Source organism: Populus nigra, chromosome 1 (genome assembly GCF_951802175.1).
Source record: "Populus nigra chromosome 1, ddPopNigr1.1, whole genome shotgun sequence".
NCBI classification, from domain to species: Eukaryota; Viridiplantae; Streptophyta; class Magnoliopsida; order Malpighiales; family Salicaceae; genus Populus; species Populus nigra.
The window spans coordinates 17472341-17595379 of record NC_084852.1 but is presented as its reverse complement, the minus strand read 5'-3'; the positions used below and the strand labels follow the sequence as shown (position 1 = coordinate 17595379).

Here is a 123039-nt window from a genome sequence, read left to right as displayed (position 1 = left end):
GATGAAAAGTCTGTTCGAGTGAGTAAATTACTGAATTAACACGAATATTAACACATATTACGTTTAATTATTATAGAATACTCTAAAACGCATGGGTTTTTCACTGTAGCAGCAAGTTTTTTTTTAACTTTTGTTTCTTATGTTTTTTACATATAATGCATCACTGTGCACACAGTGTATAGTGAAACACTTGACTTTTTCTTTTTCTTTTTTTTTTTTGTTTTTGTTTTTGTTTTCCTTTTTATTTTTTTTGTTTCGCCTATGGGTTTTTTTATTTTTTGCTTTTTTCTTTGTGTTTTTTCCTTTAATGAATTTTTTTGGTTTAATTTAGTTTGTTAATGTGAATTTTTTTTTTATTTAGTTATCATATTTTTATTACACGGATCTCGGGTTTGACGAGTTAACCTGAATTTTTTTTTGTTTTTTTTTCTTTTTTAATCCATTTTTTTCATTTGACCCTCGATTTTTTTTTCTATTTAGTTATCAAACTTTTATGATGCGAATCCCAGGTTTGACGGGTTAACTTAGTTGATTCAGATTTTTTTTTTCCTCATTGGTAATATGCTTATGTCTTTTGTTTGTTTTTGTTTTTTTTAATTAATTTTTTTCGTTTAATTGAGGTTGTTAATGTTCACTTTTTTTTCTATTTCTTTTAATGAATTTTTTTTATTTAATTTAGTTTGTTAATACGAAAAAAAATTTATTTAGTTATCATACTTTCATGACATGGATCTCGGGTTTGATGGGTTAACCTGGTTTAAAGAGTTAACCTGATTTTTTTTTGTTTTTTTTGTTTTTAATCAAATTTTTTCGTTTAGTTTAGTTTGTTAATTTTTTTTCGTTTGACCCATCAATTTTTTTTTCTATTTAGTTATCAAACTTTCATGACGCGAATCCCAGGTTTGATAGATTAACCTGATTTGACGGGTTAACTCAGTTGATTCAGATTTTTTTCTTTTTCCTCATTAGTAACAGGCTTATATCTTTTGTTTGTTTTTGTTTTTTATTATTTTTAATTAATTTTTTTCGTTTAGTTTAGGTTGTTAATGTTTAATTTTTTTTCTATTTAGTTATCAGACTTTCATGACACGGATCCCGGGTTTGACAGATAACTTGGTTTGACGGGTTAGCCTTTTTAATTCTAGGTTAACCCGTCAATTTTTTTTTCTATTTAATTATCAAACTTTCACGACATAAATCCAAGGTTTGACGGGTTAACCCAGTTAATTCAGATTTTTTTCTTTTTCATCATTAGTTTTTTTTCTTTTTATTGATTTTTTTCTTTTTAATTAATTTATTTAATTATCATACTTTTAGGCTTATAGCCAGATCCACATCCAAGGCTATTGGGTCTGGTATTAGAGCAAGACCTAGACCTATTGGGTCATACAAGTTTAATATTAATAATAATAATATTATTATTATTATTATAAATATTACTTTTGGATCAGGTGTTATAACCAAACCTAAAATTCTTGAATATAGCTTTGCAAAAAGACCTAACACTTTTAAATCTTAGTTTTTTTTTTGTATTTTTTATATAAAAAAAATTAACCAACAATATCGCGCGGGCTATGTTACTAGTAACTAGCTATTTCGTGTGCATTGTAATCATATCTCTCCTTATTCTATCACATGTCTCAGCATTTATATATAAAACATGACACGCAGCATGCATCCTTAACTGTACAAGGCCAATAAGGACAGGAGACCAATTTTTAAATATACTTTGCGCCAAGTAGGAGCAGAGGGAGTTAGTTCCATGTGCAAATTTGTGACTGAAGTCACTTGTGTGACAACTGACAAAGAAAGACACTGAAATGCTTGAGAGTTTTTTCTTTTTTCTTCAACTAAAATAGTTGACCGATTTTGATTGGATGAACTATCACCGACCCAGTACCAGAAAAAACACTCGATGAGGAATAAGTTTTAGATTTGCAAATCAACAAATTAATGGAATAATCTATTTTCAGCGAACCGATTTTTATAACACAACTCCTCCGGGTGTTTCTTCTTGTATTTGACGTGGATTTTAGCTTATATTTTTTAAAAATTGAAAAGTTTTTTTTTTTGATAAAAATTAATTTTTTTGTATTTTTTTTAAACATTTTAATATGTTGTTTTTAAAATTAATTTTTAAAAATAAAAAAATTATTTTAATATATTGTAACATAAAAAATAATTACATATAACTGATATAACTGTGGTAGAGATGTGTTCATGACGGTGAAGGATCACTTTCTTGTACTTGTAGACCAGAAAACTTTACGATGAAGAAATTCCTAGACTCTTATTGCATGTGACCATTAAAAATGATAGCCTGCCGTGATGCTATTCATGACATCATATTCCTGCCTACGTGGAAATCAAAATCTTCTTTTGGAAGTGACAACTTATCAAAATTTAAGAGGTTAATTTTTTTTAGTTTAATGTGGGTGTCCGGGCCAGCTTACGCGCACCTCGACTAATCCAACGGGTCCTGAAGTTAACGACCATGTAAGCCTCCAGTGGCCATCATATGAGCAACCACAGGGCTCGAACCTGAGACCACAGAAAGAGCAAATCTCTTGGTCCCAAACTCTTATCACTAGGCCACCACCTAGATGGTTTAAGAGGTTATTTAATGTTTGTGGCAGTGGTTAATTAATATATTTAAATGTTTGTATTTTTCTAGTTTAAGGAATTTTAGATTTATTATATAAGTTTGGGTGACTGTAAAAACAGTTATAATTAGAGAAATTAAAAACTTTTTGATGATAAATATATTAAATGAATTAAAAAAACATTAAATTTAAGGGATAAAAATATTAATAAGAGACAAATATCTATTACATATCATTAATGAGATAATAAGTATGGTATATCCACTAAGAGACCATGTATACATTTATGAGTATAATAAGCATAATGTTTTATTATATCTTTTTATATTTTTATTGTAGATGATCGTTCATAATCAGATGTATAGTATTAATATTATCAAGTTTGTTGGTTCAGTTTTCGCTAAACTCACATTACATTAAGCTTAAGCTTAGCTAATTACCGAATCTTAAATACTTTGAATTTAACATGCTCATTGGACTTATTTTATTTAAAATATTTTTTATTTATAAAAATCTTAACCATAAAATATCATTTATCTTTGAACGTTCACAAAATCCCACATTAGGAAACACATACACACCTTCCAAACAAGAAAATGACTGGCTGAAATATTTATCTCATGACACAAAGTAGGTTTGTTTTGGAAGAATGGTGGGATATAAACTTAAAAACTATTTCTTGTCTTGTTATTTATGTAATATGTATTACATTCATTTGTTTTTGTGTTTAGAATTGAGTTTAAAAAATATGTTTGGTTTTATAAAATATTAAATTAATATTTTTATTTAGTGTTTTAAGATGGTTTTAATTTGTTAAAATAAAAAAAGTAAAAAATATATTTTTAAATAAAAAGTCCTTTGACCACAATATTAAAGATATTTTGTTTTTCATTTGAACAAGTTTCTTAGTTATGTTCGGTATTACAATCCAATTATGTTTTTAAATTTATTTTATTTTTTTAGCTTTAAATTATTTTTTTTAAATCGGTTTGATATGCTAATATTAAAAAAATATATAAAAAATATTATTTTAATATATTTACAAACAAAAAATAATTTAAAAAATAATATCTACTACACTCTCAAACATATGCTATGCTTTTGAGTAGAAAGATTTTCAGTGTAGTCTTACAAACCTATTAAAATCTTACATAAATTTTAGTAGTAAAATCCCATGCCATTGCAAGGATGAAAGCACAAGAAGAAATAGTTGATCGTTAGGGAGAAATAATCTCTTATTTATTTATTCGAATATTAAGACTATAAATTAATAAGGCATATTCATTTTCACCTCAAATATTGAACAAATTTTCTAAGCCATAAAAAATATACCGTGATAAAATTTATCCAAGAAACAATTTTAGAAGCACAAAACAATGAAAAGACGATCAATCATAAAGCAGAGACCAAAACGAGGCAGGAGACTTGGCAAGAAAAAAAATTGAAAGTGGTGAATAAATGAATGCTACTACTTTTCTTCTATATAATATTTTCTGTAAATTAAGCCTCGTAATCGTATGTTACAAATCAAAATTTTTGTGGAGTCGCCAAGACCACAGCCATTTCCTCTTACATTTTTCAACTGGAAAGAGCTTTGGCTAAAGGCAAATAGAATAAAATTGCACAGGCTTGTGCATCTCTTCCAAGCAACCCTGCTCAATTACTTTTTCTGAATGAATTAGTGATACTGTGCCGGAAGGAAGGAGGAAAAACCTGCCCTTCAACAATACCTTTCTATTCGTGCTCGCTCCGGTATGCAATGAAGTGTCTGAGATCATTAGCTTGCATTCACCACCTTTTCAAAACTCAGGCAGTTAAAGAATGCACACCACTACTGCCTCGATACTCTGGCAGTTGCAGACCAAACTGTCCAAGGAATCAGAAAAATGCAGCTTGAGAATCGAATAACCAACCCAATGCCCAAATGTTGCCATACCTCTCCTCGATGTGGTTCTACGGAGGGTCCAAGACATTAGATTGTTCCGGATTGTCAACCATGTCCAATTGCTGAAATCATCAATAGGGAATCACGTATGGCAGCGCATAAACATCAGCCCACTCAAAGTGTAGAGCTTCTGACCACACCGGTGGTGTCTCGTCGACCCCTGAAAATCCAACCTTGGGCTTCTTTGCTTGGGAATTGGTGCTCTGAAATAGCCATTCTTGGTCCTCGAAATCAGAACAATCTTCCATTTTGGGCACTGTAAGCACATAAGGCAGATACTTGGAATCTGGATGGGTTTGTTTCTTAGACACTTCAGCTATTTGATCCGTTAGTGCAGTTGAATGCAACGGCTTCCTTAAAGAGATAGATAGCGGCTGAGTTGTTGAGGAGATTGACAGAGCTTGAGCTTCTATCAAACCATTTATCTTGTGTCCTTTATTATCCACCTTATCATTATTGACAGCCTCCTGCTTACCTTGTATAGCTGCAGTGGGATTTTGGCAAGTTCCCAACATCCTTCCATTCTCAGCTGATAGAGTCAAGGACGAAGCAGGTCTTGGCAACTTATCCGGCTTAATATCATTAGCTGCAATGGAAAACAAAATGGAAGCAGATGCATCAACTTAAAAAAGTATGTGGAGTCTGGACTTGCTGCACAAGTGGTTAATCTCTGTGAAGGCATTTCTGATCAATCAATATCAGAACTTGAAAATCTACACCTTGAATATGAGAAACGGGATTAAAAGAAACATTTGTAGACAAGGTTTCAACAATAGTCATTTGAATTTGACTCACCATGCAAAAATCCATTTGTGTCTGAGTCCTTTCGTTTCTTGATATTTACTTCATGAACAGCACTATTAGTGATCTCCTTCGGAAGATGAGAGGGTTTTACAGTATTATTAGCTACAGCATCAGACCTACCACTTTCCTTCAATTTATCTTGCTCTTTCTTCTTATGCTCACTTTTCTCCTTTGGTTTCTCCTCCCTTTTCTTCTCCTTATCCCTGACTTTATCCTTCTCTTTGCCTTTTTTCTCTTTATACTTGCGTTTATGATTGCTTTCCTTTTGTTTGGACTTATCCTTCCCTTCCATCTTCTCAATGTCTTTCTCCAGTGGTCTTGGCGTCTCATCACATCTAGCTTGAAATGTTGCAGAAAGGCTCTGAGTACTGCCATTAAATCTTGCTTCATCCCTGATTCCTTGACCATCCATGTTTCCATCATCATCTCTCTTGTTCTTTTCTTTTCCATCAACCCAATTGCTAGGGGCTTTCGCCACCAGTCTGACCATTCCCTCATCCCCTTTTGCATCTTTACCAGGAAACCTCTCAAAGAACTGGTTTTTGTCTTCATCTCTGGCTCTCTTTCCCAGCTCTTGTACAAATTTAGAATCCCTAGTATGGTGAGATAAATTGCTGTTAATTTGAATGAGCTTCTGACCATTGTAACCTGAAAATTGCCCAGCAAATTTCTTCTCACCAGAGATGCTATTCTTCTCCCCATCCCTTTCCTTACCTTTCTGAGCACTAATCTCTCCACCATTACCCTCAGATTTCTCTGGAAATTTCCTGCCATCCAAGGCTTTATCTCCATTGATATGCTTTGATTGCCCAGGAAGTTTCCTTTCACCTGAGGCTTTATCTCCTCCATTGTCAAGCTTAGCTTGCCCCGGAAGTCTCTTTTCATCTGATGCGCTACTTTTTTCTCTATCCTTCTCCTTTTTCTCTCTATGCTTTTCCTTTTTGTCTTTCTTATCCCTATGCTTTCCATCACTCCTATCTTTCTCCCTCTTTTCTTTATCTTCTCTCTTCTCTTTATCTTTCTTCTCCTTCTTGGGCTTCTTCTCTCTCTCCTTCTCCTGAAAATTATGGAAAGTGATATGAAATCATTCATCTCAAGAGAATCAGAGAAAGACAGGAATCCATCACATAGGTAAATCATGTAAAATATAGTCAACCCTTTTACTACCCAAAACTTGAGAACAAAATGCAAACAAGACAAATCAAAACTTTGACATGGAAGCCTGCTCTAAGCATCATCCATGAAACAAGGAGAATGCCAGGTACCGCCTGTGTGCCTAAATTATAACTCATTCATTTATCATTGCCAAATTCATCACAATGAAAATCATACAAGAAAATAGGTCAGAGAGGTGAAAGAGATAAGAAACAGCATCCAGGAGCAAGTAATACCCCTGTAGACAGAAATGCCAGAAATAGCCCACCCACCCAAACAATTCCTTCTTCCAAGACCTCTAAGAAGTTGCGGCCAAGGACAGGGAAACTCTATTGACTGCAAGTTCAAAATTCTAACCATCTTATCTGCCTCAAATAAAAACCTGCTCTCCCAGGCAAAGATATTCCCATCCTTTCCACAAAGCCCACAAAGCAGCTCAAATATAGAGTTATAATGGCATCTTTCCATTTCTTTCCACGTAATAAAAGTTGGCAACCATCAGATGGAATAGTATCATTACAACCCCGAACAAAAAAGCTTATGCAGAACATGAGTTATGCCATACTTGTGCAATGGACATGATCCCTGATATTTGAAGCAAAGTACACTTATCTGCAATCTAGCCCCAATACTTGCAACCTTACATTTCTGAACAGGTATTCTAGAACTATAAAATCTCTTTGCACCCCAAATATGAAACTAAAATAGTAAAATCATAAAACGTGATGTGATATAAATGGCCACCAACACCAAATATGAGCGAGAAAATAAACTGCTCTGTTTCTGGAGTAGCATCATACTGATAGGGAAATATAAAAAGGACTCAGAACATCTACCCTGTAAAATCTACACCAAAAAAAAAGCTAAACATTCAGCCTTTCCATTCATCAAATAATTTTTCTAGCATAAGCAAATCTGAGAAGCAACATTGTTGCAAGCCTGCAAGAGACAGTTCAAAGTAAAAGAGGCCACCAAAATGGACACAAATTCACTTGTAGACCCACAAACTTCATCTCCCCTAATTTCGAGTAGAAATTACAGATAGATATAATTAATTCTACCCTTTCAATTGGAATTCACTAAAACAGGAATTGCAGAAAACCAAAGATTTGTGCGTGATCTCAAACACCAAGCACAAAATTGTTAAAAACCACCACTTAATTCCTTATTTAAGGCCGGTTAATTCATTGCACTTTCCAGGGTAAACAGATGCAAACAAAAAGCAGACACTAAAGGAACATTTTAATTGGAGCCAACACAAGAAAGTGTGTTTTTATCTCATATTAATTATATATTTTCAGCTTGTAAGAATCTCTATTATATAGACATGAAACTTTCCACATAGGAGTCAGAGAAACAGGACTTAACCTAGGATTTACCCAAGAATGTTTACCAAAGCAAAACAGTGAACAACCATTCTCAAAACTCTCTATTCGTTCAAATTAGTGGCACAAAAAAAAGGCTTTCCATTGATTAAGATGACAAATAAAAAGGTGCATTATAAGTTCCAAGTTTTTGAGAACAAAGCTTTCCTTTACTGCACTGCATTAAAGATTTTTTTAAAAAAAATGGAACGCAATTCCATAGTCTTTCCATAATTAATATGCTTGTCTGAGCTAATAATACAAATAAAAAATTCTTGTAGAAAACATCATAACAATCAGGGGTCAGATTCATAGAAGAAAAAATACCAGGACTTCTTCCTGATTTCTGATGCAAGAAATTTCTGCAAATACCACACTAAGGATGCTTAATACTCCAATAACATAGCTGAGAAGGCAATGGCCAGACAAATTAAAAAACTACAAATAGAATTGTGAGCCAATAAATCAACCTGGTGTACATGACCAAAAAAATCTACAGCACAAACAAGGAGACAAAATCCAGACTGAGCTTAAAAATAACAAATAAAACAAGAATCAATCAATTTATCAGAAGCATGTAACCACAACTATCTGTAGCAGGTAAATGCCACTTTGTCATCTCATCCAACAAGACCTTTTAGCTCCAAACAAACAGTAGAATTCTTTGTTCACATACAACTAAGATCTTATCTTAGTTTACACAGTGTACGAAAATGAATGTGCTTCATTCAGAAAGGAATATTGTTTCTGTATCCTCAGTAAAACTATTAAGTGACAAGTCTAAGAGTAATTAAATCCAAGACAAGACAGCAAAGACTCTTAAGTATTTAATACCAATGGAAAAACAAAATGGTTCTCATTGGATTGTTTCGATTGAAAGCAAATCAGAATAGAATTCCTTTTGGTGGATATAATAAATATTGTGCTGATTATGCAATGTCATTCAGTGAAAGGCAAGCGTTAACCTTCTTTAGTAAATCAACATCGTCACTCCTGGCCTTCTTTTCATATCCTGGTGGTGGGAAGGGAAAGCAACGCGACATTGAACAGAAACCCAAAACACAAAACAGCAATGCCTTTCACCAAAGAAAATGATTGAATTACTTTCCAGTAGCACTGTTCCGAAAAGGGAATGGACCAGTAACTATGCTCCTGTCCATGCACCATGTCCCCACATTCATTTCCAGCTTCAACACTTCTCCATGAACTCGTATATCACATCCAACAGCCACGAGTTCCAAACCCACCAAAATTCCCTTCACAGTAATGCACACACCAGTGAGACGGAATTCACAGGAAATTAATTTCAATGCAGTACTTTGCCGTTAAAAACAATTAACTTCAATAGCCAAGCTCAAAACTAATCTGCTCGGTTGAATCTGCTATTATACTACACTATACTGCAATAGTTCAACAAAAACTCAGTTGCAATAACTTTGAGAAGTTTTCCTTCTTGACGAAGAACTATACTCAAATTATGTTAAACCAAAAGGTTTCTTGAGAAATGAAAATTGCCCACTACAATCTGATCTTCTATGATGTCTTCTGTGCCAACAAAGAATCATCACCTCCTTTCCCTTAAAACCAAACCCTGGTACACAAATCATTCCCAAGTTCAAGATCAAGCACGAAATATCCAAAGCCCAGAATCCCTTACCCTCCAAGACAACAGAAACACAAATTATTGATCACTGCCAAACAATCCTAAATGTACAATCTTCTTCCATGCCCCAAAAACAAGCAATGCTCAACAATACCACTCCATGCAATCTCAAATTTGCGACAAGCAAAAATTGTCCAATCCACAACTCCAATCACTTGAAAGACAGCTCATTTCCTGCTGTGCTCTTGAATCAAAAACCCTAATCAGTCCAAGATAAAGAAATTCAATAAGTTCCCAATTACGATCCGGCAAAACCCTAACAAGAATAGACCAATAAGCACATAAAATCCAGTTCTCAAACCCCCAAAAAAACCCTTAAATTCAGCTCCAAAGAAAACAAAGAAACAAAGAAACTTGTAGAATATATAAAGAATAAAGGGAATACAAGAGAGACCCTTTTCTTATTAGTACCTAAGTGTAAATGGGTATCAATCAAAAGCCAAAAAGAAAGCTTGATTCAAAGAGTAAACTTGAAGAAAACAAATAACACGCAATTTAGACCAAGAAAATAAAGGGTTGTCTCAAAATCAATAAATCCATCTAATCAGATTACCTTGTCCGCTACAACAAACAGAATATTATTGTAGAGGAACAAGATCTTTCCCTTTCTTTATTGAGTATCTTGAGCTGAAACAACAACAAGCCTTGATCTTTTTTCGTGTTCTGCTTAGTTTTTTTTCTCTGTTTTTGCTATTGTTCTTCTCGGAAAGGGGTTTCTTTTATTTGTCTTCGGAAGTAACACGCGAGAGAGAAAGAGAACAGACAGCAAAGGAAAAAACGTAACGGGAAGGGGGACTTAGGTCCATATAATTTTGTGACTCTCTCTCTCTCTCTCTCTCTCTCTCTCTCTCACTTGTGTGTGACAAAGAAAGAGAGAGAATTGCTTTGAGAGGATGTATTTTCCTCAACTCTTCTTCCAAATATTTTTGCTCACGCTCTAGTTGTCTATCTTGAATTTACGCACCTATATTGAGAATGTTTCTTGCATTGCATGTGGACTCCATTTTATGGGATTGTTTTTAAAGATGATACAGGATCTTGTTGCGATTGTAGGCTAGAAACCTTTCACGTGAAGAATTCCTAGTTTCTAAACCATGTGATCACTTCCACCTGTCAGCAAGTATGAATGTTGTGGTTTTTTAAAAATATATTAAAATAATATTTTTTATTTTTAATATTAATGTATTAAAAATAATTTTAAATAAAAAAATTAAAATTTTTAAAAATTATTGTTCAGCCACTTTCTCAAATCTATCATCTGATTGGAACCGTTCATTACCTAGTATATCTTGTTGAAGTGATTATTGGAATACTTATTATGCATCCATGTTAAGATTTGATTAAACTACACACACATTCATCAAACATCAAAGGTAACCATCTAAACAGTGTCTTAGTGATAGGAGTTTGAGATCAAGAGATTTATTCCCTCTATAATCTCAGGTTCGAGTCTTGTGGTTGCTCATATGATGACCACTGGAGGCTTACATCGTCGTTAACTTCAGGGCCAGTAGAATTAATCGAGATGCACGCAAGCTAACCCGAACACCCACGTTAAACTAAATATATATATATATATATATATATATATATATATATATATAAGCAATCGTTATTGAACATGAAAAGAAAAAAAAATCATGAATACACTGTAAATTTGTTCAAAACAACATGCACATCAACATACATTTGCGATTTGTTATTCTATAGAACAAATCAATAAATTATTCAAACAATAAATAAATCATAAATGGGACTAGAATTGACCTTTATGAGTCATTGGAGTCGGCTAGAGCATGACAAAAATAGTTCTGGGAAAATGGTAGAAACAATACATGTATCAGTGACGGTTTGAGATGAGAGATCTTTTTAATGTGTATGATATCTTCCAATAATTTTCCAATTGTTTGATCTCACATTAGTCCCTTTGTTCTCCTTTTCTTCTCAGTTCGCTTCCTAAACTAGTTATTCTTCTTCTTTTTTATTATTTACTTTGAAAACATATTTTAAAAATACATGAAAAAATTAGGAGGTAAAAAATAGGTTATGAAAATTGTCGTGCTGGAAAAATTAGGAGTAAAAAATGAGTTAGGACAATCATCATATGATATTTACGAGTTAATGTTTTATATATAGAATTTTTTTTTATTAAGTATAAGATATGTCCACAATACACTTATATATATAAAAAAAATATAGTGTTATTTAAAATTTAAATATTATAGGATAATATGAGCAAGTCCTTATACCATCTTAATCAACACCTCGAAAAATAATGATAATGGTTCTAAAAAAAAACATTGATGAATTTTCAAGTCATTTGTTTGACAGAAATGAAGAAAAATGAAATTAATAAATGTTTCAAGTTAGACAAAAAAACATGTTTTAGATTACGATATAATGTAACGTAACATAGGTTGTATTTGATTATTGTTTCAAAACATAAAAAATTATATAAAAAAATATAAAAATATACTTGATTGAAAAGTCAAGGATAAAAATATAAAATAAATTTATATTTATAATATTTTTTAAATAAATTTTTTTACTACATGAAATGCAAAGAAACATGTTTCATCTGCTCTTGTTATCAATTTTTAAAAAAATCTTAAAATAGTAAACAAACATCACCTTAATAATTGTGCAAGATTAAATCCAATTCATATCAAATATAGTTTTCTACTATCTTGAAACTATATATAAATATATTAGAGTTCAATTTTATTCAATTAACTTTTTTAAGAGATAAAACAGATTATAGCTTCAACCAATTTCTTAAAATGTTTTATTGTTTACATGAACAATAAAACACCTTAATATATTTCTTAAATTGTGTTATATCAATTTTGCATCGTAGCTGAGTTGGTTAGCATTAGTGGACACAAATGTTATCTTTATAGTTTAGAAACCCGGCCTGGTGGGTTAACTCGAGGATATAACCGGGCCGGGTTGAAGAAAAAATAAGAAAAGAAAAAACACGGTGTGACCCGGTGATCTAATCAAAAACTCGGTTACAACCCGTTGACTTTTTTTTGCTAAAAAAGATGTTGTTTGATTTTAAAAAAAATAATTAACCCAAGTAACCCGGTGACTCGGTCAAAACCTGGAACCCGGGTCTTTGACTGGGCCGAGTCTAAAAACTATAATTATCTCAATTGTGATAGATAACATGTCATTTGTTACTTTTTTATATATATAAAAATAAGGGATGGACAACATAAATGAAGCCGCGCCTAGTCTTTTTCTATTTTTGTTTTAATTTTTTCCTTTGTTTTCTTTGGATTTTTTTTCACTCCAACAAAAATTTACCAGATTCATTTTGTTTACTCTTTATTTTTAACATAATTTTTAAATACGATTATAATTTTTATTTGAATTCTAATAATATTTTTCTCAATTATTATCTATATGGAAGCGCAAATATCATTTTAATTGTGACAATGAAAGATCATTTATTACTTTTTTTTAATTAGGGGCGGATGATATAAATGAAGCGGGACAGGCGAGCGGGCACGACCCTTTTTCTACTTTTTCATTTTTCTTTTGTTTTCTTTGGGTTTTCTTTATCACCCTAATAAAAAAAAATTCAGATTTACATACTCTTTATTTTTAACACGATTCTTAAACACTATTATAAATTTTTATTTGAATTCTTTTTTTTTCAATTGTTATGTATATGATATAATAATAATAATAATAAATTATTTATGAAAACTTGATTCTATTTTTTAAAAAAAAATTAAATAGATTTTAAATATGATTTTATCATATTTATAATTTAAAAAAACATTATATTAAAACTAATATATTTAAATTCCATGAGTTGTCTTATTCGTAGGTTTTTCAATAATTTGCAAGGATGAGATCATGAATCATCTTGATACGGGAAAAAAAATCATTAAATTATCAAGACAATCCACATCTAACTTGTAGATTCAAATCGATGATGATATTTCAAAGATTATATCAAGCTCTAGTTTAAAACTTTCTCAAAATAAGCCGAGTGGGATATGCTTACAAGGTTACCACTTAATAATTTCATACAAGGTTGGTAGCTCAATCATAAGCTAGTTTTCACTCATTTTATTACATCCTTAATAATGTGAATTACTTTATTTTTAATAACTTAGAAAAAATTGTCACAATCTCTTTATTAAAGTGTGTTTAGAAATATGATTGCGGTTGCTTTTCAAAATGCTTTTCGTGTCGAAATACATCAAAATAATTTTTTTTATTTTTTTAAAATTATTTTTGATGTCAATACATGAAAACGATCCAAAACATATAAAAAAATTAATTTTTAACAAAAAAATTTAAATTTTTTAAAAACACGGGTACTACTGTGTTTTCAAATACTTATTTAGTTGAAAATTTCTTATCCAACTTATCAAAATGGACATATTCAATTTTGTTGTCTCTATTATTTGAACTCTTTAAAATAAAAAATAAAAATAAAATAATGATATATTTTTTCAAATAATGATATATCTTTGAGATAATTAAAAAAGTAAATTTATTGCCACCATGCATAATTAGGTTGAAAATACCGTACTTCAATTTCTTTTTAATAAAAACTTTTTGAACATATTTATGCATAATCATTGTCTTGCACACTAGAGCAATGAGTGATCAAGCAGCAGGAAATTTGATTTTGATGCTCTTTGTTTGGGTTGAGAGCAATTGCACGCGCTATTTACAACGCGTGGTTGACACAAGCTCAATAATAGAAGAGTTTTACACTAAGAAGCCATTAAGCTAGGAGCACGTGGGTAGGTCCCATTTGTCACACCGTACCAATCATCATCAGCACGTGGCACCTCCCTAGCCTATCAAAGCATCTATCTGTCCATACACGTGTCATCATATCACAACCTGCAAAAGAAGATAATCCATCCATTCCATGACACGAGTCTTCTGCCAATGGTATCTTTTATACTGGAGCACGCACAAGGAGCACGGTTGCCTGGCATGTTTTGCCCTAATGGGAAAGTAAAAGGAAAATCTTTCTTCGAGTCCAAAATTCCTTTCCCTAAGAAAAGTTTTACATCATTAAGATTAAGATTTTTTTTTAATGATATGATCTAATTTGTTTTTTAAATTATTTTTTATCTTAATAAAAATTAAATTAATATTTTTTTAAGTAATCTGTTTTTATAATTCTGACATACTAATATAAAAAAATAAAAAATCATTAATTTTATGTGTTTTTAATTATAAAATATTTTTATAAAAATATATTACACCCTGTTTTTTTTTTGTATGGCTATAAATGATATTGTTAATGATAATTTATAAAAAATTAAAAGATATGGCCAAAACATTGTACATATGTGCACTATTCACCGTCTCATATTTCACTGTAAATCTATTATTTAAAATTTTATATTTTTTGAATTTAATCCTTAATTATTATTTTTTGCATGATTGTATTCTTTTATGGCCAAATACGAGGACAATTAAATTAGATTTATAAAATTAAAAGACAAGGGATCAAAATATAAAAAACTAAAAAAATAAGTAACGGTTTCAAAGTTCACACAAAAAGTTTAATTTAGTTCTCAAAATTTATAAATTATACATACATGATGCTTCAATATTTTCTCAATTTAATTTTGGAACAAAGTTCATTTTTGTTATTTTCTAGTCGAGAGATGAGAGATAAATCGCTGAATTTCGATGGTAGAAAGAGAGAAAATATTGTTGGCACTAATTAAGGCTATCAAAATAGTCAATTTTTGTGTCAAATAATTTCATATGATGAGAGGAGTTCAATATATGTGTTTTTCTTTACCTTGAGAGTGCCTAAAAAAAAAGATCTGACACTCAGAAGATTTTTATTTTCATGTTTTAGGATGGTTTCATGGGTTTTTTGAGGTTATGGATGGATTTATCAAGATTTCTAAGATATTTTCTAGACGTTCTAGATCAAAAATAAGTTTTTAGATATAAAATATTCAACCTCAATTTTACGGCCACTATAATGGCTGGAATTTGGGCTAAGTCAGGTGACGCATCGTCTAACTTATTTTTCTCTAGAAGACATTGAGGTGGACAACATGTCATCTGTTGCATTTATATTTTTTAAAAAACGGACCAGACGCTGGCTTGACTTGCCAAACCTAGTGGCGTCTGGCCTCTTTTTTTTTTTTTTTTTAATTTTGGCTTTAAAAAAAATCATGTTTTTTTAAATATGTTTTTTAATTTATATTTAAAGTAATATCCCTTCTCCCTAACTTTTTATTTTTGTGTTTAGTATTTTTTAAAATAATGATTGTTTTTTTAAGTATTTTGTATGTATTTAGTTTTTGAATATGTTTTTCAAATTCATCTATATTTTTTGTTATGTTTTACATAATTGAACTTTGTTTTTATAAATGAAAAATATTTATTTTTAGATAGTATTCCTAATAAGCGCAATGTTATGATATATATTTTTCCCTTTGAATTTATTCAATCAATTTTATGTGCGTGTCTACTTCTACTATCATTTGATTAAATAATAAAATAATTTTAATAAGTAGTGTCATTAAATACAATCGAGTAAACATATCGTGTTGCGATATTAAATATTTTGATCTACATCTGTCTTTCGACTTTTTCATACATGTATTTAGTTATTGTTAATGACTTTTTTTTATTGACACAAATAATTCTTGATTTATGTAATTAGATGCGTGCATAAGCTTTTCAATTTATACTTGATATTTTTATGTAAAAAAAATGTTGAAAAACTTATATGTAAATTTTTTTTGTTAGAAAACAAAATATTTGACCCATAACAAATCACGAGTTAAATTGCTAATAAAGCTATATATATATATAGACACACACATACACTAGACTGGAGGAAAAGCTAAGTACAATCATGAGTGTGATTGCGGTTGTTTTTTAAAATGTCTTTTGCTCGGAAATACATCACAATAATATTTTTTTATTTTTTTAAAATTATTTTTGATATCACTGTATCAAAACAATTCAAAAACAATAAAATATTAATTTTAAACAAAAAAAATTTTCATAATTTTTAAAAACACGAGTTAGACCGCATTCCTAAACTATTTCTAAAATTGATTCATAGGAGGTAAATTGAGCAATTGATACAAAAAAAAATATTAGGGAATCGACATTTGATTTAAATTGATCATACAATTTAATTATGTCGTGCTTAGTAAAAATATTGGCGAATTTACATTTAATAAATATCATGATTTTAAAAAGCAAAATGGTAAAACTGTGTTATTTAACTAAATTCACTCCCATTTTATGGCATGTAACTTAATCCAATCTAATCTCTTTTTTGAGTGAATTTGGTGAGAACCATCATAAGTCACGAGCTCTATAATTGCAAAATAATTAAAATTGAATCGATTGTCTTCGGTTCCCAAAGGGATATTCCTCCAATTAAGATCGAGTTTTTTTTATTAAAATATCTTCACGGGTGAAGATTTAGGGATACGAGAGAGCTATCTTAATTATAATTAGCATTATGTTTTAATTAGCATTTTCTTATATCTTAAATTAAAAATTAAAAATATATTATTTTGAAGTATAACTGAGTAAAATATATTTTAAAAAATAACTCTTAATACTCCTCAACAAAAAAAATAATTCTAACAGAAAGAAATATAAATTTAAGTTTAATTTTTTATTTGGATTTGACAATTTCTTCTTAAAAGAGTTTTGCTATTAACAGTGTATGACATTGTGATGGAAAATTGCTTTTAAAAAAATTTAAAATTTTTTTATTTTTAATTTTATTTTAAATTAATATATTTTTAATGTTTTTAAATTATTTTAATATACTGATAAAAAATAATTTGAAAAGTAATAATTTAAAAAGTAATCATTATTATATTTCTCAGCCCCGTGATATCGTCTCACCAAGAAAATGGAGAGAAGATCTCAAACTGTCAACATTGATTTGGAGCTGACAATCATTGCTGGAATGCAATAAAAACTGGCATATGAATATGTAGAGCTGAAAAGGGAACATTCAGCCCTTCCCCAGATGTATATGCCATGCTGCTAATATTTGTCACGTACAGATTTGATTGAGGACATGAGTTTTCTATTCTATTGCTCTCCCAGCCACAATTCATGGAAATCTATCTCATTGTCTTCAAAAAAGAAAGGAGGGCACGCCCAATGATTTCACTTCAGGTGCCCTGTCAATTATAGTACCAGCTATGGACTGAAGAGCTGAATCTTGCACAAAGATAGCTTTGAATATTTGCCATCATATATGATATTGTGCTTAAGATATATGCATGGATCATTTAACTTCAAATGAATGGTAAAAGCAATGGAAATTGCATCAAATGATTACCATCTCAAAAGTTTCACGTATTTTATATATATTTACATCTCAGAGCCATTAAAAAATTATATAAATCTGTAAAATTAATTGAAACACGCGCTAGCTGACTCGAACACCTATATTAATAATAATAAAAAACTATATTATGCAAATAGTGAGGGCAACACATCATCAATGTTAGGAGAAACAAAACTTTTTATGTATATTATTTATTAATGTAGATATTTAAACTAGTTTATGCATATCTTAACTAAACTCATAAAATTAATGATTATATCCTGATTATCATTATTATTTAACCTGGTACTTCAAGCGTTAAATTCAAGATCAGAAATTGAAGAGTATCATGTCTTGGAAACGCATTTAAATCGTACCTGAGACTTTACAGGCAGTTTCAAGAGAACATCATTCTTGATTTCAGATGGGAGTTCAGGCAACCTACGCATGGTTACTTCTGTCTTGTTTGTTGTTTTCATTCTACGCTGTCCAATGTAGGCAACCTCAAATAAATATCCATCAGCAGGAACCTGCATCTCTTCCACTTTCTATGCGAATTGCATTTTTTATGCTTGGAGATTCCTACCTAGCGAATGACACTGGTGATTGGTTGGAATTGGTTATAAATTATAAGCTAGTCAAATCTGAAGCACGTAACTAGTCATTCACTTGAATAAGATATCTACCAAATTGGCTTTACTAATTTATGTTTCTTCAAACAACTTGACACCATAGGTTCTCAAAGTCAACCCATGAAGTCAGGCTAGGTTTAACAGTTATGGTTTCATATTTCATGGGCCCAGGCTATGTTTTGATCTGGTTTGACTATTAGTGCTTAGTTGAGAGTATCTTGAACTCAAATTATTTGGAATTCTTGAAATATTACATACAAATTAACTCAGATGAATCTAGTAAGAAAAAAAACATGATAGACTTATGGCCACATGGAAAGGAGGATACGACTCACCTTCTGTCCTTGGAGCCTTGCCAGTGAAATTCTAAATTTATTTATGTAGTTCTGTGACATATAATCAACATATATATGCTTTCAAAAGAAATTAAATAAACAGCAAAGAAGAAAAACAAAGAAAGAAAGGAGGAGGTTACTAAAATATAACCTACGTACAGAAGCTGCTTCATTTCATTGTTTCCTCAGCTGACCCCATCATCAAACATTAGGAGAAACAAGACTTTCTATGAAGGTAGAAAGTTGAATTGTGAATCTCTTAGATGCATCTTCTCTTGGGTTATAAAGGACCATGTCCCCTCCATCAAAACATTGCCTTTCTCTGTAACATATACTAGATCAACCCAGTATTTACATCTGGGCAACTCATCAATGCGAAACCTGCTCAAAAGAGTCCAAGAAGCCTCAGGACCATGTTCCTTCATTATCCATGCTTGAAAATAAGATGAATAGATAGATCCATAAAAAGTGGTGTACAAGCATAGGCAGTCTCTTGAGACTTTCAAATCGGTGCTCAAGTAATAAGCATGGTTAATTATATCCGGCACCGGCACTGTCTCCAGGAATTTAGATCAAATGAATCTGTCACAAGTTTTTTGTTTGGTACACTTTCCTTTTGAGCTAGCCAACTCAGAACCCCATTCGCATAAGTGCCTGCACCCTGAATGACAACACTAGATTCCAGGTCCTGAATTGTCCTCCACATATTATTTTTCAAGGTCAAGACCTCTACTTTAGCTCTATAATTAGAACTGTTGTTAGTATAAGTAGAGATGGAACCTCTTACTATTTGTAATCATCAAGCCGTAAATCATAACCACATCTAGAAGTTTTCCATTAGGCACGGGCAATTCCTTGGAGTCTCTTGTAGCTAGATTCCATACAATGATGTGGTTGTCAGAGTCAAAGACTGCACAAACCAAGCCAGTACAAGATCCCACGATTTCAAACTCAGATTCAAGATTCCTCCCAGGAATATTGCCGAGCTGGGTTGTCACGAGATTGTCATCACCATCAGTATATGCTTCAGGGTCTATAAATAGGAAGGGAGAGTTGAAGAGATGGATTCTATGGTGGTTAACATTGTTATCTTGCTTTGAACGTTTGAGGTGGATCTTGGCAAATTCACTGGAGATTCGAGAATGTCATGGCTTGGATACACACTTGAAACGAACCAAACACTTGACAGGTGATATCTCTCCAAAATTCGACTAGTTTGGGAATATTATTTTGGACCAGATAATTAATTAATCTTAACAATTTTTTTTAATTAAAATAATTAATAGTTTATACTTGGTGCTTAGCTAACTAAAACTCCAAATAATTAGTATCTATATAAAAAAAATTTAATGGAGATTTGAATTCTCTAATATTTAAATAAATATTTTTAAAAAAATAAAAAACATAAAAATATTCTATAAAAAATACTCTAAAAATATAAATACAATAAAAAATTAAAGATTATAAGTGATATATTTATATATGGACATAATTTATGCAAAGCTATCTTATTTTCTTAAAAAAAGAAGAAAGGAGGACACGTCCAATGATTCACTTCCGGTGCCCTGTCAATTATAGTACCAGCTATGGACTGAAGAGTTGAATCTTGCACAAAGATAACTTTGAATATATATATCTCAAGCACATCATATAGAAATTGCATCAAATGATTACCATTTCAAAAGTTTCACGTCTTTTTAGCTCTTATTTTATATATATAAAAAATTGATCACAACAATAGTTATGTGTTGTTGAAAGTTAAAATTAAAGACGAACAAAAAAAACTGACTAAATAAAAAAATTGAAAAAAGTAATAGAATAAACAAATTAAAAAGCATAAAAAAAATCAATCAGTTCAATTCGATTTTAATTTTTAAAATTTTAAAATGATTGAACTGAATTAAACCAAACTGGTTAAACCAACATTTAAACCTACTATAAAAAAAAACCCTAAAATTAAACTTTACAAACCCTAAAATTTTAAAATATTCACCCTTAGTTGAAATAAAGAAGCAATTAGGGATAAAAAATAAACAGTTAAAAACTATTTTGGGCAGCTGCCTCGTTGTATTATCCCTTCACTCGTTTTCTCAATGCAAAATAATGGGGTATAACCCATCATCAATATATTTTTTTAATTTTAATTTTAATATTAATACATCAAAACAATATAAAATTAAAAAAAAAATTAAATTTTAGCAAAATTTCATTTGGGTCGCACTTCCAAACATGAGCTAAATTGAATTGAATATCACCATTCTTTATAACCTACATTTGTTGAATCCCATAGTTAGCTTCAGGTAATGGGTCACTGCTGAACCTGAGTAGTCTAGAGAAGCCTTGTTGTTGTATTCCTTCGTAATCCAGGCCTCTGTGAGGTCTACAATCAGTATATACACATATGCAATCTCCTACTAATTTCAAGTCTGCACTCAATTAAGTCATCTTTAGGAGTTTTTCCTTTACCAAAATCAAATGAAACCAGTACACACATTTTACTTTCACCATTTTCCTTTTTTACGAGCCAATGCAAAACCTCATCTGCTAACGTTCCGGCACCCTCTGAGAGAAAACTATAATGGAGATCTTCTAATGGAGTCCACGTTACTTTTAAAGGTATAGACCTCCGCTTTAGCCATCACTAACGACATGAAAAATATTTATGTCTTTTTGGTTTTAAACATTCAAAAACATATAATAAGAAAATTAGGGGTGAGTAAAAAAACTAAAAACCCCATTAAACCGAGAAAACCGGAAAAAAAATAACCGAACCGTGAAAAAAACTGATTAAACCAATTAAAATGTTGAAAAAACCGACTAGTTCGGTTTGGGTTTTATAGGCCTGAAACCAAAAAAAATAAAACCGAACTGAATCAAACCCAAACCGGAAAAAACCGATCCAAACCGGAAAAAACTGAGCCAAATCGGTTTGAACCGATTTTTATCCTAAAAAACCGAACCGCAACCGGTCGGTTTGAACCGATTTCGGTTTTTTTAAAAAAAATAATTCGGTTTGGTTACTTTTTTTTTTATAAAAACCGAACCGAAAATGATCACCCCTAAAGAAAATACAAACACACAGACCCATCTTTTTTACTAATTTAACTCGTACACCCGTACAATTACAAATATTTACACATCATTGTCATTACCATAAATCATAATAAAAAGACATAAAAAATTGTCTAAAACCTAAAATGGATCTTCCAAAGGCTAAGGATAGCTTGGAGAGGTGGCTGGAATAGTGGTGGCGTGTGGATTTACGCGCTGTCATTGATTGAAGGGCAAAAACTAGTGGATCTGATGCTCCTTAGTCTCATCTTCACTCCAACGCCAGCGATGCTCCTTCACACTCTCTGAAGAAAGAGATCTACCTTTTCAAAGCTCTGGTCCCCTCTCTCCCTCCCTCCCTCTCTCTCTCTCCACCGGTTCGTCGGTGTCTTTCTCTGCGTCGGTTTGAACCGATTTCGGTTTTTTTAAAAAAAATAATTCGGTTTGGTTACTTTTTTTTATATAAAAACCGAACCGAAAATGATCACCCCTAAAGAAAATACAAACACACAGACCCATCTTTTTTACTAATTTAACTCGTACACCCGTACAATTACAAATATTTACACAGCATTGTCATTACCATAAATCATAATAAAAAGACATAAAAAATTGTCTAAAACCTAAAATGGATCTTCCAAAGGCTAAGGATAGCTTGGAGAGGTGGCTGGAATAGTGGTGGCGTGTGGATTTACGCGCTATCATTGATTGAAGGGCAAAAACTAGTGGATCTGATGCTCCTTAGTCTCATCTTCACTCCAACGCCAGCGATGCTCCTTCACACTCTCTGAAGAAAGAGATCTACCTTTTCAAAGCTCTGGTCCCCTCTCTCCCTCCCTCCCTCTCTCTCTCCACCGGTTCGTCGGTGTCTTTCTCTGCGTTGTAGTTGATGACTAGGCTCGAGGTTGTCGGTGGCCGCGATGGACGTTGTAGGAAGAGGTGCTAGGGTGTGTTGTAGGTCGTTGATTTGAAATGGAGAATAGTCGTCGGTGGATGAATTTGCTGCCAAATTAAGGGGAATTATTGGCATCAGTAGAGAAAATGTTTGTTGGTGGTTTTTTTTTTTTGCTGGTCTCTCTAACTAATTCTCCCCTTTTCTTTTGTGTGTAGTATAACCATATATTTATAGGCAAACAAATTTCTTTGGCATGAAAGCAAAGCAAACCAAACCAAGATTAACCATTTGATTTTAAGAATAAATCTCAACTATTCATTTAATAACTTGGAGGCAAAGCAAAGAAAAATAAACCCTTGGATTAAGAGAATGATTGCTTGGTAAGAGGATTTTTAATTTTTAAATTGATCTTTTTTAAAAAAAAAAATTCTTTGAAAAAGACGCTGCAAACAATGCAAATACGTCAAAAATATATTTTTAGGTTTTTTGTTGTTATTTGCTATTTTTGGTTTTTTTTCAAAAATTTATCAAAAATTAGGTAGCAGCATTATTTTTTTCTCTATCGTAATTTCAACCTTCAATATTAAATATATTGGAAGAGGGATTTAATATTTTTTTTCTTTCTATGAATATATGTCGATCTTAATTCTTATGATCCAGATAACAATTTTAACAAGTTAACCCGAGTTGATTCAGATCAATTGTTTTTTGGGATGCTTTTTTCTAATTGATTTTATTTTCAATTTCATCCTTAAAATTGAGTTGGTTGGAAATTAGATTTCATAATTTTTTATTTTCTCTTTTTATAGGGTTATCTCAATGTCATTGCCCGGATTCATTTTGTTGTGTCCTTTTTTTAATTTAGCTTTATAGTTTTTTTTTTTTTACTTTCTACAGGGTTATCATGATCTCATGACTTGAGTTGCGGATTTGACAGGTTAACTCGGGTTGCTCGATTCAGTTTTTAAGTGATTTTTTTTTCAATTTCACCTTCCAACAAGTAGATCTATTTTTTTTATTTAGTTTTTTTTTCAATTTCATTATTTAATATTAGGTTGTTTGAGAATTTAACTTCGTGATTTTTTTAATTTTCTTTATGTCGAGTTATCTAGTCTTATAGATTGAGTTTTTTTTTTCTTGATTTCAACCTTCAACATTGGATATGTTGAAAATGGAGTTTTGATATTATTTTTATTTGTGTTTTATGAAGTTATCCTGGTCTCATGATCTACGTCACGAGTTTCATAGGCTAGTCCAGGTTGCTTGGGGAGTTTTATCATTTTTTTTATTTTTTTATTTCATCCTTTAACACTGGGTTGGTTGTAATTTGATCTTCATAAATTTTTTTATTTATTTTCCATGGAGTTATCTTGATCTCATAACCCAGGTTGTTGGTTTAGTTTGACAAGTTAACCCGGGTTGACCCAGGTAGATTTTTTTTGTTCTTTTTCAAATTTAATATTTTTTTTTCAATTTTTTCCCTCAATATTAGATTGATTAGGAATTGATATTTATAATTTATTTTGATTTTCTTTTTATAGGGTTACCATGGTCTCATAACCGAAATTAAAGATTTAACAGGTTAACCCAAATTAATCCAATCTATTTTCATCTTAATATTTAATAACAAATATCATCCAATATATTACGGTATCAATATTTTCTTAAAAAAATAATTCAATATACATGATATTTTAAATTCATGATTAATTATTTTATATAAAATATATTAGTAACACTATATAATAATAATAATAATAATAATAATAATAATAATAATAATAATAATAATAATAATAATAATAATAATAATAATAATAATCTCATTCGCAACATAAATACATGCACAAAAAATCAAGTTGAGAAGCTAAGGACTGTCTAATTGGCCACTAAACTGAATTAATTAACTATAATTAAAAGGGATCAGTGTTTCACTATAGCATTGGCTATTGTTCACTGTGAGTGAATTCGCTGTGAATTGCACTGTTCTGCACTGTGGATGCATTGTGAGGGCTTTCACTGTGGATCGCACTGTTGGTAAGGGCTAAGCCTATGGGTGAGCACTCCCAGTGCACACGTGGCGCTTGGGCTCTACTTATAGGTTGGGCACGCCCCTAACATATGTGGCACTTGGGCTCTGCCTATGGGTTAGGCACTCCCCAACGCACACGTGGCACACCCCCAGCGCAGGCGTGGTGCTTGGGCTCTGCCTATGGGTTGGGCACTCCCCAACGCACACATGACGCTTATGCCTCGTTGGGTTGGGGACATGTAATACTTGGGTCATGGCTAAACACTCAAGGGAAATGGGTCTAGCGTCAGGACTCAAGATCAATGAGTCTAGCATAAGGACCCAATTCTATTATTTTTGTTAGAATATAAAGTATTCATCTCAAAGATATTATTGTTATTGTTATATTATTATTTTTATAATAATTCAAAGTTTTAATATAAAAAATATTATTATTTGTGTTCTAAATATTATTGGAATTAAAAATAATATTATTTGTGTTATGAATATTATTATTTTTACTAATCAAAAGTATAAATATTAAAAATATTGTTTTTTGTGTTATAAATATTATTATTTTTATAATAATCAATATTATTAATAAACAATTACTAAATTAGAAAAAATTTATTCTTAATATTGAAAAACAACCAAAGATGTGATTTGAAAGGTAAGATTAAAAATTACTTTCAGTATTACTATTATCATCATTAATAGATTTTAAAAAATTGTTATTACTATCAAAGAAAAACCACGTGAGGACACATGGCGGTTGGGCACACCTCCTGCGCACACGTGGCGCTTGAGCTATGCCTATAGGTGGGTACTCCCAGCGCACATGCGACACTTGAGCTCTGCGTATGGGTTGGACATACCCCTACGCACACATGACGCTTGGGCTTTTCCTATGGGTTTGGGACAAGTGGCGCTTGGGTCATGGCTAAGCACTCAAGGGAAATAGGTTTGGCGTCATGACCCAAGATTAATGGGCCAAGTATAAAAACCCAATTCTATTGGGTCCTTCATCAAGACTCAATGTTCATGGGTCTTAAGATTCTAAATATTATTATTTCTTTTTGAAATAGTATTATTTATATTATAATTAATATTATTAATTAAATAATTAATAAATTTGAAAGAAAATATTATTATTTATATTATAATTTTTTATGACATTTTTAAAAAATAAAGAGTGAGCCCGTGGCGTAATACTCAACAATTTTAAGTAATGATATAAAAAATATTATAATTTGGGTTGCCAATATTATTATTTTTCGTAGTATTCATCTCAAATATATTATTATTTTTATAAGAATTCAAAGTTTTAATATAAAAAAATATTATTATTTGTGTTCTAAATATTCTTGGAATTAAAAATAGTATTATTTGTGTTATAAATATTATTATTTTTACTATAATCAAAATAATATGCTGATATCAAAAATAATTTTTTTTAAATATTATTTTAATATATTTTTTAGTGAAAAATATTTTAAAAAACAACAACAATCACACTCCCAAATACACCGTAGTACCCAAAAACAAAAACCCTTCAACCCTTCAAGATGCCACATCAAATTTCAAATTTATTTATTGCAGTATCACACGAGCTGCGCGCATCAATAATTAATAAGCATCCCTCATGCTAAGAAACTAGATATAGAGCAAGCAGAACAATCTTTACTGGAAAGTAGAAACCAGAAAGGAAAGAAATTCTTAAACTCCAGAGATAATATCTATTTAGATATATTTTAAAATTCAATAATTCTTAAAAACCATTATAAAATAAGAATTATTTAAATAGGTGCTAGATAGACCTAACTTGAAATGGAAACAAATCATACAATAACAAGGAAAATAAAAATAAAAAATCTAAAAATAGATCAAATTCCGAAACAATATTTTTTAGGCCTAATTTGGGTATAATTATGAACTCCGCTAGTTACAAAATCTCAAAAAGCTCCTTTTTTTCATAGGTTTCAAGCTTGTAGAACACATTCACACAATTTTAAAGAGATTAAAACTTGCTGTAATGTATGAGTTGTGTATATGTTTACACTTACGTATCTGTTGTGTCTATACAAAAGGGAAGAAACAGCACAAACTCTATCAAACTAACACTAAGAGATTAAAACTTTATCTGCTATCTCTTGGAAGAGAGTCCTTGGTGCTGCTGCAGCTGCTGGACAGTGTTGTTGTGTCAACATGACAACGGGTTTGGTAGATATCTCCAGTAGTCATCATCAATCAGACCTCGAAGTGGCACCATCGCTGGGATTAATTCTCCTCTGACAATCCATGACAACACTACAACGATGGCCTTGAATTGTTTTCCATATATTGCTTTTTAACGCAAACACATCCGCTTTAGTTTCAGGCTTAGAGGCATCAGTAATGTTGGAGAAAGTAGAGATGGAACCTCTTAGTACTGTTCTGTAATCATCAAGCTGGAAATCATAACCAAATCCATTCAAGAACGTATCAGCTTCCAAATAATCCTACATGGCCAATTCCCTGGACTCTCTGGTTGATGGATTCCAAGTGTAGATGAGCAGATTACGAGCAAAATTTCACAAATCAAGTCATTACAAAATCCCAAGATTTCAATAAAAGATTATCCGGGTGATAACTTAACGGCCTCAAAAAACCTCAAATGCCCAAATATTAAAAAACATGGGTCCTATAGAGTTTTACAGAAAAGACAATTCTTTATTAACAATGCATCCTATGTTTATAGGATTGGAGAAGTGCAGTATATGTAGGACTATACAACGTAGGATAAGATGAGAGTGATACAGGGATAAGATATAGCTAATCTAAGGATAGAAATCAATAACTGTTACAGCTGATCTAGTGATAGAGATCAATGCAGTTACAATTACGTGATTTCCTTTACACGCCCCCGCAAGATAGGCGTTCCATCAGATAAGCCTATCTTGGAGCATAATGTTTGAAATTTCTTACGAGACAAAGCTTTGGTGAGGAGATCGGCCAACTGATCGTGAGTGCTGACATGAGATACCTGGAGCATTCCTTTAGAAACCAGATCACGGACAAAGTGAAAATCAATTGCAATGTGTTTCATTCGTGAGTGTAGTACATGATTAAGACTTAATTGAGTAGCACCAATATTATCATAAAATATGTTTGGAGGTTTGGTTATTGGAATACCAAGTTCACGAAGTAAAGAACGGATCCAAATAATTTCTGAAGTGGCAGAAGCAAGAGCCCGATACTCTGCCTCAGTGGAAGAGCGTGCAACTGCACGTTGTTTCCGTGTACTCCAGGAAATGGGACAGTCTCCTAGAAAGATAAGATAGGCAGATGTGGAAACTCTGGTATCCTTATCACCTGCCCAATATGCATCAAAGAACCCTTGAAGATTGAGATTATTAGTGCGCTTGAGTAGAATTCCATGATGAAGAGTACCTTTTAGGTAACGCAGAACACGTTTGGCAGCAATCCAATGAAGCTGAGATGGTTTTTGCAGAAATTGAGCCAGCTTGTTGACAGGAAATGAGATATCAGGCCGAGTCAGAGAAAGATATTGGAGAGCTCCTATAACGCGACGATATGCAGTAGGATCAACAGAAGAAGAGCCATCATTAAGTTGTAGACAATCCTTAGTGGCAAGAGGGGTCTTTACAGTCTTAGCACCATCCATCTTGGTGCGTGTCAGGAGATCACAAATATATTTGTGTTGCGACAGAAATAACCCTTGTTTGACAGAGAACACTTCAACCCCGAGAAAATAATGCAATGAGCCAAGGTCCTTCAATGAAAATCGAGTGCTGAGGTGTTTGATAATTTTAGACATAGATGCATAATCACTTCCAGTGATTAAAAGATCATCCACATAAACCAGAAGGAATATTGTAACCCCATCACATGTGTAAATAAATAAGGAAGAGTCAGACTTGGACTGCTGAAATCCTAGCTGAAGAAGAGAAGTGCGCAATTCTTGGTACCAAGCACGTGGGGCTTGTTTTAAGCCATAGAGAGACTTCTTTAACTTGCAAATATGAGAGGGCAGAGTAGAATCAATGAAACCTGGAGGCTGAACCATAAATACATTCTCTTGTAGTTGGCCATGCAAAAATGCATTATTCACGTCAAGCTGTCGAAGTGGCCACTTGTTGGTAACAGCAATAGAGAGAACAGTTCGAATGGTCACTGATTTCACAACAGGACTGAAGGTCTCAGTATAGTCAAAACCATGTTGTTGATGAAACCCCTTGGCAACCAGTCGTGCTTTGTAGCGAGAGATACTGCCATCAGAATTATGTTTAATTCGAAAGACCCATTTGCATCTGATAGGTTTAATGGTGAAGCTAGGTGGAACAAGCTCCCATGTGCCGTGTTTAACCAAGGCAGTAAACTCCTCAGACATGGCATTGCGCCACTTTGGATCCTGTAATGCTTGAGACACACAGGTTGGCTCTATAGGTGAAGGAAGAGGATATTTGGTGGTAAGGTAAAGTTGTTTTGGTTTATGAATATTATTCATAGATTTGGTGGTCATGGGATGTGTACGAATGGGTTGTTGTGAGGCTGCAGGACTGGTATGTGGATGGATGTCTGTAGATAAGGATGAAGCAGTAGGAGAACTAGTCAGCATGGTGGTAGTCGAGGATGGTGGCAATCCAATGGAAGGCACTGCTGGTATATGAAGATCTTGTGCTTTAACACCTGAAATTGACAGAGAAGGCATAGTGACAGGGGCAAAGGTCGAAAAGGGAAAGTGACTTTCATCAAAAACCACATGGCGAGATAAGTAAATGCGTGAGGAATTAAGATCCATACATTTATAAGCACTTTGTGTGGTTGAGTAACCGAGAAACAGACAAGGCATGGATTTTGAGTGTAGTTTACTGGTTGTGTAAGGTTTTAACCATGGATAACATTGACAACCAAAAATGCGCATTTTTGTATAATCAGGTAAGCGACCAAATAGACACTCAAATGGACTTCGATTTTGTAAAACAGAAGATGGCATGCGATTTATCAAGTAAACCGCTGTCTGAAAAGCATAGGACCAATAGGATGGAGAGAGATGGGCTTGACTTAATGGAGTTAATCCTGTTTCAACAATGTGACGATGACGTCGTTCACTGGTGCCATTCTGTTGAGGGGTATGGGGAGCTGTAGTTAGCCAACTAATGGAATTAGAAGAGAGATAGTTGCGAGGAGCATAATATTCTCCCCCATTATCAGAGTATAAATGCTTGATTTGAAAACCAAACTGTTTTTCAAGCAAACCTTTTAATTGGCAAAAAATGGACCGAACATCACTTTTTCGACGAATTGGAAATAACCAACAATATTTGGTAAAATGATCAATAAATAGGACATAAAAACAAAATCCATCAATTGAGTTTGAAGATGCAGGCCCTCAAAGATCTGTATAGATGTATTCAAGAGGATGAGTACTGGTAAGAGATGTAGAAGAAAATGGTAATTTATGACTTTTATTGCATTGGCAAGCAGAACAAAGTGATGGTAAGGAAGGACGAGACCCGACAACAGGAAGAGAAAAACGACGAATAATAAAATCAACAATTTTATTTGACGGATGCCCAAGTCGTTTATGCCATCTGTCAGATGTTGTTCGTTCACCAACAAATGCTAAAGCAGAAGATTGGATTGCAGCAGAGGGCATTGGCATTGGATAAACACCATCCTGACATTTACCGCGAAGAATAGTCGCCCCCGTGCTCCGATCCTTCACAAGAAAATAAAATGGATGAAACTCAATAGAAACATTATTGGAACGAGTGAAATTATGAACAAAAATCAGATTCTGATGAATATTAGGAACACAAAGAATATTTGTGAGTTTAAAGGATTTTGAGGCAGAGGGAAGAGTCATAGAGCCAACATGGGTGACTTGCAAACCTGAGCCATCGCCAATGACAACTTGATCAGTGCCATCATACTCTGAGTGAATAGACAAATTAGCAAGATCAGAGGTAATGTTGTGAGAAGCAGCTGAATCCATAAGCCATTTTTTTTTTATCTTTGGTCCCACTAGAGGATGCACAATTCACAGAATTATTACTCTAAACCACACAACAGGTCTTTGCTGAGTGGCCAACTTTGTCACATAACTGACAAATAATTTGAGGCTTACCAAACCATTCTCGACGACTATGCTGATTATGGTTGGTGCGATTTTTTCCGGAGAAACCATTGTTAGAATGTTGGTTACGATGAAATTTGGAGTGCACTGGACGACGTTGAGTGTTGTTTGTAGTAGCAAGAGTGATAGAATTTGAAGCTTCAATACGTTTTAGATAGCTTTCATGGGAAACCAACATATCATGAAGTTCTTCAAAGGTGAGAGAAGACTCACGATTTCGAATGAGTGCTGCAATGTCACGAAATTCAGAGCCAAGACCATTTAGAGCATAGAGGGTTATGTCATCTGCTGAGATTGGGGAGTCAATCACTGCAAGTTCATCAATAATAACTTTGATGGTATGAAGGTAATCTGAGACTGAGTGAGACTCTCTCTGAATGAGAGTTAAATTTTCCTTAAGTTGCATAACACGAGAACGTGAGCGATTGGCATACAATCGTTGCAATTTAGACCATGCATCATGAGCAGTAGATGAAGCAGCTATGAGGGGCATAACTGATTCAGAAACAGATGCAAGAATGGCATGAAGTATCAGCTTGTCTTGCCTCAGCCAACGCAAAAAGGCTGGATTTGGAGCATTTGCAGAGGCTGAGCCATCAGGGGAGATGTTTGGAGGAAGCGTTGATGATGGGCAGATAGTAGTGCCGTCAATATAACCCTGGAGATCATAGCCTATAAGCAAGGATGTCAGCTAGGCACGCCATAACAGAAAATTGGTGGAGGTCAATTTCAAAGGTAATTGAGAGCCAGCATTGAAGGCAACAAGAGTAGTCTCATTATTGATAAAAACTGACTCAGGTGATGTAGCCATTTTGAAAGAAAATCTCGTTAGAGGAAGAAGCTCTGATACCATATAGAGTTTTACAGAAAAGACAATTCTTTATTAACAATGCATCCTATGTTTATAGGATTGGAGAAGTGCAGTATATATAGGACTATACAACGTAGGATAAGATGAGAGTGATACAGGGGATAAGATATAGCTAATCTAAGGATAGAAATCAATAACTGTTACAGCTGATCTAGTGATAGAGATCAATACAGTTACAACTACGTGATTTCCTTTACAGGTCCAGGTAATATATCTGAGCTCAACTGCCCACGAGCTCATCATCCAAACTGAGCCAACAACACTGAGCTCAACTCTTGTCGGCAAGAATGGCAAAATATTATGACAATTTCATATGCATTAAACATCGGGCAACCATTCAACATTCATACTGCTATCTTTCCACGTATATCATTACCAACCCTAGAGGTAAGCAATGCTAGCAACTGTCCTAAATCCAAGAGGGCTATAATAACATATTAAAGCTCATAAGTTACTTAACATGGAAATTCTTTGAACTTTTAATGGTTTAAAGCAACAACAGCTATAATTTAGCAACTTTAATGGTTTAACCCACCCGCACCAATAAAAAGGTGATTGTCACGTCTACTAGGGGCCGACAACTATTGCTGTGAAAACTAGCGGGGCCATGGAGGGGGACAAAGGGGTTGTTCGTGTGATGGAAAATGGAGGAGGAGAGGAGCAAAGCACACTGGAGCACATAAATATATATCGGAACTTCTTCACCAATCTGAGGTGAAACAATGACTCCAAATCCTCAAAGATTTTGTTACCACAACACAAGAACTCTCTTATCGAGATCCTTTGTCAAAATATAATGAATGGTATTACGTCAACAATATTGATAATGGAACAGTATAATTGCATTCCAGAGACATGTAACGAAACTTTATTTTAAAAATACATTTTTATATCGATTTGATATATTTTTAAAAAATAAGTTTAACAAAATAGAATAAATAATTTTTCTCAATCAATAAACCTACTGCTAGGAACTGAATATATACTTTAAATTACCAACTAAAATTATATAAGTACCACGCATATCACACTAGAAAAAACAAATTACTTGCTAAAACCATGCTTAATCAAAATTTAGTTACTGCGTACTTGAGTATTTGAAGTCGTGACCTAGCAGGGATGAGACTTATTTTCTTTCTCTGCATCTTGGTTCGATTATTTCTGTGCATGTTTGTTACTTCCACGGTATTTTAAATGCTCGCTGGACTTATAAGATGTTCAGTAGATCTGGAAATTAATTATGATATACATAAGTTGATCCGGACATTCCAGATTATATATATATAAAAAAATTAGTTAATGCTGAGGTTATCATAATGTTTCTACAAGTTGACTTAATTACTTATGATTAAGTTTTTTTTATAAAAAAAATTAATTTTAATAATAATATACTAAAACAATTAAAATATATAAATAAATAATTACTTAAAACTAAAAAAATTCAAAACTTTTTAAAAATCCCAAAAACCCCATCCATCTTAAACCCTAGCGACTATAAATTCAGCAAGATATCGTTATAGTGCCGCTCATAATTCTGAATCTCTTAAACCCTAGCCGCTTCCCTTATTTCACTCTCTCCCAATACTAAAACCCTTTGCCTCTTTTCTTCTTCCAAGGTATAATCTTTACCTTCTTTGCTTCAGCCCTAGTTTATATCTCAACTCTTTTTGTTTCCCTTTCTCCTTTGACAATATGTTTTCTTGTATTTGACTGTTTGATGCTGGTGTTTTATGTAAAAAGTTATGTTTTTAATGATTTTTTTGGATCATGCATAGTTTGTTTTTTAGTAAAGTTTCGTTCTTTCTGTCTTATCTCTGATATTGTTTTGTTGTGTACTAAACTGGGTTTGTTGGGTTCTACTCTTAAAGGGTTTTGTTTTGAGATTTGGTTTGTGTATTTTTTGGTTTTGGGTTATGTTTTGTTTTCTACACTTAATTCTTTGTCTTTGCTTAAGCCTCAGTTTATAGATGAACTCTTTTTGTTTCCCTTTCTCTCGAGACTTTATTTTTCCTTGTACTTGAATGTTTGATGCTTGTGTTTTATTTGAAAAGTAATGTTTTTTTTATGATGTTTTATGGCTCATACATAGTTTGATTTTGTTTTAGTAAAGTTTTGTTCTTTCTGTCTTCAAGGATTTTGTTTTGAGATTTAGTTTGTGTGTTTTGGTTTTGGGTTATGTTTTGTTTGCCGCGTGATTGATTCTGTCTTGTTTATAAGATTTTATTCTCTGTTTGAAGGTAATTTATTTTTCAGATTATTAATGATAGCCTTTTAGAGTGTTTTTTTTTTAATTTCTTAACTTGGGCTGCGTATGGAGTGTGAATTGTGTGAGTGCAGGCTCAACTAATCTTTTAGAGTTTTTTGGTTTTCTGAGTGATTTTTGTGTTCTGAATAGTCCATTTTGTTCTTGTCAATGCTTTCAGTTTGTGTTTTTTTATTCGAAGTTAGCTTCTTGATCTCTTAATAAACAATGAATTTGAAAATCGACCCCATTATTTACTGTGGCTTTGAGATATTGCATGGTTATGAATTGGTTTACTATGTTTTGAGTTTGTTTGGGTTGGATATTGTTAATGCTTGATACTGATGCTGTGATATCCCTGTGGTGTAGTCCATAATTGAAATGGCATTCTTTAACAAGCTCGGAAGCCTAGCGAGGCAGTCAATTTCCCAGAAGGGGCAAGTTCCAATGGTGTCCATGTTGAACTCTATTCGCTGCATGTCTTCATCCAAGCTTTTCATTGGAGGTACTGATGAATAATTGCTGTTTGAATGCTCCAAGTGGTATTGATGAATACATGATGTTTGGATGATACAAGTTCATGTGTGTTTTGCATTAATGCTCTGCTGTTGTCTATCTTGTCTGTGTTTTAGGGCTTCCATGGTCAACTGATGACCATACGCTTAAGGAAGCATTTTCTGGCTATGGGGAAGTGATAGAGGGTAAGTTTGAGCATGTGTAGTTGAACCAGTTATTTAGTAAGGTTTTCTTTTATTGAACCTCGTTCACAAACATGAGCACGCTATTTTTCTCTTGCTGTAAAATGATGACTGAGACTGGTGGATTAGCCATGTCAAAGTTTTCCTGATCTGATTCTACTATGACAATTTCAGAAAGATATAAGTGTCCTTTTAGTTGGATATTTAAAGTTTTAATGACAGTAATTGAGTTTAGTGTGGCTGCTGTTGCAAAACGTTCTTTACTCTGCTGGGTTCTGTTTTACAGCAAGGGTTATCATGGATAGAGAGACTGGAAGATCTCGTGGATTTGGGTTTGTTAGTTATGATAGCAGTGAATCTGCCAGTGAAGCACAATCAGCAATGGATGGCCAGGTCAGAAATAGAATGTTTTTGAGGGAGTTGATTGCCCTGATTACTGAACTATGTATTGACTGATCATGCTGATTTTGCAGGAGCTGGGTGGGAGAAATGTTCGCGTGTCCCTTGCTGAGGAAAGGAGCCGGCCACCACGATCTTACAATGACGATTACCAAGGGAATCGAGGTTATGATAATTGAAGTTGATGAACTACAGCTTTGTGCGCTGCCAAGGCCCTAAATAGCCTTGCTGCTTTATCTAGTTGCTTCTAGCGGAGTAGAGATTGCATTTTTATTTTCTTGATCATTTTGAAGTAAATCCTAACTTTATCCATGTTTTGGGTCGATGATTACATTTACAGAAATAAAGTTTCGATGTACACTTAATATTCTTTATTAATCTCTAAAAAATCTGCTAAATTATAATTATTGTCAATATAGCTGCCATAACTACGACTTTTACATTGTGTGGAGAGGTTTGTTAAAGTGAGGCTGAAAGATCATACCAGCTAGAATTATCAACCTTGTTTTGCTTTGACAGGGTTTATAGGCAACAGTTTAAAATGAAGCAAATAGAAGTTACATGTAGGATTTTAAACTTGTTTTATATATATATATGTGTGTGTGTGTGTGTGTGTGTGTGTGTGGTTTTTTGTATCATGATTTTTCTAAATTAATAAATGAAAAAAATATTGTTTTTGCTAAATTAAAAAAAAAATTAAAAATATATATGAATCTAGGAGATGTTAATGCCAATTGGTTTCGTGTTCTTATTACTTGAAAATCCTACAAAGAAAAAGAAAAAGTGATGTATTTAAAAAGGTTTAAATTGTAAATAAATTATTCTTTTTCTTTAATCCCTAAAAATACCTCAAATTAAGTTCATATGATCATATTTTATATTAATGGACCCAACCCACATGATCGAGGACATGATGAAAGTCAAATATTTGGTTATTGGTGAAATTAAAAAAAAAAAATATCAAATTTAATATGATTAAAAGATTAAGAATCATTTTGTAATTTTATATGACTAACATACTATATCAAATTTAATATGATTAAAAAATTAAGAATCATTTTGTAATTTTATATGACTAACATACTGTGGAGAATAGGAAAGATAGAGGAAAGGAAAAAATTTATTGCTGGAGCTTCACTGTGTCTTGAAGGATAACGCGTTCTAACTCATCATGTAAAGGGTGGTGCGAGACTTTGAAAACCACCTTGAAAAGCAACTAACGATCACCGGAGGCACCGCATGCATCATGAGAAGAGCATGGGTGTCAATCATTTTTTTTATTTATCAAAAGACCATAACATTTTTGACACATGCCATAACTCAAAGAAAAAAATGGGGTAAAAAACAAATAATATCCCTTGACTTTAGGGAAAAAAAAACCCTAAGGACTGTGCAATAATAACACTTTATAAAAATTCCAAAACACTACTAATTGTGTGTTAAAATTATGTGTTAAATCGTTTGGTTTTTAAGAGGCAAAATAGTCATCTTAATATGGATTGCAATGTTTACAATCCAAACACTAAGTATAATTAGTGTTATATATAATATTAATTAAACTAAAATTTTAACACATTTTTATATTGATTTGATATATATAAAAAAATATTTTTTTGCATGAATGAATTTTAAATTTTAACAATTGATGATTTTTTTTTCCGAGCAATAAACCTGCTGCTTGGAATGGAACATATAATTTTACATTATCAACACTAATTGTACAAGTACCATGCAAATCACACTGGAAAAAAAATTCATGCCAACACTGTGTAATTAAAGATAAGTTAACGTAACAATCTAGGTGGTGGTCCAATGATAAAAATTTAGAATAAAAAAGTTTGTTTTTCCTGTGGTCTCAGGTTTGAGCCCCGTGGTTGCTCTTCAGGACCAGTGGAATTAGTCGAGGTACGCGAAAGTTGACCCGGACACCCACGTTAAACTAAAAAAAAGATTAGTTAATGTACTGGTCATGTCTTGAGTTTGCTTTTCAATAGTCATGAGTTCGAGTCCTCTTAAGATCACTAGAGACTTGCATAGTCGTTAATTTCAAGATTCGTGAAATTAGTCGAAGTACACGCAAATTAGCCCGGACATCCACATTAATAAAAAAAAAATAGTTAATACACATGTTATTGTTTTCATAAATTGCGCTTAAATAATTAGTTGTAGAAAGTGGTTATGTTTTTTTTAGATATAAATATGTTAGTATTATAATACGTAATTCTAAGTTAATTTAATCTATTATATAACAAGAGAAGAAATCAAACATTATAAATACATTTTTGATTTGCATAATTTTTTTAATTAAGTAGTGAAAGAATGTTATCTACATTTAATAAAATAAATTAAAAATAATATATGAACCTATAAATTAAAAAAAAAACAAATACTCAATAGAGACTTAAAATAAAAAAAAAATGATGATTGAAATCGGTAAAGGGGGTTGAAATGAAATGCTGAAATTTTTATTAGGATATGAAAATTTGGTAAAAAGTTTTTTTTTTTTTTTTTTTTTGTTGAATTGAGTTAGGCCAAGAGGGTTGGATAGACCTAGCATTTATTTGGTAGGGAAAGGCACCGCACCGCCAATGGTCATTGATATGCTGCCTTGCCTTGTCCGTCAACTCATCCCCGTGACACGTTGCCGCTGTATCCACCGCCGATGTTAATCTAGCAGAAGCAATCAGAAATGGATTGAAAAACAAATTATTCCTCTACAGTTTCCATCCAACAATCCATCAAATTCACTATTATACCCTCTCCGCTATGTTAATGACAATACCACCCTTGACAAACATCTTAAACCCTGTGACTTGGATTGTGTTCGATGTCGCGCTATAATTGTATTTTTAAACTTTTTTAAAATTATTTGTTTTAAATTAATTATTTTGTTTTAAATTATTTCAATATACTGTTTTTAAAAATAATTTTGTTTTTTTAAATATTATTTTAATATATTTATTAAAAAAACATTTCTAAACAGTCACTTCAGCAACATATCTTTCAAGAGCCCTCGCTCTGAATCTCTCTTAAACCCTAGCTGCTTCCCTCCTTTCACTCTCCCAAAACTAAAACCCTTTCCCTCTTTTCTTCTTTGAAGGTATAATCCTTACCCTCTTTGCTTAAGCCCCAGTTTACAGGTCAACTCTTTTTGTTTCCCTTTGTCTTGAGACTTTATGTTTTCTTGTATTTGACTGTTTGATGCTCTGGTGTTTTTTGTAAAAAGTTATGTTTTTAATGATGTTTTATGGATCATACATGGTTTGTTTTTGTTTAAGTTTCGTTCTTTCTGTCTTATCTCTGATATTGTTTTGCTGTTTACTAAACTGGGTTTGGTGGGTTGTATTCTTAAAAAGGTTTTGTGATTTGGTTTGCGTATTTTTGTTTTGGGTTATGTTTTGTTTGCCACGCGATTGACTCTTTGTATTTCCTTAAGCCCCAGTTTATAGATAAACTCTTTTTGTTTCCCTTTCTCTTGAGACTATGTTTCCTTGTATTTGATGTTTGATGCCGGTGTTTTATGGATCATACATAGATTGTTTTTGTTTCAGTAAAGTTTCGTTCTTTCTTTCTTAATCTCTGATATTGTTTGGCTGTGTACTAAACTGGGCTTGTTGGTTTGTCTTCTTAAAGGGTCTTGTTTTGATATTTGGTTTGTGTTTTTTTGGTTTTGGGTTATGTTTTGTTTGCCACGTGATTGATTCTGTCTTGTTTATAAGATTTTCTTCTCTGTTTGAATGTTAATTTATTTTTCAGATTATTAACGATACCCTTTTAGAGTGTTTAATTTTATTTCTTAACTTGGGCTGCATATGGAGTGTGAATGGTGTGAGTGCAGGCTCAACTAATCTTTTAGAGTTTTTTGGTTTTCTGAGTGATTTTTGTGTTCTGAATAGTCCATTTTGTTCTTGTCAATGTTTTCAGTTTGTGTTTTTTTTATTCGAAGTTAGCTACTTGATCTCTTAATAAACAATGAATTTGAAAATCGACCCCATTATTTACTGTGGCTTTGAGATGTTGCATGATTATGAATTGGTTTACTGTGTTTTGAGTTTGTTTGGGTTTGATATTGTTAATGCTTGATACTGATGCTGTGATATCCCTGTGGTGTAGTCCATAATTGAAATGGCATTCTTTAACAAGCTCGGGAGCCTAGCGAGGCAGTCAATTTCCCAGAAGGGGCAAGTTCCAATGGTGTCCATGTTGAACTCTATTCGCTGCATGTCTTCATCCAAGCTTTTCATTGGAGGTACTGATATATAATTGCTGTTTGAATGCTGCAAGTGGTATTGATGAATACATGACGTTTGGATGATACAAGTTCATGTGTGTTTTGCATTAATGCTCTGCTGTTGTCTATCTTGTCTGTGTTTTAGGGCTTCCATGGTCAACTGATGACCAAACCCTTAAAGATGCATTTTCTGGCTTTGGGGAAGTGACGGAGGGTAAGTTTGATCATGTGTAGTTGAACCAGTTATATGGGGTTCTTTTATTAAATCTCGTTGTTTAATCAAACATGAACACAATATTTTTCTCTGGGCTTGTTAAATGATGACTGAGACTGGTGGATTATATTTTCAGTTGATGTCTTTGAAACTAAACTTTGGCATTTGGATTTGTTGGTATTTGATTTGGTGGTTTGGATACTACAATTTGTGCGGTTTATCTTTAATGCCGCAATTGCTTATTACTGCTTGTCCATGTATGGAGTGACAAGTGCTAATAGATTCTTGTAATTTCAGAAAGAGAAGTGTTATTTTTAATGACAGTAATTGTGAGTTTAGTGTGGTAGCTGTTGCAAAACGTTCTTTACTTGGCTGGGTTCTTGGTGCTGTCAATGTTGGGATTCACAATCTGCTTCTGTTTTACAGCAAGGGTTATCATGGATAGAGAGACCGGGAGGTCTCGTGGATTTGGGTTTGTTCATTACGACAGCGTTGAAAATGCCAGCGAAGCACTTTCAGCAATGGATGGCCAGGTCAGAAATATATTCTGTTTTTGAAGGAGTTGAATGCTCTGATTCCTGAATTATATACTGACTGACACATGCTGATGTTGCAGAATTTGGGAGGAAGAACTGTTCGAGTGAGCTTTGCCGAGGAAAGGAGACCACCACAATCCTACAATGACAATCACCAAGGGAGTCGAGGTTTTGATAATTGAAGTGGATGGATTACAGCTTTATGCGCTACTAACGCCCTAAATGGCCTTTCTTCTGTAGCTAGTTGGTTCCAGTCGGAATAGAGATTGCATTTTTATTTTTCTTGAATGTTTCTATAATGTTGTGAAATTATGTTGTGATTTTGGCACTTGTGTGCTGGTTAGTTTTTCTGACTGGGTAAATTCCATCATGATGGATGGAGGCACAGTTAACGTTTTCATTGTTATGGAAGCATATTGATCGTAAGCGTTATAATGCACGGGGAATTTGCATGATATGGTCTCCAAATCAGTGGGACTATTAAGCAATGAAAAAACTCCCCACTATTCCATTTATCATGGGTATAATATTGAAAAAACCTCATGGAAAGGAATTGAAAAAATAAAAGCATAAAAATCAATTTATATTTTATTAAATTTTTAAAAGATAAAATTAAAAAAAAAATCCTTATGGATTCGGCTTTGCAAGCCCATGGCCCTGTTGTGGCAGATTAGGAGACCGATGAGCTATTATGTAGCCTGGCGTGTTCATTAAGCTTTTGCCTTCTAATCTTTGTGTTGATGAATCACCAAGCCTGGTAAAATATAGTGTGAATAACTATGAGAGGTATAATATAAATTATAATATAAATGATTAGGGTTTATTTTTTAAAGATTTACATGGTTGTTAATTTTAAAATTTATAAAATTAATTAAGATACACACAAATTAATTTAAATATTCACATTAATAAAAAAAAATATATATAGTGTGAACCACTATAACATGTTATACGTAAAAAAACCTTAAAGTGAAGATGGTTAACTATTAATTAGGATATAGTGGTTAATTAATTAGTTTTCATAAACTAAATGATTATGAAGCTATAATTAACTTTTTTTATTTAAAAAAAGCAAATAAAATTCATTAAACGATGCCACCAGCAAAATCCAGTCACTATTGTGAATCGTCGACTCCATTCGTGGGCCTTTCTTGGTTACTAAGGAGCCCATTGGCTCATTTGAAAACCAGACTATCTACAACCTCTCAAGTGATCCACCAATAATTAAGATAGTTATTGCCCACCTCCCCAGAAAACAACAAAATAAAATACAAATGTAAAAAGTTGAATCATATGAAGAAAATTGAAATAATCTATAAAAAAATATAAAAGAAACATCGGTAACTAATAAAAAAATTGAAAAGCCATGTCTTGCAGACTTATTTCAATGTTATAGACTTAGTTTTTCTTTTAGTTATTGCAGGGTATTTTGTACACATAGAAGAGAACATGAAAATATAAGATCACACGAGAATAAAAGAAAATAAATTAAATGAAATACATTAAGGGTTGGACGTCTTGAGCTTATATCTAGGATCATATTCACAATAATTGTAAGACCCTACATATTTATGTCATCTTGATCAACCCAGATCGATATTTTTATCCAAAATGATATAGTTTTTAGTTTTTAAAAAAACTCCTTTGATCAGTGATTATAATATGGTACTGCCATTAAAGTTTGATCAGATGAATTAAATTGATTCTAAAACTCTAGATCCTTGAAATGTGAGGTCAATCTATCATATCATACTAAACTGACTTACTGTTTTTTTAGAAGCACGATTAGGGCTGATATTTAGGGAATAAGTATAGCAAAGCATATGGTACCAGCTCAATTATCCATGCAATTACGGGAATTAGAATCTTGAAAAATCAAATATATATCCCATGACTCATGGAAGTGTCGGTGAGCACCAATGACTGATCATGAAACCAGACAGCACAAAAGGTGGGGTCTAGCCATGCAAGAACAACATGCAAAAAGAGAAAACAATAATATGGGTGGAATGCGTGGTTGTGCGCGTCGGGTAGTTGGCAGGTCTTTTTCTTGCATTACTGTAGTCATGTTCTTAATTATTTATTGCTTAGATTATACAACAAATAATCAAAAGGAATGCCACTTTCTCATGCTTATCTCCTTTGTGTTTTTTTCTCTTCTAGGTCAGTCCACTCTCTGCTTTACTTTGTGTCACTTCTTCAAAGTACTACCTACCTACGTTAATCAATCATCTTTACGTGATTATAGTGTAAGAAAATGACGTCTCCCAGTTAACTTCCATGCTCCTTAATTTCTTCCCAGATGTCCAACCACCTGGGGAACGTTTGCATGAGGTGAAAACACAGGCTACCCGAGAAACGAGCTCTGGCTGGTTTGTTTGGAGGTCAAATCAGTGCCATTTTTACTCAGTTTCCCCCCTCCAAGAGCTTGAGATTGGATTCCAACATCCATTGATTTAACACCCTGAGATGTCTTTCTTAAGCAGAAAGCATTAGCTTCTTTAATATTGCCAGAGCTGACGCTTGCTGATAGCACAATTTACTTCGATCTCAGCTAATTATCTCTCAGTCTTGAATCGCCCTCAAGTGCTTATCGATTGGTCATATATATACATGTTCTTCATCAGATAACATTTTCCAGCTAATTAGTCTGTACGTATATACCAAGATTAAATCCAATTTTCAAATTTAAACAAAGACATATATACCGTCCATATATATATATATATATATATATGATCTTGAAGTGGGGAATCAAGGTCGGAAGTAAACGAATCTGCCTACTTAACCAATCCACAAGATTTAACCAATTGCTCATAAAATGGAAAAATAACTACATGGCCGACATAACAGTATTTTTACCCAAATTCCCATCGAATTTGCTTGACATCTAAAGCTTGACTTATACGGCAGTATGGCAGGCATTTGACAAGTAGCGAGTCATTTTTTATTTACATTCCTCAGGATCTTAAAGATGCATTCAATCCTAGCAAGCTGTGTGTTTGGATTTATTCCTCCTTTTTCTCTGCATGCGGTTCTGTTTCTTCAACGCGTTTTTGTAATAATCCTCATACATGCTGTCTTCATTAGGCTGCTTCTAATTGAAACTGAATGTTGACTTCTGCCTGCCTTTCTTGATGCTGTTTTTTTCCCTCGGTTGGTGAAGCTCGTCTCCGATGGGACAATCGGTTGGTGTTTAAGATTTTTAGATCCACTTTTTTAATTTAAATCTTTTAGGAATAAATAGAAATTTACGGAAAGAAAATAGCTTGCTATTATTCATCAGAATCCAAACCTTGAGCTGTGTTTGTTTGCTTGTATTTTTAAATCACAATAGCTGGATCACATATCTCAGTGGAAATTTCCTAGCTAGAGGAGGGCACCACAATTTTGTCTCCAGACGAGAGATACCGTCGTTGACCACCACACAGCTAGGTCAAAATAACATTTACTAATCCAAGGTCACTTTCTAGAGCATGTGAAAGGATTTAATTAGATCACCTTTGATATGATTTTTATATTTTTTTTTATTCTTGATTAAAAAAATGTTATACTTAAAAATGACTTTTAACTTATATATAAAAAAACTTAATTCAGAATCGAGTTAATATTTTTATTTAATTAAAAAATAAAATTCCAAACTTTAAATTTATAAATTCTAGCTTGTACAATAAATCTTAAAAAAAAGTTGTTATGGGTTATTTTTATAAAACATAATTCTAACTTCAATCATTTTAGCTTATAATAAGTTATATATGAAAAATAGTTTTTGGATTATAACTTAAAATTAAAATTAAAATTTAAAATTATATAAAATAACTTTTTTTATTAATATAAATATTCAGATGAACTTTCGTGTATATTAATTAATTTTAAAAACTTTAAAATTAATGATTATTTAACACCCTCAAACTCGTGAAAAATATCTGCTGTAATGTCATTCCAACGTCAAGAAATTTCAAATCCCCTTTGGGAGTCCTAAAACTGTGTTCTTAATTGGTATTAATTAAACCTTGGATCCCGCAGAAGCTCAGCAGAAATTTCGAATGCCGAAAAATCTCAAATCCCTCGTGGAAATCCTAACACTGTGTTCTTAAATCTGTAAACCTTGGATCCCACAGAGGTGAAACCCAGCTGAAGTTTCCCATTGACCTGATCTTCTGACTTCTTCTGACAGGGCTAGCTACAGTTTCCCAGGCATTAATTTGGGGAGTAGACACTTCATGCTGTTGCATTTCTTTCTCGACAGATAGATAGATAGATACTAGGTTTATCAATTTAAATGCTACTACATTAGATCATGTCATAAAAATTTTCTAATGACACCACCGTACTTTCTCAGTTTTTTTATTTTGCAATTAAATACTATTATATGCCTCTAATTTAATGCGTAGTTATATGATTTAAATCGGCTTAGGGGGTTGACTGGTACCCAACCGACTTGATATCTAAAACGATTTAGTCTAAATAAAAAATAAAAAAAATAAACTAATCTATGATCTAATCAACCAAATGAAAACCCATTGATTTGTTTTTATTAAAAACAATATTATTTTAATGTTTTTTTATATATATAAAAATTTGATTAACGCCTTCCGACATGGGAGCAGGCCTTGTCCTGTCTTGAGATTAATAAGAATGATATATTGTTGCTATGGTTTTTTTAAACGGTAAAATTCAATTCAACTTAACATTATGTTTATTTTTATGTTTTAAAAGTTTTTTTAAAAAAACTTAAAAATTAAAACTTTTCTTTTTACTTTAAATTAATATTTTTTTGATATTTTTAGATTATTTTAATGCATTAATATCAAAAATAATTTTTAAAAAATAAAAAAAAACATAATTTTAATACATTTCTGAGTTAAAAACATTTTAAAAAGCAATCGCAACAACACTTCTAGAAATAAAAAAAAACATTATTTTAATTAAGTTTTGAACTGATTTTGAATCTTAAATTTTTTTTTGTCAAAAGTTGTATAATAGCCCGGCCCAACATGTTGTATATTGTCTGCTTTAGACCTTACCGTCCTCATGATTTTTTTCCTGGTGACGCGAGCCCACTTATGAGCCTGACGCCTCAAAACACGTACAACATATTAGCAACCAGCACTACTAATAAGGTTAGCTACCAAATCTTCACCCGTTGATGTGGGATATTACAAGTTGTGATAATTTTTTTTTTTGTACCCACAAGAAAATGTTTCAGGAAATTCCGTAAAATCATTTCGTGTGTAGTTGTATTTCACTTAATTAATTATTTTTCTTCAAATCTTCGGATTGTTTGTGGGGCTAACTTAGCTTTGTGATTATTGTTTGAAACACCATCTTATTAACCGCAACAATTTATACATGTTAATTTGTGGGTGTCCAAGTGTGTTCAGCATGTCCCAATAATTAATTATAATTTTCCTTCATCATTAAGTAATTTTGATGAGTACTATATTCTTAAAGCTTCAATATCACCACTTGGCAAAAATGTCAACAAAAAAACACCTAGCTATCATAATACTTTACTGGCCCTTCTAATGGCTTCTTCTTGCTTGAGTTTTTTGCAAAACAGACCAAGGATGACAGTGACTGTGAATTGTATTGACTACTCTGTTGGCCTTAAAAAAAAAATGTAAACAAAAAACACTAAGATTATGAGAGTTTTTTATACAATGTCAGTTGTCAATGTCATTAAACTTAGAAAAATTGTAAATCTTCAAATTTCTTGACTTGGTTTTTTAAGTAAGCTGGCAAAAGTTTTTAATTAAACCATGTATAAGTTAATTTAATGTAAATTAGTTGATTTTATGAATTTAAAAGTAAGCTGAATGACTATGAAAAACATAGATTAATTTATAAAAAAACTAAAAATAAAGTTTTTTTTTTGAAGTATTGAGTCGATGTCGTATTGGATGACCTCGATCACAAGCGATTTGATTCATGTACTTAGTTGGGATTAATAAAAAAAGTTAAAATAATTTTTATTTAATTAAATGATAAAAATTAGATACTCGTAATTTTAAGGATTAATCCTAAAATAGATGTTTGTTCAAGGCCATGATAACCCTAAACAAAGTAGAAAAAAAAATCATTTATGAAGTCTATTTCTCAACTAATCTAACATAGAAGAATAAAATCAGGAAAAAAATAAAATATTTTTTAATTATTATTATCAACATTAAGTAAAAGATCAAATTGCTCATAAGATGATGATTAAGCTCTTGAAATCAAATTTTAAAAGTGAAATTAAAAAAAAACTTTATAACCAAGTTAAGTGTTGTTTTGCATTTGGCATTTTAGTAACTCAACTTTGCAAAAAAAAAAAAAAAGAAGCAAAAATATAACAGTAGCCTCAATCAATTAAAAAATAATTAATCCATAATAATTGAAGGAGGGCGAGTATTAAAGTCATAGTAGGAAAAACTAGTAAATTTATTATTTCAACCCATAGTAATTAATCCGAACGAATCTTCTAAATCTAAGTTAATATTTCAAATTCACAACATTAAATTGAGAACTCAGGTTCAATTTAGAATCTCAATTGTGAATCAATTTAATGCTAAATAATAAAATTTTAAAAAAATCCCAAATTAAAAAACTAACCAAAGGAAAAAAAGAAAAAAGAAAAAGAATGAGCATCATATATGAAAGGAGAGAAAAATGAAGGGGTGTAATTAAAAAAAAAACAATCTAAAAAACTATCTTAAATAAAAATAAATAAATAAAAATAATAAAAATCAAATCTGATAGACTAAAAAATTAAAGGAGGATGCAATTGAAAGCAAAACAACATTTGAAAAATGAATTAAAATAAAACAAATACAAATAAAAAAGGGACAAATCAAAATAAAAATAACTTGAAGGACTAATATGATAATGTGGAGGGTTAGACATGGATTTCTAGAAAGAAAGAGAAAAAAAAAAACAAAACAAAAGAACATTGACAATGCATCAAAGATCCGACGACTACTCATGGTGCATAGGGAGGAAGGTGAGGCCAAAACGAATCAAATGATATGATGAAATAACATTATACTACTCGTAGATGACGAAGCGGCTAACACATGTAACACACACGTTAATAATTTTTTGTTTTTTTTATTAATTTTTGAAAATACTACACCACCCCTGGATGAAAAAGTTATTACAAAAAACATTTTGAACTGCCGAATTAGCCCTTTAAGTCAAGCTTTTGAAAATCTAAATCCAGGGGTAATAGAGTCATTATATTTTATACAAAAATAAAATACTCAAAAAGATCTTAGACCATAGTTAAATGATTGTTCGTTTTAAAGGATAACAAAGTTATTTTATTGTAAAAAATTAATAAAAAGACCTAGACGACTCTTAACAATTTTAAAATAACAAATGAAACAAATAAAAAGGCTATTTTACTTTTTAAAAGGAGTTTCTTATGAGTTTTTTCAAGAACAAAATCATGAATTTATTTTTACGATCTACAACAAACAAAAGTATATATACAGTATTTTTCCCGAATGTTTTAGCTTTCTTTATTTTGTTTTCTGCATTACTTCTAATCCGAAAGTGCCTCTTATGATATAACAAGCTAATTGCCTCTTGTTTCCACAAAAACCGTTAAAAAAAGGGGTAAATTGTAAAATATTCCCCAAACTTAGACGAAAAAACAAATACTCGTAAACTGATCCCTTGAATTGACATAAATTTAGATTAATTTACTGGGTCAAAATCAAAAATAGAATTTCGAGTTCAAAGATTTTAGATTAATTTTGCAATTTGATTGTTGGATTGACATGAATTTAATCTAAATGGTATCTGTTGATTATAATGTTTGGGTTAAGAAAAAAGGAGTTTTTTTATTCTGATTTTATTTCTACATGCCACTAACTATTTTTGAATTTATATATCTAGTTTGTTTTTTTTTGAAAATATATCAAAATAATATATTTTTTATTTTTTAAAAATTATTTTTAATATCTGGAAACATAAAAAAATAATTTTAAATAATTTTTTTAATTTTTAAAAAATATAATCTCAACACATTCTCATACACTATTATCCTCTTCTCTCTTGAATAATTATTGCACCTACTAAATTTCTTCCACTTTCAAAATTTGATTACATGATTAATGATTGTGTTAGTTGCCCTTCACTCATCTTCAATCTTTGTAATCATGTAGACATGCAAACCCACCCTTGACTAGCGTGGTGCATAGAATGAGTTTTTTTGTCACGTCGAAGAAGAATATATTTTTCAACTAACTCTTACGCTTTGAGGTTAAATCCTTCTTTGAGTGGATTTTAAGCTAACCATCTATATCCTCCTGATCAGCACATTAAAAAAAAAAGAAAAAAAAAAGAATTTCTTACTAAATCTCCCTGGAATTTGTAAAATATGGATAAATCAATGTCTATATTTGTAGTTCTAGATCATGATATTTGATGTCATATTCCGAACAGCAAAATAGTCCTGTAATTTATTGTTCGAAAACATATTGTTTAATTATTAAGATTAAAATATGAAATTATTTTACATTATATATACACTAAATTCTAATTGGATATTACATGATTTTATGTCCCATCTTGGCTATACCACCTGAATTTACTGCAAGGATTATGATATTACATGATTAAAGATTTAACCACCATATATGTACTTATCTTTATTACCTAATTTGACAATTAAGGAATTGATTTAGGGATAAACATGGAAGGGACAGCCTTGCCCCCTCTTTACTCATGATGCTTGCAAACAACATGAAAAGCTAATTATAACCAAACAAAGAAAATTCAAGGCAAAAAAGCATCAAAATAATTAAAAAGAAAAAAGAATCTTAATGTGATCATTGTTGTTCAATCACAAATTTCTTTAATATGAATTCTATTGGTTGAGATCTGCATCCCCTTTTGAGCAGAAGTCTCATACCAAATTATTACATCCTCCAACTTCACAGATCTTACACCTTGCCCCCCTGCCCTTTTTTTCTTCTCTTCATTCACATTTTATCTTCTTCTTCTGTATCAAATCTATTTCTATATGCTACAACATCAGCGACAGCTGCCACAATTTTAACCAATACATCGAAGGACCACGACAATAACTTGAACCCAATATAAGAGAGCGTAGAACTCATTTAATTCACAAAAAAGGGGGGAAGAAAAAGAAAAGACCAACCATGTGGTGATGATCATGGATGGACCCTTAAGCTGATTCCTCGGGATGCTCACTGTTGATAGCACCGCCCTTCTTTACCCTTGTCTGAATCCCATAATAATTAACATACCACTTGACAAATTTCCTCAACCCAGTAGCCAAATCTGTGGTGGGTTTGTACCCAAAATCCTTGAATGCCAAAGTAACATTAGCATGTGTGTAAGGCACATCCCCATTTCTTGGCATCTTGATCACATGCTTCTTTGCTTTTGTACTCAATAGTCCTTCCAAAATTGACACCAAATTCGCAACAGGAACTGGTGAGGTGTTGCCAAGGTTGTAAACTCTCAACTGTGCAGGCCCTTTCTTTTTTCCACCACTTCCTGTGCTCTTCTCAGCTGTGTCCAATGCCCCGAGACACCCTTTGACAACATCATCAATGTAAGTGAAGTCACGAGCCACTTGCTTGTCGTCTTGAGTTTGGTAGACATCAATTGGTTTACCTTGCAAGATATCTTTTGTGAAGAAGAAATAAGCCATATCAGGTCTACCCCATGGACCATAAACTGTGAAGAATCTTAATCCAGTGAGTGAAAGACCATAAATATGATTATAAGTATGTGCAATCTCTTCTCCTGCTTTCTTGGTAGCTGCATAAAGACTTGCTGGCTGATCTGTTCTATCCAATTCTGAGAAGGGTACTTGAGTGTTCAGTCCATAAACTGAACTTGATGATGCCCAGACAATAGCTGGCTGTGGATTTGCAGCTTTTGCAACTTCAAGAAGATTGACAAAACCTGCAATGTTTGAGCTCACGTAGGATTGTGGGTTTTGCATGGCATAACGAACCCCAGCTTGTGCAGCAAGATGGAGGATGTGTGTGAAAGGAACAACATCAAAAAGCTTTCTTAACAATGAGGCATCATTCAAGTCACCTTCAACAATGAAAACTTCATGTCTCAACAGAAGTTTCTGTCTTGCTCTTTTAAGTGTTGGGTCATAGTAGCTGTTGAAGTTATCTAAACCAAGAACCCCATCACCTCTTTTCTTCAAGGCAAGAGAGCAATGAGAACCAACAAAACCAGCTGCACCAGTCACTAAAACAGAGAGCCCATTTCGCCTTTTTGGAGTGGAGGAGTGGCGGACTTGCTTTTCCCAGGCAGCGCCACCGCCGGCTGAGGAGGTGAAGAAGGCAGTGGAAAGGAAGTTGTGGTGGTGGAGATGGGCATGATTGGGAATATTATCAGAAAGTGGAGGGTAATTAAGGGTAAAAAAGAGAATCAACACAAGAGCAATAAGGAGCGTAGCACGGAAGAGAAGTTTAGAGGAGGCATTCAGTACTTTTGTACTATGTAGCCTGCGAAGGTAACTATTGTAACGCTCAAGCTTTATGGTCTTGCTTGTGTCTGGTGGTGAAGCCATTTCTTTGTGTCAAAGAAAGAAATCAAGAAGTGGTATTGCTATCAAGGAAGACGGTGAGGGATGGTCTTGCTGTTGTTAAGGTTTCAAGGGGAAGAAATCAAAGGGCTAAATGTGATAGAGCTGAATTTCGAGTTAGAGCCCTGATTTTGTGAAGAGTGGAGATAGAAGATTATATAAAGGAAAGAGAGGGAGTGGGGATGGGTTGGTGTTGGTTGGAGACCACTTTGCGCGTCTTTAACACATACTCTCTTTCTACTAGCTAGGCTAGGCTACTAGCTGCTTACAGATGGAAAAGTGGGGAAAAGTAATATATTAAAAAAAAGATTTAAGAAAATGCCCTTATTTTCAAGTCTTAATTACAGAGGAATATCCATCCCATCCTTCGCAATTATTAAGTAATGGAAACTAGAAAGTGCCAGCTACTCTGGTCTGTAGAAAACCTCACTCACATGTGAGTTCTTGCTCATATTCAGGTTCAGGTTCAGGATTGATGCGAACACTACTCCCGTTTTATTTAACTAATTTGGGTATTTTTTTATTTTTTGTTTTTCAAATCCTATTCAGACATGATTAGTGTACTAGACTTGACAAAATGGGTTTACCTTAATCGGCTGTTTCTGGGGTCAACTGGGTTTCATGCAGATAATAAGGGCATGGATTTATGCAATTTTTTAATACTAATCGGCACTGTGCTATTTTCAAGAAGTCTATTCACCTCGTGGACGGGGTGATTAATATTCCTGTTGTTAGCCAAGTAGGCAGAGATATGTTTGGTAGTGTGCGGGGTGTGATTATAATTATATTTTATTTTGTTTTGAAGTCTTTCTTCAATCAATATATATATATATATAATGTTCGAGAAAATTTACCCATATCATGATCCAGACCTAGATATCGTGTTTAATTACTATGTTCCTAACACAACTTCCACATTCACCTCATGGATAAATAATTTCTTGCATATTTGGTGGGGATATCTTTTTTCTTTAATTCTCATTGTAATCCCTTTTCCTCTTTAACATACGATAAAGAGAAAGGAATGCTGACATTAATTGGGTTTTTGTTTTGGATGAAATCGAGTGCCTTTTACTGGTGTTTTTGGATCTTATTGAAAAAAGAGAGAGCATTGATCTTTAGCTACAGTATAATGAAAATGGATATTTTTCATTTTGTAATTAATCTCTCTCTCTCTCCATCTCTGTGGATTAGATAATCTCTTGTTTTATGCTTGAACAAGAATGGTTAGTCATCTAGAAAGACACAGAAACTCGTTAATAAAGAAGATCAAGCTCGAACTAGTCTAAATTAAAGAAAAAGGATCAAAAGATTGATATGTTTGGCCGAAGAGAAGAAGAAAGGTTAGAGAAGCAAATCCACGCGGTAAAGTTGTTGTTGATTACAAATGAATGCTGTTTCTCGTCTACTGGTAGTTACCGACAAGAGTGTTAAAGCCTCTAACTATCTTTTACTTTAGATTTTGTCCTTTGTTAAGGATCAAATGGTGCAATCTATCCTTTCTTTAAGCACTTGTACGTATTTGATGTAGAGTTAGGCTAGTCAAAGCGAGTTTGAATAAATCTGTTTACTAGTCGGTGGCCTTAATTACGGATCTAAACTGGTGGGCTGGAATTAGGTTAATTATGTCCCATTTTTATCAATGGTTGTCATTATTACCTATTCATTCTTTATTTAGAAATGTTTTTGTCGGTATTTTAGTAGTGAAGGAACCTTTGAGATGTAACGTTTGTGGTAATAACTTATGTTTTATATATATCATAAAAAATTTATAATTTAATTATGTACATTAATTAATTCATTCAAGTGCTAAGAACTCGTTTACAAACAAACTAAACATGTTTTATCAAAGCGGTCCAATAGTTCACAATTTTTTAAAATATTTTCTTCTTATTATTTTTTTATATTAGTTATATTGTAATTTTTTAGATGTGCATGTAGGGGTGGAACTAGGGGAGGCAAGCAGGCCCAAATTCCTACAAAATATTCTTTTATTTAATATTTAAATATTAAATAGTATGATATTTTTATTTTAAATAAATAAGTTTTTTAATAATATATCTTGTTATATTAATTTTAACTTTTCCTATCAAATACTAATAGCTCTGCCCTGTGTGCATAGTTATTTGTTAGACATTTCTTCCTTAATGTATATTAAATATTTCTATGTTAGTAAACTTGGTAGCACAACTAATTATGAATGGAGCAGAACAAAAAAAACAAGGGAATTCGTTTGGAAAATTACATGGAAAAGTACTCCATAAAACTAAACATGTTTTATCGAAGCGGTTCAATAGTTCATAATTTTTTAAAATATTTTCTTCTTATTATTTTTTCATATTAGTTATATTGTAATCTTTTAGATGTGCATCCGGAGGCGGAATTAGGGGAGGCAAGCAGGATCCCGGACCCCTACAAAATATTTTTTTATTTAGTATTTAAATATAGAATAGTATGATATTTTTATTTTAAATAAATAAGCTTTTTAATAATATATCTTATTATATTAATTTTAATTTTTCTTATTTAATACTACCAGCTCCGCCCCGTGTGCATGGTTATTTGTTATATATTTTTTTAATAATGTATATTAAATTTTTCTATGTTAGTAAACTTGGTAACACAACTAATTATGAATGGAGCAGAATAAAAAAAACAAGGGAATTCGTTCGGAAAATTACATGGAAAATTACTCCATTAAATTCAACCTCAACATCAACTGGGAAATTGTAGAAAAAATCACGACATGTCTAAATTTCCTTTTTACCATAACAAAAGTTCTTATAACATGAAGGTGATCTTTAATTTAATTGATAAGTCTTGTCTATATATATATATATATATATAGACAAGACTTATCAATTAAATTAGAGAGAGAGATTTCATCATAGCCAAAAAAAAATTGGTCTAAGAGTCTAGAACAATATTGTTGGGATTGGATCTTGTAAATCCTAACAAAATGGTGGGCAATTTGTAGTGATTGTCAAGGAAGTTGTGAGAAAATGGACCTCAATATTCTTGCTTTCCGACACTACAGACCCAAGAAAATGGAGATCTATCTGTCTCTAGCTTAGGTTAATAATAATAATGATGATGATTATGATGAGTAGATCTATCTGGTATGAATTAAAATTTAAAGTTTTAGGCAAGCAGATTTCATCACATGAATTCATACATCCTAGAATCAATGTCCAAAAAATCACAAGGGTGTAATGGGACCCTACATATCGTGTCCTTTTCGAGCCGGTGGGAGAAGCCGGGAGGAAAGAGCCTACAATGGGATGGGAAGGGAAGGGGAAGGTTGGTAGGGTACCTTGTTATATGGGGCTTCTCTACAAAATACCCCTTACTTGTAGGCCGGTCTCCCTAATCACATGGGAAGATAAAGACAAGTAAAGAAAGAGAAATAAATCAAGGGAGACAAAAACTATAAAATCACAATTTAATATATGATAGATATTCTCTACCAAAGTAAACAAAGACTAATTGGTATTTTGATATGGACATAGAGTTGATATGTCAAAAGATCTAATAGAGATGGTGGACTTGCTACTGGCATTTGTAAGTATGCTATGGTACGTTAGTACTTGATAATAAGTTCATTTTCATGAATTTAGGGCATTCACAATCTGTTCTATTTGTACTTGGAAACATTGGACAAGATGTGTCCCAATGAGATGCATTGCATCTATCCTTGTATATCTACACACTGTGGTCATCGTTCTCCTTGTCTGTGGGCTGCAGTTGGATGGCTTTTGACCAATCTGGGTTGGCTGTGTTCTTGGATAGATTTTGCAAGTGAAACAGCTATGAAATGAGTCAAAACCAATTTACTAACCGAGGTCCTATTAGATTGAATTTTAGCATCTGCAAATTGTGTCCCAAGTTTAATTACTTTTCTTCTTCTTTTTTGGAAGTTTTCCAGTGTTTTAAGACGCAGTAAAGACATGACCCGTCTGGGGGATAGTTGGTTTGGAAATTATTATTTTTTAGACAGAATAAGAGATCAAATTCATCTTACATGGCAATCTTCTAGACCTAGACCTCACTCCAGAGGTTCCGGTCCTTTGTTTTGTGCTAACATGGCGGGGGAGGCTCTACTCCGAATGCATCATCTTCGTTTATGATTTTTTAAGCTTTATAATATTGGCTTAATTGATGCTGACAAGCTTCTTTAATTAATCTCTAATGTCTTACAACCCTAAATTATAAAGAAAGAAATTAGAACTCTAAATCTTATAACCCTTAACTATAGAAAAAAAAATATTAATTAGTAAAATCCTAATTAAATTAAAAATTATAATTTAAATAAGAAAAAAATCCAATTACAAGTAGAAAAACAAATAATATTCTAAATCTAGCTTGTTAAGCTAGGATTTTCATTACACGCTACGTGTCAATAACACAGTACAATATAGCAATATAAAAAAAATGCTTGATAAATGTAGATAGCAGTTTGTGGCATAGCCGGAGCTGCTTATCAGTAACCTGTTCACTGGGGGGAAGAGAACAGCGATGTGAGTGTATACGACGAATGCAAGTAGTGCCATGAAAGACGTAAATCCTTGGTGCTGCATTATTACATGAGTTGAATGATTTGTGGCTACATTTTGCCCACAGGACATGTGCATTATTATTATGCAAACGGTAGGGTTAGAGAATAGACTTGGAATTATGCTCTTGAAAAGCTGGGAATGGAAGCAAAAGATGCCAGTTGGAAGCCTCATCTTGACCCCTTATTTCTCCAATTAAATTGAGGTATGATGATATTTATTTGGTGGGGACGACTCCGATTAGCAATGAACTCTCCTCTTAATTAGTCCTCTTAATCCATGCCATCAAAGGAAAATGCCTGTTGTATTAACTATATAGCTAAAAGAATAGGGAGTTTTATTCTAGCATTACTCGTAAAATACTTTTCATTGAATTAATGTTTTGTTTTATTCTTTTTTAATTGATGTTTATTTTTAGTTTTGTTTTTTAATATTAGACTTTTCTATTGAGTTATCACACTTTTATGATACGGTTCGTGAGTTTAGTATGTTAAGTCGATTTGACGGATTAACTCGGTTAACTCAAGTTTCTTTTTCTTTAAATAATTTTTTTTTCAATTTCATTTTTTAATATTGAGTTGGTTGAGAATTTGACTTTATAATATTTTTTTTGTTTACTTTCTATTATGTTATTCTGGTCTTATGACTCGAAAATTATGCTTAAAGAGTTAATTACCCCGAGTAGACTCCAGTTGTTTTTTGTCTTATTTTTTATTGGTTTTTTTTAATTTTATTATTCAATATTAAGTCAGATGAGAATTGAGTTTCTTAACAGAGGAGAGGTAGATAAATAAACCCTCCTTCATTTTTTTGGTTAATTGATTAATAAATATCACGTTGTGGAGCTTGTAAATTTGAGCGTGGTGATGTTGAGGGAGAACTTCAACAGATTTCTTGCATGAAAATAATTTATTGATTTCTAACTTTAAGGCTTATTTGCAAGAAAAATAAAAGTTGAGAATTCAACAATCTAAATGTGGATAGCCTGTTTAATAAGAGAAATTTAATTTTAATGCATACAAAGTAATAAAAACATGTTTATAAAACTTAGCCCGACCCATATCTTACTTCAACCTGAATCCATTTAAAATAACATATTTCAAATATTTTTGAAAAATTAAAATGTTTCCATTAAATTTTTTTTAAAATCAAAGTAGATCTTACTCATATTTTGACCAGGTTAACAAGATTTTATGAAGTTAATTACCATAGTTCAACATGAAATTTAGTTCAAGCCTGATCTCGAGTGGATGAATTATCCAATTAATTTATTAGATTTAACCGATTTTAATAAAATTAATCAAGGTTGGAAAATCTAACTTTTTTATATATAAAAAAATCATCTAATCAATTTGGCTATAGTTTTACCCTTAGTTGTCCGAAAACAACTTGGAACTCATTGAAGAAAAAGAAAGAATCTATAACATTCTAAATTCTTTTTTTGAAGCATCCTTAATTCTTTGTCAATTACTAATATTAGATAGTATTTAGTATTGTGGTAATGATTTTTTAAAATTATTTTTCATTTAAAAATATATTAAAAAAATAATTTTTTTTAAAAAAATTATTTTTAACATCATCACACCAAAACAATCCAAAAATATATAAAAAATCATTTGAAGAAAAAATTGTATTTACTTTTAAAGGCACAAAACAAACACTTATACATGGTATTTCTGCTAAACATCTAATGAAATGGTTGAAAATTGTAAACAAGAAAAACAATTAATTAGAAGAAAATGAATTAATATAATCCTACCGTGTGTGTTTAATATTATGATATAAAATGTTTATCTTGTAAAAATACATTAAAATAATTAAAAAAAACAACTTAACATCACCATATTAAAATTATAAAAAACATTAAAAATTAATTTAATATACCTAAAAACAACAAATTCCATATTTCCAAACACTATGAGTTTCCACTGAAACTTGAAAGGCACTAGTCGTTTTCCAGTAGTAATTAAAGAGTACCGAGAGAAGAAAAACTCTCTCTTTCTCTATCTACCTATTCCCTCTCTACCACAACAAATGTCGGCAGCATTCCTTTCACAACCTTATTAAGTCTTGTCGTGTTCGACTCCATTGACATACGCTCCAATTTTAAATTATTGGATTGATTAATCCAATACTTATCGCATTACGAAGACTTGACATTTGCAGAGGAGACCCAGAAGGTTGAAGAAATGCTACACAGCAGGCAATTATGGACAGCAATATTTCAGATCCATCAAGAAGAAATATTGTCCTCAAACTGTATTGTCCAATCATTTTTCTGAAATTTTACAGTTTTGAAATGGGATATAATTAAGATATCATAATTATAAATCATAATATTTTTAAATTGTATTATTTAATCACACAATTCTAATTACACAATTTATCCAGAAATATTCCATAAAAATGTTTGACATTTTATATTGGAAAAAATAAATGAAGTAGTTTATTTGATTTTTAGGGTTTTACGATTCAATAACTTCTTTTTATTTTTTCAATCAATCAATCTAATAACTTCTGGAAGCCAGCGACCTAGTCATTGAACTTCGGCCAAACTTACGTGTTTCTTTGACTTGGAAAATGTAAATATTAGAATTCTAAATAATTGGAAGAAAAAACAAGGAAAGGAAATTAAAATACTCAGTCGATGGTTTTGTCAAGCAATTTAAAAGATTAAAAGGGATTAAGAAGGCTTGCAACGTGCAAGACAAAACAATGGTCGTCCCCTTCGTTGCTTAATTGCCTGCAAAAGAAGAAGAAAAGATTCAAAGTGAATGAAGTGCCATGCCAATACATATATATAGGTATAGACTATACCGAGCAGGCTCATAAATAAAAGATACATATATCTACGCGTAGGGTTTACTCATCTTTTTTCTCCCAACATTAGTTCTATAGGGAATAGAGAGCGTCAGTTATACCATTTATTTAGTCGGTTCATTGAACAAGACAGAAACATTCGTATACGATGGAGAGACTTCAATTTGCTTATCCTTTTCGAGAAGAGAAAAAAATTATAACCATCCTCAATTGTTTATTATCATCCAATTAGATGGCATTACTGAATCTTGTTTGTCTTACTAGCCTTATCTTGTTTTGATCTCTTGGTCAAGAACCTTCAAACTTACTCGTTTGCTTGTAGAAAGACTAGAGAAATTTTTACATAGACCGAGCTAGTTTTAATTAAGAAGTGCATCAAACTTACAATTTCATGCCCACAATCTGTAGGATTTGACTAAAACATGGAATTGAAAATCCTCATTGCCAAAAATTTATCCAATACAAAAGGAAATACCGATGAAATTTTTTCGTTAATAGATTGCGGTGAATTTTATCGACGGGCCTCTCCATCACTATATCCCTCGGTAAATACCGACAAAAACATTCTGTTGGTATATACCGAGGGAATTGCAATGAAAAATGAATGAATAAAAAAACCAAAAAAGTACGATGACTTATAACTTTTACCAACGGCTTTACCGATGAAACTAACCCGGCGGTAAAGTTCGTTCGTAGACATACCGACAGAATTACAGAAGGTATTACAATGAGATTCAAAAAGACAAATCGTACAGTGACATGGAACATTTTACCAGTAAAATGACCAATGAAATGATCGATGAAATAATTTTATCGAAAAATCCATCTGTAATATTTAATTTATGACCTAACGATCGACTTTCCTCTCTCATCTACCATTTTTATCTTGCTCCTTATGCAATTTTTTTGCAACAAACAACAGAAACAACCACCCCCCTTAACCTTAACACAACTCAACCTCCCACAACAAATCCAGTTACCACAACACTTGATTTGTAAACATTCATGTTCTTATTCAAATTTTATTGAGGATTCTCCACCTTAAGTAAACAAATCTATCTTTTTATTTATTTAAACACAATTTTAAAATATTAATTTTTTTTGTATATTTTTGTAGTATATGTATTTTATTTGGGTGTTTACTTATTTTATAGTTTTTTCTCATACAATTTTATTCATCCTCAGTTTTTAGTGGAATCAAGAAACGTGTTTCTTGGGTTATGTACAGACGAATTTAATTCATTTAGGTCATTTTCTGCTTCTTATTTTTGTTGATCGGTGATACTCATAGTTTACAATATGCCATCGGGAACGTGTATGATGCCAGAGTTCATGTTTATCTATGGTCATACCCGGTCCTAATAGTTTGGGTTGAAATATATATGTTTATCTTTGACTGTTGATTGATGAGTTCAAGTAGTTCTTGGAATCCAGGGCTTTGACTTATAATGTATCGAAGAAACAAATTTTTTTGATGAAGGCAGTTTTTATGTGGATTATCAATGATTTTCCCTGCTTATGGAGTGATTTCTGGTTGGAGCACACATGAAAAATGTGCATGTCTATACTGTATGGAAAATACCAAGGCATTCACGCTAACAAACTATGATAAAATGTCTTTTTTTACTACCACATATACTTTTTGCTAGCGAATCACAAGTACATAAAGAACAAGAAGCATAGTTATCAGACCCGACCTGGCTCAGTTGGTCAACCCGGGACCTGGGTGCTCCGGGACCATGGCCGAGTATGTTTCATTAAAAACTCGAGCCTGTAATTGGCCCGGGGAAAATCATTCGAGCCGCCAGGTCAACCCGAAACCTGATAGACTTGGTAAAACCTGGTAGAGACCCTATCATTTTCAAATATATTTTTTCTCCTAGCTAGAAATCCCTCTTTTTTTATATTTTTCAATTAGTTACTAATCCATTTCAAATTTCATTATATAAATACTAGAAAAATATTTTATTTTTTCAATGTGGGATTTGAAACCCTTTAGTATATATACTTTATGTTCAAAAGAAAAATGTTATGTTTTTTCAATGTGGGATTTGAAGCCCTTTAGTATATATACTCTATGTTAACAAGAAAAAATTTATGTTTTTTCAATATGGGATAAAAAAAATATTTTTGGTTTAAATGCTTCAACTTAAAAGAATTAGATATTACCTTTTTAATGTGGGATAAAAAACCTTTTGAAATAATCTTTTAAACTTCATTATTTACAACATGTATAGTCTATATTCATATGGATTATTTCTTAATTTTTTCATATGAAATATTAAAACCTCAAACATTTTTTTTTATTTTTCCGGGTTGACTTGGGTCAACCGTGTAACCCAGGACCTCGCTTTTTGGCCTGGTCAACCCCCGGGTCAAGTTTGCTAACTATGATAAGAAGGATTTCTTTATTGGCAAAGTTGAAAGGGATGTTACATCACCACTTTTTTTAGATGAGGAATTGCATGATGTGGTGTCGAAGTAAGGTGACATTGTGTTTGGTTTTCAATTGGGTAAGCAGAAGTTTCCTGATTTTGGTTTGGCCCACAATTAGGTCAAGCAAAGTATTTTTTTTTTAGAGCTTTCTTATTGAAATAACAATCTCCTCTACCATAACCTTGATGTCATACACATAGAAAAGAACGTGTTTGAGAATATTTTCAACACTATTATGGATGTAAAAGGGAATACAAAAAGACAACATTAAGGCTAGAATGAATATAACTTTGTTTTGAAAATGTAAAAATATGGAGTTAGTTTATGTTAGGTCACAAAGTTTAGAGTCAACTTCGCCTTAGATAAAAATGTATAATTAATTGTCTACCCATGGCTTAAAAGTCTGTGTTTTCCTTATGGATATGCCTCGAACATATCAAGCTTGTTGAATTTAGAGGTTGACAGATTGTATATAATGAATAGCCATGATTGCCACATGTTTATACAGACACTCATTCCATTAGCTTACCAGGATTTATTGTCAAAGGGGATATGGGATACACTCATAAAGATCAGTCATTTTTTAAAAGATATATGCTCCAACAAGTTATAGACACAACACATGGAGATGTTTGAAATAAATATCGTCCAAACAATATGCAAACTTGAAATGATATTCTTCCCATCATCTTTCAACTCATTTAAGCATTTACCTATACATTTACCATTTGAGGCAAAAGTTCGAGGCCTGATCCAATATAGATGAATATATCCATTTGAGAGGTTAAAGATTATACATGTATTGTAATTAATTTTTTTGTTTTATCTTTCTTTGTATAATTTAAAACATTCATTTAATTCAATGCAGGTATTTGTTCAACCTTAAGAGAAAAATAAAAAACAAAGCGCATAATGAAGCCTTGAAATGTGAGGCCTTAATATTTATCTCGTACTATTTCAAGCATCAATTAAGAACAAAAATCAACTGTGTTCCAAGGCATGACGATGGTGGTGAAGTGTCTTCAAGTAGAAACTTGTCAATATTCTTTCATCCTAGATAATCAGTACCAAAAAATGTTGTAAGGGGAAGATATTTTCTAAAATAGAATTCACACAAGCACATAATTATGTGCTATTTAGCTGCGATGAATTAAGACATTTTATTCATTAAGTATACTACTTAACATGTCATTATTTTTGAACAATTTATCTCTAATAATATCATAAATTGATACATTGTTAAATAGCTTGTAGGACACATCATTTATATTTACTATCCTAAGATTCATAGTTGAATAAATCTCAAATATTTCGATTACAAGAAGAAAATATTTTCACATGATTTAGAACACATGTAAGTACTGTTTAATTATTCTTATCTCTTAGGATACTTAATTTCATTATATATTTCTCGTTAACTGTTTGTTGTTATACTTAATTTATCAGGTTTATCAATTGGAAGGGAATGTTAGTGTTACTTTATCCTTACTAAGTTTGAGTCCTGAAAGAAAGGTGAAGCGCTACAACGAGTATTTTGTTAATATACATGTGTTTCATAATAAAGAATATGAGAATGGTATAAAAACATAACAGTGAAGTTTGTGTTAAGGAGTCGACTTTTAATGAGTTTGAAGTTGACTACTATGAGAAGTTAGAAGAGGTCATTGAATTGCAATATCATAGCGAGCATAATAGAGTATTTTTATTCAAATATTATTAGTATGACACCACTAACGGAGGAATCATAGTAAATTAATTTAAAGGCTAGACACTGCAACATCTACGATATCTTTGTTTTCGCCAAGCAATTCCAACAAGTTTATTACATATATACCCTTTCATTTAGAAAAAATCATTCAAGAGTTGATTGGTTATCTGTAGTGAAAACCAAACTTAAGGGTCGTGTCGCAGTTGTTCAGGATATGAATGATGAATTAGTTGTGGAAGATAATGTCTTTCAACTTGGTGACTTAGTTGATCTATATTGCGTTGCATTGTCTAATGTCTTAAGAAGAAAATTAAAATTTTCATGTCGCCGATAATATCTTTGTTGATGTTTTGAGGTCCAATATAATGACGTTGAGGAGTTGCAAAAGATAATTCTGATTAATTTGCACAATATAATGAACTTTGCACAACATGACTTTGTAATGTCACGTCCGTTGGTATATTCCAGAGTGTTGGAAAGGAATTGTTGCAAATATCACTAATACTGTTAAATCTCTGATGGAATTACAGATGATAATGTTATATTTACCAACGGATATACCGACGAACATATAAAAACACCGATGAAATTGCATGTGGTATTTTTGTCGTTTATATGGCAAATTTCCTTAGGGAAATACAAATGGAATGAAATGTATCAAATTTTTTTGGAGCACTTTGTCCGTCTTTAAATCCATCGGTTAATTTATTACCGACGAACTCAACGACAGACCAGAAATTATCGACAAGAGTTTTCCAACTAACTGGTTCTGTCTGTGAGCCTATCGATAAAATACTTATCAACAGATTGTGAGTTTAAATACCGATAGAAAATTCCGTCGATAAAACTGTTAAATCTGGTGGTGCCTCGTGGTTTTACATGTATACATGTTGATGCTCAATATTGTTATATGTATAGTTTCATGTCACCATGTACATTTTATATACTTGGATTGTTGCAAAAGCAAGAAATTGTGAAAAAAAGAAGAGAAAGGTTTACCAGGAGCCAAAATGGTATTTGATGAATGGGTTTGCCCACTGCTTATGATGGATTGGACTATTCTTGATGTGTCCTTGGCTGTAAAACAAAGTTCTTTGTGTGTTCCGATGATTAAATTAGTTTAGTGATGGAGCTTAATGGTGTAGAAACTTTTATATATCGGATTCCTTTTACCTGTATCGTCGAGTATAAAAATACCTCCCCTCACTCACCTGCGAAGACAAAGGGTATAGCTTGTAGTCATAGGGTGGCACCGTGAGTGTAGCTCTCCTTCGTAATTGTGACTGTCGGTTTTAGCTTTCTATACAAGCAATTCATCAAGGCAATAAATCTCACGCCTTTTGGCAGTGAAAAACAAGGTTCCGATTGTTCGCGGTATCGATCAATAAACAGAGGCATTATCAAAAAAACTCGAAGGAGAGCCACAGGAAATCCAAGTGGGCATAGCCATCTATTTTTTAGCCTTGTGATGTTTACTTGCACGTAGCGGCCTTTGCATCTTTTTCACAGAACTGTTTGTTTTTGGCTGTGTGCATGCGCCTTGGCGTTGCCAAATTGTAAATAAATCCTCGCTCTTGTATTAACTATCTATTATGATTGAGGGAAATTGAGTGTGATTGATGCATCGTTTGATGTGACAGAAAATTTCATTTTCTTTCTTGTTTCATGATAGTTTCCTGCCTTCTACAGGAATGGCATCGCCTGTTGTCTCTCACATGGTGGGCCAAAGCCTGAAAGAAGGTGAGAGTTGCATGAAATTGCAATGAGCTCATTGCATGCATATCTTTCCATCTTCATTTCGAATGGCAAAGACAGTCATGAACTTGAGAGATGAGAGGCGTGGGGTTTCCTGAATGATGACATTGTCCCATAGGACCTCTAATTTTTTTCCCTTCCTTTCGCTAGAACAGAAAATTTAGGTGCAGTTTACATGACCCAAATCACATCTCTTGTTTCACAAAAATTTTAATATTTTTTTAGAAATTAATTACTTTTTATATTTTTAAATCATTTACTTTTTATATTTTTAAATCATTTTAATATACTGATATCAAAAATATTATATATATATATATATATGAGAAAAAAAAACTTAAAAAAACAAAATTACATGGAAGTGCTAGCTATCATCATTCTACCCCACAAACATTACTTGTACTCAAAGCTAGGATTTCCTGGCGTACCTGACCCCTCCCCCTTGGTTTCACAAGAGTGGCAACAACAACCACATTCTGAATTTAATATCGACCATGTGAACATCCAAAATGCAAGATTAATATGCTGATGAAGAGAATTTATTGTGTAACTGCCAAGAATCAAAATCTCAGAACCCAGTTTGTGGATTTAATTTTTTTAAAAAAAATTAGATAACTCTGTTCACAATTGGGTCCTCAGAGTATCCAGAAATTCGCAATTGTGTGCACAAATCCCAATTGGGAACTCGATCAAAAATCTTTATATAAAGAGAAAGAACTTGATTTTAGTTGACGTGCAAGTAGGCCTGAGTGGCCAGGTAAAAAAGATTATGGTAGAGGAAAGAGGACAAATTCATCTCAATTACTGCTGAAATGGTTACACATGAAAAACAATGATAATTTAAAAGAAGAAAATTGACAGCTACACTTGAGAGAAGGGACAAATCATCTCAAGTGCAGGAATGGAAAGTTTACACATGATTAAAAAAAACTATGAAAAGAGATAAATGACAACAGTACCTTACCACGAGTGACAAACAAATCCTCTTTTTACTACATGCTGGAACCTCGTTTTTTAGACTTTTTGCTTGTCCATAAATTTGTGTACAGAACAGCAGCAAATCTTTACGGCTGCAAAGGTCACTGAATCAACCGATGAACTTGATGGTTTCATGACTTTCATTTTTTCCATAGAGAACAAGAGAGTGATGGGCATAAAGGGTTTCCAACACCGTGTCTCTTTTAGCACCATGTGCCAGCATGTGAGATGTTGGATTTTCCCATTGATTTCAACCGGGAAATTAAGGGGTCCATGGTCCATGATTAAGACACATGATAGTATTGAAGATTTTGGAGGTACTTAATAATAATACAGCAGTTGCTTTTTAAATAATTTTTTGTACTGAAATACATGTCAATAATATTTTTTTATTTTTTAAAAATTATTTTTAACATCAACACATCAAAACAATTCAAAATATATAGACCATATTAAATTTTAACAAAACAAAAAATTTAAATTTTTTTAAAACATGATTTATACCGCGTTCGAAAGCATGTTCTTTGCTTTTAAAAATACATTTTGAACGTACTGTGTGATTTGGTGATCTCAGTGGAGAATATAACCCCTTGTGTCCCATGCATGTCACTTCTTTCTCTTCGAAGCTTTCCAAGATGTAGCCAAGTTTTTCCGCTCTAAGGCCCAACTAGGTACGGATGGTGGTCCTATCCAGTTGAAGAAAAGAACGAGAGATTCAAGAAGAGAAGAATGCAGCCATTTCAAGAATTCAGCTTATGAACTGAGACTGATAAGAAAAAGTGGAAAGATTGGGAGTAAACTCCTTTTGAGGTAATAATTCTTCATGATAAACAAATGATGGTGCAAAAAAAATTAGCATCATGTGATCATTTGTACAGTTGTGTACATACAGTTATGTTGATTCAACTTTCTCACTTGTATGGTCAGTGGGGCATCCTTTGCGTCTGGGAGGCTCTTTAACACCTGTTTAACAAGAAGAAAATTGATGTCAGTAACCTCACCAACAGCAGTGGTAAACGTGATAGTAGGGAAATAAAATGATGTATGTGAAAGAAGATTCATGGATATTTACTTGGTATAGTTTCCAAGAAACCATGGCATCAGTGGCAGCATATTGTAGGTTGTTCTTTTGAAAAAACATCTGCTTCCCAGTTTCCAAGCCTGATTCTGTTGGGCTTTCAAAGCTGTGAAGTTTCGGTAACTTAACTAGAATTTCTGAACGAAAAGCATAGCCAAAATAACTTGGAGAAAATTAAGTTCCATTTCAATCCACTAGAAAAACTACATACCATGTGAGGGAAAATAGAAGGCCAGAAGAGGTTGAAACAAAAATGAGAAAACAAGAGGAATGGTAGAGCAAGGATAACTCCATTGCTTTTGTATATCAAAGTAGAAATATATTGATCAAAGAAGAAGGTGCACGTAACATTCAGAGATCTAGAGATTCTTTGAAACAACAACGAAGAAGAGAACTCCAAACTAAGGAATACTCCATTCTCTCTGAATACCAGTCACTGAAACACTTCTGAAAGCCTGAAAGCATCATACTACAAGGATGCAAGAAACACCATGCCATCCACTAACAACTTCTCAATGAGAGAATTGAAACTTGAAAGTTGTAGCATTCTCCTCCATCCAAACACACAAATGGCCACACAATCAGCACAGAACAATAAAATTCTGGTAATTTTTCCTCCAAATCCACTATAGCATTGGCAGCAAATCCCGAAACCTACCAGGAACCACCTATGACTCACATCTGCTAGCTTGAGTCCTCTTTGTGCAATGCTTCATCCAAGATTTCCATTTTCACAACCCTACTCCACAAATACCATCCAACTTGTCAAAGGAGAAACAATTGGCTCACGGCCTCCACAGTTTTGGTAACTCATAGATCTGATGTTAGGAGACAGAGCCTGATGATGACAACTCCATTGTTCATTACTAACCTTCATAACGATGCAGATATGACATGTGCTCGATGTCCAAACTAATATAAGCACATAATTCTAAAACTATTTGCATCGAAATGCACTATAGAAGAACTTAAGAGCAGGACCAAAATCTCACAGAAGTGAATCCCTTTTCTGGCTTTTTAAGAATTTGAGGAACAATCACTGTTGAATTCAAAAATTTAACCAGACTGTGAATAGGATCCAGCCAATGCAAATTGCCTTAACCTATTAGCATAAATATGTATTCTAGACAGGGCACAAGATCCTGTAGTTGTTAAACCTTCAGTGATGCCTTGCATGGAGTCTGCATAAGAAATACAATCAAAGCTTTTCCTTTCTATTTCATTTTTTCTTCATTATGGCAAAGGCAACAAAAAGTTCTCCTAGAAATGCATAGGATATGTATATTCTCACCGGTCAAGGCAAGTTTGGATTTATTTCAAAAACAGGCTGGTCCAACATTACCATAGAACAATGCGGGCACCAATTTATATTCCCAATATTTTTTTGATACTGTTGACGGTCCAGTGACTTGATAAAATTGCAAAACAACATAAACAATCAGGAATAAGCTTTCGAAAATGCAACTCAGAGAACCAAATAGATGTCCTTTACTCAGAAGGCATCTCAGCAAGATGTGATAGATACCTCTTTGCAAACAAGAATCTTTGCTAGAGCGAAGACCCCAAGTTTTAGGTTCTCCACCAAGTTTTTGATTTGCATGATAGGAAAGGTCGTCCACTGATTTAACTGACTCATTATAATCTCTAAGAACCTCAGCACAGTCACTGCTTATGCCAACACCAACCTGCACACATGCCACACATTCAGAATAGAAAATTAAATCTGTAATTAAAAAAAAAGAAAGAAAAATATCAAATGTACATAAATGAAATACAGAAACTAGTGCAAGAGATCTCACTAACTTTTACAAGTGTAGAATCCTCTAGAAGAAACTGCCGACTTGTGATTCCAGAATGAAAAATATGCATCGCATGACAAAGGCTGGTGTTCCCATATATCTGCATAACTGCAGCTTTTCCAGGCAACACACCTGCAGAGATCGAGGTTGCTGTTCAAAGTGATGATCCATCAAGAAAAATCTCTTTCCTAAAGGGAAAGGCAGCACAGGAAGGAAAATGCTTGCAGAGAACAAGATTTGATTCATTTTTCAATGTAAACACAGTAGGAATGCATTTTTGGTCACCTCACCCCCTACTCAATTTTTCAACATTAGTTTGACATGCCACTCGGCAGAATTGAGAAGTTCCACAATTGAAATAACTCAGTGTTAGTGATAAGTCAGGGTCATTTGTATTAGAAACATAATTGAAATTTCTGCTAGAACATTTGAAAGTCCGCAAAGCACTGCAACAAAATGCCATGGAACCCTGCCTTCTCCTCCAGGAGCACTGGGAAGGCAAGGAAGACAAAACTAACATTTTAAGTAATGTACTCTGGTTTTAAGGAAATGGGTACATAATCTAAGGTTGAAGTGAATGAGCAACTGTCAACTGCATTTATTTGATGACATGCTGCAGGATAACAGTTGCCTGGTTGGTTATAAATTTCATGGTTCTAATGCACAGTGAAGGTGTCTATACCAAGCTACAATCCATAAATGAAACTTGAGCATCATCAAAGAACAAGATTGTAGTTTATGAGTAGGAGATAAATTTCCTCCATGCCAGAGAGGAAGTGGCAAATGGAATAGTAAACCTAAGCACTCTACAACTAGAGAATGCATAGGAGAACAAAACATGGCATATAATAATCAATAAGCCTAATCAGTTTGTAAATCAAGTTCACATTCCAAAAGTTTTCCTCTGACTCCAAGAAAGCGTTAGGATAAAACATTAAACAACAAGCATAAGCTCCATATATTTGATGAATCATAATTGCATAAGCATCATTATTATTGAGAGAGAATAAGATCAATGACAAGGATTTTTGAACGAAAAGGAACAAAAAACATGCATAGGAAGGTCCTATTTATCTTATAATTCTAATAATAAAAGTGAAATAGCTTCCATAGAATAATAGAAGGTCCAATTTATCTTATAATTCCCTCCATCCAAAACATTGATGAAAACAACTAACAAACAAACCTTTGTAAATGTGGTTTTCCACTCAATATCAAAGCCAGCAATAACTTGACCCATTTAACCCTTTTTAACTTTAAGACTCTGAAAAAGCTCCCTTGCAGCCTTTTCTACCTCCATAGAAGTTCTGCTATACAAAATTTGACCCCTGAACTTCAACGCAGGATATCTCATCTTCACACTACCTGCTACAAAAAGTACAATAAATACATTGAAATCCCACAAATAATCAACTTGAATAACAAAATGTATGTGTTAAAGCTATGTAACTTAATTAAAAGTTCAAAGCTTTGTACAAAATTAAGGACCTCGGTGACAATTCATAAGCAATGCACATAGAAAAATGAATAGGGAACCTGCAAGCGTGACTTTTTGGGGGGCTATGAACAGTGATGATATGTAAGCAGAAATTTCGTAAAAATTATATGAACATAACCGACATCGAAATTGTTCCAATCACACAATTATCGACTGCTAAAAATAAAGTAACGCAGCATTTCTAAATTCTAAATTTCATTTCTTTCTTCTTAGATCTTAACTACCAAACGAACCTTACAACAAGGAGCTGCAAAAGTACTAACAGTACTAACAAAACGAACCCAAATTTATAACTTATTCCAAAAAAAGCATATTGCTGTTAACATTTGAAAGGATAAATCAAAACCCAGAATTTTCTAAAGGGATATACAAATGGTTTAGAAAGATATAAAATTCAAGTACAAGTAAAATGAAAAAAAAAAAAAATTCTTTTACCATGACAGGGGGGGGGGGGGGAGAGAACTGGGAAATTGGTGTCGAGTTCTTGGAAGTTATTGATCCTTTTGGACTTGAATGTCGTTCCTTGATATAGTTGCTGTCTAGGTTGTTAAAAATTTTATTTTTTTGACACAACACAACACGAACATACAATATAAATTTGATTTGTAAACTTAAATTATAAAATCGTAAAATTATAAATAAAAATTTTTAACTAAAAATCATAAAATCATAAATAAAATATTTTAACTAAAAATCATAAAATCGCAAGTAAAATATTTTAAACAATACAAATATCCAAACATCTTAAAATACATAATTCAAATAAAAGTAAAATAAACAATACATTAAAATACATAATTCAAATAAAAATAAAATAAACAATACAAATATCCAAATATCTTAAAATACATAATTCAAATAAAAATTCATACATGTCCATAGAATTTAGCACAAATTGTCACTGGTAGTTTTTTTAGATGCCATATATCCTGCAGTTCAAGAATCAATATATGCATAAAAAAAGGCAACTATTCAGCACAAATTGCACATGTACAGTTCTATCTATATGTACATCCTTGATTAATATGTCATGCTTTTCAAAAGTAGAATGAGAAAGCAAAAACCGACCAATAGCAGCATGTACAATTCTATCTACCAATATTTCCTGATACATTGAACTGCTTCATATCAGAAATTACAATTCATGCATGTGCAACAAAAGCAGCTTCAAACACAGTTTTTCACTCCCAGGAATTTTGCTAACATAAGCAATTTTAGAAGTATCACAAAAGACTTAAGACAACAAATTTGAAGTTTAAATGCAATAATAACTATGTGCCCTATGCAAGATTGATAAAATTATGTGTCCCATTTCATCAGGCAAGTTTCATTACAAGAATGATGAAAGGATATATAATAAAATTAAATGTTAAGTAAAGTGCTTAAAAACATGAAGCTCCATAACTAAGATTTTTGAAATTTAGCTATTGCACAGGAGACAATTTGTATTAAGCACAATTTGAATCACAAAGCACTGTTTTTTATTCTATATATATTAAGCATAGATGCATTGAACAAAAAAAAAACGTTATCTTATCAACACAAAAAACTGGTATTTAATTCTATATTACGCATATTGCTAAACTAATGGGGGAAACGAAAGCAACAACAGTGATGGTTACCCGAACACAACCGACCTTTGAGAATGAATATATCATATATGCCATAACTCCTCCCACCTGTACAAGTCCTCCCTCTTTTCCACACTCATTCTTAATTCAAGCTCCATTCCCGTATTCAAATATTCTTCCATTCACACCTTTTTTTAGTTTTAATTCACAGTTCAAGAACTATCAAGTGAAATATGGTTATATACTTATATTCATTCAACAGAAGCACTTCTAAAAACAGAGGCTGTTAATTCAAAACAATGATAATTTAGTTCTAACTTCTCTTCCATTTCTAACTCTGATGTTTTTTAATTTGATCGAAGCATAGTATAAAAAATTAATTAAAAAAATTGAAATAAAATAAAATAAAATTATAACTTAATATAATTTTTCTAAATACAGATTGAAAAATAGAAGCAGGAGAAAAATATAAAGGTAGAAAAACAGAAACAAAACAAGAAAAAATGATGAAAAACTTAAGGATAACGCATAATAATCAATAGAAATTAAACACATAAAAAAACTAAAATAAACATGATATTTTGAAAATATACCTGATGAAATCGATCGGATCAGAAATCACGAAAATCAAAGTCGATGAAATGAGGAGGAACTAGGAAGGACTGAACCACTGAGGAGATGAATTTGGAGAGAGCGGAATCGATAGGACTGTAGGAGGTCTTTTGATTGGGAGAGAGAGCGTTTCAAGAGGATGGAAGAATCAAGAATGGAAGAAAGAGAGTAAGAGACTGCTGTGTGCTGAGTCAGAGGAGAGAGGACAGAGGGCATTTCAAAATTTTGCTTTTGTTGAAAATTTTGCTAAACTCGGGAAAACGTTACGTTTTTAACGTTTTTTCCGAGTTGAACCGTTTTTAAACGAGTTTGACCGGGTTTGACCAATTTTACTAATTTCCGAGTTTTAACCCTGATTTTATAGTTTTATGTGTTTTAACTCGTAAAATCAGATAATTTTACGAGTTAAAACGTATTTTTAACAATCATGGTTGCTGTTGATGATGATGGCAACGACGACGGTGTTCAAAGTCTCTCATGGAAATGAAGAATTCTAGGGAGAAGAGGAATTAGGGTTCAATTGATTCAAAAGAAATCACTCTCCCACCTGATGTTGAAAAAACGCACTGTGTTATTAATTTGTATCAAACGCGGCGTTTAGTCTTGTTGTTTTGTTCTTGTTAGTTATGTTATCACGTGTTTGGCTTAGGCCTATTTGTTTGCTGGAAAATTATTTTAAAAAAAAAGTGAATTTCAGAAAAGTAAAATATTTTCTGATTTTTGATAGTGTAATGAAAAATAAGTTGGAAAATATTTTTCAGTTTTTAGTTATGTTATGGAAAATGAGCTGGAAAATAACTTATTAATGTTTTATTTTTTTCAAGTTTATTAAAATAATGAGGAACAAATCTTACAAATTAAAAAATTGAATGAGAATGAAATTAAAAAAAATATAATTTCATAAATTATCTCAAATAAAATAAATAATAATCAAAATAATAAAGATCAAATCTAAAAAATAAAAAAAATTGAACGATGAAGAAATTAAAATAATAATAATAAACATTTAATAAATTATTTCAAATAAAATAAGTAACAATCAAAAGAATGAGGACCAAATTTGATAGATAAAAAATTTCAATTAAAAAATGATAAGGAAAAAGTAAGTAACAATTATAAAAATAAGGACCAAAATTAATATAAAAATTAAATTATAAGGGATGAAATTGAAAAATAAATATTCAAAACAATATATATATATATATATATATATATATATATATAATCAAAAGTTTGATGACCAAATTTGATATAATCAGCAAATAATATGATATTTTTAAATTTTTCACAACTTCCAAAAAGTGTTTTCCGCCCAAAATAAAAGGAAAATACTTTCCTGAAAACCAAGCTAAATTTTCCTTTAACTGGAAAGAGTTTTCCGTTGACCAACTTTCCTAATTGCAAACAAACACAAGAAAGTTTGGAAGTGGTTTCCTGGAAATCAGTTTTCGGGAAACAAACACAGCCTTAGAATAGAAGAATAATTGGTAGTGTTCCATAAGGACTGTGGACAATCCTACTTTTTAGTACAGCGGTTTAATTATGTTTTTTAAATTTTTGAGTTTTTTTAGTTTTAAGTTATTTTTATGGTTTTTTGATAGTTTTAGTGTGTTAATATTAAAAATAAATTTAAAAAAATAAAAAAATAATAATATTGTGATGCATTTACAAGTAAAAAACACTTTTAAAAACAACTTCTATCACACTTTCAAACAAGCCCATAATAGAATTAAGAGAGAAGAGGAACATCACGAAAATAATGAATTAACTACCCCCCATCTCTCCCTCTCTCCCTTTTTGTTCTTTATGGGTATATTGCATATTATCTTCTAGATTTGGAAAATTGCCAAAACTTTTTCCTTTGAATCCTCTGGATAATCTCCAAATAGGCACTCATAAAATCCAACTTACACCAAGTAGTATCAGAGCCCCGAATCTTTGGATTCGAGAAATGGCTCTTAATATTTGATCCTGAGACCCTAAAAGATTAGAGGATTTTCTTGAATTTATCACTAAAAAACAAACATTTAAGCATGAGCGATGATGAAGATGTTGGAATCATACAATAAAAAACTAGAAGTTATAAAGTATATCCACGATGCCATGTTTAGAGAGTTGAAAAAACCCATCAATGGTTTATCATATCAACAAACATCAATCCTATAGGCTTTACAACAAACAATGAGAGAATCTAGTGCTACTAGTGAAAGGTGAACCCACATCATGGTGACTTTGCCACTAAAACTTTTAGAACCAATGATGAAGGTTGTCAACACTACAAAACACATAAACTAAATGAGATCCCTTGTTTTAATGGTGATAATATGCATAAAACTTTGACATGGAAGAGATTGATGATTTTGAGAAACTTAAACTAGCTTCATACTATTTAGATGGGATGGCCCTATGTTGGCATCAAAAGTATATGAGAAGCTTGGAAGGTTAGGAGGTGACATGTGGAGAATATATGGAAGCTTTATGTAGTCAAAAGGACCTATTAGAAGAACTTATAGATCTAGGATAAGTTAAGAGTGTATAAGCATATATACAAGATTTTTTATGTCCTATGAAATAGGGCATAAATTAATGAAAAGCAAGCCATGGTAATCTTCATAAGAGGATTGTAGATGGAGATCAGAAACCTGGTCAACATGTTTGAACTTAAAGCTCTTAAACAAGCCTATAACCTAACTCGTTTACAAGACAATACCTTATCCTATAAACATTTCCACAACCATTTTAAATATTCATCTCAACCATCATACAAACTACCCAAACCAAATTTAATCATTCCCGGTCTCATCCCATATGATTAATATCGTTAAATGATCTTATTATATAGGTTTTGTTTGTGAATGTATTTATGATTATGGGTGCTGGTACTGGTGTCGTTAATTGCACAAATGCTGGATTATATTGGGGATTCTGAACTTGTTCTCCTATTACTTCTTCAGGTTGAGTTGCTGTTTGATTTTGAACTAAAGTGGCGAGTTTATTAGAAGGACCCTCACCAAAGGCATTACGTAGTGCTTACTCGAGTAAACTGGTGAGGAGAGCCACATTAAATTTTAAAAATCCAACTCTTTTTGATAGTGTGAGCATCACAGTGAGTACGCTCTTCATTTTTCATGTTTCTTAGTTGGAGTTGGGTGTTGCAGATTTTGCTAATTGGAGCTTTTTGGGAACCTATATTTCAACTTTATGTATGTATGTATGTCATTCAAACTAAATGTAAATGTTTACAAATGCATGTACATGCACATTAGGTATGGGTTAACCTATTCGAATGGCTAATTTATGACTTCTTTTGTTGAATATGGGCAAAAATCCATAGTCTGATTAATTTAAAAGATCTTTCCCAAGTCTTTATCTTAGTTAAATCCCATACACAAAGAATTTATTCACGGTAATCTCCTAACCTTGGTCTTTGGGCAATTACATCATCTTAAATTATTACCCATATTTAGAAAGAAAAAAAAATCATGGTTTTAGCTTAGAAAATCCTGTAGAGTTCAGGATTATTGATTTAGGTCTGTCTTGATGCAAAATAAATTATTAGGGAGTCTATACCCTAAAGTAAGGTTCTAGGTCATTATATGGAGGGTAAGCTTTCTACCTGGTCTCAAAAGGTCCATGAACTGCCCAGTGACCACCTTACGTGAAGGCAGTATAAGGGTTTACAAGGAATGGTTGAGGCACGGTGTGATCGCTATTACCAAGTAAACACTCAATTCATAGTTGGATGTTTCACGAATCTGAACATCAACTGAAAGTTATAAGGCAGACCATTACTCCTTATCTAACCTAAAAAAGTTTATTTACAAAAATTAAAATGCATGAAGGCATTAATCCATACTCGATGTACTTATACATAAAGTAGTATAAAAATGCATATTAAATGTGCTAAAATTAAACAGGCTAAAACAAATAGACAAACAATCAAACAAGCAAACCTTAGTCTAACCAAACAAAGCATTCCCCAATGGAGTTGCCATCCTGTCATGGGGCAGGTATGTCTCTTGAGATGTGTGTGTTGAGAAGGGGGTTTGAGTATAATAAAAAAGTTATGATTATAAGGTTCATAAGTCACCAACTGGTATTATGGTTATTAGAAAACCTATGATTTGCGAGAGTCCAGGTAAGAGATTGGTTGTGCAAGGAAAAAATACATCACCCTCAGTGCACCCTACCTAAGGTAAGCTGCATTGTTATTTGATTGTTTTTCTAAGTCATGTTTTTATCCATTGGTCTTTTCTAAGGTTCAAGATAGATCTCTCTTCGTGAGGAAATCTTTACCTTATCAGATTAAATCCTAACCATTCTACGGTCTAAATTTTAGCACCATATTTATTTCACACTTTGTATCTTTAATACTTAAGTGCATACTTTACAATGTAATTTTATACCCTCAAATATTAAAGTCTACAACTAAATCCTAACACTTTAAATATAAAGTGAACAAAATAATTAGTGAAGGATTTTTGATATTTTGACCAAACCCAAACAAATAATTATAAAATGGTTATGATATCCATTTTATATTTTAAAACATAAGAAATATGCTTATAAAATTTTTAGGATTTGATCATATGCACGAAAACAAAATATTTTTTTGTTTTTTTAGAGGAAATTAATTTTTTTTTTGGATTTTCAATTTTTTTAAGAAAAGTTTCAAAGAAAATTGAGTATTTTAATACTAGATCTATATTTTACAGTGTAAATATATATCCCAGTATTATGCAAAATTATTGAAAAAACATGCGAGAAAATGACAAATATTATGAAAGGACTCTTGGATTTTTTTTATATTATATTATTATTATTATTATATAGGTTGGGCTCGACCCGACCATCTAGGCCGAACCCAGTTAGGTCGGGTTAGGTCGACTAGTGGCCCAACAAACTTGGCTTCTCTCTCTTTTTGGTCTGGGTCGTGCTAGCCCAGCCATTTGGGCATGGGTTTTGATCCCAGACCTAGTTTAGTTGGGCCGGTTGAGGCCCGATAACACTCTTTTTTTTTATTAGGTTGGGTTGAAACAAGTCCAACCCATCATTATATATTAATCAACCCATCATTACATGCAAATTTTGCATGCAATGGCAGAAGAAGAAGAAAAAGACAGGGGGAAGGTTTACCTAAGTAAAAAAAGTTGTTGGTGACGTTCCTAGTGGAGTTGGGTTGTCCGACATGTGATCGATAGAGGCAATAATGGCGAAGGCACGACGAGGGAAAAAAGGTGACCGAGAGGGGAGGAAAAAAAACTAGGTAAAAAGCTGATTTTTCCCAACTTTGGCCTCAAATTTTTTCATGTTTAGGATATGGAATCCACTCCTATTTATAGAAGGTAAAAGAGGGACACTTTATCTTTTTTGGGGATAAATCCTAGCCCTTAATTTAAACCGGAAAGATCTCAATCGTTGGTTCAAATTTGTCATCATGAATCGTCAGATTTTGACAACTCAAGGCTGCCAGAGTTGGTTTCATTAGGGCAGCGCCGAGGCCGTTGTGGTGTCAATCGGTTAGAAAGAACCATACCATGGTATGGTCAAGTGTTAGACCATCATGTTGATGTATGCTTTAATTAGTTTGGTTGAGAGATGAAGCATTAAATGCCACTAAAAAGTAGCCACACAAACAATTTTTTTTGGGTGAAAATGAAGAAAAAGATGAATAGTAGACTAGACAACAAATCGTCTGGTTTGTCTTTTATTGGTTAAAACATTGTCATTTTGTCCTTTAGGGTTTTAAATTTAGGGATTTAACAAAAGGTCAATTTAGTCCCTCGACTTTTGATTTCTTTTAGTTGCATTCCTAATTGGCCTTGAACTTTTAATTTTGCCCCTGAAAAACTTCAACATCGGACTTAATATGTGGTTAAGGTAGCGTGGGTCTGGCAAATACACTTGGACTTAGTAGTGTGCCAAGCCCAAGATAGCATGAGTTTGACACATATTATAGACCCAAGGCATTTGAACTAAGCAGTCAGCCAAGCCCAAGATAACGTGGGTTTCACACACATGCCAGACCGAAAGAGTTTGGACTTGGTAGTCAGCCAAGTCCAATATAATTACCATACTCTCATGGCATGTCCAAGGGAGTGACTAACCTCAATTCGCTCTAACCTCAGGGAAGAACTCAGTCTTATAAGCTTAACTACACTTGACGTCTTAAACTCGAATCTACCTACACCTTTTTAGGTGTATAAAAGTCATTCAAAGACCTGTTATATTCCCATCATGTAAGAGATATTTATCCCTCATTAAATGCTATTAGGATAATTACACTGCAGACCTTTTTTTTTACAAAAAGACAAAATTTATAAGCTATAAATACATCATGAAAGCTTCATAACAAGGTTCACAATCTCCAATTCTATACTGCATTTATATTTTTATAACATCTCTTTCTAGAATATTCTTGTATTTTCTCTCTCTAAAAAGATACTTATTTATGCATCAGAAAGTCCTCACTTCCACCAAAAGGGACCTTTTGCAGGTATTAGCTACAAGCAGCTTTGGTCAATCAAGGACCAAATATAAACTTTCAATTACCTTGACAAGGAAGAACGGAGAAGATTGTCAGGACTAATTGATTAACCAATCGTCCAACCTGGGAGCCTTATTCCCAAATTAGTTGTATTTTTAGAACATCATCAATAATCATATGCTTATATACAATCACGGTTATGAATGTCTAGCAATAATGAATTTATAAAATAACAAGCATAAAATCTCAAGACTACAAGTATAAATCATTAAAATATTGTTTATAGTGTTCGTGACATAGCAATTGTCAACTATTCAGCAACTTGGACTTAAAGTGAACAAGTCTTAGTTATTTTTTATTTGATTCTAGTTATTTAACATAAGTCATATCCATTGATTATCCATTTTATATAGTTGGATCATCATCAAAACACAAATGTTTCATCATTTATTTGAAGGTACAAGATCAACTCCTCTAATTTAGAACTTGAAGTTTAATAGGTTCAATATTTAAATTCACATTTATACTCAATCACACTATTATAACATGTAGCCTTTTTAACAAGAATACATGAGGAAGCTTACTCATCTTGCTCTGATCTTTTATTATGTATTGGTTTTTCTCTCGGATTGTATTTTTTATATAATATTATTGATAATATATTGGATTAAAAAAAAAGGATATGATAGCGAGAAAAAAAATCCCTAGTTATCTTTTAAAAATCACCTATATCCTAATCTACATTAAGAAAAAAGATATAAAATTTAAAATTTTTATTTTTATTTATAATTAAATTTTGTTATATTTTCAGATTATTTTGATATAAAGATATTAAAAATATATTTTTTTAACAAATATTATTTTAATATATTTTAAAAAAATTAAATTTCTTTCAATTATAATCATTACTAATACCGTTTGAAATGCTTCTAAAATAGATTTTGAATCAATAACATTCTTTTCAAAAACTCTCCTAATGAAAAAAGAGGAAAGAAAAAACCCAGCCTTCTTTAACGCAACATGAATTACTGTGGAGCAAACTTGTTTTATTCTAGGTCTATGCTCATCATGTTGAAGAAGTATCTTCGCGCCCTCCTATTTCGAACAAAGACAACTTGCTCAGGATGAAATCCATGGTCAGGAACTCCATTGCTCGTCGTATTGTTCCTAATCAACGAAACTTCAATTTCTAAATTCAAAACAAACAACAAACCTTAAACACTGACTCCAATATTCTCGTTAATGGCTGCAACCGATTCTCCTGTTTCTCCTCCCTTTTCCAAGCCTATCAACAAAGCCCCGAACCTCAAATTCAACCCCAGCTCCCAAACTTGAACACAGACCCTCGACCATGGAACCCTAGCTCCCAAACTCAAGCACAAATCACAAACCCTCAACCATGGAACCCTTCTAGTCAATGTCTGCCATTACTTATTGTGTTGTTGCCAAATTAATTCACCCTTATACTCCTCTCTAAAAAAACTTCTTCTTTTTTCAATTTCCAAATTGAAGCACAAATCACGAACCCTAAACCATGGAACCCTTCTAACCAATGATTGGTGTTGTGTTGTTGCCAAATTAAACCACTCCCTCTCTCCTTTATATATATAAAAAAACCCTTGCTTTTTCAGGCTCCTCCATTTGCTTATGCTCCTTCTTTTCCCAGCGCATGGAGAGAGGACGGGAAAGGAAGAGAGGAGATAAGTTAAGGAACGATGGAGTTATGTGTTTCAAGAAAAGCTTTTTCTCCCTTAACTGAGAAGCAATGATCATTGATTGGGAAGATTGATGGGATATATATAAAAATAAAAATTTACTTTAAAATTAATTTTTATTTTTTTAATTAAATATATTTATATTAACTTTATCTATATCTTTTCTTTAATAAAATATTAACCGAAAAACAATGATTTAGTCTGGCTTTAATTTTTTATTTTGTAATGTAATAATTTGTAATTATAATGGTAATCTAAAATAATCTTAAGGTATTATTATTAAGGTTTTTAAACATATTTAAAATTTTTATGATGATCAAAATAAAATACTGATAAAATAAATTGTAATTTATTATTATTATACACACACTCACTTACAGTTGTCATGCACGAGAATTTTATGAATCCTTCTACCCTTTATGATTTAAGAAGTTTATTATATTTTATTTAAGATTTTAAATAAAGTCATTAAACCTATAGTTGACTTGGTGTAAAATCTCAATTATAAATAGAGTGAGTTAACCTAAATTTAGTCCGACCTTTCACTTTTTTTTGTAATATTGTAATAATTTGTAATTGTAATGTTAATTTAAAATAATATTAAGATATTGTATTATTATGTTTTTTAAAACATATTTAAAGTTTTGATGATAATAAAAATAAAACACTAATAAAATAAATTGCAGTTTATTATACACATATGTATAGTCTTCCATGAAAAGCGGATGAATCCTTTAACATTTTACACTCTTGGAAGTTTATTATATTTTATGCAGGAGTTAAAGTAAAGTTATCAAATCCAATCAAATGATTGGTTTATTAATATAAGACCGGCCGGATAGTAGATTATTAATGGGTTAATCTAAATTTTTTAAGGCGAAAAAAATATTATTTTAATTTTAAAATATTAATAAGTTTAGATTGGTAATATTTTTAATGTCAAATTTTTTATTTTTTTATAAGTGCCGCAAGAAAGATAACTTTTATTTTTAGATATAATTCAAAATACATTTTATTTAAAAAAATATTATATTTTAGTGTTTTTGATAATTTTAATATAATAATATAAAAACATTTAAAAAAATTATTTTGATATAATTCTTTTATTTTTTTATAACCCAACCTAAATTAAATTTTATTACCGGTTTTTGCACGTGGAGTGACTTGTTTTTTATATATTTTAAAAATAAATTTTATTTAAAAAAAATCAAATTAATATTTTTTATAATTTTAATATATTATATCAAAAATAAAATTTTTATTTTATATATTTTTAAGCTAAAAACAATTCTCATCACAATTCTTAACATATAATATAATAAATAGGTACACTATAAAATATATAATTCATGACAGGAAACATGAACATCACAAGTCTCAAAAGTGCCAAAACCTCCCTCCCCCTCCCTCCTTTCCAAATTTCAACACGCACCACCAACACAAACACAAACACTAACACTGAAACACTCCTTAAGAAACGACGATGCATTTCTCTCTTCCATCTTCCATCTCTCGCTAAAACTGAAACCGTTCCTCTTCTTCAATCAATCAATCAAAGATGAGTACAGTAGACAAGATGCTGATAAAAGGAATCCGGAGCTTCGACCCGGAAAACAAACACGTCATCACCTTCTTAAGGCCTCTTACTCTCATCGTCGGCCCCAACGGCGCTGGAAAAACCGTAATAATCATCACTATCATTTCCTTTCCTTATTAATTTCCTTTTTTTTACAAATATTATTTATTTTTACAGACGATAATAGAGTGCTTGAAAGTTGCATGCACCGGAGAGTTGCCTCCGAATGCTAGGTCTGGTCACAGTTTCATCCATGACCCTAAGGTAACTCTAACTTTTCTCTCTCTGTTTTTTTGATTTTGAGAGGACCGGTTGGTTAATTAGTTGATTATCTGTTGTTGTTAGGTTGCCGGTGAAACGGAGACGAAGGGGCAAATTAAGCTGCGGTTTAAGACCGCGGCCGCGAAGGATGTGGTGTGTATAAGGTCATTTCAGTTAACACAAAAGGCGTCAAAAATGGAGTATAAAGCCATCGAGAGTGTGCTTCAAACGATCAATCCACATACTGGAGAGGTAACATTTCTATGAATTCTTGTTGTTTTGTTAGAATTGAAGGTTTCACAGAGAAAAAATTGATAGCAGCCTGTTAGGGTTCAGATTATTAGTGTAAGGCTAATGGATATTCTTTCGTGGCAAAATTAGGGTAGTTGTGATGCAAATGTATGCGTGGTTTTTTAACACTATCTTGTGTGAATCTTGATACGGTCGTCACTTTTTTTTCTTGGTTGTTGTTGGAATGCAGAAAGTCTGCCTTAGCTATAGATGTGCTGATATGGATCGAGAAATTCCTGCTTTGATGGGTGTCTCGAAGGCCATTCTAGAAAATGTTATATTCGTGCACCAGGATGAAGCTAATTGGCCTCTACAAGATCCTTCTACGTTAAAGAAGAAATTCGATGATATCTTCTCTGCTACTCGGTATTCTTTGAGCTTTTCCCCTGAAATATTGAGAAAAGATTTTATAGTTATCATCTGTCACTGAGTGTGCCGTTAGTTGCTACAGCCACTTGCTTTTTTCGTTGTGGTTAATTGTGTTTAATTGCTTCACTTGTATTCTCTTGCTTTAACTTGCTTTCTTTACTACACTGTATGATGGTCTCCAGTATGTGAAATATGCATTCTAGAACCACGTAAACAAGAAGTCTCTTAGTACCTTATGTAATTTTATCTCTGACGTTGCAAGTTTACTCATTTTTTTCTTGGAACAGAGAATGAACTTGATATTGTTTTAAAGTTTCACTCTGCAGTAAATTGGAAGAGTGAAAGCTACAGTTGAAACACGCATTATTAAATAAATGCTTGTAAGAAATGAAGTTTAAAGATCAAAGATTGATATAGAGCTCAGGTATTCAAGTGATGTCTTTCTTGGTGATCAAGATCATGAAAAGCATCCTATCTATATTTTAAATACCACTTATCAAAACAAAGCAGATTCAAAATGCTAATCTTTGCAAAATAATAACAGTTAGGGAAATTGTTTCCTGCTATTTGTTGATGTTTTAAGATTGAATGTGTTCATGACATGGATTGTATATAAAAGAATGCAAAAAAGTTTATGCAATACAACATTGAAGCCATGCTCAATTAAACAGATATTTTATCACTTGGTGCCCACTTCATTTCATTTTGGTAAACATTTTGTTGATCCTTAGCAAGAAGCTAATAATACTTTTGCCATGCTCAATTAAACAGATATACAAAAGCCTTGGAGGTCATCAAAAAGCTTCACAAGGATCAAGCTCAAGAGATAAAGACATACAAACTAAAATTAGAGAATCTTCAAACCTTGAAGGATGCTGCATATAAGGTTGTATTTCTTTTTTCCATCCTTTTCTTATAGCAAGCTGGTCATATTTATTAGTTTTTCAGGTCTTATTTTTTCTACTTTTTTATTTACTATGGCAATTCTTTTTGTTATTTCATGACGAATTGATACTCTGTCTTGCAAATGATCTCCTGACTGCTAAGAAATTCGTAATATCATTGTTTATTTGGAATATATAGAATCTCTATTTCAATACTTCAATCTCTCTCGTTCTCATGAAAGGCAGTGGCAACAGTGTATGCTTGCATTCTCTGTCAAACTAGTAGTGAAGAACCGGAGTGTGATCTCGTCCTTACATCAATGAACGAGACTATGGGCGGATTATAATTTCTCTTCTGCATTAGAACATGACATCACTGTTGACATTAAACTATTAGGAATATGACCTATAATGTTTCCTTTTGAAATGCCTATGGAAAATTCATTTACTTGGTCCGAATAACTGACATGGGCAGTGATTTTCTTTTGCTTTGTAGTGTGCTTTCAGCACTTGTTTTTCTTATTATCAATAACTATGTAGGATCCAAAACTCAGAACTTCATTTGCTGTTCCAGTGAATTAAATATCATGGGCTGTGGATATCACTCAATAGTTTGTTAAATTTGAAGCTGTCAGGGTTTTCACTCTATTTTAGGCTTCATGCCATTCAAGCGCTTAATTTTGATCAGGCTTCACCTGTAGAATCACAGCCTGTTGTGATAAGTATATCTTAAAAGTAACGTTGCCCTGAAGTGTGGATCCTGTGGCTTGGATTGTCTTACTTTCAGAGATGAAGCATGGCTTGTAGTAAGATTTTCAGATTGGAGGAAATGTAGGATTCTGTGCCTTTGTGTTGGTTTTGCTGTCATTTAGGTATATTTGGATAACTAGGAGTCGTAGGTTTTTAGTAATCTTTTCTTCTCCAGACAAGTGGTGAGGGTTAGGACAATATTTCTTGCATCCTTGTGGTCTCGTGGCTCAGGAGCTTTTAGGGAGTTTCCCTAGCTGACTTTCAGGAGGATTGGACCATGCTTCATTTTTTTCTTAAGGACTTTCCTTTTCCCTTTGTTTGGAGGATGATTTATTCTCCAATAAGTTTTTGTACGTTCTTTTCTTTAATCAAGCATTCTTCTTTTATAAAGAAAAGGCAAAAGTATTGGATGCAAGCTCTTAACTCATTATTTTGATTGAGCTGTCTATTTAAACATTGACTTAGTGCATGTTTCCTTTTCATTTTGCTAGATTGGGCCAAGTGATAGTGTAACACTTAATAAGCATAAAGTTGGAATGAAGCTGCTTCTATGTAGCACTTATTGATGTCAAGTTTTGTTTGTACAGCTTCGGGAAAGCATTGGTCAAGATCAAGAGAAAACAGAAATTTTAAAAGTCCAAAGTCAGGAGTTAGAAAGTAACCTTCAGAATTTGGATGCAAAAATTCATCATACTGAAGTAACTCTGAAAGATATGAGAAAATTACAGGACCAAATAACAATCAAGACTGCTGAAAGAAGCACTTTGTTCAGGGAGCAGCAGAGGCAGTATGCAGCTCTTGCTGAAGAAAATGAAGGTTTGCCATGCATGGGAACAGCAATATAGTTTTTCTGCATATCTCATATTCATATACACATATATGTCAAGTCTTAGATGTGTGTGCTTATTACCATGTCTTTAGAACCGATTCCTTGAGCAGTAAAGGAAGATGCTGATTTTCTGAAATCATTCTATGCTTATTTTTCATGTACAATCCTCTCTGTTTCAGACACTGATGAAGAACTACAGGAGTGGAAAACCAAGTTTGACGAAAAGATTGCAAGTTTGGAATCGAATATTAGCAAATTGGAGAGGGAAATGAATGACATGGAGACAAAGGGTTCTTTTCTTAAGCAAAACATTAATGAGTATATCCGAGAGATCAGCAGGCTTCAGACTGAAGCTGAGGTAATGCTAATGAAACTATTCACATTTGATATTTAAAAACTGTTTAATTTATGGCAGAGCTTGCAAATGACTCCCTTTCTTTTGAAAATTAGGCTCATGCATCCTTGAAGAATGAAAGAGATTCTAATATCCAAAAAATGTATTCAAGACATAATCTAGGTCCTCTTCCTAATGCCCCATTCAGTGATGATGTTGCTTTGAACCTCACAAATAGATTAAAGTCAAGGTTGGTGGATCTTGATAAGGATCTACAAGATAAAAAGGTAAACCCCCCCCCCCTCTCCATATACCATTCCTTTACCTGTGTGCCTATGTAAAACACAAATTGTATATGCTCAATTTCTGTTCTTCAATTGGCAAGTTAAAGATTTCAAAGCGTTTCTTGTTCACTTGAAGACTGAAATTACGCTCCATGAAATCTTTGAAGCTTTAAGACATGAGCTTGATTTGTCTGTTATTTCAGACATCAAATGATACTGAAGTTAAGAGAGCAGAGAATTTCTACTGGGATGCCAATGAACGCTGGAAAAATACGGAGGCTCAAAAACAGGCTAAAGTAGAGATAAAGGTGCGCACTATTGGGGGTTTCTGGAAGGGTACATGTTTTCTTTCCTAGAGTTGTAAGTTTTATGTGTGACTCTTGATATTGTAACTTTATGCAGAATAGCATTTTAAATCGCATTACAGAAAAGGAAAGGGAGCACTCTTCCTTTGAAGAACAAATTTCACATGTTAATCTTTCTCACATTGATGAAAAAGAAAAGAACATGGTGAGGATGTCTTTGCATAAGATGCACCCAAGTTGCTTATTTTAACTGAAAACAATTGAAAGAGAAGCTCCTTGTGATTTTTTCAGCGAATTGAGGTTGAGAGAAAGACAAATCAGCTAGCTGAAAGAGAATTTGAATCACACATTCGACAAAAGCAGAGTGAGCTGTATGGCATAGAGCAACAGATTAAGGTTCTTAATCGAGAGAAAGACATTTTGGCTGGAGATTCTGAGGACAGAGTGAAACTGTCTCTAAAGAAAGTAGAGCTGGAAAACCATAAAAAGAAACATCGAAAAATGTTAGTTAGATCTTTCTTGCCTTGCTTATAGGACCGGGCAATCCATACTCATCTGTTTCTTCATGTTGTCTCCATCCCTCTCTCTCTCTTATTCCTCATAGCTATTTTTTTTTCTTTTTTTTTTTCCAGAATTGATGAATGCAAGGATAAAATCAGAGGAGTGCTAAAAGGGAGGCTTCCTCCAGATAAGGATTTGAAGAAGGAAATTACTCAGACCCTAAGGTTATTCTATTCTCTTTAATTTGTTCTGTGCTCACAGATAACATCTGTACAAGAATCCATTTGTGGATTTTATTGATGCTTTTTGGATTCATTTTTGGTTAGCAGAAAATTAAACAGGTGATTGCTTGATTTTCTATAACTCTTTTTTTTTCTTTCAATTCTTGTCATTTGCCATACTGTAGCATAATCTTTCCCTTATTCATTATTATTGATGGTGCTTTTACGACCTCCTTCAAGTTGTGGCTTTGTATTGAACCCTAGTGAATTATATAAATTTTGAGATTTCAGATCTCTCCTCATAAGATGGTAGTATGTGAGAGTTGCCTGGCAAGCTTTCTGGATGTTTTAACTTTTGTCAACACCTTCTTCAATGAGATATTGACAAGTTGATAGTGCTCCTGCTGCAGGGCTCTTGGGTTGGAGTTTGATGACTTGAATATGAAATCCCGTGAAGCTGAGAAGGAGGTAAATGTGTTGCAGATGAAAATACAAGAAGTTAATAATAACCTTTCCAAACAACGCAAGGACATGGACTGTGAGTATTGCTTCACATCTAAAAATGAAGTACTGCTTATGTTTATCCCGTGGATCAGTGAGAAATATTGTTACTAGTTGTTGGTCATGCATTTCCTTGCTCTGTTAAAGAGTCTGATCTGAAATTGTTAATGAGAATTTATCCTCACTGTAGTGGCAATAGCTTTTTGCAGGACTCCGTAGGCTACTTTAGTTTTTTAAGGGGGTCGAAGGGTATGTGTGTTTGGTGAGCAAATGGGACTGGACTGTACTGTATGAGAAATGACCGGGCTTTCACACGAGGGTAGGTTGACCAAAATTGGGTGCCAGACAAGACAAAAACAAATTGCCTTGTGTGCTCCAAACAACATTACTAGTGGAGTCATCCTGTTCAGTCCCAGTACATATTGCTACCTCAGTTCCCTTTGTTTTATTTATGAATACTTTTGGGGCTAGGATTTTATGGCTGGTATTCTAATCTTTGTTTTAATAACAAATTTTTGGCCGTTCTTTTGAGAACTTTAGGGTTTGGATAGTTCAGAACATTTTCTTTCGTAAAGCATAGGTTTCAGTGAAGTGTGCCTCCACTGAATTGTGCTCATGACTGTGATTTAAGAATCCCAGAACTTGGCATTTCCATTTTGCTTTTTCTTTCTTATAATCTCTTTGCTCATAGTGCTTAAAAATTGTTTTCTGACCTATTTATTGACACATGGACTGGATATAATGTAGCTAGGAAGAGATTTATTGAATCCAAACTCCAGTCCTTGGATCAACTGTCATTTAGTGTTGATTTATATCTCAAAGCATTGGAGTCGTCCAAGGAGAAAAGAGATGTTCAGAAAAGGTTCCTCTTTTTGCTTCCTACATGATATAAACATTATGTGTATGGGCTATTGGGCATGTTGACATATAATTTCTGTGGCTATGAAGATTCTAATATAGGGTATGGTGTATCACCTGCAGCAAGTACAATATTGCAGATGGTATGCGGCAGATGTTTGATCCTTTTGAACGAGTTGCCCGTGCTCATCATGTGTGCCCTTGCTGTGAACGCCCTTTCTCTGCTGAAGAGGAAGATGAATTTGTTAAAAAGGTTTGTTATATGTAATCCAATCACGCATTGTGCTGTGGTATGCATATCTAAGAGTATTATCCTATAGCGATACTCAGATAGCCTGAAACTTCAGAGGGAATGCTGTTTAAGCTTCATGTATTACTTTCTGAATATGCTGATATCTTCTGTGGCATGCAGCAAAGAGTGAAGGCTGCAAGTTCTGCAGAGCATATGAAAGTGTTGTCTATGGAATCTTCAAATGCAGACACTCTTTTTCAGCAGTTGGACAAGCTTCGTATGGTTTATGAAGAATATACCAAAATTGGCAAGGAAACAATTCCTCTTGCTGAGAAAAACTTGAGTGAGCTAACTGAAGAGCTGGAGCAGAAGTCTCAAGCCCTTGATGATGTAAGTACTGTATTGCTTCTGGCACTTTTAACTTTCAAATAACTTTTGTCTGCTGAACTGGAATGCTGGACTTGTTATAATGGAGCTGTCTTTGGTTTTTATATGCTATAGCTCAGAACAAGTTTACACGTCACCCACGGGCATCAATGATATACTGTCTGCTCCTGGGAAAACATGTGAACCATAGTCTCAATTAATTAATTAATCCTTAAGTGGTAAAAAAATGTTCTGTTCATAACTCTTTTTTCCTACCTCTCTATTTGTTATCTAATATTTAGCTTTTAGATGTTGGACTTTATTATGTTGTCAAGAATTTTTAGCGATGATAAGGATAATGTAGTCATGACACTGGAGATCAGTGGTTATAACATGAGGGATTGATTTTTTTAAAGTGGGAGCATTTCAAGAACAAGAGAAAGTCCCCATGTCACAACTTTCATAATTTCCCTAGAGGACATTTGTTGAAAGGGCATGACACAAATATAAGCTCAACAAAATCCAGGGCTGACATTGCAGAAATTATTGGAGAACAGTTTCTTGGAAGATGAGGACTGTCTTATATATCTTTTGTTGAAGAAGCAATAGATGTCTCCCTGGATTGAACCTAATTGGATGGAAATCAACAATTGGATTTTGAATTTTTAGCAAAGACACAGGCGTCAGTATGCCTGGACTGCATCATATGGAAGAGCCGAATAGACATAGTTCAAGACTGTAGAAATGCAGCTGCCTACTATCACACAAAAGTTGCACCTTGCAGAGAAAAATAGCGAAATTAAGTAAGTAACCATGCAGCTGACCCAAAATAGGGAGTGCAGCCCCATGCGGTTGACTTTATTGTAGTTGGGTTGATAGGGTTATGCTCTATATAGTGGGTTGAACTTTATTATGAAATAGCCCTTCCATAAAAGTCAAAAGTTTTTTTTCTTTTTTGCAATTTTTCATGATCCTTTTAATATAATTCTTGTATCATTTCCAATTGCATATGGTATCATGGCAGCTACTGGATAAGGAGGGCCTCAGAACTCAGACGTGCTCTGTTATCGTGGATTTATTATTCTTTAATGTGATAATTGGTGGCTAATCATTGATTTTGCTTGATGATTGTTTAGTTATGAGTATGACAGTGCAGAATGGTTTTGCTCATAGGTGTTGGGTGTTTTAGCTCAAACAAAGGCCGAAAAAGACTCAGTTGAGGCCTTGGTGCAACCTGTTGAAACAGCTGATAGGCTTTTCCAAGAAATTCAGACTTGGCAAAAGCAAGTCGATGATTTAGAATACAAGCTTGATTTTAGAGGGCAGGGTGTCAGAACCATGGAAGAAGTGCAGTCAGAGCTAAGTAGTTTGCAAGGCACAAAGTATAGCAGCTTATCCCTTAATTATGTATTTGATTTTTTTTCCAGTATAATTATCAAGCGTTTTCCAGTTAGTGACCGCCCACATTCTCAAAATACATGTTTTTTTATCATTTTATTTTATTTTGATTTTCAGTTCTGAAGTTGCCTTATCATTTCAGGATATATCAGTATTTTTTATCTTCCTCTTTTTCCTTGAGCTTTATCTCTCTCTTGACAGGGATAATTTGCATAATGAAGTGGAGAAGTTAAGGGATGAGCAAAGGTACATGGAAAATGATTTATCACATATTCAAATTCGGTGGCATGCTCTGCGAGAGGAAAAAGTTACGGCAGCTAATATGTTGCGTGATGTTAAAAAGTCAGAAGAAGAGTTAGAACGTTTGGTGGAGGAAAAACATCAAGTTGAGCTGGAAGAGAAGGTTGTCTTTATTTTCTTAATTGTTTATAGTCCATGACTGTATATTTTCTATTTTCATTTAATTTTAAAATCTTGTGACCGTTTTGTTGAGCATCTGTTTTTGTCTGTTTCTAAAGATTTTATAACTTCTGAAATGACAAAATGTGGATTTCAAAATTTTCATGATTGGTTTTATGTATTAACTTTCCATTTCGATTAAGTTTTTCCGAATTTGACTGAATGCTTGATGCTGCGAGTTGTGACTTTCTTGGTGTAGTGCAGTAACCTGGAGTCCATGGCTATATCTTGCTCTGATAATTAGTTTACTAAATGCAGTCTTAATAAAAAACAATTCCTTTTGCTGTAATATAATTGATTTTCTGTGGTCCCTTTCCAGCATTTGGCAGAGGCTGTTGGTCCTTTATCTAGGGAGAAAGAAAAATTACAGGGCGAACACAATGAGTTGAAAGTCCAACTTGAGCGGGAATACGAGGAACAAAAAAAACAGTTAGACGACTTTAAACAGGAGGTTGACACACTTGTTAGAATTGCATCAAAGATTAGAGAGTAAGTTCTATGAAACCGAGCTTTTCTCGGGTGTTGTATGTAAAGTCTCTATTTCTTGGTAATCAAAGCCCAAAGATCTATGAACTATCCCATGTTTGACCAGCCAAGCAGACAGAGGACCCTGTATAATTTTTCTCTCTTCCCCATTCTTGTTTGTACAAGCATTTCCTATTTCCAATGAAATTGAGGGGGATGATTTTCCTCATTTGCATTGATCATCAATTCTGTTTGCCAGGTATTATAATTTAAAGAAAGGTGAAAGATTGAAAGAAATGCAAGAAAAACTATCTTTATCCGAGTCCCAACTTCAAGGTTGTGATGCTAGGAAGCAGGAAATTTTAGCAGAACTCAATGACAGTAAAAATGCAGTGCGAAGTCAAGATAACCTTAGAAGAAGTATCGAGGACAACTTAAATTACAGGAAAATAAAGGCTGAAGTGGAAGAGCTTACCAGGGAGATTGAATCATTGGAAGAGAGAATACTGAAGATTGGTGGGTTTTCCTCATTTGAAGCTGAACTTGCAAAGCTATTACAAGAAAGAGAGAGACTTCTTTCAGAGGTATGTATGAAAAATAATACATCTTTCTTTGAGACTGATATTTTATGTCCCTGCTGATGTACCTTCCTTTTCTTATTTGCCATTTTTTTTTTAAGCTTGGTTAACCCACAAATCTGTCATAACAAAACTTTATACTGTTGATTTAAATAAGTGATAGGTTATAGAGTAGATCTAATTGAGACTATTATTGAATAATGCAATTTTGGTGTTTCGGGTTTGATTTGTTTAATGTATGGTGACCGGGCCTTTTCATGTTGTAACTTTATCTTAATACACTGGATTAATTGTTAGGATACACAATTTGATCTTATTGACGTCTGTTAAGGAATAACACAGTGGTTACCCTTTGGGTTTAGTGTATGGTGGCTATGGACCTTTACATTCGATAACTTAATTATTCTGGTCATATGTTTAGGGTTGTGTCAGAACCTGCTGCTTTGTTCCATGGATTAATCATTTGGTTTGTTTGTTACTTCATCTGCCTCTCTATGTTCTTGAGACTGAATTTGCCTTGCACGTATGAGGAACTTCAAGGAAAAGTAGATTCTCTTTTGATGCAGTCCAAACTTTGCCTTACACGTATGAGGAACTTCAAGGAAAAGTAGATTCTCTTTTGATGCAGTCCAAACCTTGGTGGCTTAAACACTGGTATTGCATACTCGAGTCTTGGCTACTAGAGAATTAGGAAATAATGTCTTGAAGTGTTTTATTAGAGGAGGTGTTGCTGGGTTTGAACCTGGGACACCCACTGGTACCATGGACGCTGCCCTCCCTGATAGTGAAAATGTGCAATGATATCTCTATCTTTTAACTCTAAAGTGTTCCATGTATGATTGTATCTTGTAGGAAAATGGGCTCCTATTTTTTTGTATTTTATTGCAATTGAATGAATTAGGGAGTTATGGAAACCGATATTCTTTGAGAAAGAGTAATGGTGTTTGTTTAGTTGATTAATGTGCCAAGGATATTTTTGTTCTTTTTTGTCTAAACAGTTGAACAGGTTCCGTGGAACAATGTCTGTTTACCAGAACAATATTTCGAAGAATAAAATTGATCTTAAACAGGTGCAATACAAAGATATTGATAAGCGATACTTTGATCAGTTAATCCAGCTAAAGGTGGGACATTTTGCTGACTGCTTGGATGTGTTTTTTGTTACTGATCCCAATCTGTTGTTAACTTGGACATCTTGTTACAGACTACTGAAATGGCAAACAAGGACCTGGACAGATATTATAATGCACTTGACAAGTGAGCTTTTCCAACTAAGTTTTATATTGCTTTTTGGTTCATTTTGACTCCTGTTTTTATATCAGGGATGAGTACATACTAAAATAAAAGCTATATAATACAATGCATCTGAAAGTCACTTGTGTCGTTTGCTGGATATTATATAAGATATCTGTGTACTGCATTCAAAACTCTTCAATTTGATATTATATAAGATATCTGCGTTTCATGTTGGGCTGTTGGCTGCACCTCGCAAATTCATACAGCAGCTTTGATCGTATGTCATCATGACTTTTCTCAGTGCCTTGGTTCATTCTTGTATGGCTATGTCTTGTGTTTATAACAATCACTACTTAATGGTTTATTAACTCTCACCGAGAATTTTGCAGCACCACAATAGCTTGCAAATGCATATTTTACTTACCAAGGGAACAAAAAAAAAGTAGCAGATGGCCAAAAAAATTGGGGCTTCTAGGCTAGTGCTTTATTTTATTGTTCCTCCTTGATCTGTGGCTCATAAAATTGTGCATTGGTTCTTTATTGGACATGGTCTCTCTCTTGTCTGTTTTATTATACTTGGAACTGGATGGCAATTGAACATGGGAATGCCTGTTACCCCTTAACTCCCGGACTCAACTCAACTGGTATGTTTGTTAAAAAAAAAACTCATCTGGTATGTGAGTGAGAGGCATGCTTCGGAACATTGCTCACTCTTTTCTGATGTTAAATCCTGTTTACGTTGAATAGAAGAATGCATTCTACATGGGAAAGGGACTTTTTTCAGCTAGTGTCTTCCTCATTCTACCAACTAGAATTAACTGTCACTGTGTTGTTAGGGCACTCATGCGCTTCCACACAATGAAAATGGAGGAAATTAATAAAATCATTCGGGAATTGTGGCAACAAACATACAGAGGACAGGATATAGATTATATTAGCATACATTCAGATTCTGAAGGTGCTGGGACTCGTTCTTACAGCTACAAGGTAAAAATGTAAAAACAACTCTAAAAACTGTGCTTGCTTCTCACAGTTCATTTTTTTCTGCCCTATGACTGCATATCATTCTTCCATTGCATTCAATGCAGGTTGTCATGCAGACAGGTGACGCTGAGCTTGAAATGAGAGGAAGGTGTAGTGCTGGTCAGAAGGTGAGTAATATTTGACTGCTATTTCCCTTCAGTTTTTACAACGAGGGAATTGAGAACTTATGGTTCATTCATAGGTCCTTGCTTCACTTATTATTCGGTTGGCTTTAGCCGAGACATTTTGCCTCCACTGTGGAATACTAGCTCTAGATGAACCTACAACAAACTTGGATGGCCCAAATGCTGAGAGTCTTGCTGCGGCTCTCCTTAGGTAAGATCAGAATATGAAGTCCATCATAGGATAACTAATCACATTTTCCCATCAAACTGGGGTGGAGCTATATAGAATTATAATATTGTATTAACTCGTCTTCCTGTTTTTCATTTTCTCCAGAATCATGGAGGATAGAAAAGGCCAGGAGAATTTTCAACTGATTGTAATTACTCATGATGAGCGATTTGCTCAACTTATCGGTCAACGACAGCATGCAGAAAGATACTATCGAGTTGCAAAAGATGATCAGTATGGCTTTTCAATTTTACTCTGCTATCTTATGTTACTGGGTCTGACCTGTTTTAGCTTGCCATTTGTTATTAGATTTTATCTCTTAGTAATTTCTATGATTGAGACTTAACTTCTCTTGCTCTCTTTTCAGTCAGCATAGCATAATTGAAGCCCAAGAGATTTTCGACTGACATTTCAAAATGAGGCAGAAACTCCCTTCATCCCATTGAGTGTTCTGTTTGAAACGGAAGCAAAACCCAGAAACCAGTTGAATGTAAAACTATTGTAATTTTTAATTTAAATACCATTGATCTTCCTCACAAATACGTTTTTCTTTTTTCTTTTTTCCTCCTGTTACTGAAAGCTACAACAGCAATCCGTGTTTATCCTCCTGCATTTGTCCAATCAATGGCTGGGCTGCGGCTTCTCTGATATCCAAGACGACGTAAGACTTGAGCTGAATGCGTGATCCTTACTCACCTTATCCAGTGATGTAGTGGATTTTGATACCATCTTCTCTTATAATGCTGTTTTATAAAGTCATCTGCACCATCTTCTCTTATAATGCTGTTTTATAACGTCATCCCCCCCAAAAAAAAAAACCTTCTGATGAAACTAGCAGTCCCTACGGATCCCTGCATGAACAAGCAATGGAAGCATGAAGGAAAAGTAGGTGAAAGGACCGTATTTTGCACAATTGCTTTGTAATCAGAATCAAAATGCAGCTAGAAACGATGACAGAAAGCGATGAACTCGTCTCCGACTCCGTCTCTACAAAAGGAATGCTCTCGTTGTTGGATCCCTGCACAGAAACATGGCCCTTTGATTTCCCATAGGAGCACATCTTCCAAATATAATTGGGAGTAGTCATGGTTGTTGATTCAAAGACACAAGAAGCCATTTCCATTTGTTGCTAGCATGAAAGCTTTATTAAAAGCTATAACTCATTACTTTATTGGTTTGACAATCAAATACATGATAATAGTAGAACAGGCCATTGAGAGGATGGAACATTATCAGAACCCAAATGACATGACATCCATCCCAGCATGACAAAAAGAACTCATCCCACCTTGACCAAAAAGAAAAGAGAGAGAGAGAGAGAGAGAGAACCAGCATAACAGTGAAATTAAAATCAAAAGAAAAATTGAAAGCTAACTACAAGACCAAGAACGGACGATGAAGAAGCTTCTCTTTTCCGGGGAGGAGGGGGGGTTTGAAGTTTTCGAAGACCGGAAGCTAATGATAATTGCATAGAAGCAAGACTTAAATCCTTGTGTACTTCATCTCAGACATCAGAAACCCACCCAAGCATGACTGTCGAAGGAGCCTAATCCTTGTACTTCATCTCAGACATCAGAAACCCAGGCATGTCGAAGGAGCCAGAAAACTTTTCAACATCAGCCTTGAGTGCCTCAATGTCCTTGTTGTTCACCAGACCCTTGTTGAAGTCCTTCAAGAGCTTTCCATATTCCTTTTGGATGCTCAGCGTGATGGTCACAGCACGGTGGAGGAACTCTCCAATCTGTTCGAAATCCTTCTCTACCAAACCTCTTGAAGTCATGGCGGGGGTACCTGCCAACAAAACGCCCACATGTTCAAAGAAAAAGAAAGACGTCTGTGTTTTAAAAAAATCAGAGAGAGCAGCCTCTGATTTGCCGAGAAACGGTTGCACGACTTCATAACTTTACCGAAACAATCAGCACTAGACAACGCATTCTAAGGGGGGTGGTTCTTACCAATTCTTACTCCTCCCGGAGCCAAAGCACTGCTGTCACCAAACACGGCATTTTTGTTGACGGTGATGTTTGCAAGGTCACAGAGCTTTTCGACCTTGTTGCCTGCAAGAACATTACTAAAATATCAGATTTCACATCAGATGAAATCAACATGCATGACCAGCAAAGCCCTCAAACCGAGCAGTTCAATTCTTTTACCTGTCAATCCAAGGGGTCTAAGATCCCACAGGACGAGGTGGTTCTCAGTTCCTTCAGTAACAAGCTTGTATCCCTGGCCCATCAAGTAGTTTCCAAGGGCAACGGCATTTGCCTTGACTTGTTTGGCATAGGCCTTGAACCCAGGGGTTTGGACCTGTTTCAGGGCAACAGCCAGAGCACCGATCTGGTGATTGTGGGGACCACCCTGAAGAGATGGGAAAACAGCAAAGTTGACCTTGTCTTCGAAGTCATAAACCGCATTCTCTGGCTGGCCCTTCTTTGGTGGTTTAGGTCCCTTACGATAGAAGATCATGCCAGCCCTAGGACCCCTCAAACTTTTGTGGGTGGTGGTGGTGACTATGTCACAGTACTCAAAGGGGTTGGCAGCTTCCTGCAACCAAAAACAGTATAGATTTAGACCAGATATAGACGTTTTACATTGGAATTTGATAAAAGAAAAGATGTAACAACGCCATTCTTTCAACTGCAACAGAATTGCTAGGTATAATAGTAGAAACTGAAATTCAATTTAATCTCGAACCATAATCACATGGAGTGCCTTTATCGTAAAACAAATTGAATAAAAAAAGATCAGGTTCCGTTAGCTTTGATATTTAATGATAAGCTACTAAACATTTATACATGCATACACATCACCAGATCAGAGAAGTTCACTAATTCAACACTATGCTCAGATCTAATTTGCAGCATTAAATTCGATAGAAATTGACTACATAATCCCATTAGGGACATGTTTACTCTAGCATCTCCTGCATGCAGGATTAATGCCATGCAAATCAACTAGATTTTAAACTCTGATATTTTGAAAGCTTTCAATTTGCATTTAAAAAAACAACTGCAAAGGAAATGACAGACAAGTAAAACAAGAAACTCGGAATCCAAATGCCGACCAATCTGGCAAATTCATAAAACACATGCATCATCACATTACACAAATCCCAGATCTAGATATCAAATCACAAGCTTAATTCAGTGACCAAACGAGATCCAGAAGTTAAGAAACACCAGACTCGGGTCAAGTATTTCAGAACTTATCATCCTCTAAATAACCAAAAAACAAAACACCATCAAATCCAATACTAACAAATCACTGAATAAGAAGCAGAGACCCAACAACCAAGAGCGAAAAAGCAATATACATATATACCTGAGCAGCGACAAGGCCACTGATGTGAGCCATATCACAAAGCAAAAGAGCACCACACTTATCAGCGACAGATCTAAACCTTTTATAATCCCAATCTCTCGGATAAGCACTTCCACCACAAATAATAAGCTTAGGCCTAAAATCCAGAGCCTTCTCCTCCAATCTATCATAATCAATATACCCAGTTTGCGAATTCACCTTGTAAGGCAAACTCTCAAAATAAATACTGGTGGCTGAAATCTTCTTGCCCCCAGATGTGTAATACCCGTGAGTCAAATGCCCTCCAGAAGGCAAATCCAGCCCCATGATTCTGTCATGGGGCTGAAGAACTGCTGTATAAGCAGCAAAATTTGCAGGAGAACCTGAATAAGGCTGAACATTTACACCCCATTTTGTGGGGTCTAAATGAAAAGCTTCAAGAGCCCGAGATCTGCAGAGATTTTCAATCTGATCAATATATTCATTCCCGCCGTAGTAGCGGTTTCCTGGCATACCCTCTGAGTACTTATTAGTCAGAGCGCTGCCAAGGGCCTCTATAACGGCGAAAGATGTGAAATTTTCTGAAGCGATGAGCTCGATACCTCTGCATTGCCGGCGTTTTTCCTTCTCGATCAAGTCGTGGATTTCTGGGTCCACTGATTCCAGGGAGGTGTTTCCCCATGCAGTGACTGGATCCATTGGAGGGATACAGAGAGAGAGAGAGAGAGAGGAGCTGGGGTTCGTGGGGGCAGAAGAAGGTGGGCTGGGGAGTGGCAAGGGGAGAGGAGGATCTTGTTGGGTTTAAAAAGGGAAGAGGAGTGGTTGAGGTTATGGAAAATTACAGTTTTGGGGTTATGGATTTATTTAGGTGGTGTGAGGTGTGTAGATAGAGAGGAGAGGTGGTGTAACTGGTGTTCATGCTGCCACATAGAGGAAGGCTTTTTTAGCAAAGAGTGGTGTTGTTTATGTCTTTTGCGAAGGTCAAGTGATTTATGAGTTTTGGAGGTTTGACTATAACTAGATTTGTCGGCCGCGCATTGCCCGCGGGCTGAGCGATTTTTTTTAATATATATAACAAAAAAAGTTAGGGTAAAAAAATTTAAAGTTTCAATTTATTGATCCATTGATAATTTAAATAATATAAAAATAAAAATTTAGTAAAAATAAATAAATTAACAAAAGAAATAAAAGAAATCAGACGTGAGCTTACACATGTTATCAAACAACACAATACTAATCTAATAGAAAATCAACCATAAAAAAAATCAGCTTAAAAACGAAAAAAAATCAAACAAATTCAGGTGAATCTCTTAAATCTAATTTAATTTATAAAACTTGAAACTCATTAAATCATGAACTCGGGTTCAATGAAGAAGCTTAACTTTCCATCGATTTAATTTTGAATGATGAAATTGTTGAAAAAATATTAATAAAAAAACTTGCAAAGGCAAAAGAAAAAACAATAACAAAAAGAATGAGGATAAAATTTGATAAAGAAAAAAATCTAAGGAGGATGAAATTTTAAAAACAAATTAAAAACGATCCCAAATAAAATAATAGCAATAAAAAAGAATGAGTAGCAAATTTAAAAGATTAAAAAATCATATGGGGTGATATTGAAAAACATTTGTTATTTGATAGATTATTTATAGATTAAAAAAGGTAGGGGGTGAAATTGAAAAAAAAATTATAGAGGGCTAACCCAATATAATAAAATAAAATAAAATAAGTAAACAAAACCCAAAAAAAGATAAAACAATAAGAAAAAATCAGCTTAGAAATTATAAACAAAAGGACAAAAAAATCAAAAGAACAAGAACCAAATTGAAAAAAAATAATATATCATAATTTTGGATTGAAAGATGAGATTAAAAACAAATAAAAAAATGTACAAAAGGGTTAAGAAAAGAAATTAGAAATCAAAAGAACAAGTATCAAATTATATATATATCACAAATTGGGATTGAAGAATGAAATTGAAAATAATTAAAATTTTTACAAAAAAGTTAAAAATTAAAATTAAAAATTAAAAGAATGAAGAACAAAGTTCAAATATCAATAATTCATAAAACAACTATTAAATTTTGAATGGCCAATATAATTTATGAGGGAAGGAGAGAGAAAAAATAAAGGTAAGTTATGCCCTACCTCAATAGGAAGAATATGTCGTAATGATTCCACGACTCGGTGTAATGGCTTTTTGACAATCGTGAGGTACCTTAGGCGCCTCCCATGTGTGTCTGTCATTTTTCTATTTTAATAATACTTTATGTTTATTAAAAGATCAAATTATTCTCGATTAATTTGATAATAACAAAAAAATCAAGTTGAAAAGATGAAAAAGCTCTTAAACACAGGTTTTTAAAATTTTGCTTTCAAGGTTAACTGAGTAATTTTATTGTACTTAAAAAAACACAATGACTAAAAAGTCCTTAAATGCTAGCTTTAAGAATTTTGCTTTTAATGATAATTAATTCATTTCACCATACTTAAAAAAATAAAAAGTCAATTTCATCTTCAATCAATCTAGTAATGATCAATGAGCGTTATGAAAATATCAAAATACCCCAACACACCATGACCATTGGTTTTTTTTAAAAGGGTAAAATGCTAATAACACTATTCTAGTGAATATCCTTTCAGTTTTAGCTTTCTTTTATGATTTGTGGAGGGCTATATTAAAAGTGAATTTAGGCTCCTTTTGTTTTTATGATGTGAAGTGGTGTGATCTGCATTTTATCATAATTATAAATTTAAAAGTGTTTGGTTGATCAACACATGCTATAATTTTACATAGATCCTGCTAAAAATTCTCTCTCGAAACATTGGTTAAGAAAAATCTACATTTCATATATTTTTTTTAAACTTACCTTTTCAAACCATAACCGCAGAAGCTACTACACACGTTGTAATAGCTTTTGCGTTAGGGTTTGAAAAATATAGGTTTTAAAATATATGCATTCGGTTAAATTTTATGTAAGATGGATTTTAGTATATAAAATACATGAAAAGCGAGTCTTCATAAATAAAAAAAAATATTATTTTAGCTTATACAAAACCAAGATTTGAAATGCAATTATATGTTGAGCCCATTGCACAAAGTAGAAGCTATTTGGCTTATTAAATGCATGCATAGCCCCTTTTTTTTACCATTAAAAAATTTTAGTCAAAACATGCATTGAAAAAGCATGTATATTTTTGTTTTCCAAAAAAACTTACTCGATCCATGGCTAAACGCCGGTTAAATAGCTAAAACATATACTAAAAGGAAACGGTGTTTTCTTGTAGAAATGGTAGGTTTGAAAAAAAAAATTAAATGTTTTTACTATAGTGGTAGTGTAGCAGTGATAAATCTATAATTTTTAAATTTTACAAAATAAAATTTGTTTAGATTTTTTTTTCTTTACACTTGCCATATTTATCACTTTAAACTTTACGTATTTATAACCAATCTTTTTGTTCTTATCTCCATATTTACACCATTTTTTTATATATTTATTTTTTTGTAATTTTTTTTCCACTATTTTTTTGGAAGATTATTTTACAAAGACTAAAATGAAATAGTGTTTAAGTAATTGCAACTTTGTCTTATTTCTCTACCATGTTAAAAATTAACTTTAGATCTTACATCTTTTTATTAACACATATAATCTTCATTTTATTTTAATATATGTAAGTATCAGCTTTTTGATTAACAACTATATTTTTTTTCCCGATGTCAGAAAACACATTAATAACAACTACACATTCATTTTTTTGTGTTAAGAAAAATTATTCGACCTGCAACGAGACGAGTCATATAGACGTGTCAACACTTTTTTTATGTATTTACTGGCACCATTGGTTCTCATTTTATTTAATTAAATGCATGAATAGCTTTTCAATTCATGATTATGACTATGATTATAATTACGATTATTTTGTCAAAGAAGCCATTGGAAAAATCTCCATCTTGTTTTATTTTTGCCAAAAAAAAACTATCAGATCAACAACGAAATGTAGATCAAATAACTAATATATTATTATTAGTATATTTTTCCAAGTATTTCTCACCTAATAAATTTGAATTTGCAATCGGATTTCCTTGGGGGGGGGGGGAAGAATGAATGGTATCTAGATCAAATAACTAAATCTGTGTTGAGGGTTGGATTTACATATGGAAATCAAATAACAAATTATGTTACAATGGACATAAGATTGGGATGACCTCGTAGAAAGAACCATAGGAAAAAGTCGATCACTTGAAAGGAAAGGAAAGGAAAGAAAAACACAAATATTAATTTTCAATGCATCAAATATTGAACGATAAAATTAAAATAAATAAATTAAAAAATTAAAAAAAAACTAAATTCAACTCGCGCTAACCTTTGATACCGATGACTCTAGTCATGAATCTGAGACTAACTCTATAGAATTCAAACAAAAAAAATAACAAATCAAAACTCTAAAAAACTGGTAGAAAAAAACATCAACTTAAAAAAAAAAAAAGTAAACCAGAGCAAACCTTCTAAACTTGGTTTAATATCTAAAACTTGCAATCCGTGACATCCTAGACCCGGGTTAAATCAAGAAGTTTAATTCCCAACCAATTTAATTTTAAGAGATGAAATCGTAAAAAAAAATATCAATAAACAAAAATAGAGATCAAATTTGATAGAAAAAAAAAATCATAGACGATGAAAATGTAAAACAAAATCTAAAAAATAATTCCAAACAAAATAAATAGCTATAAAAAATAGAGATCAAATTAGAAAGATAAAAAAACAGAAGAGGGTGGAATTGAAAAAAAATTATGATGAAAGTATGTTTAATCTTTTAAAAAATGTGATTAGGGGCATATACATGATTGAGGAAAAAAAGGCTGATAAATGCACAAATAAAAAAAATATGAAAAACAAAAAGGCTAATAAATGCACAAAAAAAAATGAAAAACAAAAAAAATACATAGTTAAAAATATAGAAGGTAGATAAAAAAAAAAAGTAATCACTAACGATATAAATTATTAATAATAAAATTATAAAAAAAATCAGCTTTAAAGAAAAAAAAACAAAAAAAAATCCCAAGCAAACCTTCTAAACTTGAGCAAAGGTCTCAAACACGCAACAAAGAGCAATAATTAAAAAAATCTAAGAAAATTGAGGTCACTTAAAAAAAAAATTAAAATTTTATCTCAAATAAAATAAATAGTAATAAAAAAATAAGAATTAAATTCAAAACAAAAAAATAAAAGGGGATGAAATAGAAAAACAATTATAACCTTATAAATTATTTTAAAAAATCATTTCAAATATTGAAGGAAAGTTTCATGAAAAAAAATATAAATTTAAAGAATTAGTAAAAAAAATACCCAACAAATAACAATACACAAAAAAACCCAAGATAATCAAATCATCTTCCATACCAACAAACAATTCCACAAAAAGCAAGCTAAAAAAAAGAAAACCGGTATTAAATTGAATAAATAGTGAAGGATGAAATGAGAAATTTTTTTTATCTTAGATGAAGGAGAGAAAAAAAAACCAAGCAAACCTAATGAAACATCATAGACTTGGACAGATCTCAAAAACTCACAACCTGTTAAACCCTAGTTCTAAATCCAATCAAGAAGTTTATTGTGAACCATTTTAAAATTATCAATTGCAAAACTTGCCAAAGCAAAAAAATTAGCAAAAAATCAAATGAGAGTGAAGAATAAAGATTCATTTTGTTAGGAAAAAAAATCAAACGAGAGTGAAATTGTAAGAAAAAATCAATTTAAAAAATGATTTCAAATAAAAAAAATAGCAATCAAAAGAATAGGAAACAAATTTGAAAGATGAAAAAAAATTAAGATGAAATTAAAAATAAATAACAATTTTATAAATTATTCAAGATAAAAAAAAATCATAATAAAAAAAGATACCAAATATGAAGAATTAACAAATAAAAGGGTTTTTCTTGAATTTTTAAGGGATTGACATGAAAACCTAAGGGTGAAGAGAGAGAAGAAGGGGTAAGACATGGTCGTTGTCGGTAAACCGCCGTGAATATTGGAACACACACCACCTCATCAAGCCAAGGAAGTCGAGATCTTCCAAACACCGCCTTGAAAAGTAGCATTTGATGGCTAGACAACCCGAGAGCTATCCACATACTGGCGTGTACATTGGATGCGCCATCAAGTTTTTGTTTAAATAATATTTAATATATGTGAATTACTATAATACCTTTGAGCAACCTCTAAATTTATAATAAAACTAATGTAAAATTACCCAAAAAACCTTATAAGAGATTATTTTTGTCTCCAATATCATCAAAGTAATTAACTATTTTGAAATAAATGAAATGACTAAAACACCCCTGATTGAAAGGCATATAAGGCTGAAGTAATAGTTTTACTTTGAAAAAAAAGGACAAATATAACCTCATACAATATGTTAAAGACAATTATGTTATGTCATGGTGAAAAGATAATCTTTTCCCCAAAACCTGGTTCAATGATTTTTTTTCAATGACAAATTCGTAATTACACTATTACAATGAATGGTGATTTGTGTCTTGTTGCACAATAATTTTTGTAAGAGATTTAGTTTTTTTTTGTTAATATATCCTTAGAAATCTAATTGTTTTTAATTTATCATTATATTTTATATAATTCTTTAATCTATCATTCTAGTAAATACTGGATTATTAACCTACATTATGTTGTGGGTCGAATCAAGTATTTTAGAATATTAAAAAAAATATTTAGGAGTTTCTAATAGATAAAAATTTAAATCATGTAGGGGGTTAAGGGATGACTTGATGTGACCTGGCTAACTTTGCGGGTACAAAAATAATCCGAACAATAGATAAAAATGTAATTTGACTCAAAAAATTCAAGATGGTATCTTTTTGTTTAATATTGAGACAATGACATATTGGATTAACCTAGATCAACATGGGTTCACCTTCCACATACATAACCCTGGTCAAAAGACCATGATAACCCTATAAAAACAAATCAAAATAAATTATGAAACTTAATTCTCAATAAACTCAATGTTAAAATAAAGAATTGAAAAACAAATCAATTAAAAAAACCTTAGTCAATATTGGTTAACTTGTCAAACCTTATATCTGAGTCATGAGACTAAAATAACCCTATAAAAAGCAAATCAAAACAAATTATAAAACTCAATTCTCAATCAACTTGATGTTGAAGTATTAAATTGAAAAGAAATTTAAAAAAGAACACAATAAAATGACTTAAGTCAACCCGAATCAACTCACCAATTCATGACCTACGTAACCTCATAGAAATAAACCAAAAAATAATTTGAGTGAACTCGAAGTAACTTACCAAACTCGTAACTCGAATTATGAGGTTGAGATGACCAATAAAAAGCAAATCAAATAGATTATGAAGCACAATTTTCAATCAAACCATTATCGAATGATAAAATTGAAAAAAAAAATATATAAGAAAATAAATAAATAATATTTGAGTCAACTCGGGTTAACCCGCCAAACTCGTGACTTGGGTCGTGAGACTAGGATAATCTCATAAAAAGCAAACTAAAATAAATCATAAAACCTAATTCCTAATTAATAAAATACTAAAGGATTGAATTGAAAAAAAATATAAAAAAACTCGAGTCGTTTAGGTTAACCAGTCGAGACTGATATAACCCCGAAGAAAGCAAATTAAAACAAACCATAAAACCTAATCCAAAACAAAGTAAAAATTAAAGAATAAAATTGATAAAAAAAAAAAAACAAAGCACTATTGAAATGGATAGTGTTATGTGAGATGAAGCACGGTAAAAGCACCACATTTTTTAGTGTTTTGTTAATATTCATGAGAACCAATGAAAATGAAAAAACTACAATTCGATTACCAGAATTTTAATTTTTATTATGGTTAAGTGCTTAATATTTTATTATATACAAAGTTAAATTACCGATTTGCCCTAACTATTTAAGTCTTATAGCAATCATTCAAGGGTAATTTAGTATTTTCCACGGGACTCACTAGTCTTTACAGGAATGAACAGGGTTAAAGAGTCTTTTTGAATTTTTATTGCACAATTAATTATTTTATTACCCTTGACGAAAAAAAATTAAACTTTGGTCAAGGGGCTTTCTAGTTTTTAACTTAATTTTATAATAGTTAAATTATATTGTTGCCTTTAGAATTTAAAAAGCTCTATCTTTGATTTAGGTGTTCTTTTGTCTTTTTGCATTTGGTTATTTGATAGTTATTGAGTGGTGTTAGGGGCATTTAGATAATTTTATAAATAAGCCAAAAAAAATTGGATGTGCATGAACAATGTCTGCCAGGTTTGGATAGTGCATGCGATGTTGTCCGATAGCCAAAACCTTGCTTTAAAGGCGATGGTCGAAGCGTCTTGGCGTCCCTTTCACATACAAGCGACTCGTGTGTCTTAATTGTTACTGGTTTCGCACGTGGTCTTTTTTCGTTTTCTCCCTCTCCTACTCAATTTTCTTTTTGCCTTCAAAAAATTAAACCAGCCCTTGAGGTTTGTTGTCCTTATATTTCATCCATATTCTCTTTATTACAATTTTTTTCATTTAAAATAATTTATGAAATTAAGGGTTTTTTCAATTTCATCCTCAATAGATTTTCTCATTTGTCAGATTTGGTTCTCATTCTTTTAATTATTTTTTGTTTTATTTTAGATGATTTTTCAAATTGTTTTTTAATATATAATTTCATCATTCTTGAGTTTTTTTTCCTATCAAATCTAATTCTTTTTTTTTATTGCTATTTTTTTACCTTGCAAGATGTTTTTAGATTTTTTATTATTATTTCATCCTGTAAGATTTAATTGGCCGGGTGTTTAGCTTCAATTGAGTTCGAGTCTAGAATTGAACGAGTTACAGGTTTAAGAGTTAACTTTGATTTACAAAGTTGACACGAGCTTCCTCGTTTTTTTCTTTCCTTTTTTAAAGCTTTTTTTTTTCATCTTCTAGCATTTTGTTATTTTTATTCATTTTTTATGAGATTTTTTAGTGTTTCTGAATATAAGACAAGTTGCCTCGGTTTTTAAATTTAGCCTTCTAAAGGATTTTTGTTTTTAAATTAAATTAATTGATCTCATCCTCTAACATTTAATTCTTTAGTTGTTGATCTTTTGGGTTGAGTCCGGTTTGAGAATTTAACGGATTACAGGTTTGAGAGTTTAACTCAGGTTTACAAGGTTCACTTAGGCTTGCTTGATTTGTTTTTTTTTTTGCTCTTTACTTTGCGATCTCATCCTTGAACATTCTTTTTATTTATTTTCTATGAGATTTATCTTTCTTTTTAAAATAACAAGGGTTGCCTCAAGTTTTTTTTTCAATCTTTTTTAAATTTAGAATTTTTAAATTGAATTTTTTTAATTAAATTAAATTTATTAATTTCATCCTCTGACATTTAATTTGATGGGTGTTGAGCTTTTTAGTTTAGCCCAAGTCAATAATTTAACATATTATGAGTTTAAGAGAATAACTTGGGTTTACAAGATTCACCTAGACTTGCTTGGTTTTTTTTTTTTTTTAATTTTGTTTTGTTTCATCCACCAACTTTGTTTCATTTGCTTTATTTGGGATTTTCCTATTGTTTTGAAAGTAATAAGGGTTAACTCAGATTTTGTTTTTACCTTTATTGAATCTAGCTTTTTAAAAAAGTATTTTAGTTTTAAATTAATTACGTGGGAATAAGCATTAGATGCTTGATTTATGCTGTTTTTTTTTGCTTTCCAGGTTATTATTCTGACAACACTAGCAACTTCTTTCAGTTATCAAATCCTTAGATTTTTCTTACTCCTAAAACATTGATATCACATGAATATTTTTTTAAAATTGATAAAAACATTATTCTGACTCATATCATAACACAAGCCATTTATCTATTTTTATATATTTGGAGTACCTAGTCTTTGATTTTAATTGATTTTAAAATGTTGACGTAGTTTGGATCAATGAACACATAACATTATGTAACTAATATATATGGTAAAAAGTGTGTACCATGCATATTTATTGAAAAATAAAGTAGGTTCTCGAAATTAGAAAAAAAAATTAAAAAGTTAAAATAGTAAAAAAATAAAAGTAATAAAAAATAAAAGATTAGAAATGGAAACTTCATTTTCATTTTTGATTTTTTTACAGTTTTTCCTTTTCCATTTTAATTTCTGACACCTGTTTTCTTTTATATACTTTTTATAATTTTTTCTATCAATAAATATGAGCGAGATTTTTTTTTATCACATGCTAGTTGATCATGAACATGTCAACATTTTTAAAGCTCAAGTGATGAAGGGAACTTAAATATAAAAAAAAAACCAAATATTGCGTATTCAGTTAAATAGAATAAATGGTTAAGTATTCAAACAAAATAAAAATCAAAGGTTGGGCGCTTAAATTATGGTTTTTTCTAACAAAAATATGAAATTGTTAAAAAAAAAAAAGAACAAGTAAGAACATGCATATTCAGAATAAAACTTAAAAGACAAATTCATACATTTTCTTATATATATATTTTTCAATCCTTAGAATACAAGACAAGTAGTCTATTTATAAGAGAAGAATTAAGAACATTAAAGGACACTAGGAAATCCAAGTGTCATGGAAAACCAAGAGACTAAACCCACGAGTCATGAAATTTAAAAGATTCTAATGGGCATTCAATATATAACTATAGATTTTATAACACTTTCCCTTAAATAACTATTTATTAAAAATATGTCTCATTAAAACCTTGCAAAGAAAAACCTAATGGGAAAAAACCTAAGCGAAAGAAATAAAGTACAATATTTTTATGTGATTTCTGAATACTTCAGAATTTAATAAAAAGTTTAATATAGATACTTCAAGATCTATATTTGAATGCTTTAGAATTCATAAAAATATCAAATTGCCTCATTAGAACCTTACAAAGTAAAATCCAATAAGAAAAACCTAAGAAAAGGAAAAAGAGTACAATTTGCATTAACTTCACCTCAAAAGTACATGTCTTATGATAAATCTTTAAGATGCACATTACAATATTATGGACAAGCTTCTTGAAAGTTGAGGCGGGTAAAGACTTTATAAATAAGTTTTTTAAATTATCATTTGACCTGATTTGTTTGATATCAATTTTTCCTTTTCGTTGAGGCCCATGAGTATAAAAGAACTTTGGTGAGATATGTTTTGTCTTGTCTTCTTTAATGTAGTCTCCTTTAAGTTGAGTGATGGAGGCAACATTATCTTGAAATAATATTGTGGGACTATCTTAAATGGTTGACAATCCAGAATTTTCTTTTATGTGTTGGATAATTGACCTTAGCCATATACAGTCTCGACTTGCTTCATAGATTGCAATAATTTTTGAATGATTTGATGAAGTAGCCACTAATGTTTGTTTGACAAATCTTCAGGAAATTACAGTACTTCCATAGGTAAATAGATAATTTGTTTGTGATCTTTCTTTGTAGGGATCAGAGAGATAACATGCATCTGCATATTTAATCAATTATGAATTCGATTTACTATAAAATAACCTCATTTTAGTTGTTCCATGGAGATAATAAAGTATATATTTGACCTCATTCCAATGTTTTTTTTTATAGGAGTGGAACTGTATCTTGCCAATAAATTGATTGCAAACGTTATATCTAGTCTTGTACAATTTGCAAGATACATGAGTGCTTCAATAGCATTGAGATATGGTACTTTTGGACTAAGAATTTCTTCATCCTCTTTTAACGGTAAAAAGGGGTATATCTTCTCATCAAGTGATCAAACAACCATAGGTGTATTCAAAGGATTAGTATTATCCATGTAAAGGTGCTTTATGACCTTTTTTGTATACGCTAATTGATGGACAAATATTCTATTTGAAAGATGTTCAATTTGTAAACCAAGATAAAATTGTCTTTATGAGATCTTTCATCTCAAATTTATCTTTCAAATAGGTTGCAGTTTTTATGAGCTATTCAGGAGTACTAACAAGATTTAAACCATCAACATATACTATGACAATATCAAATCCAAATGTGGTTTTCTTAATAAAAATGCATGGAAAAATCTCATTATTTTCAAACCATTTTTCTATGAGGTATTCATTAAGATGATTATACCATATTTGACCAGATTGCTTCATCTCATATAAAGATTTTTATAGTTTAATAGAATAAACACTTTTGGGTTTATCCTAAAAGGCTTCAAGCATTTTGAATCCTTCAGGGATTTTTATATGGATATATTTATCTAATAATCCATATAGATATGTTGTAACTACATTTATTAAACACATAACTAGAGTTTCTGAGACTACTAAACCAATCAAAAATCTAAAAGTGATTGCATCCATGATTGGAGAATAAATTTTCTCATAATTAATGCCAGGTCTTTGTGAGAAACCTTGTGCAATAAGTCGCGCCTTATATCAAACAATTTCATTATTCTCATTTTGTTTTCTAACGAAAACCCACTTATATCCAACGGGTATAACACCTTTAAGTTTATGAACTACAGGTCCAAATACTTCACATTTTGCAAGTGAGTTTAACTCTTATTGGATTGCTTCTTTCCATATTAGCCAATCATTTTTATATCGACATTCTTCAACAGTTTATAGTTCAATTTCATCATCATTTCTAGTGATGTCAAAAGCAACCTTAAATGCATATATGTCATTTATAACAATTTTATTTTGATCTAAAATCTCTCTTGTGTGAACATGGTTTATGGAGATCTTATTTTTTTTAGGTACCTTTATCTCTTTAAAAGATGCATTTTCAGGAGGAGCACTATTAAAATATGATTTTAAAATGATATTTATCATTTGTTTTATGGATGAGGAATCTTCAGGAGTACCATCATCTATTTGTTGTAATTTTTGTTATCTAGGATTTTTGTTCTTAGCACCAACAAGTCTTTCAAGTCTTTCCCTAATGATAGGAAAATGTTATCATCAAAATGACAGTTTTCAAAACACGCTTTAAAAACATCACCGATTAAAGGTTCAAGGAATCTAATAATAGATGGAGAATCAAAACCAACATAAATTTCTATTCTACATTGTGAATCATTTAGTATTTATATAGGTGCTATATGCATATAAACCGCACAACCCAAAATCCTTCATAGTTAATTTTATGATATTACTAATTACTCTATAATCACTATAATTTTTTTTTTATTAATTCCTATTCTATCTTGATATTATTTTTGATATAATACCAAGTCATGCATATATCATCCCTTTAGTTTAGATATTTGATTTAACAACATCATTAAAATAATAAATTAAAAATTCACTTATTTTACGAGAGTAATTGATTCAATTAAGGATAAACAATTATTATATTATATAAGGACAAACTAAGGACATTTTTTCCCTTCAAATTTTATACATTTTTCATTGAGTCCTAGCCTAAACTACCAAAACGAAGGCCACCACGCAGGATGTTAATGCTTCTCCTAATTGGATGGCTGGATGGTGTCCTCACCATGTCGTTGTTAGAGTTGGTGAACGTTAGGAGGCATTGGTATTGAAAAGTTTTTCCCCGTAGAAAAATTACATGGAAGTTGGTGGACTTGGGGTTGTTGAGGATCCTCTGGTCATTTTGATGAAACCAACTCTCCTGATAGTGACAACATATATCCTTTCCCTCCACCTCACTACTAAAATGTGAGTAAATTATAAAAAATAGTCCCTCTAGTCTTAAAAAACAACTTAATTAGTCCTCCTTGTTTTGAAAACTAATTATTTAGTTATCTTGTTTTTTCATGTTTTTTTTCTATTTTATTTTTTAAAAAGAAAAACATATTGTGAGGATATTGATGAAAAAAGATGAGATTTCTTTTAAGGTGTTTAGAAGTGCGGTCGTATAGCGTTTCTGAAAATTTTTGAATTATTTTTGCTTCAATTTAATTATTTTTTCTAGTGTTTTTGGATCGTTTTGATACATTGATATCAAAAATAAATTTTAAAAAATATTTTTAAATGTGTTTCCGAGCGAAAAATACTTTAAAATGTAAACTCTATCACACTCTCAAACATGCCCTTATAATAAAGTAATATTAATTAAGTATAATTAACATTGTTAAGGGACCAAATAATTAGTTTTTTGAAACAAGGACAGATTAATTTGTTTCGTAAGACTAAAAGGACTGATATATAATTTACTCTAAGATGCCGGTAGCCTTTCCGCAAGGGAGTGTGGTAACAGTTGTTTTTCAAAGTTTTTTTTCACTCAGAAATACATCAAAATAATATATTTTTTTATTTTTTAAAAATTATTTTTGTTATCACCATGTCAAAACAATCTAAAAACATAAAAAAAATTAATTTAAAACATAATTTTTTTTCAAATTTTAGCCAAATCCCATTTCAAACACAGTGCCAAATGGTGGCTGAGACTAGCTGAGAGCGACCAAATTTTAAACACACAAAGATATGTAAAAGTTGACAAATCAACTATGTCTATAAAGGCAAAACACTAAATTAGTGGGTGTATTTCTTAATTCTCATATACAAAATAGTGTGCGAATTTGGATGATTAAATTATTGTTAATTTTTAGGACTTTTTGGCAATTTCTCACCAACCACACCAACCCCCACTTGGGCCTTGGCTTTCATGAATGTCAATTTATCAACACAGGCTATACCTTATTCAAAAGATAAAAGAAACTCATAAATTTGGCTGCAGCTTTTTTTGACTGTTGTTCATAATTACAAAAAGAAAACATTATTATTATTATTATTATTATTGAATTAGGTTAAATGGGTTTATTATTCAGAATTGGCTAAAAAATACCCTAATTCTTAAAAAAAAAAAAAAATATAGCATCCAGTCCTACTACCAAGTGCACAAGCCACCATGCACACGAAAAATCTAAAAACCCAGAGGTTGGTGAGCCCAATTATTCCAAACTCCAAATGGTGCAGGGCTGCCCACGTTTAACAAATTAAAATGAATATAATATCCAAAAGAAAATGGTTCTTTATTCATTAAGTCCCTCACCTACTACGCACCAAATTCCTCTTTTGGTCCATTTATCTTTGATTTTTTTAAAATAATAATAATAATTAATAATAGTGATGATGGAACAGGAAAAATCGATTATTTTGCTGATTAATTAGCACGACCTAATCACTTCACTTTCTTGCCACTCCTCCGTTTTGTGCCCTTTCTTTTGATGGGTACCATGTCGAGTTGTCGACAATAACAATGGTCTTACCAGTTTTTGTTTTTTGTTTGCTCTCTAAGGCAAGAGACTGCTGTTCCCTTCAAGCTGGAGACTCATTACATTGACCTCCCGAGCCAAGATCACGTCTTATTTGGATTTTTTTATTTTCTTGAAAACATAAAAAACAGGATCTAGATCTGAAACCAGCTTTCTTTTTTTATTATTATCATGTTTTTCGGGTCATGTCGCTGCTTGCTACCCACAGGGTTAATTCTTGGACCACCTCTATGAACAAACAAGGGGTTACATATAAATTTATTGGCCCATTTTGTAAGTTCTGGCATTAGACTTGTCGGGTTTTTTTTTTTTTGCGGCAATGCAGATGACTGCCACTTGCAGCAAGATGTGACATAAATGGCATACTTCGTTGTGTTTGTTAAAAAAGCTTCATTAACATACAGTGCTAAAATACTATAGCAAGTTAATTTATTAATCATCTTACAAATTATATGAATTAGAATAGTTAAATTTTATCACAATTGAGCCATTATTAGTCCAAATTTGCACTCAATTAAAGGAAGGTTTGATTTGAAAGTTAGAGGAATAAAATGAAAATAATAGGTAATATAGATGGTGATTTTGAATTTCATACAAAAAATTTATTTTAGTCCCTCATCTTTTTGGTTTACATGTGGTATATTTTACTAGTTTTCAAAATTTTATTTTTGATATTGAAATTCATTCTCTTTATTTTTCAGTTATTTTCTACGAGAGATAAGAAAAAAGATAGTTGGATTTCGATTTAAAAAGAAAAGATTATTATTTATGTCTATTTTTACCATCAAAATGGTTGAAATTTGTGTTAATAAATTCTATACAGTGAGGAGAGTTTTATGGTGATTGTTACGAAAAGACTTGATTGAAAATATTTTATTTTTACTTTTTTTTAATATATACATATATATATATATAATTAATTTGAATTTTATCTTTTAACATTCAGTTTACTGGGAATTAAATTTCATAATTTTTTTTTTATTTTTTTTATGATATTATTTTAAATTCATGACTCAAATCATGAGTTTGACAAGTTAACTCGATTAATTATAGTTTTTTCCGTTCTCTTTTAATTGATTTTTTTTTATTACAAAAAAAATATTAGTAATATCAAAATATTTTTTCACATTAAAAAAGTAATCTCACCCACAGCATAGCAAGGGTCAATTATATATTACAATGCTAAATATCCATGTAGAGATGTGGATAGAAACGGATACAACAACAATCAACTCGTATATGCATAAATTGTAGTCTTTTTCAAGAATGACACTTTCTAATAAATTATCACATGGGATTTTTATTTTTTTGGAAATACTATCTTCATGGATTGCGTTGTTAAGAACAACAAAATTTAAAATGAAAAAATAATTTTTTAATTTTTATTAAAAAAATCATATCTTAAATATGTATTTTAAATTCAACTATATTTTTTTACAAGTTATTCAGGTTGTATTTTAATCAATGATTGAGTCATTTCAAATCAATTTTTATATAATTTATTTTTTTCACAAAAAAATATTAACAATATAAAAAAAAATTTATATTAAAATAAATTAATCCAAACTACAATATAACATCAACCAATTATCTAATTCCATTCTAAATATCTGTGTAGAGATGGAGGTAAAAATAGATAAAATAATGGAGTTATTTTGAGAAAACAACCTATAAATTGTAATATTTATGATTTTTATACTATAATGTATATTTATTTTAATCAGCATTATTTTTAATACCAATTATAATCAATTTTGCACACATTTTCTTTGTCATATTTCATTTAAAATATAAAGCTGGTTTTCTTCATCTAAAAAAATCATAATAAACTTTAATGAATAAAGAAATACTGTGAATCTCCATTTCAACAGAGTCCGTCTCCAAATAAAGGCAGACACAAAAAATTAAAAATTATCTTTTACACATAAGATATATAAATTGGGAGTTCACAAAAGTAAAAGCAAATCACGTGTCACCCAATTAAATATATCTCCATAGAGAGAGCTCTCATAAACTTCATCTCCATTACCAAGAAATTAAATGCTAGTAAGGATTTTTAATATATATATATATATATATATATATATTGATCCATTAAAGTAATTGAAAAATAACTAAAAATATCAATTTAATGCTTTTTAAATAAAAAATAATTTAAAAAATATTTTGAAAAACAGAAGCTATTTCAGTGACAAATAAACAATCAAAAATAAAATTAATATTAAGAATATTTAAAAAAACTTTTAATTTATCAAGTAATTTTATAACTCTTGAATAATGACTAGAACATTATATTAATTACTTTCAATAGCATATTTTAAAGAAATAAAGATATACAAATGAGATATTTTTATTATTTTTAATGAGTTATAAATTTTATATTTTATTTTACTTTTATATGTGTTTTTGTAAAAAAAAAATACATTTCAAATGGTAATTATTATGATACTAGTTTTATACTCTCTTATCCCATAAGATTTTTCTAATCTAACACTATTAATTTCAAAATAAACTAGTACTGTTTTTTTTTAAGTGTCGGCGTGGTGATGGCGGTGCCACCCACAACCCCACCATCACATGGTGATAATCCGCTGCACACTGGCAGTGGTAGGAGTGGGACCTTTCCTATTCTCGTGTAATCAAACACCGTCACGTTTTTACACTTTCCATCTATAGAAATATTTCATGACATTAATAAATTTTTTTCTTTATTCACTAACTGAATCCACATATATTTTCTTTTTTTTTTATTATTGTTTTCTTCATAGCCCACCGACGGTCCTTGATGATCCTACTTGCCTTCAGAGCTTGTTTTATGCAGTACACCCGTATCTATCTTAGCTTAGCTGTAATCCCATTTTGAACACCAATATCTTAGCTAGGCTGTGATATCAGGGCCCTTCACGGCTGCCCCCACAAAATCAAATATGATTGCGTATGCAATTATCAACAAGAGTCGACAATATTATTTTATTTTTTAATATACATAAATAAATTGTTCTTCCCAAGTAAATTAAATTTATATTAAAATTCAAGTTGAGGGGTTAATTCATATCAATTCAAGTTATTTTATTTTTTCTTTAAAAAAATATCTAAACAAAGTTATTTTAACAAAAAAAAAATCAACAAATCTTTAACTTGTTTTATCGGGTTGATCAATTTGTTCGTTAGCTTGAATTTTTTATTAGGTTTACATGATTAATTCCTTTCCATATTTTTTTTTAACTTGTAGTAGTTTATATCCCGGATCAATTAGGTTTGGAATCGACTTATCATATCAATCCAAATTTTATAACTATAATTTTAACAAATTAATGGTTATGAGAGAGCAGTATTCTGCCTTGCTATCAAAGATATCAAAGAAAAATTATTTTGAATTTTTTAAATAAAATTTTATAAAATTTGTCTCCTATCAATTTAAAAAATAAATTTAGTTACAACATGTAAAAGTATATAAAGAATATCAATTAATCATAAATAATGATGCAATGTGTTAAAAGTGGACATTAATATTGATTTAGTATGATAACATCAATGTTGTTCTCATTAAATTAAAATGTTTGATTGTGCAATTAACTCTTACTAAGATAAATATTAACATGAACTAAGTTACGATGGAAAAGTACTCTAATAATGAAAAGTATTTTTCCCATTTGACCCTTTAAAAATCATACACTAACCTATCAAATGAGGGGTCATTCAGTTTTTTTTTATTAGGACATATTAGTGGTAAAATAATTAGAGACAAACCTAATTTTTAACTTCTATTATAAATAGTTAAATGATTTAATTATCTTAATAAGCAAATAAAAAAAAAACTTGCATCCAAAAGCATTTTAGATATTTTAATTTTCTAAACACATTAAAATTACTCATATGATCTTCCTAGGAAGAGACAAAACTAAATTTTCATTCCAAGAAGATTTTTTTGGCTCTTTTATTTTGTTATAATCAAGTTTACATGTGAACAATTTGATCTTTCACATTTATATAATATTAATAAATAAAAATGGTTAGCCAAAGGATTAAAGTATCTTACAATTAATATTTTATATCCAACTTTGTCTTTATTTTTTTGAATGCTATTTATTTTTTTGATTTTATTCTTTAATTTCATCCCAAATCATTAAGTCTTATTTTATTTTTATATTAAATTTGGTTTTTATTTTTTTGATATTTTTAAATCTTTTCATTAATTAATTTTTTTTTCAATTTTATCCCTTATCATTTTTTTTCTTATTGGATTTAGCCTTCATTTCTTTTTAATGATGTTTATTTTATTTTGGATCTTTTTTATTTCATTTTGTTTTATATATTTCATCCATCAATATGCTCTTTTACCAAGACACGAGTTTTGAATGTTAATACGGGTTGACTTTGATCTTTTTGTAGATTCTTTTATAAAATTAATTTTTTTTCAAGTCCATTTTTTAATATCTTATTTTCATGGAATTGATTTTCATGCTTTTTTTTTCACTTTTCTTTATATAAGATTATCCAAATTCTATATTGATAGTCGCGGGGTTGACAGGTTGGTGTTGACTCAATTCTTTTTTGTTTTTTTATAATTTTTTAAAGTTTCATGCCTCAGGATTTTTTTTTTTTTGAGTTTTACTTTGTTGTTTTTTAAGTTTGCCTTTATCGTTGTCATGCCCGATCCCATGACCATGATCATGAGTTTTTAAGGTTAAAATTGCTTAACATTACTCTTTTATTATTTTTATTTTTTAATTTTATCCTCCAATATTTTTGTAGAGTTGGTCTCGGTGTTTTTTTTTCTCACTTTATTATCTACGGAGTTATCTCAATCTTATTTTTATAGTCACGAGGCTAGCAAGTTAACCCTGGTTGACTCATATATTTTTTTTCTTTTTTTTAGATAATGTTTTTCAAAGTTTCATGCCTTGATATTTTTTTTTTTAGAATTTTTTTTTATTTTTTTTAGTTTGCCTTCTGTGTGTTAAGTCGTGGTCTTGTGATCACGGTCACGAGTTTCTAAGGTTAATACAAGTTGACTTTAACATTTTTTAGGTTCTTTTTAATTATATTTTTTTTAATTTTACCCTTCAACATTTATTTTTTTAGAAATTGGTATTCATGTTTTTTTATTCACTTTTATTTCTACGAGATTATCTCAATCATGTGTTAATAGTCACAACGTTAGCAGGTTAATGCAAGTTGACCTGAGTCTTTTCTTGTTTTTTTAATTATTATTTTTTTGTTTTATCATTCAACATTGGGTTGTTTTATGGTTGAGGTTGAGGGTTTGATTCAATTCACTTTTATTTTACGATTGTTTTTCCTTTTGTTTGCACAAATAATCATATGATTATATAAAAAATATATTTTAAGAAACATAATTATTAAACACAACTTAATATATGACTCCTATTGCAAGATCAAATACCATAATGTTTTTTCAATTTGATCTTTCAACATTTAATTTTTTTTCATAATTGGTCTTTGTTTGTTTTTTTTTCTCAGTTTCCTGTCTATAGGGTTATTCCAATCACATGTCTATGGTCGCAGGGTTAGCGCTTCATCATAAGTTGACCCAAGTCTTTTTATGTTATTTTTTTAATTATTTTTTTTTTAATTTCGTCATTCAATATTAGATTATTACTTTTTTTTATCTTTTATTGGCGTTGATGGTTGTTTCACTAAATAAAAATAATATTCTAAGAAACATAGTTGTTAAACAAAATTAAGTATATGGTCATATTGCGAGATCAAATACCATATTACTCCTATTGCAAGATCAAATACCATAATGTTTTTTCAATTTGATCTTTCAACATTTAATTTTTTTATATAATTGGTCTTTGTTTGTTTTTTTTCTCACTTCCTGTCTATAGGGTTATTCCAATCACATGTCTATGGTCGCAGGGTTAACACTTCATCATAAGGTCTTTTTATGTTATTTTTTTAATTAATTATTTTTTTAATTTCGTCATTCAATATTAGATTATTACTTTTTTTTTATCTTTTATTGGCGCTGATGGTTGTTTCACTAAATAAAAATAATATTCTAAGAAACATAGTTGTTAAACACAATTAAGTATATGGTCATATTGCGAGATCAAATATCTTAATTTTATTTATCTCTTGACAAAATATCAATTTAATTAATTAGATACATGTATAAACATTTTGATTTGTGATTGAGAATTTTTCTATATTAAAAAATAAATAAATAAAACCTACATATTCATTTTTCTTATTGAAAAAAATAACTGTCCCTCGACGGGGCACAAGTACAAAACTAGTTATTACATGATTTAAAAGAAAAGAGCATCGTGTACGTGCCAATCCTTAATTAAAATTTTGAAAATATTTAAAAGTTTTGAACTTTTTTAAGATTTTTTTAAATGCTACCCAATTAAAATACTCGGACATGCTTAAGAGATGAGACATTATTTTTTTGAAAAATTAATGAAAAAGATAAAAAAAATTCTTATCCATTGAAGTTTTTTAAATTCTTAGAAGTAAAAACAATATTAAAAAAAATCAAGAAATAGAAATGTTCAAAAAAGAATAAGAAAAAAAATATTGTTTTAAGAATTAAAATTTTTGAAAATGTTTTAAGAAACAATAAAATTTTAGAAATGCTAAGAAATTTTTTTTTATGCGAGGGTTGAGCATAAGACGATGTTGTTTCCATCAAGTGTAGATGCCAAACTAATAGCTCACATTGTACCACGAGTCTAGTTAAATTTTTTCTAGCGTAAAATAATATATTCAGTTAATGACAATTTAAATCAACTCAAGATAATTTGATTAACATGCGACTTATGTATGAGATCGAGATAACCTTATTAAAAAAAATCATAGAGCTTAATACCCAATAACCTAATGTCAAAGGATAAAATTAAAAAAAAATTAATTTTCAAAAAAGAAATGTCAGATAAAAACCCAAGTTAACCTGAGTTAATTTGACAAAACAAATGCTAAACTAAAAACCCGAGTCAACCTAAATTAATTTGACAACACAAATGTTAAACTAAAAACCCAAGTCTATCGTGGTTAACATGACTAACTTGAACTCATGATAACCCTACTGAAAGGAAAGGGTAAAAATCACAAAGCCTAAGGGCTAATAATTTACAGCCAAATGATGAAAATGAAAAAAAAATAATTTTAAAAAACATGTCGAGAAAAAAAAAACTTGAGTCAACATAAGTTAACATAACTCACCTGCTATCAAGGATATGAGATTAGACCAACCCTACAAAAAAAAAGAGCAAAACAAATCATAAAACTAAAGGCTCAATGACCTAATGTCAAATGATGAAATAAAAAAAATTAATTTGTAAAAAAAGACCCAAAAAAACCAAACTTAAACTAGAATAATAATAAAAAATAGTGACTTAAGTCATGAGATCACGATTAATCCATAATAGACAGACATGAAAAATTATGAAGCAAAATTCTCAATTATAAAAAATAAAAAAACTAAACAAATAGCAATTAAACACGACGAGAACTCAATCTGGTACAAACACTAAATAAAAAATAATGATCAGGGATTAACTTAAAAAAATAAATTAAGAAAGGGATAAAAATAACTAATTAAAAGAATGAGGACCAAAATTGGATACAAAAACTAAATGAAATAAAATGATGAGGGACAACATTGAAAAAAAACAAGAAAATAATAATAAAATCAATCAAAAGAATGACGACCAAATTGAATTAAAACAATTCGATGAAATAAAATACCGAGGGATAATTTTTTTTTAAAAATCAATCAAAAAGCAAAAAAATCAACACAAATAGCAATCAAAACGATGAAAGCTAAAATTTAAATAAATACAAACCTATTGAATTTTGAAAGGTTAGGCGTGAATCTTCATAACATGAGAGAGAAAAAAGGGTGAGGAGAAAAAACTTTATCGCCACCACACCATCGTGAATTGAATTACATGCTTTACCCCGTTAGTTGAGCCATCTTTAGGAGACATGATGGTTGATTATCTAGCACATGTATAACATAAGCCAATAATTTTTTTAAAAAATTTATTATTTGTTAAGAGATTAATTTATCCCCTTGGTATAAATTTGTAATAATAAAAAAAACTATGAAAAAAAGATGAAAAAACCTTGTCGCCACCATATCATCGCGAACTGAATTGCATGCTCTACCTTGTTGGTTGAGCCGTCACGTGATGTTTCAGCAGACATGATGGTTGATTATCTAACATATGTATAACATAAGCCAATAATTTTTTTTATAATATTTATTATTTGTTAAAAGATTGATTTATCCTCTCATATAAATTTATAATAACCAAAAAAACTATAAAAAAAGGATGAAAAAACCCAGACAACATGTTTTTCTTTAAAGGATAAGTCTTTTAACTATTTTGAGAAAAGTGAAAAGACAATGAATCCTATGTTCTTTTTTAAAATACAATCGAACCCTTGAAAAGATCATTGTGCCTTTAAGTTTTCTCTTCCTTGGCCGTCATTGTGGAGTGTAAAAATATTATTATATTATAGCAATTTATATTATAATGTATTTACATTTATAATAAATAATTATAAAGGTAAATAACTAGTCCTATCTCGAATGAGATGAACATGTAAACTAGCATATATACAATGAAATTTATAATATTTAAATTACTTACTTAACCTCAATAACAAACAATAAAGTAAATCATTGCATGTTAATAATCCAGAGTAATAAACCTTTTTTTTTTCCATTACATCTGGCATTTAGTTTCCCATATTAGATATCCTGATATTCTTTATCATTATAAACCTTGGTCAACCAAATCAATGCCAATCAAATTTCATTGTTATTTCATACAAATTTAGAGGGTTGTAATTTGATATTTGCAAGATTCAACTTTATATCACACTATGAAACGTAAAATCCTCATATTTTTTTTTTCAATGAAATTAATTTCATTTACATACCTTAGTTAAAAATACAAATATTATACAAACGGGAATAAAAAGAATTTTTTTATCTTATTAAATTTTGAACAAGCTAGAGTATGTTTGTTAATGTTATGAGCTATGTTAACAATAACAATAATTCTGAGAGGTATAGTTTAATTAATTAGATTTTGATTTTGTTTTCTAAAGATCACAAGTTCGAGTGTCACAAATCTCATGATCACTGGAAACTTATTTAAATGTTAACTTTAGGATCTCGGGGAATTTTTCGAGATGCATATAAACTAACCTAAACAATCACGGTTAAAGAAAATAAAATAAAAAATACCTTTAATATTATCATGTCAACATTTTATATTATTTTTTATACATTCTTTAATCCAAGTATATATAGTCTATTTTTCAACATATTATAAACTAAAATTCTTTTTATACCAAAAATTATATAGTTAAAATTCAACTGAAAAATGTAAAAACCTAGAATTAACGAAAAACATTGACGAACACCTTATCAGACCAAACTGTAACTGTAACTAGGAACTGGTCTTTAGCAGTTCCCTAAACAAACTGTAGTTCTGCTTTTCCACATCCACCAAACTCCCTAAACCCCCTATTTTTGCTCATCTTCTCCAACTTTCAATCTTCGCCGTCCATTACTCCTATTTATCCCCCACTCTTCCTCTTCTCTACACTCGTCCTTCCCTGCCCTCTCTTCTCAGCCGCATCTTTTTCCCTTTTCTAAGAGAGTGAAAGCAAGAAATTTCTTCTTCTCTTCCACTTACAATGGCTTTGCTTGTAGAGAAAACAACAAGCGGTCGTGAGTACAAGGTCAAGGACATGTCTCAGGCTGACTTCGGCCGTCTCGAAATCGAACTGGCCGAAGTTGAAATGCCTGGTTTGATGTCCTGCCGTACTGAATTCGGCCCTTCACAACCATTCAAGGGAGCCAAGATCACTGGTTCCCTTCACATGACTATCCAAACTGCTGTCTTGATTGAAACTTTAACTGCCTTAGGTGCTGAGGTTCGTTGGTGTTCTTGCAATATTTTCTCCACTCAAGATCATGCCGCTGCCGCTATTGCCCGTGATTCGGCTGCTGTTTTTGCCTGGAAAGGGGAGACCCTCCAGGAGTACTGGTGGTGTACTGAGAGAGCTCTTGACTGGGGCCCAGATGGTGGTCCTGATTTGATTGTTGATGATGGCGGTGATGCCACTCTCTTGATCCATGAAGGTGTGAAGGCTGAGGAGATTTATGAGAAGACTGGTGCTGTCCCAGATCCAGCTTCGACTGATAATGCTGAGTTCCAGATCGTTTTGACAATTATTAGAGATGGATTGAAATCTGATCCTAAGAAGTATCACAAGATGAAGGAAAGATTGGTTGGTGTTTCGGAAGAAACTACAACTGGTGTCAAGAGATTGTATCAAATGCAGATTAATGGGACTTTACTTTTCCCTGCTATTAATGTCAACGACTCTGTCACCAAGAGCAAGGTATTGTTTTTTAAGATCTGGGTTTTTGTTGTTTAGATCTGTTATGTGTTTAGTTATTGATTTATGTTTTAGATCTGATATGATTAATGGGTTTTTGTTTTAGATCTGATATTAACTGGATTTGTTTCTAGTTTGATTCAATGTTGTCGATATTTCCACTTAGTTTCAACATAAATACTGTGAACTTGTTTGATAGATTTGCAATGTTGTGTGGTTATTGAGATATCTTAGAATCAAAGAGATATTACTTTCAATTATTGTGTGGGCTTTTTGTAAGATATTTTTTTTTGAGGTTTATGATGAAAAGATTCTTTCAAGTTCTAAGCTTTTGATTTGTTTAAGAAGCAAAAATGTTTCGACTTTAAGATCAGAATCATGCTAGTTGTTT

The 123039-nt window shown here is 31.8% G+C and overlaps 8 protein-coding genes across 10 annotated transcripts in view; 4 read left to right on the top strand and 4 right to left on the bottom strand.

The window, feature by feature from the left end:
• Positions 1 to 4058: 4058 nt before the first annotated feature.
• Positions 4059 to 10449, bottom strand: LOC133703211 (uncharacterized). The gene is made up of 4 exons (XM_062127672.1): positions 10088 to 10449; positions 8837 to 9733; positions 5344 to 6409; positions 4059 to 5134 (listed from the first exon to the last, which is right to left on the bottom strand). Exons 2-4 carry the CDS (start codon positions 8912 to 8914, stop codon positions 4620 to 4622), a joined length of 1659 nt encoding a protein of 552 aa, XP_061983656.1. The 5' UTR covers positions 8915 to 9733; positions 10088 to 10449; the 3' UTR covers positions 4059 to 4619.
• A 22812-nt stretch (positions 10450 to 33261) lies between these two features.
• LOC133683652 (glycine-rich RNA-binding protein 4, mitochondrial-like) lies at positions 33262 to 35486 on the top strand. The gene is made up of 5 exons (XM_062106791.1): positions 33262 to 33398; positions 34394 to 34529; positions 34657 to 34725; positions 35009 to 35115; positions 35196 to 35486. Exons 2-5 carry the CDS (start codon positions 34406 to 34408, stop codon positions 35298 to 35300), a joined length of 405 nt encoding a protein of 134 aa, XP_061962775.1. The 5' UTR covers positions 33262 to 33398; positions 34394 to 34405; the 3' UTR covers positions 35301 to 35486.
• LOC133683812 (glycine-rich RNA-binding protein 2, mitochondrial-like) lies at positions 33285 to 40528 on the top strand. 3 transcript variants are annotated; one of them, XM_062106812.1, is made up of 5 exons: positions 33285 to 33398; positions 39235 to 39370; positions 39498 to 39566; positions 39993 to 40099; positions 40183 to 40528. In XM_062106812.1, the coding sequence occupies exons 2-5, from the start codon at positions 39247 to 39249 to the stop codon at positions 40282 to 40284; spliced, it is 402 nt and encodes a 133-aa protein (XP_061962796.1). In that variant the 5' UTR covers positions 33285 to 33398; positions 39235 to 39246; the 3' UTR covers positions 40285 to 40528. The 3 variants fall into 3 exon arrangements, with proteins under 3 accessions (XP_061962796.1, XP_061962785.1, XP_061962790.1); XM_062106801.1 differs by lacking the exon at positions 33285 to 33398 and adding an exon at positions 38077 to 38221; XM_062106806.1 differs by lacking the exon at positions 33285 to 33398 and adding an exon at positions 38100 to 38261.
• An 8362-nt stretch (positions 40529 to 48890) lies between these two features.
• On the bottom strand, positions 48891 to 50908 carry LOC133691987 (UDP-glucuronate 4-epimerase 6-like). Its single transcript, XM_062112626.1, has one exon. The coding sequence runs from the start codon at positions 50649 to 50651 to the stop codon at positions 49278 to 49280; it is 1374 nt and encodes a 457-aa protein (XP_061968610.1). The 5' UTR covers positions 50652 to 50908; the 3' UTR covers positions 48891 to 49277.
• A 14780-nt stretch (positions 50909 to 65688) lies between these two features.
• On the bottom strand, positions 65689 to 71724 carry LOC133681198 (3'-5' exonuclease-like). The gene is made up of 6 exons (XM_062104366.1): positions 71456 to 71724; positions 68980 to 69158; positions 67798 to 67925; positions 67520 to 67679; positions 65989 to 66100; positions 65689 to 65879 (listed from the first exon to the last, which is right to left on the bottom strand). The coding sequence occupies exons 3-6, from the start codon at positions 67897 to 67899 to the stop codon at positions 65873 to 65875; spliced, it is 381 nt and encodes a 126-aa protein (XP_061960350.1). The 5' UTR covers positions 67900 to 67925; positions 68980 to 69158; positions 71456 to 71724; the 3' UTR covers positions 65689 to 65872.
• A 9344-nt stretch (positions 71725 to 81068) lies between these two features.
• LOC133681062 (DNA repair protein RAD50) lies at positions 81069 to 94510 on the top strand. The gene is made up of 27 exons (XM_062104150.1): positions 81069 to 81357; positions 81430 to 81516; positions 81598 to 81765; positions 81995 to 82170; positions 82945 to 83059; positions 84395 to 84623; positions 84816 to 84994; positions 85087 to 85257; positions 85458 to 85562; positions 85657 to 85764; positions 85851 to 86062; positions 86192 to 86284; positions 86692 to 86819; positions 87530 to 87644; positions 87764 to 87893; positions 88053 to 88262; positions 89412 to 89620; positions 89838 to 90039; positions 90415 to 90584; positions 90820 to 91144; positions 92137 to 92262; positions 92343 to 92395; positions 93211 to 93361; positions 93463 to 93525; positions 93600 to 93733; positions 93857 to 93985; positions 94119 to 94510. The coding sequence occupies exons 1-27, from the start codon at positions 81235 to 81237 to the stop codon at positions 94156 to 94158; spliced, it is 3951 nt and encodes a 1316-aa protein (XP_061960134.1). The 5' UTR covers positions 81069 to 81234; the 3' UTR covers positions 94159 to 94510.
• Positions 94511 to 94893: 383 nt separating this feature from the next.
• Positions 94894 to 97929, bottom strand: LOC133681063 (serine hydroxymethyltransferase 4). The gene is made up of 4 exons (XM_062104151.1): positions 97073 to 97929; positions 95905 to 96295; positions 95707 to 95808; positions 94894 to 95542 (listed from the first exon to the last, which is right to left on the bottom strand). The coding sequence occupies exons 1-4, from the start codon at positions 97748 to 97750 to the stop codon at positions 95298 to 95300; spliced, it is 1416 nt and encodes a 471-aa protein (XP_061960135.1). The 5' UTR covers positions 97751 to 97929; the 3' UTR covers positions 94894 to 95297.
• Positions 97930 to 121741: 23812 nt separating this feature from the next.
• Positions 121742 to 123039, top strand: part of LOC133683165 (adenosylhomocysteinase) — a 2633-nt gene continuing 1335 nt past the window's right edge. Inside the window, exon 1 of the mRNA XM_062106705.1 lies at positions 121742 to 122651. Coding sequence (XP_061962689.1) covers positions 121941 to 122651 — 711 coding nt within the window. The 5' untranslated portion in view covers positions 121742 to 121940. The remainder of the gene's footprint in view (positions 122652 to 123039) is intronic.

Excerpts from the sequence above, each read along its gene's own strand:
- LOC133691987 (XM_062112626.1), bottom strand. The coding sequence starts at position 50,651 with ATGGCTTCACCACCAGACACAAGCAAGACCATAAAGCTTGAGCGTTAC.
- LOC133683652 (XM_062106791.1), top strand. The coding sequence starts at position 34,406 with ATGGCATTCTTTAACAAGCTCGGAAGCCTAGCGAGGCAGTCAATTTCC. Across the intron at positions 34,530-34,656 it reads ATCCAAGCTTTTCATTGGAG|GGCTTCCATGGTCAACTGAT; the intron begins GTACTGATGAAT and ends TCTGTGTTTTAG. Across the intron at positions 35,116-35,195 it reads AATCAGCAATGGATGGCCAG|GAGCTGGGTGGGAGAAATGT; the intron begins GTCAGAAATAGA and ends CTGATTTTGCAG.
- LOC133681198 (XM_062104366.1), bottom strand. The coding sequence starts at position 67,899 with ATGCAGATATATGGGAACACCAGCCTTTGTCATGCGATGCATATTTTT. Across the intron at positions 67,680-67,797 it reads AGGATTCTACACTTGTAAAA|GTTGGTGTTGGCATAAGCAG; the intron begins GTTAGTGAGATC and ends GCATGTGTGCAG. Across the intron at positions 66,101-67,519 it reads AGATTCTTGTTTGCAAAGAG|CTTTGAAAGCCCAACAGAAT; the intron begins GTATCTATCACA and ends GAAACTTCACAG.
- LOC133703211 (XM_062127672.1), bottom strand. The coding sequence starts at position 8,914 with ATGTCGCGTTGCTTTCCCTTCCCACCACCAGGATATGAAAAGAAGGCC. Across the intron at positions 6,410-8,836 it reads ATGTTGATTTACTAAAGAAG|GAGAAGGAGAGAGAGAAGAA; the intron begins GTTAACGCTTGC and ends CATAATTTTCAG. Across the intron at positions 5,135-5,343 it reads CACAAATGGATTTTTGCATG|CTAATGATATTAAGCCGGAT; the intron begins GTGAGTCAAATT and ends TTTCCATTGCAG.
- LOC133681063 (XM_062104151.1), bottom strand. The coding sequence starts at position 97,750 with ATGGATCCAGTCACTGCATGGGGAAACACCTCCCTGGAATCAGTGGAC. Across the intron at positions 96,296-97,072 it reads GTGGCCTTGTCGCTGCTCAG|GAAGCTGCCAACCCCTTTGA; the intron begins GTATATATGTAT and ends TTTTGGTTGCAG. Across the intron at positions 95,809-95,904 it reads TAGACCCCTTGGATTGACAG|GCAACAAGGTCGAAAAGCTC; the intron begins GTAAAAGAATTG and ends ATGTTCTTGCAG.
- LOC133683812 (XM_062106812.1), top strand. The coding sequence starts at position 39,247 with ATGGCATTCTTTAACAAGCTCGGGAGCCTAGCGAGGCAGTCAATTTCC. Across the intron at positions 39,371-39,497 it reads ATCCAAGCTTTTCATTGGAG|GGCTTCCATGGTCAACTGAT; the intron begins GTACTGATATAT and ends TCTGTGTTTTAG. Across the intron at positions 39,567-39,992 it reads CTTTGGGGAAGTGACGGAGG|CAAGGGTTATCATGGATAGA; the intron begins GTAAGTTTGATC and ends TCTGTTTTACAG.
- LOC133681062 (XM_062104150.1), top strand. The coding sequence starts at position 81,235 with ATGAGTACAGTAGACAAGATGCTGATAAAAGGAATCCGGAGCTTCGAC. Across the intron at positions 83,060-84,394 it reads TGAAGGATGCTGCATATAAG|CTTCGGGAAAGCATTGGTCA; the intron begins GTTGTATTTCTT and ends TTGTTTGTACAG. Across the intron at positions 93,986-94,118 it reads CGAGTTGCAAAAGATGATCA|TCAGCATAGCATAATTGAAG; the intron begins GTATGGCTTTTC and ends CTCTCTTTTCAG.